Here is a 144,179-nt window from a genome sequence, read left to right as displayed (position 1 = left end):
TGTTAATAACCATTAGTTTTATTCATTTTTCTCACCTTCGAATTTAAGTAGTTAATATCAAATGACAAACAAATTAGCGAGCAATTAATTTTATTTTCTATTCTCTACTTAAATGCTAAATGTGATTTTAGTTTTTAATTGAGACCTTCACGCCTCAATACCCACGTCAACTTTTGGCAATACAATTTATGCTTAGAACTTACGTACATACATACAATATGCATTTGCCTACCTATTTGGCTATCCTACTAGGAAAATTTTAGGTAGTGATGCAAATTTACGGAGCCCTATATTATTTTTCTTGTATACGAGAATATTTTATTTATTAGATTTTTATTTTTATTTTTTCCAAACTAAAGCAGCTCTTTCATCGGAGGCTTTGGGCTGAGTGAAAATACATTTAAAATGATCGAAGCTATTTATATTCGTTTTCCATTAAATATTTTTTTTTATTTTTAATTTTTATTTTTATTTTATTTTTATTTTTGATTAACATCTTTTTTAGTTTCGAAAACTGTTTATTTGAACTTCCATTCTATTATAAGTAAAAATATAAATAAAAATATAATATAAAAAAATAATATAATATAAAAAAATAAATTAAAATATTTGATTAGATTAGATTGATTTGCGGTTTGCTCTTCGACCACATGGCCTTTTGTGCCTTTACTCATCATAGTACATCATCCAGACCCAGTTCGCTTATTAAATTTAAGATAGAGCTGGTTTGATTGAGCGGATGTGCCTTTCTTCTGGCTGCAAATGACCGAGATGTCTCAACCTTTTCCATTGGAGGCTCTTGGTATTGTTCATAGAAACGATAGCGCTTTAACTACATTCTCATAGATATCAGGAAGTGAAGTTCGGTTTATGACTTGGCTTCCGGACCACTGTAGTGTTTTCCAAGCGGAGGTATCCGCAATTAAGGAAGCAGTGGACTGTTTGCTTACCTCGGTAATTAAGGTTAAGGAAGTAAATATTTATTCCGATAGCCAAGCGGCAATTAGGGCCTTGAGCGTTGTTTGTGCGTTCGAGATTGGTCGGGGAATGTCTGGCTTCTCTCTCGATTGCATCCAAATACTTCGACATCAGGTTCATTTGGGTTCCCGGTCACAGCGGCATAGCGTGAAACTGCTGGGCTGATGAGCTGGCTGAAAAGGGAACTTTGGAGACGGTTTCGTCACGAAATGAGAGAATTGGGGTTCCCTTAAGAACCTTTGGTCTGCTCCTGGAAAGATGGGCCTCAAGTCAACTCACTGAGCGCTGGGCTAGTGCGCAAACGTGCAAGGTCGTGAGATCCTTCTGGCGAGGGAACTCCTTAGTCTAAAAAAGCCCCAGCTCTCGAATTTGGTGGATATCCTTACCGGACATTGTCCGTTAGGTGTTCATGCGGTGAGACTTGGGATTGCCTCAAGTCCGTTCTGCAGAAGCTGTCTTGAGGACGAGGTGGAATCATCTCGACACCTTCTTCTCAACTGCCCTGCTCTGACTGGCAAAGACTTAGACATCTGGGCTCTCATTTGGTTTGCTACGCCTACGGATATAGCGGGTCTAAATATCATAAATTTGGTGAAGTTCATCAGTAGCTTGTTGCGGCTAACACCGAAGGCAAATGAGCCACCGACGGCGTCGTCGTAAAATACATGGTCATCATCGTCTCTAATCCCAAGGCTCCTTCTTCCTTCCCTTCTCCTTTCTCCTCTCCCTTGTATGGCATCACAACGCGCGGATTTTCAATATTTGTCCAAGTGTGCCCTAAGCTAGGGCAGCCATTTAACCTAACCATATTCGGTATTTTTCTCTGTTCGTTTTTTCTGATGTTCAGTCAACTGATTTTGAAGCTGCTGGTACACAACCAGGAAGAAACTCTAAGCAGAATATTTTTTGGATATTTTGACATCAAAATCAAGCGTGAATTTATAATAAGGATGCATAAAATTATATTACTTGGAACAAAAGAAGCCATGACGATTGAGTCAAACAATTTTCGAACTTTCTCAACCTTACTTAGTTTTTCTCATCAATTTGAAATAACTGTATTTTGATCTCAGTCATCTTGAGGCGCTTTGTTAGATGACTTGCTCAAATTATATTCCTGTAAAATTATTGCTAAAAAGTGCGTCCACAGCTTTAGTTTCCATTTGTTCTAGGCTATTAAGCGGTTCTTTTTGGAAGTACAAGTTTTCCCTACTGGGTAGTTAATTACGCTTTTTAGTATCTAAATTTGAATGCGACAAACTGATGTGCTAATCCAAATACCAAATTTGATGTTGCTTGCAAAATATATCACTTTAGTGGCAGCAGCGAAAATCATAAAAATGACAAGCGACACTTTAGCCGATATAAATTCACAAGTTTATATAAGTCAAGAAATATTTTATAATTAGTATTGCTGTATTGCACATCTGCGCGTAAAAGCGAAATAAAAAAATAATTAGAACTAAGACCGGTAGAGCGACTACTGAAGCTGAGAGTGCTTGTGTGAAGCCCAACCTTTATTAACCCAAATCAACTTTCGGGTGGCAAAAGACATAAAAATGGAAAATCTATAAAAAAATTATTGTATGAATTACGCAAAGTGGAATTCAGTGGTTATTAAAAGTAAAGCAATGGCACATTAACTTTTGAAAATTCAGAAACCCTTTTTGAAGCCTTAAAACTTTACCAGTAGGTGTCATCATACAAGCTTCTGCCCTTTAATAGATACTCAATATCCAGATAAAACAAATGATGAAATCCGCGTTTTTACATTTTGAATTTTTCGACTAGTTGCCTTAGCCGAATGAGTTGGTGCATGACAACCTTTCGCTAGTGTCTGAATGCAAACTCCAGAGCATGAAACACTAAACAAAAAGAAACCTCCGAGTGTGTGTCTGCCATGAAAGAACTTCACATAAAAAACCATCTGCCGTTTGGGGAAAAGAATTCCATTATTTTCAGGTAGATGGTGGTAGTGATCGATATCTCGTAAAATATCGAAAAAACCATTTAAAGTGTGGGCTCGTTGTAAAGGTGACATTTCACACTAAATAAATTCTTTTGCTGCTTTTTATTTGATCCATTTATGATTTTCAGCAACGGACGTGAATAACAATGGAAGTCAACAAATAGAAAATTCAATACATTTTACTGTTTACAGTTCTTCTTTGATAAAGGCGAAAATGCAAGCCAAACCGCTAAAATTGTGAATGGTGCTTATAGTGCCGATGGTGTAACAGCTAATTACGTGCAATTTTGGTTTCGTCCTTTCCGTTCAGGCATTTTTGATGTTAAGAAAATATCGATAATGCCGATAAAATCGCAGAAATAATCCAAAATGACTGTCATGTTAGTAGTCGTAGCATCGCCCAGAAGCTAAAAATCGATCCTATAACAATTTAAGCTATTTGCACAAATATTTTACGGATTTTGGATTTCTTTTTCCGAAAACAAATATTATTCGACTTGATTTAGTTAAACATCCCATTCTTAAGACGAGTTTAGTTTTAACCATTTTTATACGGAGTCCTGCAGAGAAGTATGGGTTCTTCAGAAAGCGGAGGTGCTTTCTTCGGAACTCAAAGTAATTGCTCAGAAAGTGCTGAAGGTATTTTTTCTCATGTCTTGCCTTTACATCTTCTACAAACGCTCGTTTTGCCGGATTCCGAGCCCGGATAAACGAACAACGAATTCTGACTTAGCCACCTCAAAACCATAAATATCAATTATTTTTAATTTTTTCGGTGAATATTCTAGGTTTTGCCTTAAAAAAAACAATGTTTTTTTTTAGTTAGGTGATGATTTCACCTCTTAAGGGGTGTTGGAAATTTTTGTACATACTTACCATGATTTATTACCGTTGATTAGGTAGGTAGGTGGGTGAAATGGTTGAAGTGCCCGTCTGGCACTCCTCAAGTAGCACTAAAGCGCCCTTTAGATACCGTTGTGAGACCTCCAACAGGCAGATATCTACAGCCAGCCAGAGCTGTTGAAAAAAAAGAGATCTTAATCGTCTAGCTGCCAAACCCGGACATTTACATAGAAATTGCTAGAGAGTCTTCTTCTCTGAAATTATTGAGACTACGTTAAAAAAAGCCGAGTTTGTTTTTCTTTTTAAAAATTTTCTGAATTTTTCATAAAAATACCCCTATTCAAGGGTCAGTTTTGATATACATAATAAATAAATTTACATAATCTCTTTCAAAATCATTTACGGGCATTTGAAAAGACAAATTATTAAAATTGCTCATAAATGGGAACATGCAGCCATATTTGAACAAAATTTGACAAAAAATCTGCATTATGCATTAATTTCATTGAGGGCTGTACAAAGAAAAAGTGATGCAAGTGATACTTGAAGAAACTCCATGACACTTACCAGCTTTGCTGCAATGTCAGTTGCATAGATTTTGGCTTGAAAACATTTTAGTACACAGAAAGACTATAAGATTTCCTTAAGGAGTTACATGGGTTTCGTGGGTTCAGAAAATCAATTTTTTTTGGCTTATTAATTTCTACAACATCTCGAGAATATTATCCAAAATTTTCAAGTCGATCCGAGTAATAATTTCGGAAATACAACCTTTGGAATGTGTGCGCTCCAAGCCACTTTTATTGTTACTCAAAACTTTAAGCGCGTTTTTCTCGGAACCGTGTTTTCAAAGTCTAGCAAATTTGACCGAAAGTTTCATTTTTTTGGAAAAATGTCTGCCAAAATTCCAATTTTTACTTTTTTTCTTTGCTTCATTCAAGCACGAGTTTATGGTCTTAACTGCAACACTTATGTTTGTTTTTTTTTTCATTTTTGATGATCCTGTTAGGAGTTATGCTGACAACGCGGACGTACCTTTTTTTTCGAGGGGTCACCGGAAATGACGTCACCATGAAGGAGTGTTAATTTTTTGTTTTTTTTTCGAAATTTTCAGAAATTATTCTTTAAATATGTATCTATAACACAGAAAAAAGTTTGATTAAATAAATAATTTTTTACATAGAAAAAAATATATTGAAAATAGGCCTTTTTTTACCCGACGAAATCCATGTAACCCCTTAACGAGATTTGCTGGGAGAAGATACTAGATTCTGTTGCAATGTTTATTTTTAACCATTGCGAAGTTTTCCAATTGCGAAGTAATCCAATTCGATCTATTTGGTGAACGGATTTATTCTTTCTGTTAGAGAAGGAACGACGTAGTTGTGGAAAAGTCGATTTCTGTGATCTGATAGTGACAGCAGATTCAGTAAAAGCAGGCCTTATCCGTCATCTGCACTAATTTTCATGTGACTAATTTTATTTAAATTAACATTACTAGTTCTTCCTTATTCCTATTTCATGGTAAATTACATAGCTCTAAAAATCGGCAAAATCTTCTCGAAAAGTAAAACATTTCCCGAGTAAACTCAATGAAAATGCTACACCCTGACCATAAACACTCTTAACTAGTTGTCAAAAAATTCCCACAGCTGAGATCACCTGAAATCCAACGTATAATCTCTCTTGCCAACAAGTGCTACTTTGGACTAAGTAGGCAACTGAGCAGTAAAGTCCTCGCTCGACGAACAAAACTAAAACTTTACAAACTCTCATCATGCCCGTCCTAACGTATGGCGCAGAAGCTTGGACGATGACAACATCCGATGAAGCTACGCTTGGAGTGTTTGAGAGAAAGATTCTGCGTAGGATTTTTGGACCTTTGCACGTTGGCAACGGCGAATATCGGAGGCGATGGAACAGTGAGCTGTATGAGCTTAACGGCGACATAGACATAGCGCAGCGAATAAAGATCCAGCGGCTACGTTGACTGGGTCATGTCGTCCGAATGGATACAAATGCTCCAGCTTTGAAAGTATTCGATGCGGTACCAGCTGGTGGTAGCAGAGGAAGAGGAAGGCCTCCTCTGCGTTGGAAAGATCAGGTGGAGAAGGACTTGGTTTCACTTGGTGTGTCCAATTGGCGCCGGTTAGCACGAGAAAGAAACGACTGGCGCGCTTTGTTAAACTCGGCCAAAATCGCGTAAGCGGTTATCGCGCCAATTAAGAAGAAAAGAAAAGATCAATTGATTTCAAAACTCTCTTTTATCTAACATGGTTGCATAAAAAATTATTAAATTTCATAGAAAATCGTATCAAAAAGTATAAAAAATTACTAAAAAATTCAGATATTTCTCAACAAAAAGCATTATTCTAGCTAAGAAATATATTTAAAATATTTGTTATTGTAAATTTTTTATTTTTTCTAATATTTTTAACGTAACCATAAAAATTCTAATTTGGCATAGCAACCCCGTCAATACGCTCAAGTAAAAGACTAAAAAAGCACTCACCCCATCACACACTTGACTGCCTGTTAAACTCAGCCTTTGGAGTGAGTCTGTCAAAAAATAGGATGAAGAAGAAGATATTTTTGTTCAATGGCCCTGACTGCATGTAACTTAAAATAAATGATGAGTCAAGTCGATCACAATAGCAGAACAGCTCGCTATTTTTCCTGCTTATTAAAACAGTGAAAGAAGAATTCATGTTCTCATCACCAAAGATGCCCATCTACATCCGTGCTTCTTTTTCTTACAAAAAATTATCTCCAAGATATCTCATAAATATATTAGTGGTAGGTATAAAAATCTATCAAAAAACAATAGAATGTGCTGATGACAAAGTTCTTATTTAGCAAAAGCCCATTGCCTTTTAAAGTTTGACAAAAATATTTCCTATTGCATATTTTTCAAAAACAAAAAAAAAAGAAAGGAAAAAAAGCAAAATGTCTCAAAAAATGTATTGCACCACACAAGCTGTTCAATAAAATGTTGGAAGTAATGGACAAAGTGTGAAATATTGCGCTTTAAAACAGCAACAGCAACAGCAAAAACAAAAAGAACCAGCAACATTTGTGGCAGGTCAAATCGCAGCGGGAGCGAATAGTCACGTTTGGCAGTTAGGCTGCCCGGATAAACTGGAACAAAGTAAAGGAAGGAAAAAGTCAATGTATATAAATACGAGTGTATACCTACTTACAATATATGAAGTTAAGGCATTGTAACCCTGCTGGAAGTTGTATTCATTATTTAAGAGTAAAGTTTATTTGTAACAATAATGATATGATTTTTGTATACTTACATATAGACAACCCGGCGGAACTAAAGCTGAGAAATGATGCCTGGTGAATCATTCTCAGATGGAGCTATGTTTAAAGGCTGAAAAAATTTAGTGTCAGAAAACAATGAGTTATTCCCAAGTTTGTGAAACTATGCGACCTACCTAGGCGCACGTTGTAGGCATTCATAAAAAATCCCATGTGGCCAATGTTGTGATACAAATATGAAGCACAACTAGAATCTGAGCTCCAGCTTAAACCTTAACGGCCGAAAGGTCCCGCTACGGGAACATAGTACTTATGCGATAGAAAACGAAAGGCCCCAATACGGGGACATGAAAAGAATTGACTTTTCATTTCATTTGTTTATCATCACTGCAGTTTTCTTTAACAAATATTGCAACTTTGTACATCCCTGGTTTGTTGATCATATAAAATTATAAATCAAGTAAATACAAGGTGGTGCAAAAGTAACCTTGCGATGTTTTTTGGATTTAATTAAAAAAAAATGAAAAACTTTGATTCTTCTTGTGGATTATTTTTATTTGGTCTTTTAATTTTTTTTACATCAAGTCGAGAATATGATGTCATGTAAATGGCCGCCGCCACAGTTGATTGCCATTTGAGCCCTTTTTATGGCATTTTCTATCGCTTTGGCCAAAACTTCCGGTGATAGGTCCTCACATTCTTGACGGATATTGTCTTTAAGAGCTGCAAGAGTCTGGGGCTTGTTGACATAAACCCGCGACTTCAAAAAGCCCCACAAAAAGAAGTCTGGAGCGGTCAAATCAGGCGATCTTGCTGGCCAGTGCAAATCGCCAAAACGGGAGATTAGGCGCTCGGGAAATGCATCCTTCAGCATATCGGTTGTGGCACGAGCAGTGTGTGCCCTTGCACCGTCCTGTTGGAACCATATGTTTTCCAATCCCAATTCATCAAGTTGCGGCAAAAAGAACTCGTTGATCATTGCTCTGTAGCGCTCACCATTCACAGTAACCGTTTGGCCCGCGACGTCTTCAAAGAAAAAAGGTCCGATGACTCCTCCAGCGAAAACAGCACACCATACAGTGACTTTGAGAGGGTGTAATGGCTCTTCGTGGGTTACGCGCGGATTTTCAGTGCCCCAGAAGCATAAATTTTGCTTATTTACGTACCCGCTAAGATGGAAATGGGCCTCATCACTCATGATTATTTTTGATGAAAAATCATCTTCCTCATGGTGGTGATTAAAGCTGGCTTGAGCGTATGTTAGACGCGATTGGCGGTCAGTAGCTAACAGCTGATGCACCGTCTGGACTTTGTACGGAAACATCTTCAAATCTTGTACCAAAATTCGTTGTAAAGACTGTCGACTGATACCCATTTGCATGGCACGTCGTCTGGTCGATGTTGACGGCGCTTCCATGACATCCTCGGCTACAGCAGCAATATTCTCTGCAGAACGGCTACTCCGGGGTCTGCCACGCATGGCAGCATCTCGTGTTGCGCAGTCTCTTCGAGGCGAGCGGCTAAATGTCGCACTGTTTCACCAGTAGGCGTTGGACGGCGAGGAAATCTGCGACGAAATTCACGTCGTGCCAAAGTCACCGACCGATTTTTGGTCAAATAAATAGTCAGCAATATTCCGCGTTCTGGAGCAGTGTAGCGTAACATTGTTTATTAACGTGTATTTACTACACAAATGTCAAAACCGAACTGACATTAGGAGCCAATCGCAAAATGTATAGCATTTTCTGATAGGAGGATTACTTTAGCGCCACCTTATATATTGAATGCATATCTAAATAAATCAATTTAAACATTTAGTTTAAGTTTTCATACTTATGGACGTTTTAGAATTTCACCTAATTTTCCGTCGTCTTATGGGCGAGTATTACAAAAAAACTCTCAGCCGTTAAGGGTTAAATTATGTGCTGGCCCAATGCAGGCTAGCTTTGCTTGTTGTTCTTGGTTTGATTGGTTTCGAAAACTTGTATGGCCAAATGGGCGCGTTGAACGTTGTCATAACAATCAGACGATTCGTAAGAGGGAAAAGGGAATAGAGAAAGTTCCTCAGCGACGAAAGTTGTGGGTGCACGAATTATATTATATTTACAAGTAGATCGACAAAAACATGAACACCTTCAGCTTTGCGCAAGCTGGCAAGAGACGATTCAACAATGCTATATACATCTATGCTTTTCAATGGCATTTATTAAATTTTCTCCAAACATTTTTGAAAAACAAATTTAAATAAAAAATCTCTCTAAACTGCCCAAAACTCACCAATGCAGCCAAACCAAATCAAATTAAATGAAATAGAGGCGGGTGTTCAATTCCTAATGTAAAAAGCGGTTCAAATAAAACATTATGTTAATTAACATTTTGGCGTACTTCAAGCGCTTCAAGCAAAGCTGTCCTTTGATCTCATACATATATTTCAGTATTGTTCTATTCTTTTTGATAGTTGTCGAAGCCAACCAAGCAAAGCCAGCCTGCATTGGGCCTGCACCTTAAGATAAGACTTTTTAAGTCGAATGTTGTCACTTTTTATGCTAAAGTTTTCATCTAAATTCTAATCACATACGCAACAACAATAACAGTTATATATTCTTATAAATCGATTTAAAAAATACAAAAGATGTTATAAAATTCGTCAAAATTTTGAGCTCAGATTTGTTTGTACAATCCAATGCGTGGTGGAACGATTTTTGGAATATCTACTTAATGGACGGTTGAATGCAAGGCGAGCGTAATACATCGTACATATACTTATATATACATATAATATATATAATCAAGTAGGATTTCATTGAAGTCAAGGCCATAAGGAGAGAAGACGAGCGTGCGTGATTTGGTATGCCTTACTTTTATTTAAGTTCTATTGTAAAGATTTCTAACTGTGAAGTTTGTTAGAGCACACGTATATAAATGCGGCATAGTTGTAAGAGTATTGGAAAAGGTGTTGGTTCGTATGAATGAATGAATGAATCATTGTACGAATCGTATTGAATTTTTGTATAAATGGATAAATATACCAAAGTCATATCAAGCCCCACTTTGTGTGCACTTCAACATCTATTCATTGTCATGTAATTGGAGTTGGAGCTCGGTCAAATAACGACCAAATTATATGCGTTCGAATTGTGTATAAATAATTTCAGCATCAAAAGAAAGTATACACCACATATTGACAAGTTTTAACTATTTATTTATTTACCTTTTAATTTCAATTACTTTTATATAATAAAACTATGATTTATTGTAGAAATTCTGCAAATTTGTAGAAATTCGGCAGATTTTCATCAAAATTTCAATCTTTTTAATCAGAATTTCCGAAAAAATTTCGACTATGCAGTTTCGTAGTCCATTGCATTTTATTACAACGAATGCTCGACATTTTTTTTTATATGGAGGAAAACACTCAGCAGCGCCAGCAGGAAAAATTTTCAAAAATCAACGTAATTTTTGACCCTCTTGAAACCTGCACTTTATTATACCAATATTCAATGATTTATAAAACTGCATAACCAAATATTTTCTAAAAATGCTGAGCAAAAAGGTTAAAATTTTCATGATAATTTTTGATTTAGAATTTTGTACAAAGATTGAGTATTTAGGTTATATGGTTTTTGATGTTGTGTAACCCAAGTGTTATAAAAAAAAATTGAAATTAAAAAATTAATAAATATATAGTCAAAACTTGCCAACATGTGGTGTACGCTTTCTTTTGAAGCTGACTATAGGCATATATATACATACATATATACATACTTTAGTAGTAGTATTTATTGCAAATAAAAGTAAAATATAGAAAACTGTTTATTCTTACTTATTCTAGTATTATAAAAAATATATTTAAAATAATTAAACGACAATGGCATGAGCCGTCAGTCGATTTATTTTCCGTGCAAAACAATTAACCGGTTTTCGTTTTTTAAAACCAGTTAAGTAATCTCTGTATCTCGAGGCATATTTAATAAAACGCAAAAGTTTCTCCCAATGCTCATTTTCCCTATTGAGAATCTCAATCAGTTGTGAATCATTTAAGGTAAATTTTCCGAAAAAGACTTTTCTATATTCTCTTAATATTGAGTAGTGCGCCAAGAAATGTGCTATGTTTTCAAGCTCGCCTAAATTACTTTTTGAACGAATTTTATTTTCTGTGTAAAATCTGTTTTTATTTAAAAGTATCCATGTCACCTCTAGCCCTCATTACCCACATGCTTGATTCTAAGTCATATTTTTTAAATAAACCAGACCTTTTGACCAGTCTACTTCCTTATACATATATCCTACTAGTACTTAGGACTTTTTGTATGTACACATTCACGCTTGCTTGGTTGTGGCTTGTTAAAAGCAATTTTGCATCTCCTATCCAGTTATCTGCTTGGATGTTTTATATTCGCCAGATGACATCGTTTTTACTAAATAAGTTCTTTGAATCTCTAATCCAGAAGAGTTCTTTCTTTATAACAATTTTGGACAGATAATGTGACAGCCGATTTTCTGAGTACACAAACATAATTCTATGCATATATTTACTTGAGGAACAGTTCTAATAAATTCTAATTAAATAAACAAGGGGGAAAGCTGGCAACTCCACAACGTTATTTTATTTATTGTATACATGTGCATATGTATATGTGGATATTGCTTGTTGCCACCACTTTTGTAGTACTTTGCCTGGGCTTGGACTTTTACGCGAACGCTAAATAAAAATAAAAAAAAAAACCATAAAATATTTATAAATCGAATTTATTTCTTTCGATCGAAATTCGCTAGTCTTTATTGGTTTTCTTTAATATTATTATTGTTTCGTTTTGTTTTTTTTTACTTCCTTTTGGTTTTTCTTTTGTGAATTGTCTTTCTTTAAGCAACTTTGCTTATTGCTGTGAATTTTAGGAATTCCTGGTATTGAGATTTGTGGCAAAAATATGATGCTGCTGTTGACTGCCACCAGGCAGTGATAAATAATTTTACTTTTGCCATCTCGTTGCCTCGCTGGCGGGCAAGCAAAATTTATGGCAGCTCAAAATTTTTCAGCAAAAAATCGTATGCAAAATAAGTAATTCAATAATTCTCAGTTTTACTTTGTTGAGAAGAGATATGAATGTATGTGGCTCCATCTGGTGGTAAGCTTTGTTGCCGTCGGTGTGGTCTTAAATTGTTGGAATTTAGAGAAGCTGCATGCAGGTATGCGAGAATCCTTTTTTTTCTCTTTTTGCGAATTATTATTAGTGAGTGAATGAGAGGAAAGACCATTGATAATTAAATATATATTTTTTAAATTTTATTACACAGGCAGGCGCTGAAAGTCCTTCGATTTGAAATCGGTAACATTTGCTAAATATTTTTCGTCATGTCAAACAAAAAAACCAAATACTTTATATGAAAATAATAAAATAAGCATCAGCGATTTCAGAAAAGCCGGAGTTATACGAAATTTTAATTTTTTTGTATTACATATTTTCAAAAATATTTTTGAAATTTGCTAGCTACCGCTTGATACGACATTTGTATTAAAATAAAGAAATTAAAATCGTCATAAAACGACAGTTTCCTTTTACTTTTGCGTTCAAAAGCTATATCGAAATGGGCATAAACCTGTAGGTTCCTCTATTTCTGGAAAAATATCAAGACATACATACACCCCGCCAAACACCAAGCAATGGGTATAGCGCCGATTATTATCATATTAAATATGCCAAATTATTTAAGTCTTACAATTCTAAGTAAACAAATGATAGTTTTGCATGCCGGTTTCCATAATATATATACTTATGTATATATATGGATACATTTATATTGAGAAGATTAACCAAGTATTTGACATAATCGCAAAACTCCCATTACTTCTTACCATTACGTGACGCCATTCCCATTGCAAATACTATTACTATAACTACAATCACTACCACTAAGATTAGCAGTAACTCACCATCTACACCACTACATTACTTTTAGTTTAGTTTTTAAGATTACCATTACCATTACTTTTGCCAGTTCGTTAATATTTATCATTACAATTGTCATTGGCAGTACCTAGGGTATTACCCTTTAGATGACTTTTTTGCATTACTTTTTTAGATTACTTTTGTTTACTTTTTCAATACAATTACAATTACAATCATAACCATCGTTTATCATTACCAATAATTTCATTACCTTTATTATCTCCCTCATCACCCTTTAAATTACTTTTTCACAATAATTAATACCATTCTTGTCATTACCAATAAATTCACTATTTCATGACGCCTTACCATTACCATTACTTTTGACATCTTCATTATTATCTTTATAATTCCAACTGATATTGCCATTACGCTTGCCATTATAATTATTACCATCGACGAGTTAATCATTACCATTGCTATTACCAATACAATTAGCATTACCACTCCAATTTCATTACTAAATTTCCGTTACAACTAACCGTTACCCATACAGTTCTTTTTGGTATTCCCAATAACTTCGATATTACGTTAAACCTTCCCAATATCATTGCCATTACTTAATCATTACTTTGGCCGTTATTACTAGTACCTTTATCATTACGACTGCCATTACTTTGTACCATTATAATTACTATCATTAATAAGCTAATCATTACCTTTACTATTCCCATTAAAGTTGCCATTACCACTACAATTACATTACGACACCATTACGATCCCCATTACAATTACAATTAAGATTATGATTGCCATTACATTACCGCTACGGCCTTTACAAATATTTGTAACTATAATGGTAATGCTGCTGTTACTGCTACCATTACATTACTGCATTACTACACAACTAACATCCCCATGACTATTACACTACAACCTTTACATACAATAGCGTTGCCCTTACCATCGCCATTGTTATTGCCATTATCATTATATTTTTTTTATAGTTTGTGTATCTGTATGTGCGCATTGAATTTTTCTCTTTCTTGAGAATATTTGCTTATTTAATTACGTCCATTTTAGGCTTTTATCTATTGAATGCAATAAAATAATTGAGCTTCCCATATTTTCAATTCTTTTTTTATTGTTATTTTTTTTTGTTTGTGGTTTACTATGGTTATCGTCAATTCGCCAGCTTTAATTCAATTTTCGACGCATTTCAAGGTGCGCCCGAGGCTTGCCGAGAGCTCTTCGTTATTTTAAATTTATTATTGTTATTAATTTGTTAAGCTTTTTTTAAATAATTGCCTGTTAATATCAATTGGTGTAACTCGTTTTGTTGTGGCAATGTCCAGGCTTGCCCACAATTTAATTTATTTATACCTACATACATTCATACATATTTGCATTGGTTACCCATTTGCATTGTACATAACTACGAACAGAAAAAATCAGCAACACCAATCAAAAAAGCATAAATAAAATTCACTACATAGCGTAGTTGCAAACATGCATACATATGTATCTTATGTGTATATGTATATGTGGTGTGTGCATGCGCTTAATAGAACCATCACTGCCGTATTGAATTGTATTTTCATTTGATTTCCATTTGCCGCAAATATCAATCGCTAAATGCATGGTGATTTTTCCAGCTCGTTCATAGCAGCTGTGCGAAAACACAGCTGATGACAAGCGCTGATAGACGAGCGGGTAGCAACGTGCCACAAGCATTCGCTTGTATTTGGTAGCTTTACAAGCTTGCTGAACATATTCATACTTGTACTTGCAGCCAGACTCGGTTTTTCGGTTATGGGAAAGAGATTAAATTGTCTGTATGGAGATTCTTATTAGCCTTTGGCCGAGGTTTTTGCCTCATGGCGTAAGGGGGTCCACTGGAATGAGAAAGGTTAAATACGACTATGGCTTACAAGCTTCAATAAATCAGTGGGTCACTTAGAAGTCATTGCAAAATAATTATATTGTATTCGCAATTAAGAAAACAAGTAAAACACACGATTTGCTTTTGTTTATTTTTTACGCGAATAATGGGAGCACAATGGATTCTGAAAAGTATTGAATAGAATCAATTCTTCTTCACTATAAACTCATTTTTTGGCGAATTCATTAAAGACGAATTTCGGGCGAACTGACAACAATGGTAAATTCGGAATAAAGCCAAGTTCATTGGACTGCATATAATTACGTACAAGGTGGCGCAAAATTAATTAACCAATTGCTTTTGAATCAACTTTTTGTTAAAGGAAAATAATAATTTTGAGTGATGGAAGTCCGGTTCAAGTATGGAGCTATTTGCAAAAATTATAAATTTGCGGTGGCTGCCAATATGACACACTTAGATCTGTCGTAGCTCCGTTGTGAAACCGTGATAACACTGGAACTTCTTCTTTAAACTGTTAGATCGCTTTTAAACCATGCTGCGGCATTTGTAAACGAGCTGAACTTTGGGCCTCATCGTCATGAGAGATAAAGGTAGAATCAAGGGAGACAGAAACCGCGACCTTTCAGGCTTCCTCCACCCAATTCTATAACATCTAAAAAAACCAAAAACAAAAAGCTACGAAAAATGGTAGACTGGAAGCTCGTCCTTTTCAGCTCATTCCATCCACATCTATCACAACCGAAAAGAAAGAAAATTCTTCCACAATCGGCATGAGGGACAACGGAAGCTTTAAGAGAAACTAGAAACTAGGCCTTTCCGGCTCCCACTACGAAGAACCCGAGATTGAAAACTCGTCCTTCATGGCTCCCTCCGTTCATTCACTTCCATCACATTCACATCTGATTTAATCATATATGTACATATATACCTATATATCTCATCGAACAAATAATTAGTTTCTTAGCACTGGAAAGGAAACATAATACTCTAGCACATAGGATTTGTTAACTTGTTTTTAATTTCTTATACAAGAGAGATTAAAAAAAATAAAGAAAATTCAGAAAAGCCCTTTTAGCCCCTTTTTTTTAAGATGCCCTTCATTCGCTACATCTGTTAAAATTACACAACCAACCACGTAAAGTCTTCTTCTGGCTAAATCTTCCCACTCACAAAGGAGGTGTCTTATAGTTTCCTCCTCTTCTGTATTTCTAATTCTCGAACTCCCAGCCTTCTGGTGTTGTTACCTATTAGACAATGGCCGGTTAATACACCTATCAAAGTTCTTGTAGCCTCTCTGTTGAGTTTTAGCAGGCATTTGGACGGCCACTAAGAGGAGTTTCGGCCATGTCAATTTGCTTAATTCACTTTTTGTTAGGCTTTGCCATTTTGTATTTACTATTTTAATAGTTTCTCTGTCTATCAGTAATTTACAAGTTGCTATGGGCATGGGTATCAACGCTTTATCCGACTGAATAGTTTGGGTTGTACTTTTTGTAGCAAGTTCATCTGCTATACAGTTTCCTGCTATATTCTATGACCTGGCACCCGAATGAGGTTTATATTGAAATACTGGAATAAGTCGTTTAGGAGTTCATAATATTCCTTGACTATTTTCGACGAGTGCATCTGGACTCAAGCGCTTTTATTGTTGCCGGGCTGTCTGAATAAATGACGAAATTCCTGGTGGATAATACTATTGTACTTATCGCTGCAAGTTCTTCCATAATAGCTGGGGTGATTAGATTTGGGTCACCTTGTATATTCATATAAGTATTTGTATGTGTCTGCTTAAATATGATGCAATAAAGTTTTCAAAGCTCGTCAGCCACATTTTGGTACCACCTATTCCACCTTTCGTTACCAGTAGAAATTGTATTAACATATACTCTTTATGTATGTATGTATAAGTATATGAATTGGAACGCAGGTAGGGGTTTTGGGGGTTCAATTAATTTATATATTTAGAAGCAAAAGTGTATTTTCAATTTGCGTGAATTAAATCGACCAAACTTTTGTCTGGACACTAAAATGTCACCCTTTAAATACGAAACATAAAAGAAATACTATATTTCTGATTTTTTCATAAATAATTACTTGAATTCATTTAAGAAAAATTTTAATTTCAATATTGGCCATACAAAACGCATATTTGGTGGAACTGATTAAAAGGAAAGCAAATGCATTTTTTTAAAACAGCACCATTGGTCATTGAAGTTATCGAAGTTTAGTCGCAAAGACTTTCTATTATTTCGGGCTTCATGTCCACGACGTGCGTTGAACCTAAAATCTAATGAATGGTAATTGCGCACAAAGCTTAGTGGGAATGGATTAGAAAAATGTAAATGTAAAAAAAATAAAATTTTTCTAGCTTCTCTAATGCGTTGCCGCAGCGAAAAGTAAACAGCCCGGCCTGGTGCGGACAGAACAAAGGCATATCCGTTTGGCCCAAATCAGCTTCATCTGTAGGAATTGTCGTGTTGATTAAAGGTCAAACAAGAACTTAGGGCAGACGATGGAACGATGAGCTGTATGAGCTTTACGACGACATAGGCATAGCGCAGCGAATAAAGATCCGGCGGCTTCGTTGGCTGGGTCATGTCGTCCGAATGGATACAAACGCTCCGGCTTTGAAAGTATTCGATGCGGTACCAGCTGGTGGTAGCAGAGGAAGAGGAAGGCCTCCTCTGCGTTGGAAAGATCAGGTGGAGAAGGACTTGGCTTCACTTGGTGTGTCCAATTGGCGCCGGTTAGCACGAGAAAGAAACGACTGGCGCGCTTTGTTAATCTCGGCCAAAATCGCGTAAGCGGTTATCGCGCCAATTAAGAAGAAGAAGAAGAACTTAGGGTCGAAAAGCAAGCCTCCATTTTATAATATTCTATTCTAGTCCCATTCCTCTTAGATGCGCCGTATCAAGTGGTTTTTGTTGCAGGACTCCTTATTGGAACTTTCTTTTCAAATACGGCCATACATTTTCAATAGGGTTGATATCTGGACTTTGGGCGGGAGTACGGGAGTACAAGTCTGCGGCTAACATTCTAAGGCTGTAATGCAGATTTTGGTCGTCGTATTGTTTCACTATTGACCTTTCCATCGTTGGTGTGAGTTTTTTTTGTCTGCCACTGGGCGTTTACTAGGCGATTTATAATATTATACACTACCCTTGCATTAATAGAAAACATTTCAGCCACTTATTTTGCTGACTTACCTTTATGGTAGTCATAATAAACTGATTTCATACTATTTTCTCTTGCACGATAACCCGGCATCATTACAAAAACTTTTTTTTGTTGATTGATGCGATGCAATGACCAATATGAGTCACTTGTAATTACCTGACTCATCAACTCTAAGTACAGCAGCAACCAAAAATGTAAAAACGTATTATGTTATACCGTTAAGTTTCTGGTGTTTGTTTATGTTTCTTCGCCTTGTGAAAACAATTTTGAGAAGACGCAAAATATGACGCATTTTTGTTTTCGTGTTTGTTTTTGCATATTTCGCATTAATAGAAGGCGTTAGCAAAGTGTTCTTCTGGAAAAAATGGGTTCAAAGTAATGTGCCATAATAGAATATATATTCTATTAAGAAGATATTTTTACCATACTAGGTTGTTCAATAAGTTTTGCGGGTTTTAAAAGAAAACTACAATTTTATGGTTGGAAAAACACTTCATTATTCAGTACAGCCTCCCTGAACATCAATACACTTCTCCCAATGAGATTCCAATTAATGAATTCTGTCCCTAAAGTGAGAATCTGGAAGGGCTGCACAATACGCTTCCACACACTGTAATGACTTCTGGAAAGTCGCTGGTGGCTAAATCTGGTGAATGCAGTGGTTGCTCCAACAATTCGAATTTTAATTCATGAATTCCCAAATGTCTTGTTCTTTTCGTCTGTCATCTGTCAACAATATTCAATTCATTGTTTGTTACGTTTCATGTGCTCTTAAAAATGTCGAATTTCGTGCCTTCAAACTACGATTTGCGGACATCGTTGATTTTCTGTTTTTCAATTGAAGAAAAACGCTTCTCAAGCTCATCAAATGCTCATAGAAGCTTATGGTGGGCATGCTCTAAGTAGAGCACAGTGCTTCAGGCGGAGAACGAGGACCGTGGCCGGCCACCGAAAAAGTTTGAGAACGCCGAATTGCAAGTATTATTGGATGAAGATGATGATCAAACGTAAGAAATGATGGCAGAGCAATTAGAAGTGACTCAAAAAACCATTTTCAAACGTTTTAAAGACATGTGCATGATTTTAAAGGTCAGAAAATGGGTGCCGCATGAACTGACAATGTGACAATGCACAGTCACATCGAACAAGAGCGACCCGGGAATTGGTACGATTGGGAACCGCTGGTGCATGCGGCTTACTCGCCAGACTTGGCGCTTTCCGATTATCATTTGTTTGCATCGATGGGCCACGCACTTTCCGAGCAGCGCTTCAATTCTCACGAAGAAGCCTAAAAATGGCTCGATGATTGGTTTTGCGGCCAAAGACGGCCAATTTTTTTGGCGCGGCATCCACAAATTGCCTGAGAGATGGGAAAAATGTGTCGCTACCGATGGCTATTATTTTGAAGATTAAATTTGTAACCATTTTTTGTTAATAAACGTTTGAAATTGAAAAATATATATATATTAAATCGTGAAGAGAATTATGAGACAAACTGTATATTCTGCTCTCGTTCTCTACTTGCAACTAAGCTTTTCTTCCAAACTATTAAACATTCGAAGTGCTGCTTCTAAGTTCTTTCTTCGATACAAATGTATAATTTATATTTATATATATTTTAAATTTTATATTTAGATACTTTAACTCAGCGCTTTGTGGCAGCTAAGATGCAAATGCGAGCTCAAAAGAAAATTAAAAAATTAAATATTATAAAAATAAAAATTGGGTTAAAAATAAAAGTGAACGTAAACAGGAGAGCAAAGTGACTAACCGAAAGCAATGCGTTGACTCGCAGCATAACTACAAAAGAAGTAGAAAAATAATATTCACTCCACTGTCAATTAGTAAAGTCAAAAGCTGGGCGGCATTGGTGTTCTGCCCGCCTCTTCCAACTAAACTAAACTATGGCAAAGTGAACTAAGCTGAACTAAAAAAAACGACAAAGCGCCAAAATCGATCATTTCCAGCAGCGGCACTTAGAAAAATTAACAACTCACAGCAGCAACAATAATCTAATGTACAATAACACTAACAATTGCAATACAATTTCAATTACAATTTGCGAACCATACAACAATAACAACAATAAATGCAAAGGCGCATGGGCACAAACAATAATTGCAAGCGATTGTTTACCTGTTGGCTGTTCGTTGTTCGTTGTGCTGAGAAGGTTTATTTGATTTGTACGAGTACTTTGGCTTGGACTCCGTAGTTGGACGCGAGTGGTGGATGTTTAGAGCAATGCGGTGCCTTGGTAATTGCAGCATGACCAAAGCGGTAATATCGTGCACATGGTCGGCGTGCCTGTGCGCGACACGCGGGAGACCAAAAACAACTGAAACATCGAAAGTTGTGTGAGTAACAAAGTATTCGCGACCCACACAGCCCGCATGTGTGACCCCGACGGGACGGGCGTAAAAGTTCAAAACAAGGCTGTAAGCTCACTGCTGTTAGCAGTGAGGTGTTGTAGGGGAAAGGGGGAGGAATAGTAGAATGTAGGGGTAAATGGTTCGCAGAGCGAGAAGGTTCAACGGCAATTGGCGCGCTATCGAACTCTGGCTGCGGTAGCTCATTGAGCAGCAGCAGCAGCAGCCGCGCAAATTCACAGTGACAAGAAGCGACCGTAGTTAAATTGTTGGCAGCAAGCATTGGCTGGTTGGTTGGTTGCCTACTGTGGCATGCATTTGTTGTTCATGCGCTGCTTTGCCTCGGTTGGAAATTGGCGAGCATGCGGTTGGCTGCTGTGGCTAATTACACGCTTGCTCTTGACGTTCGACTACGTTGTTTGGACATTATTTGACTACTACATTTTTGGCGATTTGCTTGCCTGCTGTTCCTTCCGTTTTTGCATGCAGTCCGTCGTGTGGCTGCGCTGTTTTGTTACTGCAATTCAAGCGTTGCGGTTAATTGGCTGCTTGCATTCTCATTCATTCATTCGTTTACTGATGCAGTAATTGTTTGTTTTTGTCTCCACTCTCCATAAATTTGTTAGGAAAAATGTGGGTGATACCTTTTGTTATTTTAGTTTTCCACTGCCAGGCGTTTGGGTTTAGTTAATGAACTTATTTGCTATTATTGTTATTAGTGGAGGCTCGCTTGTGTGCCAACATATGTTCGATTGACACCTGTTGTTGGTGCAGTATTCGTTCGTGTGCAATCCCATATAAGTACACATACAGATACTTATATTTTTCCATACTTGTGAATGGGTACACTCGGATGTATGTATGTGTGTCGTATTTAGTTGGCAACTGACGGTGGCGATTTAGGATTTTTGGCTTCCATGCAGTTCTGTGCAACATATCCATACAACACTTTTGCGTGTCTGCACCAAATTATTGTACATTTAATTTGAACAACATGCAAATATGGTTTTGGAGATTTATAGGTATAAAATATGTGTGTGTGTATTTGTATGTGTATGTATATGTGTGTGCTGGTCAATCACAGTTGCGTGCTTTTGTGGGAGTTAATGTAGGAACTCGCATGGTTTGAAAATTTTGGAAAAAAGTTGGTGCAAGAGAATTCATAAACTGGGTGTCCCAATCGGTATTCAACTTTTGAGAATGCGTTTTTTTATTTGAAACCGGCTTCAACAGTTTATTCGGCGTACTTTGTAACCTACAAATTTATAAGACTTTTGATTAAATACGAGGGTTGCTATTTATGTTTGCACAACACTCAACTGTTGGGCGCTGTCTGACATATTTTAATCTAAACGCCCTCAGTAAATTTTAATATGTGATCCACATACGTGTTTTTTGCAGTGACTTTAAATATTCATCTCGTCAAAAAAAAGGAATTAAATCATGAAAATTTCGTGCGATTATTTTTCACAATTTTCGACGTGGATTAACAAGACAAGAATGCATCAGTGAACTAAAACCATTGTTCACTCCTCTCGGGAGCATAGGGCCTGACTCAGCCTTGCGTTGGTTTCGTTAATCCGTTCTTGATTTCTGACAGGGTAAGTGCTTAGCCTGCCGCTACCAATCCTAAGTAGTTGGAATGCCCACCTGTCGCTGCTTAGGAACAACGCCTTCTTACTGCTTGGAGAGCCATCTCTGTTTCACCGTTTTCTGTCAAAAGGTTTCTGACAGATGGTTGAGGACTTCGCTAAATTTCGTGTGCCTGCGCTATTACCGCGGTCGCCCGCTTCCTCTTGCTGGCGCCACTACCGCAATGTGTAACTGTGTGTTTTTCTTTGTGTTTTTGCTTGTTTTAATAGCCACAATGCAAATATTGCGCAGACTACTGTGTGGGAGTAAGGATGGGGAGGATAAGTTTTTGGGGTTAAGGAATAGTTGGTTGGTTGGTTAGAGTGGTGATTCATCCAGAACCAAACTAGCGCTTCCGCACCATTTTGTTGTCACATCCTCCTTACCAAATAGCTTAACAGTTATTTACAGCAAGTCTATATTCATTGCTTGCTTATGCAATTACTTAAAGGAAAGTAAATATCTACTCCGGTAGCCAGGCGGCAAGTAAAGCTCTGGGCTCCTTCTAATTTATTCGGATAACACCTGATTTCTTTCTTGACTGCATCCGAATACTTCAATATTAGGCTCATTTGAGTCCCCGGTCACAAAGGGCACAGGAGGAAACTGGGCTAATAAGCTGGCTGAAGAGGGGTCCCTAGACATGACTTTACCGCGAAATGAGAGGATTGGGACTCCATTGAGAGGCTGTGGTCTGCTCCGGGATGAATGGGCCTTGCGTCAACTCAGCGAGCGCAGGGTTAGTGCATTGATGACTGGAATTTTCAGAATTGAATGCACGAATTTGAAGGAACTGTTATCTGACTCATAATGTGAAGTAGGACTGGTTTGATTATTTATCAATTTTACTTACTGAACGACACTGAATGTCGCGCGTCCTTTAATTTTGTCATTGTTTTTGTGCTTATGCAAGAATAATTTAAAGAAATGGATTCATCGAGTGAAAGATATTTTGCACAAACTCTGTATTGAATGTATTTAATGAAGAAAAAGTTTGAAAGCAGCTAATAATTTCACTTCCAACTGATTTCTAAAGGCTTTCAACTAAAATTCAATTTTGTTAGCAATTCGTTTTTTAATCCCAAAAATCAAAGTGAGAAAAAATTTCAGTATTGAAAACATTTATATCTATTTTGCAGCTTAAAATAATTGGTACCCAACTATTATGAAAAGTGGCTCAATAACATCTGCCGTTTCCGCGCGATTAACCGACGGAAATTAGTTCCAACCTGAAATTCTCGCATTGATCAGCTTTATTCTTGGCTCCGGTCAGCCTCCACTCTTCGATGTCTGAACGATTTGGTATGAAAACAGTTTAAAGTAAGTTTTGAAGCATATTGATCACCTTCATTACCTCGGTTCAGCTTTCGGTGTCCACTCTACTAGTGGCCCTGAGGATCGGTGAAACTCTTGACGCAAATTGAAGCCCATCACTGGAGAAGTTCGATGGTCTTACTGTATAGTGACAATGATAATAATTTCATTTGCTCAATAGACATTTATTAATTCTCAACCGGTTTATTGGATAGTGTATTCCACGCCCACGTTACTTACGTCTTATAATCATGCTCCTTGCAGAGCAGCCAACGGCGGCTAAAATAGGTAGTCCTTCCACAAAGAACACTAATCTTCCCATAGAGACTACGAGAGCCAAATTTTCAATTGATTTTACTTAAATGAAAGTAAATACTGACTATATCCTTTATTATTCTTTGTACGACTGGCAATCCACTCGTCCTAAGCTGATCATCGTATCAATTGAAGAACGCGACATAGCCATCATATGCGCCAGCTGAACTTCCAAGTACACCTTTCAATCAAAAGTGAAATAGTTTCGGTTAGGTTGAAGCGGTTGTCTACACACTGATGCTGCGAGGGGAACTTGTCCTTATCTCTCCTGAGACCAGTGTTTACTTTTAAAAAGTTTTAGAAGTACTAAAAATGCTTTACCTAAAATGATAAATCTACAGCTGGCCCTCGAGCTTTGAGCCATCTGTATATAAAGGATGTTTAAATTACAAGGGCCGATGTTGAATGTAAACCACACCTAAACGTCAAGCTTTTTTCTGCATTTCATCTGACGGTTTTCAATCTCAGACCAATTCAATTTGAACTGTTGAAAGATACACAATCAAGCAATGCGTTAAAGTTATTTAGGCTTATTATGAAAACGGGCGGTCAAATCAAAATGCATATCGCGCACTTCGTGATTTTTTCGGTCAATTTAATCGTCCAAATGTGCGTACAATCGTAAAAATTGTGCAAAAGTTTGAGCAAACCGGGTCTGTAGGAGATGTGAAAACACCAGTGCATGCTCGTACAGCTCGTACTGCAGAAAATATTGCTGCTGTTTGCGATAGTGTGGTTGAAGAGTCGTCCACCTCAACTCGTCGTCGTGCCCAACAATTGCACCTCTCACGCTCGTCGTTGATGAACATTATGCATAAAGACTTGCACTACACGCTTACAAGGTGCAATTAACTCAAGAACTAAAGCCTCTTGATCATTTCAAGCGCCGTCAAAGGTCAGAATGGTGGCAGGAAATAGCAACAGTGAATGACCAATTTTCGAAGAAAATAATCTTCAGTGATGAGGCACATTTTCACCTCAGCGGATTCGTCAATAAGCAGAATTGCCGTATTTGGGCGACGAAAATCCAAGAGTGATTGCCGAAAAACCAATGCACCCACAAAGAGTGACTGTTTGGTGCGGATTATGAGCCGGCGGCATCATTGGGCCGTATTTTTTCCGAAATGAGACCGGTCAGCCAGTTACTGTGAATAGTGTTCGCTATCGTGAGATGATAACGAACTTTTTATGGCCCGAATTGGAAGATATGGACATGGACGATATGTGGTTTCAACAGGACGGTGCCACTTGTCACACGGCTAACGAAACAATGGCTCTTTTGCGCGAAAAATTTGATGGCCGAATAATCTCACGTCGCGCCGATGTCAATTGGCCGCCAAGATCATGTGATTTGACACCGTCGGACTTTTTTCTTTGGGGTTATTTGAAAGAAAAGGTGTACGTCGATAAGCCAGCAACAATTCAAGAGCTAAAGGATGAGATAATTCGGCACATTAACGGCATAGAACCTCAATTATGCCTCAACGGCATCGAAAATTTGGACCATCGGATGGAGGTGTGCCGCCGAGGCCGATATTTTGTTCTATACGTAATTCAGCCATACCAATATTATCATAGTAATGAGAAATGACAATAATTTCCTAAAAAAATTTTATTTTATTCAAAATCAACACCGGCCCTTTAAACTTAACCGCCCTTTACATGGATGAACTGGCTCTGTCTTAAATCGTCCTGCTGCCACTCTTCTCTTGAGGATCTTCAACGTTGTAATGGCTATTGTATACGGAAGTGCATAATCCACTGGGAAGCTCCAAAATGCCAGATAGGATTTTACTCTGGCCGTAATCCGTGTTTGATCGCTTATTTAAAGAGTTCACCTTTATTGTCGTACTGCGCGCGATATATTTTGTCTGCATATCTACCGGCTTGAGGTTCAACGTCGCATATAATGCTATCGATGGTATGGTTGACATTGCACCTGTTATGCGAACAGATGCGAGTCCTTCAACCTTGTCATTTTTTTTAATGTTCACACCTCTCCCAAGGGCATTCTACACACTACGATATCATAATAGAGAAATGGCCCATCTACAACTGTGTCGAGCCAATGTATTATTCTAGGTTCCATCACTCATTTTTTCCCAAAGAGCCTTTTGCTGGAGTACAGCGCCATCATAGCTTTTCGTATTCTTTTTGGGACTGTAAGCCCGAAATTTAGCTTCCTATCGAATACAAGGCTCAGATATTTAGCCCTTTCTGTTACTCTAAAGGGATTTTCCCCCTAGCGATATTTGTTTAAGAGGTTAAGCTTTCGGTTTTGTTAAGATGTTTATATCTCCTACTAAACAAATCCGTCTTTTCCGGATTTACTTCTAGTCCTTGACTTTTACACCAAGTGCTAACTCACGCTGCTCTTCGTAGTTAGTCGGTGAATGTAAGACAAAACTGAACAGTGTTGCAAAACACAACAAAGTTTGTCTTATTTGGGAGCCTGAACATTGTGGTAATGGCAAACTCGCTAATGAAGGCTCTGCAAGCAGACGACTGGGCTCTGAATTCTTTTTAGGTGTCAATCCTGTACCGATTCAACTATAAATTGATGACTTCATGAGGTCTACTCACAGAAGACGTTGGTCTTAGTTGGGCTTCTGCAGAGTAGCTAAGTGCTTTCTGAAAGCACCAAACCGGAAACTAGCTACCACTCTTCTAAAACTTAGTAGGAAGAATCTGAGAGTACTGGTGAGCGTAATAACAGGGCACATTACCTGGCTACCTTGACGACCCAATATGCCTATCCTGCCGTGAGAACAAGGACATGGCAGAGCATTTTCTCTGTAGCCGTGCGGCGTTTTCTAGAATCATACTTAGGCTATTGGGTTGCGATGTACTGAGTATGGATAAAGTTCACACTCTTCCTCTTCGGGACCTCCTAAGATTCATCTATCCTTTTTTTTTGTAGAGAAGATTAAAATCGAAAATATCAGAAACATAATCAAAGGTGCCGTCACACCAGTGGTATGTGGGACATGCTCCCATTAACCCTATAACGTTCCTCCCCTCTCAGGTGATTCCACCCTGGGACTGCTAAAAGCAACTTCATCAAGGTGGAGCCGTGCTTTTTAGACACACCAGGTACCTGCATACAGGTTTTTCTCTTAATTGCTTATTGGGGTTATACGCTACGGGTGGAATCATTGATTTGTCACCAATGGAGCATCGGAAAATTGCAATATCGTTACTCGATATCGACTTGTCGTCTGTTTGGGTTCGGCTTGAGGCTTTACGTGCTTGTCGTCTGTTCGTGAATACAGTCATCCCCACAGGAGATCTGTTTCAAAATGAGGGCGATGCATCTAGATATCTCTTGGGTATTCTATATCGGTCGCATTCGCCTTGCGCTCCCATTCTTATTAATATCCCTGCAGAAAACTGTTTTACTGTTTCCCATTTCTCTTTCGAGTTCAGTATTTGCGTTACAAGGTTATCTGGTGGGGGAACGTTGCCGAGGACTTTTGCGAGCTCGAAGCGCTCTTCATAAAAGCTGGCGCAGTAAAAAGTCATGTGTTTTGCTCTCTCTCATCTTCGCCGTGGCACTCTTGGCAGGTCGAATTATCTGCTAGATTAAAACGGTGGAGGTACGCAAGAAAGCCACCATGTCGGCTAAAGATTTGGATTAGATAGTAATCCGTTTCGCCGTGCTAACCTGTCTCTCTATTCCTTCCACTTTAGTCTATCCGGGTGTAGTACAATGGTCTACCTGACTGAATGGTTGTCCAACAACCCCACAAATCTAATTTAATCCAATGTGATAGTCTGTTCAGAGATCTTTGTTGAAGACTACGCAGTGTTGGAAGGTGTTTGACCTATTACAAAATCATCGGTGTATGAAATTATCTTGCCTCCCATTTTCTGAAGAAGATAGTTGACAGCCACGTTCCACAGAAATGGAGAGATTACCCCTCACCACACACTGGGGATGTGCCCCTGACTGAAAATTTCTTAATGGATGTTATGACCAAATCTGCGCTCCTCGTCCGCTTGATTAGCATTCGTTGTATAGACGAGACTGGCCCACTGTTTATTCCCATTTCCGTAAGCGATACTTCAGCTGCAACCGAGCTGTTTCTATGCTGTTTACTATACTTTTTTTCAGCTGTAAGGCTACATACATTCACATGTAAATTTCTTGATTCATTTTCCTACTGCGCATAATTCGTAGTTACTTCACCAACAGATTTCTGCAATACGATACAGACTGTGGCCAAAAAACATATCAAATCACTGGCGGGGTTCCCCAAGGATCTGTCCTTGTCCAATACTTTTGAATGTCATGTACGACGCGGTCCTCAAACTAAAACTATCAGACGGTGCTACTATTGTATTGATATTACGCTTGTAGTTACGGATAGACACATAGACCAGCTGGAAGCAAAAAGCAATGACGCAGCAGCAAGGGTGTGGCTATAGTTGGCAAAATCCGAATTGGTATTGGCAGCTCAAAAAACCGAGGCGGTACTCATCAGTGGGCGGAGAAAAAAGGAGGAAATAAAACTACGTATAGGCACCCATAAAATACTCTCTAAGGAGTCGATTAAGTATCTTGGCGTGATAATAGACAGGCCGCTTATAGTAGCTACAAGCAGCACCTATCTACAGCAAACGCAAAAGCTGTTGCTATCAATGGAGCTCTTACTCGAATGTTGCCTAATATTGGCGCCCGCAAGGCAGCAGAAGACGTGTCTTATCGACGGTTGTAGACTCCGTAGTTTTTTACGCTGCCCCGATATGGACCGGAGCTAAAACGTCCAGCATACAAAACGCAGCACAGGTACTTAGCCGAAGTGCAGTAGGGGTGGCTTGTGGCTACAGAACGGTCTCGAGAGACGCAATAGGCGTTATCGCGGGCAAACTACCAGCTGACACCCAGGCAAAGGAATTAAGCCGTCTCTATGGCAGGCGACGGGCTAAGCCGTCTTTAGAAGAAAAATCTGAAGAGAGACCGCATTCGATAGAAGAATGACAAAGCAGATGGGACTCGTCAACTAACGGACATTGGACTCAAAAGTTTATTTCAAATATTAGCCAATGGGTGACCAGGAAACACGGAGACGTTGACTACTATCTCACTCAAATACTGAGTGGCCACGGTTGTTTCTTGGAGTACCTCCATCGATTTAATCTGGAGGACTCCCCGTTCTGCCCAAACTGCAACAACGCGATAGAAAGTGCGGAACACGTATTCTTCCACTGCGATCGTTTCAGAGAGGAGCGCCTAAAGCTTGAAGCACTTCTGGGTGTGGTCAGCTGTGCCCGAAAAATCTAATCACCAAGATGATCGCATGAAATACTTGCTGGAATGCAGCAACAAATTTTGCAACAATAATAGGGTTATATCTTGAACGCGTAGAGTGGGAACGCAACACGCAGCGAAGAATTCAGCAGTAGCTATTGACTGGAGGTAGACTGCCTACGAACTGAGGACAAATAACAGGCGCCTGAGCTCAGTGCTCAAGACGGTATCAGACTACGACATGTCGGTAATACTTACGACACCTTTTCCGATGTTCCATTTACTGCGGAACCACTTATGAAGTGGAAGCAATGGATGCTATCGATAGCGTATAACCTCCATATGCCCATGTAAGAGGAACCTGGACGCAGGTACCTGTTGTATCAATACACATAAACCTGGCTCCACCTTTACGAAATGTTACCACGGTCCCAGGGTGGAACTCAGCCGATAAGGAGGGTTGTTATAGCGTTAATGGGAGCGTGTCCCACATACGACTGGTGCGACGGCACCTTTGATGATGTTTCTGACATTGTGATTTTAATATCCTTAAAAAAAGAATAAAAAAAAATTCATTTTCCATACCAGCCAGCAAAAGTCGGTGATATTTTTTTAAATAAAATATTTTATTTTTTGTATGTAAATACATATAATTAATTCGTATACATATGTGAATGAATAGCGTGTATACGTATATTTATAACTGTACTTTAGTAGTAAAATTAACATAATATCATTTGTATATAATTTGTATGCGTAATAAATGTACAACGTTTATGTGTGAATGTATAGAACTGTAAATATAATATAATGACTGAATTATTACTACTACTACTGCAAAAGCAACTAGTGCGTAAGTAAGTAGATGAGAACAATAAAGAAATTTATTTATTTCACACTGATTAAAATATGTATACAGTATGGTATTAGGGATGCCCTTATTTTTTTATTTTATTTTTTTTATTTAAAATCATAGAAGGCCAGCCATTCCTCAATCACACTTCAGTGTGGAACATTTTAGTAAATATTTTTTAAACAGTTTTTTCGTAAATATTTTCATTACCTGCGGCTTTAGTTTCTCAATAATTTTAAAGTTATAGCCAGAAATATAAACCTTTATTTAGCCCTAAACCCATGAAAACTCACAAAGAAGTGCGAGTGTGTTTTAGAGGTAGAATTTGTCAAACAGAAATGCGCCCGATGAATGTAACAAATATATTACTTTAAATAATTATGCCGATTATTTATAGTTTTGTGCTTAGCTCAAAGCACCGAGATTCACTTTTGAATTGCTTTATGGATTTGAGTACATTTACATTTGAAGGAATACAAAATAAAAACAACAAAAATTTGCACATTTTCAAAATCACTGGTTAACAATAGTAAGCATATTTATTAATATATTAAATAAGGTTATTATATAACATGGACAATTTTAATAATAATAATAACAAAAAACAGGTATATAAATTCTTCAAAAATGATTAAGCCAGACTTCTTGTCAAAATATTAGTATGAGCCCTCTTAGTTTTCTACGAATGGGAGGCCCTAATGTTGCCTAATGCCATTATTTTGCGAGCGTATTTTCAATCGCTTAAGCGGTTTGGCGCCAAGCAAGAAGAAGAAGAAGAAGAAGAAGTATTTTTCTAATGCAGCAATGCATCCGAGCATTTGCCTTCTCCTGCCGCGTGGCGATTGCTGTTAAGAAAAAAAAAAAACTATTTGATGCTCAATGGCCGCATAGGTGGTCAGCACACTGGGCTATGGTGGCTGCCATAATATTGGATGATATTTATTTCAAACATGCATATTTTAATTTGATTGAAGATTATGCCTGCATAAGTATAAATAGTCTAAAGATATCAAAAATAGATTTAAAATACTACGGTGCGTATTGAGGTGAATTCGAAAGCATGCATATTTTTCTCTTTGCTCCTTTCCAGATAGGTCATGAAGTACTACAACCTAACTCAAGAAAGTATGAAACACGCAGTCGATCATTAACGAGGAGCTTTCAAAATCAATGAGGGCACTTGTGAGGGATTCTTAATGTTTCTGATGGTCTATATCCGGCGAGTTGTCCATGCAGATATCCGGCATAAGTCCTGCATTAAGCGCAGAAGACAGTTAAAGTCAATGCAAACACGAGAGCAGCGAGTTATCTGATCAAAATATCTTCTAAATAAACAAAATTAAACCCCTCGAAAGGCCTGAGAACACCAAACTTATGAACGCCTAACTACACAGACCTTAAACCAGTGCAATTCTAAGTATGGGGCATACTTGAGCGTGAAACTAGTACGCGTTCTTATAATACATTTTCTTCTCTGACCCTTTCATTAATACCGTTATGGTCAATATGAATGAATAGCATTTGATTGGGTCATACAATCGTTTTCAAATCCGGATCGAGCAAGTTTTTGCAGCTAATGGAAATTTTATTGAATAATTTAATAGAATAATTTGGTTGCACTTAAGCTAATATTGTGTAAAGAATTCGTGAAATTTGTTATTCAACTCTCAAATACCGTACGTCTTGGATACGACGTCCTCAAAAACCGCACGCACCCGTATTTCTGACGAATTCGTCTAATTTAGTTTACTAATAATATAATTAACTGTTGAGTTAATGTTAAAACGAATAGTTTTGAGTTTCAAATTGACATTTCATTTTTAATATCAATAAAATTACCAAATAATTTTAATTATAATATATTTGCAAAACTCATTTCTGCTTTGACCTCGTACTTTATTTTATATTTTACTGTATAATTTTAAATTTTAAGCATAACTGTAATATAAAAGTACCTTAAACCGAAAGATAACTATAGAGGACGTAAATAATTCTCATTCCCTTTGATTCGCGCCTGATAGCATTTGCGCTTGAGACAATATATAAACAAGCAATTTGATGGTGTAAATGCACCACAAGACCTGGAATCGTGGTATGCGCTAACTGTCGAACTAGAAACATCATTTCCATGGTGAAAGGAATTCAGAAGGTGTGGCTAAGATCAGGCCGTTAATCGGCTTTCAGCGAAATAGAAAAAATCAGCTGATAGGCTAACGTTACCGGGCTAATCACAGCGTTTTGTTTACGAAAAAAACTGCGATTTTATTAGTGATATACGAAAAAATCAACACTGCATACGCTAATGTTACTTCGTTGCTGTCTGAACAACGGCTGATGGGACGAGTGTGTGAATACCTTCGAAACGAGCGGGCAGAAATCGCCTGTCGAAGAGCCTGTGGCATAGCAACCGAAGTTGCTCGCAAAATTACGTTTTTCACCACAGTAGTAGTCTATATAGCAGACCGTTATTCGCCTTGAGCGAATTAGATGTGAACGGTTGATGGACTGACGTCACTTGGGATATGGTTAACAAAATGTAGCATGTGTTAGTGATATATGAATGTCATAGCATGAACATTGGCTGCGTTGACTTTTTTTGAATATCACTAACACAAGCTAACATATTCCAAGTGACTCGGCAGCCAAAGTTCTCCCTAAACATTTTTTTACCATAGCTATGAAGCAAACCTTGAAATCTATCATCCTTGGGTAAAATAAGCGGTCAGAAATTGCCTACCGCGAGCCCTGTGACGCGACAGCCGAAGTTGCTTGCCTATTTTTGTTTTTCACCATAGCAAATTGGCCTAACCTGATAATCTATCATCCTTGACTGTTTCAATATCTTATATTGAATACCGGAAAAGTTCGAAAACAGTTGGAGTTGCTCGAACGAATTTGATAAAAGGTTCTCACATAAGTGCGCAGCTGTAAAGAAATTTGGCAACGTAAAAAAGTGTGTAGTAAGCCCAGAGATGGAATCAGCTAAGTGTTATGAATGACCTTCTTAAGCCTAACGAAACCTGCACTGTGAATTTCCATCTACAAAGGAAGTGTTTGTGTTGGGCGTGAAATGACAAGGGATGTGGCACAGTATTTTTGCAATATGACAACGCTTAACCACAGAGGTCAAAACTTGCCTCAAAACTTGTCTTGTATGCTTAAAAGACAATTTTTCTTAAGAATTTTTTTTTTGTTTTTGATCATAAGCACTTTCGCCAATCGAGGACTATGCAGGATCGCTGCATAAGCTATAAACTATTTAAGGGAATATAGTTGAATAACTGAGAACTAAGAACTTTAAGGGAACGAAATAGATTTGTAAGAATGAATACGGATTGTAAAATGTATCAATAAAATATATTCGATTACAGAAGTATCTACTACTCGAATCACATGACCAAGTCACCCCTGCTTTAATATTTTAATTAAATAACTCATTGACTTTCATCTACAACAGAGCGCTTACTTCTGCAAGTACCGAACATTTGAGTTCTTTTTAGCAAGAAAAAAATAAATAAATTTTTATCCTGAAGGTGTACAAGAACTAACTGACCTTACAACTCAACAAAATATTAAAAAAATTAAAACAAGTGCTCAATACTTTCCTCTGGCTTTCAACACTCGAAACAATCAACACACACCAGCAGATCTAGTGGCCTACAGATCCAACACAAAAAGTGTAATTACTTTGGAAGTACAGATGACTTTTTTTTACTATTTTTACTAAAATTAAAGTTGCTTTTAATAAATTTTACTTTTTACCTTTCCGACCACAATTCATTAACATTTTCATACTGGCTTCTTGCCACATCGCGTGAATTTATATATATGGTATACCAGCCACATGCACATAGATCTGTCGAAACATCAGTGCCTTGTAAATATTTCTCATTTTCTCAAAACTCATTAATATAAAATTGTTCCCTTTTCAAAATCACATTCTATACTGTGTAAAGGCCATTTGTAGAAGAAATTTCCTAATTTTTACATTCTTATAATTTACATACGTAGATATGTAAATTTTCCACTTTTTTTTTAATTCTTTATAATTATTCATATATGTATATATTCATGTATATTTTGAGTGCGTGCATCTGTAAGTGGAAGTGTTGCGTCGTCATCTTCAATTGAAATGCGTGACAGGGAACTCATTTTTATCCTCTTCGTCACTGACGTACATGCGCGTCAAATCCGAGGCGACCGAAGCGCAGTCGCTGCTGTAATGCAAAAAGAAAACAGAAAAAGTTCAGTTATAATTTCAATAAAATTATTTCTAAGCAAAGTTTTTTTTTATATTAAATAAAAATTTATTTTGTAAATTAATTAAAATGTAATTGAAAATTTAGAACAATTTTTGAAAAATTTGTCGATATACAAACTAAAGGGGCTTTCAAAAGTGATGCCTAGATGTCAGGAGTGAATAATTCCTAGACGGTACCACCAGATGGTATTAAATTCGTAATTTTTTGGTGGCAATAATCGTTCAAATGAGTTGACAAAGGTTCGTGAAACTGGTTTCATGAAACTGGTTCTGTGAAGAATACAAAAAGGACTGGCAGACTGGTTGCTGTAGCGCAAAGAGTACCTAAACGACCTTCAACATCGATATCCGATATCTCGACATACTCAACAATGTTGGTGAATTTTACCTGTAGACGTGCTCACGATGAGCATTTAAATGATGTAATTTTCCCATATAATTCTTAAGAGCCTTATTTTGAATAAAAATAGTGAAAACTGCAAGAATCTATATTTTTACATGTTTTATTTTAAAACAACAACTAGGCGCGTCTTTTGAAAGTCTCTTTATATGTGTAATCTATTTTTTTTGTTTGCTCAAGTATTACGTCTAGTATTGATGGTGGTCCTCAGCCACCGCATTGTTGGATTTTTTTCTAAATTGAATTAAGAAACGAAGCCGGGATATGGCCATGCGCCAGGTCAAAGCAAAATACTTCTCATCATCAAACAAATAGCCAGCATTCTCGCCTCTTTGAACCACTTCACTGTTAAAAGTTAAAATGATGAAGTAGTAGAAAGTAGGGTTCCGCAGAATACGCGATACAAAACAACAAAAATGATAAATTAGAATGAATTGAAAGTCTAAAGAGGGCTGAAGAAAAGTAAATTGGCTATGTATTGCAAGAAACTCAAAACTAGCTAGTCCCTCCTATCGCATTAGCAGTGAGACATAAATCATTTAATCAGAAAGAGGCACTTATAAAATGCTGAAAGGAAATGGTGTTGTCAAAAGATTTTTACAGGTGTGGTGAATATCAGACCGTTAACCGGCTTTTAGCGAATTTGACAAAATCAGATGATGGGCAGACGTAGCAGGGGTAATGAATCGGATTGTTTACGGAAAACCTTAGAATGTGTTATTGATATCAATTACGAAAAAAATTAACCCAATATCACTTCATTGCCGTCTAAATAACAACTGAATGGACGAGCGTGCGAATGCATGTGAAATGATCATGCAGAATTCGGCTGACGAATCACCCCCGTGACTTCGTAGCCGAAGGTTGTCTCACAATTTTGTTTTCACCATAGTTATTGACTTAGTAATCTATCATCCTATCATCTTTATGGCCATTACCTTTTACCAGGGTGAGTTTCCATATAATAGATTTGATTCCAAGCACTCCACGGAGTGAAGAAGGCGGCAAGGTCAAATGATGTTCGGTACACTTTTCTCAAAAACTCTTATCGCTCGTGCTTCAATCGATAATAACTTTAATCAATTATTTAATCAACTATTTAAGTTCTGAGATGTGCACTTAACCACAATTTGTTTTTTAAACAATCAAAATGAAAAAAAAATCACAAGCTGTCTTTGCGATCATTGACTGAAGTCAAATTTAAATAGATCAAAATGGTAGACCTTCCAATTGCGATTGAATCTCATAAACTGAAGATTTTTAAAGTCGCTCAAGCCATTCTATTTAACAGAAAAGGTTGTTGCTTGTGGAATTCTCGAACTATCATTTTCGGCAGGTAATATAGCATCCTGAAAAGCTGATAAAAAATCGCCACAATAGGCGGCTATTTAGAACATAGAGGAAAATGAAATCGCTTAAGAGCTTGCTAAGGAGGGGACTGAATTGGCCTCAGAGACCTCCTACCTGGCCATCGGCATCCCCCTGACTGTTGTTAAAGGGAAATTGCACAAATTATTTCTCAGGAAAGCGCAGAAAAGATGGAGCTCCATTTCTTCGTGTGCTATTTCTAAAACCCTTTCACCCCAGTACAATATACGGAGGACTCAGAAAGTTCTTTAGACTCATAGCTGTGTTTACCAATTACTGGACGATCGGCACACACGCGGAAGCTGTGGAGACCTTTCAGAGAAGGAGACTGTAGAGCACTTTCTCTGTAAATGTCCGGATTTGGCAGCTAGACGATTAAGATAACTGGGTGCTCCTTTCTTTGACAGCCTGGGGCAGTGCGCCAACCTAGATCCTATCAATCTTCTCCATTATATCAACAGCTCTGGCTCGCTGTAGATATCTGTCTGTTGGAGGTCTTATAATAGTATCTAAACGGCGCTTTAGTGTTACCTGAAGCATTTTTTCTAAAATAAGCAAGAGCGTTATAGTCAAGATCGAACATTACTGCGCCATGCTAACTGATTTGTTGCAAGGATGATAGATTACTAGGCTTAGCCATCCGAAGCAAAATTGTGAGAGTAACCTCGAGTGACACGTAACTGTGGACCGCTTACTCATTTCACACCAAATCAGCTGATTCCTTCAAAATCGCAGAGAGCAGATTAACGATCTGATGTTGGCCATACCTCTGTATTCTGTAAATGGGGAAAACTGGTGATCTATCCTCCTTGTGGACTCATGTCTGTATTTTATACAGCGTAGATTTGTTGCTTCTCCCAATTAAAGAGTGTGACATAGATGGCGTTTGATTTGCGCAGTGTCTTCGAAAATCGAATAATCAGCCGAAAAGATAATGTCAATTGGCCGCTTGGAAGCTGCGATTGGACTGTATTAAGCTATTTTTGTGGGACGCTGTTATTGACCTATCGCCAACTATCCAAAGATGATGAAAGAGTTTAACAAGAAATCGAAGTTGCCATTCAGACGCTAGTGAAAATGCACTAAAAAATTGATCTGAATTGTCAGAAAATGAGCTACTGCTAAACCAGTCATGGAAGTTATTTAAATGAAATTGTGTTCCACGCTTAATGGCAACGTCTGCTGTTTTCAATGATAAAAAAAGTTTTCATGCGCCTTTTATTTATAGCCGAATTAAATTCCAAATGCAAGGAAGCCTACCGTGTAGTATTTTTCTGTTCCTAATTGAGTACATTTTGAGACTATAAAATGAAAAAAGTGATTTTTCGTTAGAAGTCCCTTTAAAACCCTGCCTAACTGTCTATCACAATCACTATCCACGCTCTCTGTTTTTCTCTCTACCTTTGCTTAACGCATCTCACTCGTATATTTGCACTTTGCTCAGCTTACAGGAACTTAAACTAGGTTCGAAATTAATTCAGATATAAAACTGCGAATCACTGCTGAAAGGTGTTTTTACTCGTAATCAATAAATTTTCAATCGACTTTAATAATTAAAAATTTCCGATTCCATACATACCGCGCACGCAGTGCTAAGTACAGGCTAATGCATAATAATGCAACCTTCACATGCCGCACAGTCTTGGCGCCATTCGCTCAACCGTGAAAAGAATTTTTATTACATTCGAAAATTCAAATACCAATTCCTGGCGCGGATTCAATACTCGCATAGCCAATCACTTAGAAGTGCAAAAAATATACTTACGTACTTATAAGCACTTAAGTACACAAAAAGAAGTTGTCTTACAAGTAGCTACTAAATGAAAAGCAATCACAAATGCCAGCTTGTCGACAATTAGACGAAAATGGTAATAGGATCGCGAACAAAGCAAACAAAGCTACAGAAAAAAGCTAAGCCGAGAAGTTAATGTAGTGCAGTTAGCCTTTCTACCATTTTTTGTTGCCCCAAGTAATTCAACCCATAAAAAAGGTAAAACAGTTGCACGCGGCAATGCACAAATATGGCTATAAACACACATAAGTGCATGCGTACTTACAGTGGCGGTGAACAAAATAGTAGTGCCTATAACACTGTTCCAGTTTTTGACACGAAATTGTTTATCAAAGCTGACGTAAATTATGTTGGAATTGCTGTGCATTCATTCTTTGATTAGAAGCCATTTAGTTTCGACATATCAGTATTTCCTACAATATAGTACAAGTACAAGTAAAATTAGGTACCGTGCAGTGATTGAATTTTTATTTTTTGAAGGTTTAAAAGGAAAGGAAATTTATGAACAGTATATACGGACTTTTCGCCATCAATTAGTACAGTATAAAAATGGGTTGCTGAATTCAAAAGTGGTCGTACAAGCCTTGGAGACGATCCACGTCAAGGACGTCCAAAAACAGCAACGACACCAGAAGTCGTAGTAAAAATACAGAATATCGAATAGAAAAATCGTCTAGTGACTGAAAGAGATGTAGTAGAAGGCCTAGGCATCTCATTGAGCAGTGTAAGCAATATTTTGATTAAAATATTGGGAAGAAACTGTGTGCATAATGGGTGCCGCACTCGCTAATGAAAAAAAAATTGCGTGTAGCGTAGTACACATAACAGAAGTGAAACTTTCAAGGCAGACAAAGAAAGAGGGAGAGACCCGAGAGAGAATGAGAGAGAGAGAGAGAAAGAATATATATCTAAATAAATTCCCAACATTCGCAGAGAATACAAATAGACAAAATTTACAAATAAATCCACCTTCATCGCTCGAAATATTGACAACTCGTACTTCTACGATAGATAGTTGCATTGTGTGCGGACAAGCCACTGACGAATGTTAAATAAGCCGATATTTAAACAGAGCGTTGTGATTGATGCCCTTAATAAAATAATACAAAATATAAACTGTCAAATATCAGACGGTCAACAGCAAATAATCAACCGAAAATGGTTGCATTTATGATATTAAATTACTATAAAATATACAAGGTATAGCTCTCTCTCTCCTTTTCCTCTACGTTATATCTTTTTTCTCTCCCGCGGAACGAAAATGCTCAAAACGTTGCATGGCCTTGAAATTTTACTCTCCATTCTTGCTCGTCCATCGACGCCTAAGAAGTTTCACTTCAAACACACATTCGAATCCAACTTTCTCAGAAATATTTAGAGCGTTTTCGAGAAGATAAAATGGATTTTATGCATCGATTCATCACTATGAAAACGACTTAGGTCTATCACCATGATCTTAGATCAAAACAGGAGGCTAAAGAGTGGTGGGAACCTGATTCTTCGGCTGCAAAACGAGTTCGTGTCCAGAAATCGGCTAAGAAGGTGGTAGCATCAGTTTTTTGCGATGTAAAAGGGAAAAAAACTCCCGAATATTATTGTAACCTTTTAGACCAGCTGAAGGAAAAAATTCGTGAAAACCCCCAGTTTGAAAAGAAAAAATTCCTGAGAAGCTGGGCTGAGAGTAGGTGACTCGGTATAAGCCCCGCAAAACTGAAATAATTCTCTTTATTAAGGATCATAGGCTTCCTATAATCTCCCCGCTGGTTTTTAAGGTTGTGGAGGTTCCCTTGAGAAAGAATGTCTCATATTAGATAGGAAACTCACGTGGAAATCTAATATTAAAGAAGACTAAAGATGGCCAATGTTGCACTATATACTTGCCAAAAAAGCGGTCTGTATTAAAATGGGGGTTAACACCTGGTGTTACACATTGGCTATATACTTCTGTAGTTAGGCCAATTTTAATACATATATGGAATACTTGGATGGTGGCCACCTGCTCAAAAGGCGAGTTACACTAAAATCATGAGTAAGGCCCAAAGAACAGATTTTTTATGCATCTCTGGTGCTTTAAGGACTACCTCAAACAAAGCGCTGGAAGTGCCAACCAATTTGTCGGCACTAAATATCGTAAGAAAGCTCGAGGTTGCCTCCTCGGAGCTTAGACTTACAAGTATGGCACAATAGAAAGACCAGTGGTTTGGCCACGCTTCTATTTTGTACACTCTGAATAGACACAAACAAGAAATATATATATAAGAAATATTCTATTCCCAGACTCACCTTCGACAGACTCTTCAAGATGTGCATACCGTCAGGAAGAGTGTGGCAGAAACCAAAGCCATGGAGAAGGAGGAAGTTAAATTTGTATACAGACCAACTACCATCGTAACCTAACCTAACTTAAATAGTGAGAAGAAATCACCACGTATCCAATTAAGCTCCCCAGTGTACATCAGCGTGTCATACTATTATTTTATCCACAACTGTACAACTTCTTAATCGATTTGTGTGGAATAAACATTGATGTGCATGTTTGGAATGCATACCTTAATATTTCAACTGATTTTTCTCTGCTTCACTGGGCAAAATGCGAAGCGCCTAAAATACTCGAAACATAAATTTTGCTTCTATTTATGGATTCACATTTAAGGTAAGCTTCTCGTGAAATACACCATCCATTTTAATCGCAATTCGAGCAAAGTGCTTGCGTGCTTGCTTGGATTTGTGTAAATGTGAATAATTTGTGAAATTGTGCGGAATTATGAACGAATTCGTTTTGCTGCATTTTGAGCGCATGCGCAGTCTAAAGAGGCAAACACCAACCAGCATGTAATTAGCAATTGGCACGCATTGCGTTTACTGTTATTGTTGTTGTGCATATGTACATATGTACATATGTAGTTGTTGTTGTAGAATTGAGAAATTGTTTCGGTTTTATTACAACATTTTGATTGACGTTGGCGGCAAATTTAGGCAAAGAACACGAAAATATTTGGAGTATCAAAACTTCTAGTGGTACAAAAAACAAAATACTATTATAAAAATACCAAATAAGCGTATAATTCCATAAATATGTGGAATTCAGAATCACATAGAAAATACTTGCTTTAAAAATAGCAAATAATTTTATTTAGTTAGCCGCATAGTCTTTGAAAGACAAGGAAAGCTCCATTGACAGTTGAAGAGGGGTGTAAAATAGTTTCTCTGGCTATAAAATTAGAGATTCACTTAAGGATTATTGTAAAAGTACGGTCCATACATCCACAAAAGTTACTTAGATCAAAGCTTTTTACTTTAATTTGTGGCGGGTGTCTAGTTTTTGTTCTATAAATGGAGTGGCATACAGTTTTACGGCAGATGGTTTTACGAAAATCTTTTGCAAGGCAGATAATCGTAGATTTGTCTCCGAGGGGCGCAAAGTAGAGTAGGCACACGGATAGATTCTTCAAAAATTGATTATGCATAGATTCATAATATCAGTGTAAATAGAAAAACAGGTGGTCAGATTGGAGGCACTTTTTCCAATAGAGTCATTGGAAGCGAACATTACTAAAGTTATGCACGGAATACCGACCGAAGTACTTCAGCGAGTCATTCAAAATTGGTGTTTACGGATGGCCGAATTGCAGTGGAGTTTCGGCCAACATTTGAAAGGGAAGAAGTACTACACACAAAAATAATAAAAATTGCCCAATCATTTTGAGTTTTCGTAGTCTTATTTCAATTTCAAATCCGATACCTCTAAATTGATCACCCTATATATAACACAAAATTCATTAAAGAAGCACAGCATTTAAGGACAAAAAGTGACACTCACTTGGCAGTTTCATGCTCGTACACTGATGCGACCATAGCGCTATATTCGCTCTCCAAATTGTTGAGCACGCCGCCACCCACAGCAACGCTGGCAGCAGCTAAGACACCACCAGCGCCAACAGCACCGCCACCGCTAAAGCTCGCAAAATTCATGTCGATACTTGGCTGTTCGCTACGTTCGAACGTCTTCATTACGCCCTCAAAGTGTTGTTGTTGTTGTTGTTGCTGTAGCAGCTGTTGTTGATTATATTGATGTTGTGCTTGTAAGTGTTGCTGTTGTTGTTGATGTTGTTTCTGAAGTAGCTGTTGTTGCTGCTTTGGATAGATGAGGAAATGGTCGTTCGCTGCCATAGCAGCATTTGCAACCGCCGCCATTGTTGTTGTTGTCACAGCTGAGGTTGTTCCTGCAGCGGTGACTGCTGTGACTGCTGCGGGTATTCGCATGCCACTTTGTATTGTTGCTACGCTGTTATTTTCATATTTATTGTTGTTGCAAATATTGTTGCCGGTGCTGCTGTTCGTGCCACTATTGACGATTGCATTACTGCTGATGCTACTACTGTCACTGCTGGTGTAGTTGCAAACGCCACCACCACCACCAATACCAACACCACAACTATCACCATTCGTTTTGTTGTTGTCATCGTTGATGCTGCTGTTATTGCTGGTGCTATTCATGTTGCTGCCACTACCGCAACTATTCAAATCGCTGACACCGCTGCTGCTGTTGACATTATTGTTGCTATTGTTTTTGCTGCACTCATTGCTGGCATTCGTGTTATTATTCGACTCCTTATTCAATCCAATTATGTTGTTGATGGTTGGTGGACACTGGTCTGTGGGGATTAGTATTGTTGACGTTGGCTCTGGCGCCTTGGCTGCAACGCTGTTTTGTTGCATTGTTGAAACTGCTGATGTCGATGTTATTGTAGATGTTGCAGAGGCAGTTGTCACCAGCGCTGACAGGGCTGCTGCAGTCGTTATGCTACAACTAGAAAAGCAAGCGAAAAAACACCATGTAAGATTATTACAATAATAATACCAATAACGAAACAATTAAAAGTAGCTCACATTTACATGTATAGCTACATATATACATACATACATACTATGTACATGAAGTAAGTAACTCCATTCACAATTCTACATTCAAGCCATTTGGAATGCATGAAAGTTAATTTTGAATTGCTAATTGAAATGGTTTTGACAACTTACATCACCCACTAGTATGTACATGTGTGCACGTGAAAGGGAAGTTGAAATATTGCGGAAGTGGTAATCTGGCATACATTTGGACAAACGGCTAACCTGGAAATGCCATATTCAAGCAAAAACAACCCAGTTAAAGATAAAAACAAACAAACTTTTCTGGCTACTAGGACCAAAATCAACACTTAATCTAAATAACAAAATATTAATATATAAGGCTATACTAAAGCCAGTATGGACCTACGCAGTACAACTGTGGGGAACTGCTTGCAATTCTAACATAGAAATTCTGCAAAGATATCAGTCAAAAACTTTAAGACTTATCACAAGTGCACCCTGGTTCGTCACAAATAAAGCCATACATACTGATCTAGAAATTCCCTTTATAAAAGATGAAATTAAAAAAAATTACCACAAAATATTTACAGAGATTAAGTTATCACGATAACCCGCTAGCAATTACATTACTTGATGAAACTAATGAAATTAATAGACTTAAAAGACATCATGTATTAGACATTCCATTCAGAACCTAATAGATAAATCTAATATTAAAATGTATTAAAATCTAACACATAAGTCTGAATATAAGTGTGCATTAATCGTAGTATACATATATATTATTATTGACCTCAATGGAGCTCAATAATATAAGTCAAATTGTTAATAGTTAGATAATTTGCTTATTATTTTAAAAATAGATTGCAAATAAACGAAAGTTAAAAAAAAAAAAAAAAAAAAAAAAAAAAAAATTTATTATGCATGTTTACATATTTATGCACATAAGTACGTATAATGATAAATGCAAAAAAACCAGAACTTTAAGTACTCGCAAAACAATAAACTGAGTGAAACGTTAAAATCAAGAACATAACTATTCATTATGCAAAATTTTATAAAGTAGTAAATAACTACTATTTCTTTAAGGGGGGAAACCGGTTTAGATAGATCAAAAAATCGATTTTTTTTTATTGCATAAATCGTTAGTATAACTACTCAAGAATATGTGGTAAAAAATTTAAAGCGAAATTCGCATTATTCCCGATTTTATGAGCACTTAAATGATTGCCCGTCGGTTCCGCACAGTAGCGCGCGTTAGTCAGAACGAAGTTTTTCACGAAACTACGTTTTTTCAACTCGTGGGAATTCTAGCTTAAAAAGTTATCGACCAATCGTTCTAAAATTTTTCGGGATTTTTTCTTTATTCAATTCTAATCTATATGAACCTAATTCTGAGATTATATTATTATTTAAAATATGTTTTTTAAGCAAAATAGATGAAAAAATATGGTATAAAAAAACTACTTTGTGTTCAAGCGCCTCAAAAGCATGCAATTTTCAATATTTTTTTACCACAATTAGGTTCATATTCTTAAGAAATATGTTGTTAATAAAAAACAAATTCCTGTTGATTTCAGAGAAAAATTGCAACTTCAGGAATTCCCGCCAGCAAGACAATCGGATGGCGATCGCCCATGAACAGCACGCTCTAACGCCACTATCTCCCGAGGAAATAGCTTCAAGAAAATTTAAAAGTGTACCTAAAAATATAAATAAAATATCCTCTAAACTTAAACAATTTCTGATTATTCCTTCTTTGTTCAAAAAATTCTCGAAAAACATCAAAATTTTGGCCTCCTAAACCGGTTTATCCCCTTAAGAAATTGCCTTCGGTACAGTTTGTGCTCTCCTATATATTATATGAACATTCTATATTACAGTATTTCCATCAAGTGTTAACTACAGATTACGCTTAACAGAGAGCACCACACTCATAAATGTTAAACTACATTCAGAGCCGTAAGAACACAAACAAAATGTTTGGCGTGAATTATGTTCTATGTGGAAAATTATTCATAAAAAATATTGCGTGTTAAATTAATTTTAAAGCATGGAAAAAATACCATTTGCAGGAAAGCAAACAAAAACAAAAAAAAAAATAAATAAAATCAGATAACTATTCTCTGTACTATACGATATTTGGGTGTACGAATATTATTCAGCTGTTAAAACCACTACTGGCGCTCTCAACCGACGACAACTAAAGCATTTGAAGTGACCTGCTGCTTTACCAATGAAAAACTACTTGGAGTAACGGAACTGAGAACTGCTACAGCATCTGTTATATTCGTGAGTATACCATAATAATTAAACAGGCCTACGAGAGGTAGTTACAAGAACAGGGTTATTTCTTATTTAAACGCAGAGTATGAATTTGGCCTTTCAAATAATACATCACGTACAGATTTGAATATGTAATTACATATATGAAAAATGTGCAAAATATTACAATTCTGTTAATTTTTTTAGAGGGCCCAAATTGTTATTTTTATATATATGGTATCAGTAGTAGTTGTGGAAAAACATTAAGACGCACACCACAAATAGAAGGGGAGCTCGGCCAAACATCCAATAAAGGGTGTAAGCGCTAATTATATATATATTAATATAATATATATGAAGTAGTACATAATTCTAAAAATTATGAATATTTTAATTTATTACCTGTAAACATTTAAATTTAAAATTGATTAATTATTACAAAATTTCCAGCATTTCTTTTCAGAACTAATTTTTGTAGCAGTTTGTACCTTAAAATCACATTAAGAAATTTTGTTTTTTATCAGATAATAAAATGCATGTGGCCCTATGTTGCAGCTCAGAACTCTACGAATTGATGATGAAAATGAACCGCTTTTCCTATCGCTTTCCTTAGTCCCGTTTATTAAGTCAGTCCAGTATGGCGAGTAAGACATTAGTTTTTCTGCAAAAAAAGCTGTCAAGACGGATTTTCGTCACTGGATTTTGTATTCAAAGAAAAACGCAAGAAATTCTGCTGATTGTGTAAAGCCTTTTTATACTTGGGTCACTTTCTGCTCACTCATTTGCTTACGCCCAAACTGAAGACTGGTAAAAAGGGCAAAAATTCTCGTGTCGTCAACATATCGTCTTGTGTGAATGTGTTCGGACGCATAAATTCCAGAGACATCAATGGAATCAAACACTACTACCCGGGCACTGCATACAGCCAGTCGAATTTGTTCAAATTCTTGTTACACGTCATCAACAAACCAACATAGTGGACGCACGTTCAGATATTGTCGACGCCGAACTCTTTGAGCATGGCAACACTACTTATGCGCTTTCATACTTTCATGAAGAAACTTCTATTCAAAACTCCCAAACAGGGTTCACACACCGTAGCCTTTGCCGCCATCGATCCCAAAGTGGAAGATAGCACCTACTTGGACAATGGAGGACTTGGTCAAATGCTTTCAGATGCCAGGAATCCTGTTGCCAGGGCTGTTGAAAATTGAGGATTTCAGTAATGGAAAAATTTAACGAAAGGTGAAGAATAAAAGGAAAGAAAAAAAGGCACTGAATGTAACGTCATGCAAACATATACGCAAGCTTTTTATTCCAATATTTTTAAGCCGTCGAGACAGACTATATTTGTGTTTGCCACATTTTCTGGGAATGCAAGTGAAAATATTAGGATTATTTTCTAGAAAATATGCCAAGTTCAAATTTAAAATTTACGATTTCTGATGATATTGTTGGAGTAGAAATTACAAAAAAAAAAAAAAAACAATTATGTTCCTCTTTAAAAACAATATATAACTGATTTTACTACGCTAACTTCTTACTCTTTTTATTTTAAGAGCAACAACATTCATACTTAACATAAACTATATCCATATACAACTGTGTTAGCAGCAAAAAGAAGCATTCAAGTATAAATTTAACCGTATAGTCACATACCACCCATGCTCCCACTACCAACAACACACACTTCCTTACTAATTCTCTCCTTACCTGCCCTACTTATATATATTCCCAGATCTCTTCTTCACGTTTCTTAACTTACACCCTTACTAACTGATCCTTTATTTAATGAAATAATCTAAACCGATATATTTCTCTTTATCACATAAGAATAACAACAATTTACATTTTGACTCTCACTGTTAGTATTTAAGCTCATATCTGTTAAGTATTCAAGCTCATATCTCTTAGTTGTAAGAATTATGTATCCTTGGAACTCATTAATAAAGCTACATTCGAAAGAACGGTTTTTTATTATATAAATAGTTAAATTGCAACTGTATTTTATGTACATTTGTGCGAATAAGCCTTTTTTATACTAAAGGGTTTTCCAATAACAGGTGAATGGATTGCGCTATCGAGAGATGATTAACGTTTTTTTATGGTCGAAATTGGATGGTGTTGATGTGGACAACGTTATTTTCAACGCATGCAACAAACCATTGATCTTTTATGGGAAAAGTTTCCGGACCCTGTTCTCACTCGAAGAGGTGATCACAATTGGCCACCGAGGTCTTGTGATTTAACACCTTGTGACTTTTTTCTTTGGAGCCACGTGAAAGAGAAGGTCTACGCCAACAGCCCACGGTCGATTCAAGACCTCAAAGTTGGAATTCGTGCGGCTTTCGAGGACATAGGGCAGCCACTTTGCAATTCGGTTATGGAAAATTTCATGAAAAGATTATTGTCCCGTGGTCGTGGTGGTCATTTGCCGGATGTTATTTTCCACTATTAACGGCATACCTTCCTTTTTATAATGAAATAAACATCCGATCATTTATATTAAAAATAGCATTTTTCTTTGAATATCAACATAACATCTCTGTTTGGAAAACCCTTTACTTTCAACTTACGCTGCTCTACTCAATCAGCAGATTCACCTTAAACTTTGCAATTAAGTATTTCGCAAATAACAAAGGTTTCGAAAATCAAAGCTAATACTAGAGAACTAAGGCGAACAAATATTAAATAAATTCAAAGCTATTGCCATTAAAATTTCCACACATCTCAGGCACTAAAAGTGCAATTTTAATGATTTTATTGTTTTCAAAATCGTGATTTTTTTTCCTTTTTTTAAAAACCTCATAACCTGTTGACTGCGAAAAATTGGGTTGGGCGTCATTTTAGCGCTGAATTGGTACTACGAGTAACAATGGTTGTGCGACACACGAGCTGCAGTATTCTCAACTGCCATGCATTCGACAGCGTGCTGGCGATGCTTTGTTGCTGTTATTGCTATTGCTGCAAAAACATCAATCAGTCACATAAATCAATTTAATTATTAAGTAAACAACACTTGGAGTCAAAAAGTTCTCGACGGCGAAGAATTGAGAATAAGGTAAACAAAAAAAAAAAAAGCAAAAAAAGTAGTACACGAAAAAAGGCAGAAATACTTAGTAGCAACAGTGGCAGTGACAATGGCCGCCACATACACACTTGCACTATTATGAATGCGAGTACTTACGTATCCCCACAAGCAGTGGGTTGGCTTGAGCACTTTTAACCCAAAATTATAAAGGGTATGTCTTATACATATAAAAATTTGTTTGTACGTTTACTGCATGTTTGTACCATTTGCAGACGCCCCCTTCAGTCCTACAAATTATTTGTACATTTATGCCTTTTTAATGCACGAAAATTATGTATTTACACCAAAAATACTATGCCAGTAAGTCAATTTGCCATCAGTGGCAAGCAAATGTTAGCGCCTGTTTGTGTGTATATACATACATCTATGTGCATATCTATGTGTGCATGTAAATGGAGGTGTTGGCATTTATTGCTGCCTCAGACCGTTAAGCGGTAGTTGTTACAGTTATTGTTAAAGGTTTCCACTTAACTGCTACGTTCATACATATACGAGTACACAAGCACATATAAATTTACACATACATACACACAGACGTTCCATTGTGCATTCGAGGTGTTGATTACAAGCAATAAAAAAATAGGAAAAAATCAGAAATTGCTCGTATTGTTTCGCTTCGATTTTACTGTTTAACCGTCAATTGGCAATTTTCGAAAGCAATAAATTTGATGAATTGCTCACGCTTCAAGCGGCATACGAGCGGGTATTTACACTTAACTCTTCTTGTTTGCAACTTCACATTTCGAGCATTTGCTTGCAGGCGGGAGTGCATACACATACATATACATATGTATGTATGTGTTTATACTTGTATAAGTTGCAGTCACTTTGAACTTTATTGCACTTTAGGACTGAGCCTCTAAGACTATAATTGGTTAACAAGCCTCGCGAAAGGTGGATCAAAAAGTTGATACACCGTGAAAAAGTGAATTTTATATTTTAATGTAAAGAAGTTTTGTTCTTCACTTTTATGCCATCTGTGGAAAATGAGGCAGGCATACAAATGTTATGTTCTTAGCCAGTTTTATATACATTTTTTACTGCTACATGTGAAGACGAATCCTCTGGACTCCTATCAGTTTAGAGCATTTATATGACCTTGACTAAGCCGATGACATCCCACTCTTATCATGGAATGGGGGGCACATGCAGAGCAAAGTTAATAACCTAAGCTCCCAAGCCAAAAACGATGGACTGCGAATCAATGTGGGAAAACTAAGTCTATGGAAATCAACACCTTGCTAAAAACAAGTTCGCAATTTACCCATAATAATAATGGGCACCTATTGACAAAGTAAATAGCTTCTAGGAAGCCAAATTACCCTGAACGGTGGAGCAAAAGACGATATCGATGCGGGAACCAAAAACGCCGAACCAGCTTTTGCATGCCTCAAGCAGATCTCGTTTTCCAAACGTATATTTAATTCGAATGTTAAATCCGTTGTTGTTGTTATTTTTGTAGAAGGATGAGGAATGTTTATGCATATACGAAGAATGCTGCTGAAGTGACAGTCCTTGGCCGGATATAAATTCGAGTCATTCCGGTTACGTAGATCCGACTGTCGTGGGATCGTTAAATTCGTCCTACTATATAGCTTTAAAATATGGTTGGTGTCTGTATCTGCAACGCGGAAGCTGCAGACATTTGTGAGCCGATGTCTAAGAACAAATCTCCGTATCTGGTGGCCCGAAAATTGGATGTTAAATGAACAACTCCTCAATCGAAGCAGACAAAACCCAAGTGGCATTGAAATACGAGAGCGTAAATAGAACTGGCCATACCTTTCGCAAGACAGCGACTGACATTAGCAGAACGGCCGTGGACTGAAACCCACAAAGATCGCGCCCTAAAGGACCTTGGCGACGTAGCATTAACGAAGAATTTGTAGAATTTGACAAATCTCTCTCATGGATCCAAATTAAGACGAAAGCAAGGAGTAGACAACATTGGAAAGCATTTGCTTCGGCACTATGTGTCCAAAGACGACGAATAGCAACTAATAATAATAATAACATATGCAGACGACACTGTCCTTATGAATCATAGCGTTATGCTAGCAACACAATTTTTACAAGAATATATCCGTAATATGGAGACGTGGCTTAGTAAATGGCAAATGCAGGTAAATCCTACTAAATCTACGCAAGTCCTGTCCAGGAATTTCCACAAGCTGATGCCGTTAAATACCTGGGCCCACATTTAGACAAACATTCCACGTGGCACAACTCGGCTCACTTCCCCATACTGGTTAATAGACCCTAGATCAGTATCGTCGTTGGAAAGCAAGCTCGTACTATGCCCATATGGACTTGTGTCATTGAACTTTGGGGTGCAGCGGCTAAGACGAATACGGACATTATTGGAAGATTTCAATCAAAAACACTGAGAATGATTGCGGAAGTCCAAAGGCGTATGAAAATTGAAGAATACCTCTCAGAATACCTACGGCAAAATATTAAAAAAAAAGATACAGTGAAAAATATGCTAACAGAGTATCAATCCACGTCAGTAATCTTGCCACCGATGTTCTTCAGCACAACACCTCTATACCACGACTCAGCAGAGGTATACCTCTACAAAAAACCTTAAAGTAAGCCACCAAAAAAATATAAAGATACAAACCTAAAACAACAAAAGAAATGCTCACCACACGTCGGCTCATGTGCAGTTGTGTGTCGACTTCAGCTTCTCGAGCTTTTCAAGATCAGTCTCTTTTTCTTAGATTAAGATATTATTGAAATTGCTTGTAAGGAATAATAATTATTGTTACAAAAACTGATTTGAACAATTTTGGAGTAAAAAAGTTTTCACAAAAAAATTTTACTAAAAAAATTTTACACAAAAACTTTTTAAACAGATTTTAATAATTTTGAAGTAAAAAAAGTTTTTACAAAAAAAATTTACTACAAAAATGTTACCAAAAATTTTACAAAAAAAATGTCGATTACATAGGCCGACAAAAATTTTACCAAACTTTACATCATCTTCTCGAGCTTCTCAAAAACCCACCTTGTTTTAGATTTAGATATTATTAAAATTGTTGCTTATTGTTAAAAAAAACAGGTTTTAATAATTCTGGAGTAAAAAAAGTTGTTGCAAAAAAAAAATGTGTTAAAAAAATTGTACAAAATATTTATAAAAAATATTTCACAAAAAATTTTCCAGACAACTTTTCAATTAAGTAGGCCGACAAAATTATTACCAGAAATCGGATAAATACTTTTCCAAAAATGTTAGTCTCAATTGCCCTAGAGCCTCAAGTTTTTGAGATATTTTAACCTAAAAGTGCAAAAAATGCAATTTTTGCTATATTTGAGGTTATGTTCCATCACGATAGCTTTTCTTCTAAGAACAGAAAGAAAAACCATACCCTATATTAGGGGCAGGCTAACCACCTATCCTAACAGAAATCAAAAACAGATTAATGAAACCAACGCAAGGCTGAGACTTGTCGAGGCCCTATGCTCCCGAGAGGAGTGGACAAGAAAAAAACTGCATCCTCTCAATGCACGAGCCTTTTTCTTCCAAATGACGTTGAGTTTGTTTCAATATCTTGTCCTCCACCTTACAACTCCAACCTCCAATTATGTGCGAGCTACCATTTGTGACTTTTTCAAACCACCCGCACATTAGTCACCACCCTGTGCTTGCCAAATGCCAAATATGGTGTGAATAGGTAGTTAATTATATTTCATTCACACTTGGCTTAGAATATTTTAGCAGTTTTTGTTTAAGTCTTTTACACCTAATCGACTTAAAGAATAGAAAAGACTTTTCGCAATGCCGTAAAAAATAATTAAAATAGCACACAAAATGGCAAGGAATAGCAAAAAGAGGGAAAAAATTTACTAAGAAATATAAATAAATATCGCATATACACACATGCATATGTATATATGTGCAAATAATTAAAATGGATTTTTTTTGTTTTCTTTAATTTAAGCTTTATTTTTTGCATCAACCTTTTTATTGTAATTTCTCTCAAATTTATTATATGCCGCTTCAAGCCAAAAGAGGGTCACTTACAAACACACTCCCACGCCAAAACCGGTACGGTTAGTTTTATCATATTGAATTAACATATTTTGCAAATTTTATGCTAATCGCTGCAAAATTTAGAGGTGTGTAAAATATTTTCGACTTCAGACACTTCAAAGTTGTATAACAAAGGTAAACAAGGCTTTATAGGAGATGCACGGATATGCGACTTTTTTGGTTTGTGTTTTATGAATGACTGTATGTATGGATGCCAGCACCTACTTCTTCTAACTATGCGATTACATGGATTCCCAATAGGAAAATGGAACCATTTATCAGTAATTATATTATTATATGTATATTATGAAATTTCCAAACATATCTTGGGGGAGAATTGCCCAGAAGGAAGTTGAAACGTCAGGAAAAACTTGGAACGAAATCAAGTTTCTCTTCAAAAAATAGAAGCAAATGAAGGTGTTCTACTGAGGCCCTATGCTCCAGTGGAAGAAACAGAAACTGATGTTGATGATGATAAAATTTCCTGGCAAGCGTTTACATTACATATATACATATGTATGTATTCTTATTTTCTCGGTAAATAGCTGTAGTGTATAGATCAAAGAATTTAAGATTTGTGCTCGTTGCCAAAGTGACATTCCACACTAAACAAGTTTTTTGCTATTTTTTGTTTAATCCATTCAGTTGTTAGTTCCTGGGTGTTAACGATGGAAGTCAACAAAGAGAAAATTCGGTAAATTTTCCATTTTTTTTCTTTTGATAAAGGCGAAAATGCAAGCCAGGCAAAAATACAAATTTAATAGATTTTTACCCCCCGGAACTATAATACAAATAACTAACGCTTACACCCTTTACTGCGTATTTGGCTCAGCTCTTCCTCCTAGTTGTGGTGGGTGTCTTCATGTTTTCACACAAATGGAAGGGACCCGAAGATGAATTTTTATGCGAAGCTTTTCCATGGCAGAAATACACTCGGAGTTTTGCCATTGCCTATCGTGGGGCAACCGCTACTAGAAAAAATATTGTTCTATCAATTTGCTATTTCATGCACGAATATTCGAACCCGAGCACTACCGAATGGTAGTCACGCACCAATCCATTCGGGAGCTACGGCGGCCGCCTGCTATTTACATTATCCTTCATTAATTTCATATATCAATGGCTCCAACATAGGGAGGAACAAAAATTGCCCTGTATTAACGCGGCCTAATATCAGAAGAGATATTTATTTGGCAGCATTGAATATACCAGTGAGTTACGCCAGTTTTATGAAGGGTTTTCCAATAAGAGGTGTTGTTTTGATATTCAAAGAAAAATGCGATTTTTTAATGTAAATGATCGAATGTTTATTTCATTATAAAGGGGAAGGGATGCCGTTAATAGTGGAAAATAACATCAGGCAAATGACCAGCACGACCACGCCTACAGGACAATATCCTTTTCATGAAATTTTCCATAACCGAATTGCGAAGTGGCTGTCCTATGTCCTCGAAAGCCGCACAAATTCCATCTTTGAGGTCTTGAATCGACACTGGGCTGTTGGCGTAGACCTTCTCTTTCACGTGGCCTCAAAGAAAAAAGTCACAAGGTGTTAAATCACAAGACCTCGGTGGCCAATTGTGATCACCTCTTCGAGTGATAACACGGTCCGGAAACTTTTCCCGTGAAAGATCAATGGTTTCATTGCTTGTTCGGCACGTAGCGTCGTCTTGTTGAAAATAAACGTTGTCCATATCAATACCATCCAATTCCGGCCATAAAAAATCGTTAATCATCTCTCGATAGCGCCTGTTAAGACCTGTTATTGGAAACCCCTTTTATAACCATACACGCTAGCGGTGCACCTCACTCGATAGCTTTGTTGTTGCCTTCACATGAAAATTTTCGTCAAACCTCCTCATAAAAACCAATAAAAGTCGGGAAGCGGAATAAAACTGTATCTCTCTTTCTCTCTCTCTTTCTCTCTCTCTCTTTCTCTCTCTCTTTCTCTCTCTCTTTCTCTCTCTCTCTCTCTCTCTTTCTCTCTCTCTCTCTCTCTCTGTTGGAACAATATATGATATCGATATCTATGGGTTGAGGTCTGAGAATGGCAAACTGTGTTGACAAATCTGTACAGTAAGGTTTAATCGTTTAACACCAGAATCACGCTTCTAAATTGTGGAAAGCTACTTTGAAAAATAATAAATCTGCTCGCGAAATTCACAAGGACAAGTGATGAAGAAGACGCCGAAATGTCGATTCGTTGTTGTGGTGATTGTTGTAACAGCAAAAGTATACAATGTGCGATGAGTTCTGCTGGAGTGGCAGACCTTGGCCGGATATAAGGAGTTTTTCAATAGGTGCGCTTCAACTTTTTTCCGATAGGGAGGGCGAACGACGCAATATTTTTTATTTTTCGCTTGTCATTTGTAAACTTCATTAGTATACATTTCATCATGGAATGCTACACACTTGAGCAACGCTTGCAAATCATTGAATTTTATTATAAAAATGCGTGTTCTGTTAAGAAAGTTTAAAGTCGAAAAATCATCTTCAGTGATGAAGCTCACTTTTGGCTCAATGGCTTTGTCAACAAGCAAAATATGACGTGATTCATGAGGCACCATTGCATCCCGAAAAAATCACTGTTTGGTGCGGTTTACATGCCGGCGGCGTAATTGGCCCATATTTTTTCGTTGACGAGAACGATCGCCACGTTACTGTGAATGGAAATCGATACCGCGACATGATAAACGATTATTTTTGGCCACAATTGAATGGTATGGACTTAGACGACATGTGGTTTCAACAGGACGAGGCCACAAGCCACACAGCACACGCTACAATTGATTTGTTGAAGAGTAAGTTCGATGAACCGGTCCAGAAATGGACCGGTCGAATGGCCGCCGCGCTCGTGTGATTTGACGCCTCTAGACTGTTTTCTTTGGGGTTATGTGAAGTCATTGGTCTACAGTAACAAGCCGGCGACGATTTGTGAGCTCAGAGCCAATATTGAACGCGAAATTGCTGGAATTTCGGCCGATTTATGCAAAAGAGTGGTCGAAAATTGGGTTCAACGATTGGACTTCGTAAAACGTGGACGCGGTGGTCATGCAAAAGAAATCGAATTTCATACTTAAATGTATATGATCAAACTCGATAATAAAAAAAAAATTAGTTAAAAAAGTCAAACCGTTTGTGTTTTATTCAAAAAAAAAACGTTGAAGCGCTCTTACTGAAAAACGCTTTACCTATAGTAAGTCCGGGTCGTTCCACTAACGTAGAACCAACTGTCGAGGGAACGATTTGTAGTCATTCTCAAATTGTCGGACTTTCTCCTTCGTCCACGTGGAAAATTTTATGCAAAGCTCTTGGTTTACGTGCCTCTAAAATAGAGCTCATTCAAGAATTGAAGCCACATGCCCAGCGTTTACTCACTCTTTTGCTGATTGAGCTCATTAAGATATTATTCAGATTTATTGGAAAAAGTAGTCGCGTAGCCGCGGTAGGCATACGCCGGGTTCAGAAAATAAATGCCATTAAAATATCTACCAGATTATAATAAAAAAAATGCATTCCAAAAATATTCCTGTTTTGTATTGTCATTTTCACTTCTCAAGCTCTTAAAAAACACCCTATATGTATCCATGCATATTTGTGTCATTATGAATCTCCACTAAAGGCGATCAACAAACTATGATATTACATAATTAATTGTCAAAATATTCACCGCAAATTTGGCAATTTTGCGCGTTTCTATTTTTCTCATTTATTCCCATACATAAACATTTCTAAATTTATAAATTTGCAAATTAATTACAAACACATACACATTTATGGGTTGGTTATCACATAAGCTGCCACCATTTCTCGCTAATCGCATGCGATTTGTACCCATTTGAGTTCATCAGATAAATTAAATTAATTTGTTTTTTTTTTTGGTTTTTTGCTTTATAAGGCAACAACTACTTCTTATTACTCGTATTGGTCTGCTAATGCGGATACGCAGCGGAGCATTAAATGAACTGATCGACGACACCCTTTTCCCGACACCAATCGCTTGACGATTTACTACATTGCAAATTTGAAAGCATTTTAATTTTTTATATTTTTTTTTGTTTTTCATTTCAATGTGCATAAATATTTTTTGGATATCTCTTTCAGGCCAATCTATGCATGTCCATATGCATGCTCGGGTGAAACTTAATTTATATTCTCATCCATATTGCGGCAATCGCTTCGCATTAATTACGTAATTTCAAATTGCTACTGTAATTTTGAACAATACTCGTAGCCAAATTCACATTCGGAGTTGGTTATGTAGATACATACATATATACATATGCATGTAGGTATGTATGTGTGTTATTAGATTTTTGTAATTAATTAATTTTCGCATTTCGCGTTGTTATCTTTAAACTCGTAAAATTGTTAACGTTTGTTGACTACTGATTGCCAATTGTTGATTGCCGGTTATTGGCCACTTGTGCAGTACCTCTTTCAGCAACACAACTTTTATTGCACATTTTGTGTTTATAATTTTGTTATTTTTGTTTTTTTTTTTGCTCTTCGAATGGTGTGCCATTTGCTTGCAATATTTGTTGTTGTTTATATTGCTTTTCTTTTATGTTAATTAAATGTTGTGTAGCCGCGGCGTTCAATCGGCCATAAAAGGAGCGCTACAATGTGTGTATGCGTGTGTGTGTGTTTGCATGTGAGCATTTGCCTTTGTGTAGTAAAGGCATAAAATCAAAAAATATGTGGGCTAAGAATCGTTTTCCACTCAAGTATTTCTGCAGTGCATTCATATAATTTTATTACTCGTTATTGCATTTCGGATGGCTGCTATTCAATGCTAATATCGCTGAATTGTAGGTGCCTCTTAGTGACTTGCTCATACCCGGCGTACTTTGCAGCCCCACTCAAAGAAAAAGTTGTAATTGTAAAGTTTATTGAAGCGCTTCAGGAAACATAATACCTGAGTTACTGAATATGCAATATTTCTCACTAGAACCACTTTGATTTTGATTCCTATGAGAATCAATTGGTTCGCTGGGTCGAGCAATAAAATATGTGATTTTAGTCAGCGAAACTGGTCCGGACTGCAGCCTCAGTGTTTATACCCGTACTTTATCTGAAAGCATTGCCTTTGTAAGCGTGCGTGACAATGATATGCTTAATTTTGTATTTTTCAAAACTCCAAACACAATTATTTTAGGAATGTTGTTACTCCCACACATTCAATTTATAATAGCGACAGTTTTCGCGATTACCATTTTCACTTCTACGCCGCCTCCAAACGGTGGCTGGTTTTTTATGAGGAGTCTCTTTTCGGCAGAAATGCACTCGAAGGATTGCCATTGTCTGCCGAGGAGCGACCGCAATTAGAAAAAAAACTCTTTCTATCAATTAGGGTTCCGTGCGCACAGAGGGTTTCGGACTTTCCCACTTCCGAATGATTGTCACGCAACAACCCATTCGACTACGGCGGCCGGAATTTTTTAATGTTATTTTATTTTTTTTTTTTAGTGAGTAATTGAGAAAGCAAAATTTGTGTTTGCAAAATGAGTTTCGCGTGTGGAAGACGATTTGAATCGGTGTTCTTATGTACACACCCTAAAGGTGCAAAAATGTCACATGTATCAGCAGGAAAATATTTGAAGAAGTCTAAGACGTTTAGAAATAAGTGGGTGCAACGATACATCGAAGTTAAACGTTGACAAAGACACGATTCGAGTACGTTTACATGCAGGAGATCTCAAATTGCGGAGCACATTAAGAAAAAAAATCGCATGGACTAAGGCAAATTCAAAACTAAATTGGGCAAGCGTAATATTCATGGATGAATCTTCTCTTTCGGCGCATAGAAGCATATGTCGGTCTCGGTGTACTGCTGATAAACGACAAATTCAACGAAGTTTTAAGCATCCAGTTAACACTCATGTCTGGAGCTGCTTCTCCGAAAAAGGATTTGGCCATTTATTTGTGTTTATCGTGAATTTGAATGCAGTTTTGACCAATAAAATCTACATAAACCCTTATCACCTGCAAAGATGTTTAGAAAATCTAGCCAACCTTGAATTTTACAACGGGGCAACTAAAGTCGAAGGTGTTAGACTGGAAACAGCAAAATGGGATAGCAATGACGGATAGGCCTTCACAGTCGAATGATGCCAGCCCTATGGAAATGTTGGGCAATAGTTGAGCAAAAAGTCAAGGGAAAACAAATATGGAGGTCAAATAGTTAGCAAAGCAAAGTCGGCTGATTCGGAGCCAATTCTCTCTACAACTTGCGCAAAAGCTTGTTATGAAGCTTTGAAACAGTAATGGAAATGTAATTACTCCGACCAACTAAATCCATATCAAAATCTATGAGTACAAATACTAGGGTGTTCAATAAGTTTCGCGGCCCGATAAGAGAGGACGTTGCAACTACCCAATTTTTTGTTTTTGTTTTGTTAGGTTGGTATACTCTTCATATGAACGTTTATGAAGTTTAATTTCATTCGATTTATTTATTCAGTGATTAAATTTTTATTTTTGAAAGGTTTAAAAGCAAAGGAAAATAATGGATGAATGTTGAAAGTTTATAAGGACTTTTTGCTATCAATTCGTATAGTAGAAAGTTGGTTGCTGAATCTAAAAGGAATCGTATAAGCCTTGAGGAGGATACCCGTCAAGGACGTCCAGAAAGAGCACCAGAAATAGTAGACAAAATACAGGAAATAGCAGAACCCCTAGGCATCTCATTGAGCAGTGTAAACAATATTTTGACCAAAGTGTTGGGTTTCAGAAAGCTGTGTGTTCAATGGGTGCCGCATTCGCTAACAATGGAACAAAAACACATTCGAATGCGGCTTTCTCAGCAACATTTAGAGCGTTTTCAAAAATATGAAGTGGATTTTGTGCCTCGATTACACTGTGTGACAAAAAAAAAATTAAATATAATTTTATGGAGACCTAGCACAACTTATGGCTATAGAAAAACTAAACAAAATGGTATAGGAGAAATTTCCAATACACTCCCAAAATCTCATTTTACGGCCATAAAACCGTTTTTCAGTAGGTTGATGTGAAGAATCACTCCTAACTTCGCAAATTTCCATCCGATTTCGAATTTGTTCTTTTAGTTCGAAAGAACAAGAACAAGCCTTTTTGACAGTGTGTTGACAATTTTTCTGAAATGACAACCGACAAGACTGTAGACGGAAGTATTTGGAATTTTTTTATGTTTTCTCTATTTTTTCAACTTTGACATAATTTTTACGATATTATCCGATATTGATGATTTTTTTTAGTACACTACTGTTATAGTAAATTTAATTTTGCGTCGAATGAGCTATATTTGACTGTAATTGAATTAAAATTAAAAGAGTTGTGTGAGTTTTAAGATTTTATTTTTTTTTGTACTAATTTGGTATGTTCCGAAAAGTTCGCGAAAAAAAGTTTGCAAAATAAAAACATTCTTTTTCTTCAGGACAGATCACAAGAACAGTTTGACCATGGCTAAAATTCGTGAATTAAAGTTCGAATTGTTGGAGCAACCATTGCATTCACCAGATTTGGCCACCAGCGACTTCCATCTGTTTCCAGACCTAAAAAAACTCATTCGTGGAAAGCGCTCTTAATCAAATGATGATGTCATAACAGCCGAAGAAGCATATTTTCCATGTTCTCTCGCGTTGGAAAAGGGTTATTGATGATCAAGGAGACTATACTGAATAATAAAGTGTATTTCAAACCATAAAATTGTGTTTTTTTATCGAACCGCAAAACTTATTCAACAACCTAGTATATTTAATATATTTTATACTCGCATATAAAAAGTTTGCCTTTTCGCTTATGACCGGTAGACTGAAGAAATAGCCAGAAAATTCAGTTTAAGCTCACAGGATACGTTTGCCTCCAAGCCAGTTAAAGAAAATTGCATAGCTTATCGATAGGTGGCGCCGTGGTCAAGATATTGTATTGTTGGTCCTATTTGACTTGAACTCGAAACACGAAGAGAAATATTTTATCCGAAAAATGACTGAACAAAGGGAAGCGTTTACTAGTATTTTATTAGGGTTTACTAGTATTATAAAATATGTAAATAAATAATAAATAAGCGCAAAATTAGCGATAGAGGGAATGTACGTATGGTATTTCTGCTAACATTGTTGTAGTTATTGTTAGTAGAATTGGAAAGTCACAAACATATGTATATAGTTGAGTATAGGGGTAAAAATTAACTACTTTTTTATTGATTAATAAATTTTCATGCTTACGCCAATGGATAAAACGAAAGTTGATAGCCGGTTAGCCAGGTTTTTTTCGTTTTTGGTTTTTCGGTTTTTGTTTCTGTATTGAATGTTTTTCGTTTCAATTTTGTAATCACACAACTATGTACATAGAACTTAAGTTCACTAACCAAATAAGTTTTCTTCATTTTGCATCATTGTTAACATCTGGGATTAGCTATTGTCAAACGCATTGTAATTGAGGATATCAATAATTTTAAGACTTCTACTCGATTGTATGTATGTACATATATGTAAGTTTACATATCGCTTCCCTTCAATTGCACATATTTTTCCACCCAAATTTTATCATCCTAAAATTGCTGTGTTTTTGTAAGTGCTTGGGCGAAAGCTTTAAATTATGCGTGAATCCTTAAACAAAAAAAGTTATTGCATAAAATTAATAATAAATAAATTATTGCAAGTAATAAATGAATAAAGAAATAAAATTAAAATTGTATTTAGAAAAATTTTCAATGTCAAAAAATTATCAAAAATTAATCGCAAATCACAAATCATCGCGAAATAACCGAATCAGTTAGATTACACGCACAAAAATATTATAATAGAGTGCAGGCAAAAAAAAGCACCAAGGTCATGCATTTACTACGGTTTACAAGATAAATTAAGCCTTAGCATTGAGCTGAACGTGGAGAATCTACGATACTGAACACTCAGTACAAAAGTAAAAAATGATATCACTGAACTCGTGAGAATTGAAAAACATTGATGGCAGACGCGAACGTCACAGTTTGATGACTCGAAATCAGCTGTCACGACGTTAACACTCAAGTTATTAGTAAACAAAATATTGTGATTTGAATCACTCAAGCGGAATTTTATTCAAATTGGTTCATTACTATGGCACTAGATTTCGTTTATCGCTTCTCCGCCAGCAAGTACGAATCCTACGATTTCATATTACGAATTAATTATACAATGAATTTTTAAGAATTTCGAACAGCTTCGAGTTAAAATTCAGTGCTACTAGGTTGTTCAATATGTTTTGCGATTCGATAAGAAAAACACAGTTTTGGTTCCCAACGAGATTTCAATTTATAAACTCCATCCCGGAAGTAAGAATCCGGATGAGCAGCAAAATACGCTGCCTCAGCTGTTATGTCCTCATCATTTGATTAAAAGCGCTTTCTACGCATGCATTTTTGTAGGTCTGGAACAGATAGAAGTCGCTAGGGGCCAAATGTAATGAATACGGTGGAAGCTCCAACAATTCGAACTTTAATTATTGGCTTTTAGCCATTGTAAAACTGCTCTGGTGACTCGGTGCATTTTGCTGATGAAAAGGAGTTTTACTCTTTTTGCAAAAAGGGTATTTTTCAGAATTTTGTTTTCATCAGCTGATCTAAAAGGTTACAATAATATTCAGAATTTATTGTTTTATCAGTTCGCAAGTATTCCACAAACAAAATTCCTTTCACATCCCAAAAAACAGATGCTAAGACCTTCTTGGCTGATTTCTTGACACGAACTCGTTTCGGAGCCGCAAAAACAGGTTCACACCACTCTTTAGGCTCTGGTTTTGATTTAAGATCATGGTGAGAGACCGAAGCCTCATTCATAGTGGTAAAACGATGCACAAAATGATTTTTATCCTTTCAAAATCGCTCTAAATGTTGCTGAGAAAGTCACATTCGAATGTGGTTTTGTTCCATTGTTAGCGAAAGCGGCACCCATTATGCACACGGCTTTCTGAAACGCAATACTTCGGTCAAAATACTGTTTAAACTGCTCAATGAGATACCTAGAGGTTCTACTAACTCTCTTTCAGTCACTCGACGATTTTTCAATACGATACTTAGTATTTTTCTACTATTTCTGGTGTCGTTGCTGTTTTGGAACGTCCTTGTCGTGGATCGTTTTCAAGGCTTATATGACCACTTTTGAATTCAGCAATACATTTTTCTACTGTACCAATTGATGGCGAAAAGTCCTTATAAAGTTTTTACCTTTGGTCAACAACTTCCTTTGCTTTTTAACCTTCCAAAAATAAAAATTCAATCACTGCTCGATCCTTGTATTTTTCCCTTCTATAAACTTCTGTGACACGTCGATATAAAATGGCTTGTAAACAAAGAACGCATTGTCAGTTTGAAATGAAACTCCATATACGTCCATATTAAAAGTGTACCAACATAGCAAAAGAAAATTTGGCTAGTAGCAACGCCTCTCTTATCAAACCGCAAAACTTATTGAACAACCTAGTACCTTTATTCGTAGTTTTCGCAAAAACCGCACAACGATAAATTCAATCAGAGCTTAATACAGAGTGGCCCATAGCATAATTAGGAATTGAAAGCTAAATAAAAAAATAGGTAGGTATTTTCAATAACTATTAAAAAGAATACAAGTGCGGACTTTATTATTATTTTTTAATTATTTCCTCTAAATGTTAACCGCTAATCGGATACACTTTTGGAATTTGGCCATAGTACTCCGTATCACTCGCTGCAAAAATAATGTCGGGATGCCATTAACCTCGAGAACAGTATTTTCTTTAAGTGGTAGGCGTATTCCACAAAGACTATAGCGGTAAGGTTGGGTGACCTGTGTAGTCAACGTATATATGTCAGCGACATGTGTTATCTTTTCTCATTTGATTTTGAAGGTGTGAAGTCTAAAATCCTTCCTCAATATTTCATGTTAAATAGTTTGATGGAAGTCCTAGTACAACCAGAGTAACGTGGATTATCGCGCAAACTTGTAGTGACGAGCTCAATATCCTCATTTGTTCTCGCTGTCCGATTGGTCCCCGGCTGTGGGCTGTTTGCCGCTGAACTTGTTGCCCATAGCCTGCGCACCCATGAGCGAGTGAAATCTTCACTTGCGGCATTACATATGCCTCGAATATTGCAATGTGAACAAAATCCAAACGAATTATTGACCTTGAAATACAAACCTTGCGAATGCACTTTGTTTACCCGTCCACCGCGACGTAGTAAGTAAATAGCCCGCACGAACAACGAAGCTAACTCGGTCGCCTCCAAGCAAATACGCGCAGCAGTTAGGGATAAACTTTAAATTTAAAACAAGTCTGCCACCGGGCACCCTGTATGTCGAAAACAGAATGCAACCCCAAATAAAAAAATGTAAACCTTCAGGTTTTAAATTGAATTAAAATTATTATGGACCTACACACTAACTCCGGTATGCGAATACCGAAATTCCGTTTTTAAGGTTAATGCAGTTAAAGAAAGTTAAATATTGGTTAATTACCTATTTTTTTACAAAATTAGTTGAAAATGCTAGTTGGTCTAATTTGTATTGCCGAAATGGTTGTCACTATGCTTGGTGCTATTTTTTACCCTAACTGAATGTATTTTTTATTTATTTGTTTTTATATATTTTCCGTTTTTTTGTTCTTTTTTTGTTACACTTTTCACATACCTTTCATTTGTAGTTGTTGTTGTAGCTGTGTTGTTCGCATTGAGTGCCGTATCCAGTGCCGCTGTGGCGTTTGTATTCATTTTGCTGCGCATCACCAATTGCAACCAATTTGGCACCGGCGGCAATGGTGCAGGCTCGGGTGTGAATCTAAAAAAGTGGCGGCAAAAGAGATAAACCAGAGAGTTAATGAAAAGCGAGTAATGCGATACCTAAAACTATTCCCTTTTATTCTAATTCATTTTCTTAGTAATAAATCACAAATGGGAGGGAGACATGCAGCTAAGCGCGAAAATCGGCTTTCATCAAGATGAATGATGCTAGCAGATGCTTCGAGTGATGCCAGCATCTCACAGAAAGACAGAATTAAATATCCTGCTAAGCTGGCGTAAACGTGATTTAGAAACCATTATTGGATTATTCATGGCCTTTATCCCGCGCAACTCTGCATTTTTTGGGGATAGAGAGTTCAGTTTATGTGGCATACAACTGGAAGGCGGATTCCGCAACAATGGCAAAACTACATGAATTGAACTTCGAATTGCTGCCACCTCCACTGTATTTGCCAGAGTTGTCTCCCAGCGCTTACTGGCAGTTCGCAGACCTAAAAAAATGCTCGAATGAAGAGGCTATCGCTAAAACTGCGCGACTGTTAGAGCCGCTCTGGAACATTTGTGTTGTTCTTGATGGAAATTACGTTGATGAATAAATTAAAAAAAATGTCTTTTGACCCGGAACTGTTTAACCCATGTGCTATATGAATGTCTACACTTTGATCGTTCGTCAACACAGCGATTATCGTAAAATTTGTTCGCTTTACCAACCCGAATTTCTATTTGGCTGAGCTTCAGAGTCTTCGGGTAATCTAGTAGGTTGGGTATACAACGGGCATTGCAAGAGATAGACCGAGTGGGCGAGTGTTTAAGTGTCTGTGATCGATTTCAAGGCTAATTCCAGTATCCAGGTAATCCAAAATCGTAAATAAAAGACAAGTTATGACCCTAGAACTAGAAAATTTAAGCAAACTTTCTATCGTAATTTCTATTGCAGCATAAAAGAGCACCGAAACTGTGAACTTATAAAAGGCAATGCAAGGCACAACATCTATATTTATTTTAATCAGTATTAACTAGGATTTTAAAAGGAAAGTCCATATTCTAAGATACTTCGAAGGATTCCAGAAATCAAAAGCTGTCAATGGGTATTTCATATGAAAATAGTTCACTGCCTTCTTAAGTTTGAAAGTTTGAAGATCATTTTCTTGGAATGTAGTTGACCCAATATTCAGAATAAATGGCAATTTGTTAAAGATTGCTTATCTAGATATTCTTTTAAAAGGTTATATCCATATATCGATAGAAAATTAAATTTTAGGAAGATACCTCGAACCTCAAGTCTTGAGTTATAATAGAAATATATTAAATGCATGTTCAACGTGGAAAAAGCCAGTCTAGCCAGACCCAGATGCCCAAGGGAGGGTTAACACCATTGAAAATCTGTGGAAGATTAAGTTTGGGCAGAACATTTTTAAAACGCCCATGAACCATGGCAACGAGTACAAGAAGCCTGAAACTGTATTCCTTTGAAGAGGTGCCAAAGGTTAATAAAAAGTTTTCCTCTTGAGTGTGAAGGAATTTTCCAAAATAAAAACAAAAACTTATCAGGTAAGAAATAAATAAACAAATTTAATCAATTTGAAATAACTAATTTCTGTTTTTCTGTTGGTTGGCTCATGTCGACCGAAAGAATATAAACGCTCCGGCTCTGAAAGTATTCGACGCGGTACCAGAGAAAGATCAGCGTGAGAAAAAACTGGCGCTTTTTGTTAAACTCGGCCAAAATCGCATAAGTGGTTATCGAGCAAATCAAGAAGAAGTAGAAATTTTGTTTTTCTGCGCTATTTTAGGTGTCCAGTTCAAATATGATAAATTCCAATTTTACGAATTCGTTATGATTGTAGATATTGAATTGTTATTTATTCAGAGTTTTTTTGATCATACTGAACTAAAATTATAGATTTGTGGAGAAATATTTATTTTTCTAAGTCATCCAGTAAAAATAAACATCTTTGTACGTTAAAGGGAGGCGAACTGCGCATTTCTCTATCCAAAGCTGGACATCAAGATATCCATCCCACCATCCATTCTTAGCTACAAGACCTTAGTAAAGACCATGTAAAGTTTGCTTTTTGAATCGGCTATAAAAAAAAAACATATCAATATTTTTTTTAAACTTTTTTTTATTTTGAAGATTGAACATTGTCATTTATGAATGAAAAATAATATCGTTCAAATGACTGCCACGACTGGCTTTACAGTAGGCCATTCGATCAACCCAATTTTTAAGCACATTTTTGATTGTTTGGGCTCCAATTTCATGAATGGCAACTTCGATTTCGTATTTTAAAGCATCAATCGTCTCTGGGTGGTTCGCATAGCATTTGTCCTTGACGGCTCCCCACAAAAAATAGTCCAACGGGCTTAAATCACAGCTCCGAGGCGGCCAATTTATGTCGGAATTTCGGCTGATTATTCGGTTTTCAAAAACGGTAGCCAAAAGTTCGAGTGTAACTTTGGCAATGTGACAAGTTGCACCGTCCTGTTGAAACCAAATGTCGTCCATGTCATCCTCTTCAATTTTTGGAAACAACTCGTTGAGCATGTCACGGTAACGCTCGCCATTTACTGAAACCGCAGCTCCTCGCTCATTTTCGAAAAAAAATGGCCCGATGATGCCGCCAGACCAAAAACCGCACCAAACAGTGACTCGTTGTGGATGCATTTGCTTCTCTACAGTAACGTGTGGATTTTCTGAGCCCCAAATTCGACAATTTTGCTTATTGACGTAGCCACCGATGTGAAAATGAGCTTCATCAGAAAAGATGATTTTTCGGTAAAAATGCTCATCTGTGGTCAAACGATTTTCTGCCCATTGAGCGAACCGAAAACGCATTGGATGGTCATTAGGCTTCAGTTCTTGCACCATTTGAACTTTGTAAGCCTTCATACCGAGGTCTTTATGCAAAATTCTCCTTAAAGAAGTGCGTGAAATGTTCAATTCTTGAGAACGATGACGAGTTGAGGTTGTTGGATGTTAACGCACATTTTCGGCTACAGCAGCAATGTTGTCGGGTGTACGCACTGTTGAGCACGTTCACGTGTTGTTTTATCCATTAACGATTCACCTTCATGAACACGATTAACAAATTGATCCACAATCTGTCTTGTTGGCAAATCTTTTTTTTTGTAATTTTTTTTTTCAAATTTCTCACAGTTTGAGTAGAAGACTCACCACTTTGGAAATAGGTTTTCAATATTTCCCAATTTTGTTCAAGCTTATAGCGTCCCATTTCGTAAATGTCAAACGTTTAAGTAAATTATGAATACATTTGACATGTCATTTGTGTTACCATTCTCAAAAAAATAGGTGGTTCAAAAAGCAAACGCTATATGGCCCACCCTGCACAACACCTCACCTTAGTAACCCAAGCCAAGTCATAACTCAAAAGCATCGTCAGAATACGAAACTTCGAGAATACCAACTTAAGAGTAAATTGTAGAAAAAACCATTCTTACCTTATGATTGAATTGCATTGTTTCGCTTTCGGTACGGCAAATATATCGTTACTCGCGCTCGCCTTCTCCAATTTGGCATCCACCTCGGGCACTGGCGCCAACATACTGCCGCTTCCACTGCTCGAACGTCCATTTCGGCTTGCCCGACCATTACAATTTCCATTATCCGAGCTACTTCCCAACACTGTGTACTCATCAACGCCACCAATTTCCATTTCCAGGCTGGACATTGAGGAGAGTGAGCCGCGTGCCGCTGTTACGTGATGGCAACGCGGCAACTCTATTGCATTCACATCCTCAAACTGACTCATATCGAACTTGATCAACACTGTGAGATCGAAAGTGCAAGAGAGACAGAACGAGAGAAATACACACAGAGAGTAAAGCGGTAAAAGAGCAATAGAGGAGTATTTGTAATTGTAAGTATTCGGTTGAGAGTGTACAAAATCACAATGAACGACGAACGAGCGGATGCATTAATATTTGCATTTATCGTAAGGAAATTCATTATAAATATATTATTTTCGTTGATGTTATATTGATTTATTTTATATTTTTTTGCTTGTTTGAGTTGGGTCGAGAATTATTTGTTTTTTTTTTTTTTTGTTTTTCGTTTTATTATAAATCCATTAGATATTGTTTTTGTGCATAAATGTTTTAGAATTGATGGTTTATACGTGGTCCAATTGTTTTTTTAAATATTTTGTTTTTTTATATAATTTTTTTTTTGTTTTTGTAAAAAAGAAAGAAACAGAACATAACATTAACCACTAAACATATACCCCACCGTTCAAAATTACTCACACTTGTCCAATGGGCCCAACTTGCGCGCCAAACTGAAGATCATCTCTGCCGTCCAGAAATCGGGAATGCGTGCGAAAATCGAACCGGCATCGGCAGGCAATTGAAATCCTAATTTATGCAGAAGCAACACAAATGGTTGATATAGCATTGTTGTTGCCTGTTCGCTGTTCCATTGCACGACGGGAATTGATTTGTTTTTCACTAAAATTACAGCAAGAAAAGAAATTTAATAAATTATTATTTAGTAATTATTGATTTGCGGATATTATCTTGAGGACTTGGCTCATTTCGATTAGCATCATATGACATATGACAAAATTGCATAGGACACCGCGGTGTTCAAGGAAATGAAATTGCCGATGAATTGGCTAACTGCGGAGCCAATAACCGGAATCAGTTCTTCAGGAATCATGAAGTAGATCAGCGATTATGTATGCAATTTACATAAAGAGCGATGGTCCGGTCTAGAACACTGCAGAATTACAAAGTGTTTTGTTACAAACCCGAATGGGAAACCGTGGAACTTTTTCTAAAACTTGGTAGAAAAGACATTTGGTTGATGGTCAGTATTGTTACAGGACTCGACCCATGGGGCCAACATATGACCCTATTGGAACCATTGAAGACCCGGGTTCCAATGCCATGAGAATGAGCAAATTTGCCAAAGAATTTGGCAAACTCTCACAGGACTATCCATCTCTGTCTCTATTCTACCCTATCTCTTTCTCTCTGTCACTAATTCATTTAGATTATCAACCCTTTTACTTTCCAGAACCTCGAACACAATGGGCTGTTCAGCCTGAGTGTTTTAGGAGTTACCATTCTCTCGTCGCTTCTCGACTCACCGTTTTCAAATTCCTATTTCACAATATGATCCGTCAGCTGAGCTATTCAAAGACGACTAAAAGTAGTTAATGCACCTTTAAATCAAATGAATAAACAAACGAGCCAGTCCTGAAATTATTCAGTTACTCAGGCGCAGGGTAGCTTTGCCTTACTCATTATGGAACAAGTGATTTTTCTGTTCCCTTCTTCGTCTTCGCCTCCACCTAACAATGTCTTGCGTGTTACATATCCCTCTAATCTCAACGTATCGCATAAGATCTCGCGAGTATGTCCTGTGATAGATCGCACTTCTGCCATCTCAACCTTGTTCATTGCTTGGTGTGTCGCGGTTGCATCTGCTCGGGTTTCAACTGAATAGATTAATACTGGTCAAACGCATGTTTTATAAATTCAGACTTTGTCTTTTCAGCTTAAATGATTATTTCGCCCTATTACAACGCGTAAGCTTCCAGAGATTCCCTTCGCTATGCTTGAATTTGTCATCTCTCATTAATCTTTTTCACTTAAGTAACGTCACGATACCTCTGCACGAGGTGAGTTTCATCCATTTGAACCGGTCTTAGGTTGATTTCTTTCTATTTTTTTACTTCAAGTTTCCTCATGTAATCCTACAATTCGTCAATCCATTTTGATCTTCGTCTATCTTTTGTTTTCGTCGTAAATGTTTTAGCGTCTCGTTGAGTTCTCGTTGGGCCTACTCTTGTGGCACGACTTAGCCATCTGTTTCTTTGATGAAGCGCACAGCAATATTTTCTTTTATTAGTTGGTCCAGTTCTTGGATCCTTATTGCTGATCCAAAGATTTTTCTCAAAATTTTTCTTTCAAATATTTGGAATTTGTTTTTGTCCATTTCACTTAATGTCCACGACTCTGATCCGCAGCGCAAAACTGGTTGGACTACAGATTTATGCATTGTAATTTTGCACGGTCTGTTAAGCAACTTTGATTTGAAGAGTTTTGAAAGTGAGTAGTATTTGCTTTACAGGCTGATTGCATTCTTTCGACGACTGTGAGGCCTATTGAGTTGTCATAACTTAGTTTAAATTCCAAATATGAAAAATGGCAAATGGCTGTATTTTCATGTCAGAAATACACTCAGAGGTTTGCCATTGTCTGCCTAGGGTCGCTTACTATTAGAAAAAACGTTGCCTATCAGTTGGTGTTTCATGCACGGATATTCGAACCTGCGCACTTCCTAATGGTAATCACGTACCAACCCATTCGGCTACGATGACCGCCGCCTTGTATTTAGATTAGATTTGTCGGGAAGACCAGAGAGACAAGATAGATATTATAGGATGGTAAGACTGAAAAACAGGTTTGAGGTCACTTTTGTATTCGTTTATGAATCTTAAGAGGCACGGAATAGTATGAACTTTATCCATACTCAGAACATCGCACCCCAATACCCTAAGTCTGATTCTAGAAAACGCCGAACAGCTACAGAGAAAATGCTCTGCAATGTCCTCATTCTCACGACAGAATTGGCATATTCGGTCGGCAATGATTTCCATGGTAACCAGGCATTGTGACCTATGATTACGCCCACCAGTACTCTCAAGTACTTCCTATTAAGTTTTAGGAGAAAAGTCGCTAGTTTCCTGTTTGATTCTTTCACATGGCACTTGGCTAGTCTGCAGGTTCCCAACTCATGGGTAGACCTCATGAAATCGTCAATTCATAGTTGAATGAGTGCAGAACTGACATTTAGAAAGGGTTCAGGGGCTAGTGGTATGCTTGCAGAGCTTTCATTAGCCACCTTTTGTTACTTACCTATATAATGATATGCCACTGGCTCCATAACATACTGCAGATTCTGTCGATCTTCGCGTAGTATACAATTCTTTAGAATCAACTTTATATAACAGCATTCAAGCAAAATCTTCTGTAGCCAAACCAAATGCTTTTCCTTATTCTCTTTCACTATAAGATCGCGTAGAATCTATCGATAATGGATAATAAGAATAATTAGCAAGTGATTTAAAGAAATTATCGAATCATAAAAGTACCTGTATATCATCAGAAGGTTTAGCAGAAGTTGCAGAATTCTTTAGATCAATACCCGATTCGGTAGAAGTCGAAGTTGGTGTGGTGAGTAAAGCGCGTTGGTATTCAGCGTCTTCGAATTTCATCAGATCATCATACTCAACTAAGGTTATGATGTCCTGTGAGGGCGGGGGTGAATTTAGTGTTAGTATTAGCAGAATTTTATTAAATTATGTACTAAAAGTGGAGGTGCATTTACCTGTTGCAGCAATTGTTGTATAATCGAGATACGCGACTTCTGCTTATTCCCGTTATTGCTGAATAATTTCACAATTTTGCCCACAACATCATTGCTCTTCTTGCTTTGCACGTAATACCAATATAAAGTGTCCATTTCCTCCTGAGTCCAAGCACTTAAAGGGTGAAAAAAATTATTATATTTTATATTTTCAATAATTTATGCTTTTTACATACCAGACTGTATTTTCTAAATTGTGTTCCTTGGTTAGTTCTGTCAGTGAAGCCTTTGGCAAGGACAACGAATTTTTTTGCGGTGTATTTATGAATTTATGTATGACGTACTCTATCAAATCGGACCAATCCTGGGAAGAGAATGGTAAAAATTCAAATATGAAATGCTTTTTTGTCCACAATAAATTCGCTCGACTTACATCGCACAGCTCATAATCGGTCTCCCAAATGCGTGAAAATGTTTTCAATATAATCGGTTGGAAGAGCGTGCCGATCTGTCCCAGATCGCCGCCAACATGATGCATCATCGTAAAGATGCAATCATTAACGAATTCACCGTTATTGTTAAAGTCCTCCAAGAGCATGCCATAGTAGTTCATAATTTCGAGCGTAGCGAATCTGAAATGAAGTATAATTTAACATTAATTTCGAGATAGTTTTGTTTTTTTATGTCCATAAATGGGCATTGGTTATTCATTTGACACTCACTGCGCTATATGCTCGGTCATCTTGATACTCGTGTCACCTTCTGTTTGGGTAATAAAGTCCAAAATCAGCAGTAATAAATGATTTGTTACAACCAAGTCCTGCAGGTACTGCTTGGTATGCAAATTTGGATTGAATCGTCGCAAGAGAAGTACGAATAGGCAACGCAAATCCTCAGTGGAACTGATTTGACTTTGTAAGCGTCGCAAATGCAAGCGATCATCCTGCAAAAAAAAGGAATTATATTTAAAGCTTAATAGAACGAAAGTTAAAGGAAAATGAAAACTTAAAAAAGTGAAAGAACTACTTTTGAGAAGCGAGCCCTTAAACTCTTCATAACCTTTTGGACCACCTAGTATCCGTTATGGTTTTCCAAATTATAAAAAGAAAAACTATTGCGTTACAAGTAGGCAATGAAAATGTCTCTTAACTGGCAACACACTTTTCCCCATAACTCAAATAATCTAATACACAGTTTGCCACTTTATTGTTGCTGTAGTAAATAAAACTGACGTTGCTCAATTCCAGCAAAGCCTTCAGAATTAGAAAGGACCTCTCCAAACGAGGTTTCAGACAGAGTGGCTCGCTCTGGTTTGACTTCTTCTACCTGATTCTACAAAAGATCGTGCGAGCCGCAGAACTTAATCGCTCAGCCACAACTTTCTATAAGAGCGCACAATTGTTGGCGTATGCCGGTCAAAAACCGCGCTGTTAGTTCTGCCTTTTCCAAACTAAATAAAGAAGCAAAGCGAATGGGTCTGGTGCTGGTGAACGAGAACAGAACGAAGTACTTCCTGTCATCAAACAAATAGTCGAAGTACTCGCGTATCGGCACCCACATCACTGTTGACAATTATGATTTCGAGGTTGTAAAAGACTTCGTTTAACTGAGAGCCAGCATTAGCACTGTTAAGAATGTCAACCATGAAATCCAACTTAGAATCTCTCTACGTGCTACTTTGGACTAAGTCGGCAATTGATAACTAAAGCTCTCTCTCGACGAATGGAACTAATACTCTACAAGGCTCTCATCATGCCCGTCCTAACGTATCAGTGATCTCCTTTTTCTTTTCTTTGGTGTAGACTAACTAAGATTGCCAGTTGGTTGTCTAGTAGGGAACACGTTTGAGTCCATATGACATCACTATTTAGCTGTCTAATAACAGTCGATAGATGTCCACAGTTTAAACCAATTCTAACTCGTTTTTTGTTTGGTTTTTGACTGAAAAGTGTTGAATGAAACCCTTAGCGCCACCGATCAACCATTGTACGATTCTAATAAAATTCTAAGAATTACTGCAGCCTTTGCTAGTTTTAACAAAAGTACACACAAACGCATACAATATCCGAATTACACGAAAACTCACTTCACTCAAATGCGTCACTTTCTTGTAGGTATCGATTGCCTGCAGAAACTCTCGTATGGCCGTTACGACCAAATGCATGCGCCGCAAATACGGTTTCAAATCACTGCCTTCTTGGCGAGAGTTCAATTCCAGTTGCTCGCAAAGCGTGACGCCTTCATAAGTCAAATAGCTGATGACATCGTAGGTGAGCACTGCGCTGATATGCTCCATATCCAGCTCCAGCTGCGCGGCGAATTTAAGGAAATAGGTGACCAACCAGAAGAAGTGCGACGTATCGATGGGAATTTTCTAAGACAGACAAGTCAATACTTAATTACGCATGCTAAGTTGATTAAAAATGTCAATTCTTACAATATTGGTAAGCAGTTGTGAGTGCAATTCGCCTACAAGACAGCCGTAACCCTTGAGTAGGAAATCGACTGTGAACTCCTTCAACAAATTAGATATGTCTTCATCAGTTGGCGTGTGTTGTACCAGACCCTTCATGTTGATACTGAAATGTTGTAGAACGTATTTATTAACTCTTAATTTAAAATTAGGGAACTCTTTTTCTTTATAGCAAACTTACAGACTGCTCTTGCTACGCTTGACCAGTTTTTTGCGACGTAGCTCTTTCTTGTCTACCATCGCCATCACAATGCGTTGCTTGCTGCGCTGCTTACTGTTGCAGGGTGGCTTTTGATGTTGCGGTTTGCCCTGTGGGCCATCGTCATCGTTGCTCGAGGTGGATATGGACTCTTGGTTCTCCACTTGTGTGCCATAGCCACAATCTGACAACTCCGATTGCGATGAAGGACACTCACGCTTTTGCGGACAACTTTTTCCCTTTCTCAAATTCAGCTGACCCGAATGTGGCACCTTTTGGCAGATTTTGGGCTGTGGATACGCTTGTTTGAATTTTGTAACAACTGCTGGCGCTTTGAATTTAACCGCATCTGCGTCGGTTTGGTTCGACTCGCTGGTAGTGGTTTGATTGGGTTCAACTGGTTGTTGTTGTTGTTGGTTGTCGCTATCTTCACTCATATCACATGGTTGTGCTGAGCCGACTGCGTCGACCGAGCAACTGCCTTCACCGTCGCCATTAGCAACACCATCACCATCAACATCACCACCAACATGAACATCAACATCACCATTACCATCGCAATTATCGTCATCACCTCCCATATCATCCATTGCTTCGATTTTGATGGTACATGGCTGTTCATTGCCGCCCCTATTGTCAACGCTACCCAATTCCACATCGTCAACTTCCTTCTTCACATGCGAATCGCACATCATTGAGTTTTGATATTCGTGTCCTTTGCGGCTAACTTCCTGCAATGTGGCTTCGGTCGCCTCCTCGCGCATGGCTTGTCGACGATCTTCGGCACTCTCGTTCTTGCAACCATTACTACCTGTTGAAACACAAATAGGACTCTTTAGTGCACCTATTCGCGTTCGTAAATCAGCATTTAATCTTGCTGGTGGCATTAGCAATTCGAACTGTTCCGTTACTTTCTCAATCGCAACTGTGTAGTAGGACTTACCATTGTCCGAAGAGTCAGAAGTGGGATCCGATGTAAGCATGGGACTAGAGTCGCCACTACCTTGTTTGGGTGGAGAGGTATTGCTCTCGTTATCCTCCGAACTCTCCGATAGCGAAGCCTCAAACCACATATTTAATAACTTTTGGAGCGTGCTGACGTGTTGATCTTTATACATCAACGCGATCAGCTGCACCATGGTGACACCCCAAAAGGCGCGATGTGGACAAGTCATGAGGTACAGCAACAGTTTATCGATACTTTGTATGAAGAGATTCCAAAGTATTGCATTTTGCATCGACACCGGATGTGACCCACCTGGCTGGGAATGTGCTGAGGGCATTACAAAGTTCACATTTGTCTCTGGGATGTGGAGAACATTGCGGAGCAATAGTAGGCAATTGTTGATTTTATCACATTTCTGAAGTGACAATTTCGGATCGGACTCCAACAAATATTTCATGTATTCGACAACAGATTTCGTGCTCTTCGGATCTGTAAAGGCCTCTTTACTTGTATAGAGCAACTTGTTCAACTCGAAGATGGTATGTCGACCGACTTCGGTGCGATACATGACATCTACCGAGAAGAGGCACTCTACAGGCACAGTCAAATTAACCAGGATGCGTATGACCGAGTCGAGTACAGCATCATCTTTCGTATTCTCCAGCAGCGGTATCAAATCGGAACGCACATTTTGGCCGAAGCCGATGGCGCGACGAAAGGTGCGTAACGTCTGATCTTCATAGGTAAGTTTATAATTTATTTCCTCTAGAATTGCTGCAAGGCGGGCGATGATGATAATGAAAAGAAAGAAGTCAATGGAATATTGCAATGGATATAGTGACAATAAAAATTTGGTGAATGATATTTTAGTGATACTCACATAACGCATCTGGCCCAACAACGTAGGTATCCCCTTCCAGAGAACCCAATGAAGAGAAGGCGCTATGTAACTGTGGTGTTGCCAATAGCCAGTCCATTACAAAATTTGTATTATTTTAATAATGAAATGGGTGTTTAAGTTTGTAGAACAGAGTCGTCCTCTTCGACACTCATTTGGCCGATTTAATAGATGAATTAGGTGGGTTGAAAATGTATGGAAACAATCAACCGGTGGTCTACTAAAGACCCTTTATTTATGAAAAATCTGTAAAGAAATATTTCAAAGTAAGATTTTTAGTTAGTTAAAGGAAAAAGGCAAAACAATATGGAAAATTAATGGAATTGAAATATAAAATATTTGGAGAGAATGAAATGAGTTTATTTTGTAAAGTAGATAAATATGTATACGGCCGTAGCCGAATGGGTTGGTGCGTGACTACCATTCGGAATTCACAGAGAGAACGTTGGTTCGAATCTCGGTGAAACATCAAAATTAAGAAAACATTTTTCTAATAGCGGTCGCCCCTCGGCAGGCAATGGCAAACCTCCGAGTGTATTTCTGCCATGAAAAAGCTCCTCATAAAAAAAATATCTGCCGTTCGAAGTCGGCTTGAAACTGTAGGTCCCTCCATTTATGGAACAACATCAAGACGCACACCAAAAATAGGAGGAGAAGCTCGGCCAAACACCCAAAAAAAAGGTGTACGCGCCAATTATATATGTATAGATAAATATGTATACCAAGGGTTAAGAGCTATTCGAAACACTAAAATTTAATAATTTATAAAATTGCATACCAAAAATATTTCTACAAATTCGAATTAAAAAACCATGGAATTGTAATAAAAAGTTTCATGAATTTAATAATATTTGAAATTTGGATTTATTTCATCGGTCGTCACATCCGGATCAACACAAGGATCAATTTTCATACCGCACTTGTGGAACATTAGTTATGTCGAGGTATTCAATGCAGAAATGCCCGATAGTATCTTTTTAATCGAATACGCAGATGATATCGTATCGGTCATCAGAGCACGAAACTTTGAAAAAGCTTGTAGAAAACTTAACCAAGTTATGATAAGGACACAAACGTGGCTAGATTCGCGTGGACTCAAATTAAGCACGTTAAGCAAATTAAAACGTCTAACCAAGAAGCACATCCCGTTGGAAGTTATCATGCAACCTTGCTCAAATACGCTAGCCACAAAAAAGGTTTTAAAGTACCTACGCATAAGACTAGACTCAAGACTAACCTTCTGGGGCCAAATAAATCACGCAACAGAGAAAGCCGCTAAGATGACATCCCTACTGATGCCAAACATAGGGGGTCCAACCCAGAGGAAACGGAAAATAATGATGGCTACCACGCTCTCCGAAGCTGAACTATGGGCTAATGCGCTCAAGATAAATTACAGATGCAAGCATTTAACATCGTTTCAACTAACGGCAGTCCAGAGAGTTGTGTCCGCCTACCGCACAGTATCAGGGCCAGATGTTCAAATGATAAGCAATTCAATACGGATAAACTTACTAGTCTTTGAGAGGAAAACGTTGTGGGCTTTAGAGATAGAGGGAATTGAAGGAAGAGTTAGCAAACCTGCAGCGCGCGAATAACGAAACACGCGGCAGATGGACGACTAGGCTAATAAAAGACGTCGCCACATGGAGCAGCAGGAACTTCGTTGAAGTCAATTTTTATACAACCCAAATGCTTTCGGTGCACAGGTATTTCCAGAAGTACCTGTTCAAAATAAGGAAAAGCGAACACCCCACATGTATATATGTACGTGGATACCGCCCAAGATGACGCTGAACACACATTCTTCCAATGCACACGTTGGGAGCAAGTACGTCGAACGCTGGAGAATGCAGTCGGTCAAGTAACCACTGAAAATATAATCGACAAGATGCTAAGCAGCTGCGCTGAGAGATCATCAGTGGTTTCACGGAAAACATTCTCCGTATAAAAGGGCGGGACCTGGACGCAGGCACATAGGCATAGAGCTTTGTAATAAGGAAGTTGAAACGCCACTCTGACGTAATGTGAAAGCGGTTGCAGGGTGGGCGAGGGGTGAGTTTTTTACTCTCCGGACATACCATTGCAGCGTCTGCAGCTTTGATGATCCATTAGGCATTTTCAACCCCCCATTCGAAAAAAATAAAAACAAAAAGGCTACACTTTTCTAAAAAAAAACGTAATAAAAAACTAAAAAATTGTGCTCTCATTTGTCATGTGCTGCATCTTAACGAACTTGTTTTCTATGTACTACCAATTTTCGTTAGCAATAATATGTTCATAACGCCAAATCGCTAATGATAAGTACCCCCACCACTTTGCAGTTCACATTACTTCTCTCACGCTACCCATTCGCATGCACAGCACGACTAAGATGTTGTACTAACAGCCAGCGATGAGTAAGGTAGTGCAACGTGCTCCGACATGAACGAACGTGTTGCAATTTGAAGCTACACAAAGTAATAACTGTTGCGCTCGTGGAGTTATTAACAGCCACTTTTGCACTTAAACTAAAGCTCAACCAACGCCACCTCAATGCACGTGTGAGCGCATCGTGCGCTGAGCATAGAAGAAGAGAGAGTGGCACATTTCCACAGCATTCGTGATGCCTGCATTTACTCACCTCAATGGTAGTGTTTGTGTGCATGTGCACATAGATATTGTAAGTGCATGTAGGTATGAAGAAGAAGAAGAGGCATATGAGTGCTTATTTTTAAATTAGAAAGGTAAATTTTCACTTGAATCGGTGCAAGTATTTTTTTTTTTTTTTTTTGTAAACATTTTTATGTAAGATGTATTTGTAAGTACTTACATGAGAAAATTTATATTTATGCATACATACATATGATAATTTCAAACAACATTCTAAAAAACTTTTGTCAATAAAGTGCAAAGTAAAGCCACACGCAATCTGCCTTAATATTATAAATACATAAACTGTAATTGTAAATATTTGCGTGATTTAGAAATGATTGAATGAATTAGATAAGTACTTCAAAACACTTAATAATTTTTGCGTAAGAAGAAAAATATACTGAGAGGGGAGTGTTATACCATATCTACAGGGTCCGACACTCGAAGTCTAATGAAATAAAAAGGCCATAAATTTCGTTTGGAAAAATATCTTTATTCAATTAAAAGTAAGAAATGAAAAAATTAAGCTCGATATGACTACCTTTTGCCTTGATACGGTCCAGAAACGAGTCGCACGCTACCCGAATGTGACTTGCAGATATTTTGGTCCACTCGTGGAAAATGGCTTTTTTCAGCGCCTCCAAAACAGGTGAATCTTTTAGTTCGGACCTTTCTTTCCAAAATGCCCTAAAAAGAATAATCCATTGGATTCGCGTTTGGTCAATTTGAGACCTATTGTGTGGACGTTATGAAGTTCGAAACGTTGTTTTTTAGCCATTCTTGTTTCATTCGAGCTTTGTGAGATGGTGCCGAGTCCTGTTGAAACGTTCATGGTCTGCCAGCGAAATGTTTGTCAGCGCTCGGCTTCAAAGCAACCTCCAGTAACTTTCCCGATAATATTTCGCATTTACCTTGACGCCAGGCTCGATGAAAATGATTGGAGAGGGTCCATTTGCGGTTACAACGGCACACAACATTAACTGTGGCGGGTGCTGTCTCCTGGTGGCCAATCGATGACTCAAATTTTCGTATGAACGGTTGGTCAAATAAATCCTATCGTTTTGGAAGTTTACGAATTGCTCAATTTCAAAAATTTTCTCTTCAGAAAACACAATGTGTGTAAATTGACCGCTTTCAACCAAGCGAAGCAACTCTTGCGCCGTTTGGATCTTGTAAAGTTTGACTTTGAGATCATTTTTCAGTATGCGGCGGATGCTGCGGTCAGATATTTGCACTTTTTCTTCATTTGATTGGCACTTCGTTGGGGATTTCGTTCAAGTCGCTTCCTCACTTCTTGAACCATTTCACGTGACGTTGCAGTCTTTTGGTTACCACCTCCATGACGTTTCCCGATGCTACCAGTATCATTGTAGCGAGTAGTGGTGCGATACGCAAAAACTTTATTTACTTTAAGGTTCTCGAGCTCACGAAGAATCGCTAGTTGCGATTTTTCAGCCAAATACAATGCAATCACACCATTAGGTTTGAAATCCATTACTGATTTTCTTTTTTGCGTTTACTCTCGGCAAATGCTTCCGCTTATAAACAATAGTCTGAACTGTCATTTAGCTATCTAACTGCGCTAGGGGCCTGAAGTTAGTTACACTTCGAGTGCTGGACCCTGTATTTACACTCATATCTACACATTTCTAATTAATTTGTTTGACATGAATACTTTTTCGGGATATTCGATTTTCATCTGAAATTTAAATTTTTAAAAGGAAAATATTTTGTTCTTTCACGCGCCCGATTTTTTCTATTTTTAGTTAAAGGATATATAGGGTGTTTTTTTTAGAGGTTAGGTTTTCAAGTTGGCACTACTTTTTTCGTAGATGGTCTTTTTGATAGCTGTCACTTGATTTATGCTCAGTTTGATTTGCCATTTCATAATGAGTAGACTTACACCTGAACAACGTTTGCAAATCGTGCAAATTTGGGCCCAAAACGAGATGGCCACCGATCCCGATTTTCACAAGAAAATTTTGTTCAGCGATGAAGCTCACTTTTGGTTGAATGGGTATGTCAATAAGCAAAATTGTCGCATTTGGAGTGAACATAATCCACAAGCTATTGCTGAGACGCCGTTACATCCTCAAAAAGTCACTGTTTGGTGTACTCTATGGGCAGAGGGAATCATTGGTCCATATTTCTTTAAAAATGAAGCCGGCCATAATGTTACAGTCAATGGAGAGCGCTATAGAGCCATGATTAATGACTTTTTCGTGCCTGAATTGGACGATGTTGATGTGGACGACCTTTGGTTCCAACAAGACGGCGCCACATGCCATACAGCCAACGCAACAATCGATTTATTGAAGGAAACGTTTGGTGAGCGCATTATCTCGCGCCGTGGACCTGTGGCGTGGCCTCCAAGATCGTGCGATATAACACCGCTGGACTATTTCTTGTGGGGCTATGTGAAGTCGCTTGTCTACGCAGATAAGACCGAGACGATTGACGTCTTGGAAGAGAATATTCGGCGCGTTATTGCTGACATACGGCCCCAATTGCTGCAAAAAGTGGTCGAAAATTGGGCCTCTCGGCTGGAATTTATTCGAGCCAGCCGCGGCGGCCAATTGCGCGAAATCATTTTTAAAACATAATGGCAAACCCTTATCTTTATAATAAAGCTAAATTCTTGGCCATAACATTAAATTATATACGTTTTATTTCATCTTGAAAACCTAACCTCTAAAAAAACACCCTATATTAATTAACAAAAATTAGCAATAAAATTTGAACCATGTTTTCAATTTATGAGTGTTGTTTACTTAAAAGCATTTGAACAGACCTGCGTAGAAATTAATCTGCAAATTATTTTAGAAACTACAGTAGTATGCGACTTTAGCTATGCAAAAAGTTATAATACTCACGTTAAAGAAGTAACCCGTAGGCGAATTGTGGACTCAATTAGTGAAGGATTAAAATTTATAAGAAGCAGAAAATCTAAAAAATCCGTCGATTACTTGCAAACTGGTAAAACAATAAGTTCTGAATATTATTGTAACCTTTTAGACCAGCTAACAAAAAAATTCGTGAAAAAGTCCCAGTTAGCAAAAGAAGAAAACTATTTTTCACCAGGACAAAGCACTTCAACTCGAGAACATTTTGACCGTGGCTAAAATTCATGAAGGTACAAGAAGCGTTACTCTTAGCACTATACTTAACTCACGAACTAATGAATAGAATATCATTAAATTTTAACAGCCGTCTTTTTAAGGTTACCACTAACTGAAAAAGAGGTGAATGCAATAAAACCAGTGCCACCTATGCGTTAGGCCCGTGACTTTTCAGCCTATGTGTTATACCTATATACCTCTAACTACTAGTAAGAACATGGGCGTCTTGGAAAATGGTTACGAAAACAATATGGTTGATGTATATATACATAAGTGCTAATTGAATTTTTAATGACTACGAGTATATTTTCAATACGGTTACATGAAAATACAAATATGTAGACGCAACAAAAATATAAATAACTTACTGCGTTGTGGGAAAGATACGCAATCATTATTTTGGTAGAGGCATCATGCAATCAAACACAAGCATATAATCACTTGAATGAATCTTATGTAAAGATTACGAAGAATAAGTATCTCTCGAGCGAAGCAAATACAAAAGCGCTTGCAGAAAAATTAAATTTATGTAGGTGCACATGATTACAGGGTGCAGGGAAATTCACTAGTAACTAACTGATATGTTTCCAGGTAATTTAGAACCATGACTAGTAACCTCAGCTGCAACTTCTTTTCTATAATTCAAAACTAGCATAATTTATTTATTTATTTATTAAGTAAATCTAAAAATGATTTCTTACAGACTACTAAAAATGGGAAATCTAAGAGTTTTTCATAGCTAATATTTATTTAAATAATTTATTAATAATCAAAGTCGGTTTAGGTGACTCATAACCCTCCCTCCCAAAGACAAACAGAATGCATTCCCACAGACCACTGCAGATTGCGATATTCATTACAGAAAGCAGCGCACATGACTCTCTTGATGACAGGAAGAAACAGTATACTGCATACCGTACTAGTTCCGAAGCACCTACACATTTCACTAGTTCAGATTTCACACTGTACAGATTTCACCTACACAATCAAACGAAAGTATTTGCAAAAACAAATGAAATCTACTCAACCGAAAAATAGCAGAAAGAAAGAAAGCATGTAGTCAAAAAGTAGCGGCTGCAGTAAAACGTGATGAGAGAGTCAAGCCCTCATGTGCATTTTACATACACACATAAGCAGGGGTGTATGTATGTACATACATATACAAAAGCCCAGGCATACTTGCGTGCACATGCACTCACTAGAGTCTTAGATACGGATATGTTTTCGTAAAAAAATATTTATGTTGCTCTGACTTCGACTTTGGCAATTACGCAATCAGCAATATGATTGCAAATGATGACAATATCAGCTAAAAAATAACAGGCACGCCCCTAGAAGTATGTTATGCTGTATGCGTCGAAGTGCCGTTGAAAAAGAGTATAAATACTGTGTAACTAGCGAATGTTAATGTGAATGAATGTAAATGTGAATAAATTCGAATGGGATGTGTGCTGTTTTATATTTTTATGTGGGCTAAACTTACTGTGGTGTCCAATATATCGTCGATATGCTAAAATCCCTTCTAGCAAACCTTTCAAAACTCAATTGTACTAAAAATACTTAGTAGTAACATTTGTGCCTTCTCATTTCTTTAATATTCTCTGGTTAATGCTTGTAATGACAACGGGTGGGGAAGGTTACAGGGTTTATGTCTGCTTATGCACAAATAGAAGTGCATTTACACACACCTGTGTTCAAAATAAAACCAGTCCACCATATGGCAAAGGTTTAACCATTCTTTTTCTTGTTTCTTTGATTTATATTTTTTTTATAAAAATATAAAAATCTGGTTAAACTACAACAAAAACCATATAACTCAAAGTTTTCCATATTATATGAAGAAAACTCAACAAATTTTCATAAAAATTTCATAAAACTTTTAAGAAAATTTCGAGAACGCAGTTTTTAGCTCATTGAGCTTTAGTATAATAAAATATCATTTATAAGTGGCACCAAATTCGCGTTGATTTTGGATATTCTTTTTTTTTTTTTGTAGGCGGTGTCACGCACTTCCTTATATAACGAATACTGCAAGGTACTCTCGTCATATTTAATGATAGGTAATTTCGTGTAAAACAACGAAAATGCATGTTCTTATCTAAAAAATATAGACGTAGGCCCTCCACAGGGACGCATTTTGGGTATTTTGCTATATCCCCGGTATTCCCACGATCTACCACCTGCAAGTCAGGAAGAACTTACACATTTGCGGATGACATTGCCATCCTTGCAGTCGTTAACAGTACCGAAAACGCAACGAATAACCTACAAGAAACTAAGAATATTATATATATAATTGGCGCGTACACCCTTTTTGGGTGTTTGGCCGAGCTTCTCCTCCTATTTGTGGCGTTCGTCTTGATGTTGTTCCACAAATGGAGGGATCTACAGTTTTAAGCCGACTCCGAACGGCAGATATTTTGATGAGGAGTTTTTCATGGCTGAAATAATACACTCGGAGGTTTGCCATTGCCTACCGAGGGGCGACCGCTATTAGAAAAATGTGTTTCTTAATTTTGGTGGTTTCACCGAGATTCGAACCGACGTTCTCTCTGTGAATTCCGAATGGTAGTCACGCATCAACCCATTCGGCTACAGCGGCCGCCAAAAAACTGAGAATATTACTAAATACAAATAGGCTAAGGCATGGAAAATAAATCTAAGCAAAAGGAAGTCAGCACATAACAAACGCTGCTTCCAAGTCAATCTTCATCCATGCGTCGATAATCTCATACGTTAACCAGGCCAAAAATCTGAGCAGAGCACTAAATGCCAAACTGCGCTGGAAAACTCACGTCAAGATAAAACAAGAAGAGCTTGACTTGACTTGCACTTCGAATTGCTACCACATCCACCGTATTCACCATATTTGGCTCCCAGCGACTACTGGCTGCCAAAAAAATGCTCACTGGTAAGAGATTTCGCTGAAGAGGTTATCGCTGAAACTGAGGCCTATTTTGAGACAAAAGATAAATCTTTCTACAAAAGTGGTATTGAAATGTTAGAGCAGTGCTGAAATGATTGCGTTATTCCTGATGGAAATTGCGTTGATGAATAAAGCTAATTTAAAAAAAAAAAACCTATTTTCTTTGTAAGGCCCAGAACTTTGCAGCCCAAGTGCTAGATATGTAAGTAGTCAGCAGTGATAACCAAATCACTTATATTTAATTTCAGCATTATTTTCCAGTTCATATACATACAAACATATAAGCACTTTCATAAAAGAATTGCTCAGAATTCCACATTGTATTTGTATTTTTACAGCTAATTTTCCTCGCCCCCAAAGCATCATGCAACACAATCAGCTCGACCATGAACGACGCGTGTGTCAATCGCATGTGACCATTGCAACGCTGCCACTCAGCTTTGTATCTAATCACTATTGATTGCATAAACACTTATACACGCACACACTTACACGCGCGCAACAAAACAGAAAAGGAACATCAACTTGGACGTGCTTGCTCACATTGGCTTTCACATTCGTAAAAATGTGAAACTTTGCAGGTCACTCGCGCTTAGCATCGTTTTGTACCACCCAAGGCAGCGGATGTGTTGGGGATGGTGTGCAGGTGTGTGTGCTACGCGAGTTATATATTATAAATAACTTTCCCCTTTCGCTCTCGCTCTCTTCATTATCTAACTGTAATAATTAGCTATGTAAGTAATATATTTAATTGTTGTAATTGTTGTAAGAATAAATGGGGAAATCATTCTCTCTTCATTTCAAGTATAAATCTAACTGTTAAAATAAATTGAATAAGTATAGTTTTTAATGTTAAAAGTAGTCTTCAAAGTCACCTTGAAGAGTAAAGAACAAATTATTTTGAAGTGTAATCAAACTTGTTCCATTTTAATAAAAATAAAACTAATAAAAATAAAACTTTAACAAATTTATTTTATTTTCAAAAATAAATTTAACTGGCGACGAGGATGGGATATGTTAGTTAAAACATATCCAGTGATAATCGGCAAAAGAAAAGTTTAAAATTTTCAAGAAACCGATGTGAACCGCAAATAATTCAAGTGGACATTACTAAAGTGAGGCAAAAAGCGAAATTTTTGTAAACTTAAAAACTAAAAACTAAACCAAAAAAAAAAAAAAAAAAAAAAAAAAAAAAAAATATTTCGTGTAATAACTAATCCGAAAGAATAGTTCTAACAAATTTATGATCGTTGAAAATAATTTGAACTTAGCGCAGTTGAGTGCAAAACGGCAAATTTGTGCATAATTTGTGAGCAATTTTACTGCCCAAATTGATATGACTACTGTACATATATATATTTAAAGCGGACAAAATCTTTGACAAACAAGAAAAAAGATTGGCTTCGTAAAAAAACAAAAAAAAAAAAGGAAAAGAAATTACTAGAAGTTAAAAGTTAACGGAAAAAGAGAAGAAAGTGTACGGTGTGCATTCCAGTGCTAACGGCGTGAAAGACGAAAGAGAAAGCAAGCCAGCTATCATTAGAGAAAGAAGCAGAGCAGCGTTTGCTTAGAACAAACAACAACACCCACAATGGCTTTGACGCTAGCTGAGAGCTTGCGTGAAGCGAGGAGCTTGCCTGCATTTAACGGGAGCAGTGAATATACGCTCAGCAACTACCTGAGGGACGTCGCAACTGTGTTGCAGCTAACGCCAGCAGAACATGTACAGACAATAAAAACAGTATTAAGCAACAGACTGCAAGGTAAGGCGTTAAAGGCGGTTGAAACCTTATTTAACCCTACATGGGAGGGTATAATAGTTAAGCTTAAGGAGGAATTTGGAGTAAAAAGAAGTTTTTTTAATTTAAGAAGTGACGCTCTAAACGAAGAAGCTAGAAACATTGAGGAATTACATTATAAATTAAGTAAAATTTTAAGTTTAATGAACACAAAGTATAGCTTAGAACCTGACATTTTGTATACACCTGAAAATAATGAAAAATTAATTTTTGATATTTATGTAAACTACTTACCTATTAGTATTAAATCTCTTTTGCTACAAAATAATATTAGATCTATTAACATAGCTTATACATTTTATTTAGAAAATAATTTATTAAAAGATATAAAACTAGTAAATAATAAACAAGCGAATAGTTTTGCGTATAAAAGTTTTCAAAACAATAATGATTTTCGAAATAACAATACCTTTCCAAATAATAACTTTCAAAATGCAAATAATTCATTAAATAGGAATGGTTTTCAAAGATTTCAAAATTCAAGCAACTTTCCTAATTATAGTAGCCGTAATAACAGAAATAATAGTGGTGGTTTTAATAATTGTAACAGAAATTTCAGAAATTTTCAAACGCAAACTTTTAACACTTTTAACAGAAATAATCAGCAACAACAAACCCAAAATTATGACTTAGAAAATTTTAGTAATTTACGACAAAATCAACAAAATTCATATAATAGACATTTAAGTAATAATGAAGAACCAATGGAAATTGATGCAATTCACGTTACAGAAAATTTTCCTGTGCAGCCTCGAAATTATCATTACCCATAGTAATATTAACTATAAATAATACAAAAACAAGATGCCTAATTGATAGTGGTGCTGCTACTACCCTCGGAGATTATAATTTTTTTTCCAATATAGGAATAAAGAAAAGTTTAATAAAACCAATTTTATTAAATACTCTGGTCGGTAATAATATTATTATAGATGAAGTGATAGTAAATGTGCCGGATGAATTCAAAGAAAAAAATAGCACCATGTCTGTTAAATTAATTAATTTTATTGATAAAAAATTCGATTGCATAATAGGAATAAATATTTTACAGCCCTTTGGAGCTATAATAGATTTTCAAAATAATACTCTTAAAGTAAATAATAATGAAATAAAACTAATTGACTATAAATTTAACATTTCTTATGAGGAAATTAATTATATAGAAAAATTTGAGCTGGATAAATTCAAAGATTTAATGCCTACAAACTTAAATAAGGAAGAAAATAAGTTATTAGAAAATTTTTTACATAAAAATAAAAAGACGTTTTATATTAAAAACCAAAATTTAACTACAACTACCTGTGTAAAACATAAAATAATAACTACTTCTAATAAAATAGTATACTGCAAGAATTATAGGCATCCACAGATTTTAGAAAATGAAATAGAAAAGCAAATAAATGAAATGTTAAAAGAAAATATAATACGCCCCAGCAAATCGCCTTATAATTCCCCTTTGTGGATTGTTAAAAAGAAGTCCGATAATTCGAACCAGCAGAAATGGCGATTAGTTATAGACTTTAGGAAGCTAAATGAAATAACTGTGGATGACAAATTTCCTCTGCCAAATATAGAGTCATTATTTGACAAGTTAGGTAAGGCGCAATATTTCTCGTCCTTGGACCTTGCGAAAGGCTTTCATCAGGTTTTGATGGAGGAAAGCGACATTGAGAAAACGGCTTTTTCAACGCCCCGTGGTCACTTCGAGTTCATTCGAATGCCCTTCGGTCTCAAAAACGCGCCCGCTACATTTCAGCGAATGCTAAACTACATTTTGGCTGATTATATAAATAAAATTTGTATAATTTATATGGATGATATACTAGTCTTTTCAACCTCGCTAACCGAACACTTAGAAAGCTTGCAAAAGGTATTTAATAAACTGAATGACTACAATTTAAAGGTTCAAATAGATAAGTGTAGATTCTTATCGAAAGAAACAAACTTTCTTGGTCATATCATAACAAATAATGGGATAAAGCCCAACCCCGAGAAAATTAATATAATACAAAACTTGGAGCTACCAAAGTCAGTAAAAGAAATTAAATCGTTTTTAGGTTTAACCGGATATTACCGGAAATTCATTAGAAACTATTCCTTTGTTGCTAGCCCTATAATAAAATATTTAAAAAAAAATAGTAAAATTGATATTAATGACAAATCTTATATTGACGCTTTCGAAAAATTGAAGAAAATTTTAACAAATCCACCAATATTATGCTATCCAGACTTTAATAAAAAATTTGTATTGACCACGGATGCAAGCAATGCTGCTATTGGCGCGGTGTTGAGCCAGGATGGCAAACCAGTAAGTTACGCCAGTAGGACTTTAAATGGACATGAAAAAAACTACTCAACTCTGGAAAAAGAATTATTAGCCATTGTATGGTCAGTGAAATATTACCGTCCATACCTTTTTGGTCGAAAGTTTCTAGTTCAAACTGATCATCAGCCTTTGAAATGGCTTTATTCACTTAAAGAGCCCAATTCTAGAATCATCCGATGGAAAATATTATTAGATGAATTTGATCTCGATATTGAATATATTAAGGGAAAGGAGAATAAGGTAGCTGATTTTTTGAGCAGAGTTGAAGTAAATCATAGTACGGAAGAAAATGTAAATATTAATTTCTTTAGAATAAATAAAATTGTTAATAAATATAGGACGCAAATAAGAATAGTTAAAAATAAAAATAAAGAAACCGAAATACTTTTTAAAAAATATAAAATAATATATGTGTCTGAGAATGACTTAAATAATACTCATTATTTGAATGATTTATTTAGACGTGAAATAAAAAGAGGAAAAATTGGGGTATACTCGGAGCTTGACAATAATAAATATAATATAATACAGAACAAATTAATTGAATTATTTTCTAGTAACAATAAAATAAATTTCATAAATTGTACAAAAGTTGCTAGTGATATTGAATCCGAGGAATCTTTATTGAATATCATTGATGATATTCATATTAAAGGTAACCATAGAGGAATCCAGGAGAATTTCGAAGAATTAAAAGATAATTATTATAATCCTAAATTATTAAAATTTATAAATAGATATTGTAATAACTGCAGAATATGTAATGAAAACAAATATGACAGAAAACCAATAAATAAAATATTTCAACATACTCCAACACCAGAAAAACCAAATGAAATAGTACATATAGATATTTTTCAGATACAAAAGACTAGTTTTTTGACAACAATAGACAAATTTACGAAATTAGGAACGGCACATAAACTAAATGACAAAAATATGGTAACAATTAAAACTAAAATCGAAGAGCGAATCGCATTTTTAGGAAAACCTGATAAAATTATTATGGATAATGAATTTAATAATGCACTTATAAAGCTGTTCTGTCAAGAAAATAATATAGAAACTCATTTTACAACACCGAATTCGCACACAGGAAATTCAGATGTAGAAAGAATGCATTCGACTCTCTTAGAGCATATAAGAATATTAAAAAACGCTGAAAATATTAATGACTCTGAAGAATTAGTACTAAAAGCAATTAATTACTATAATAATACAATTCACAGCACGACTAAATTAAAACCAATTGATTTTATAAATAAGTTACACATAAATTTAAAAGAGGTTAAGGTAAGATCTGAAGCAATTAAAAAGAAAACCATTGATAGAGAAAATATTAAAAGAGAAAATATTACACTTAATTTACAAAAATCTAATTTATATATTAAAAATCCTACTGCAATTAGACAAAAAACTGCTAAAAGATTTAACAGATACCACCACAGCAACCCTAATAAAGTAGACACTGCACAATTTAGACGCCCATTAAAGTCTATAAAATAAAATAAAAATAAATAAAAAAAATAATAATAATAAAAAAAATGAAATGGATTTGTAGAGCAAAACATGGAAAACTATTCGTTAATATTTTTTTTATATTAAATCACACTATATTTATTTTTTTTAAAATGTAAACTATAGAATAAGAAATGAATATTTATGGCTAATATAGTTTAATATTTATCTTGGAAAAAAACCCCTAAACAACTTAAATATATTTCATGTTTTATGTTAAGTTGTGATTTAAATCTGTATCACTATAAGAAAATATTAAACTTTCGTATTGTATATTTGTAAAAGATTCGACGAGACTCGAATTCTTTAAGGAGAGGCGAGTTATATATTATAAATAACTTTCCCCTTTCGCTCTCGCTCTCTTCATTATCTAACTGTAATAATTAGCTATGTAAGTAATATATTTAATTGTTGTAATTGTTGTAAGAATAAATGGGGAAATCATTCTCTCTTCATTTCAAGTATAAATCTAACTGTTAAAATAAATTGAATAAGTATAGTTTTTAATGTTAAAAGTAGTCTTCAAAGTCACCTTGAAGAGTAAAGAACAAATTATTTTGAAGTGTAATCAAACTTGTTCCATTTTAATAAAAATAAAACTAATAAAAATAAAACTTTAACAAATTTATTTTATTTTCAAAAATAAATTTAACTCGCGTGTACGTTTGTGTGAGTGGAGAGTTGGGTTAGCTGGGCATTGGCCGCCGATGAACCAAGCGTTGATATTTTTAGATTTTGTGCGAATAAGCAACAATGAAAAGAAGAAGTGCAAGAAGACTTACTAAGTGCATATGCATGTATGTGTGTGTAAAATAGACTGTTTCTATTATTGCGCACAGCAACTGTATACAAAAAAGACGGTAATATATTCTGATGGAAATTTTTCAAAATGTAATGCAGGCTACACGAATATAACAGTCACTTAGACATATGTATGAGTGTGTATGTGTTTGCGTTATACATACTATTTTCAAAATCGATTCAAAGAGAAAGATGATGGAAAAGTGCGAGGAATTGTAACGAAAAAATGGCTACTAGAAGTAGCGATGAGTGAAAGGAGCATTTCTGTAACTTGGATTTTGAATGTCCCAAAATTATGTACGAAATAAATTTCAATTTTTAATTTTTTTTTTTTAAATCTTTATTTTTAAAATATCTAACAAACCAGCAAAAAAAAGAAGATGAAACTTAGAAGTGTCAATGTTAAAGGTTACTCTCGATGAATTTCTCTTAGTCCCTTATTTAAATGAGAACTCTAAGCACGTTTTGATAAAGTTGTTGTTTATATTTTAATAGTACTGTTACTGTTATGAAAACCAAATTTTTCTCAGACAACAACATTCTAGCTCATTTCGTACTTGCATATCCTCAGTATGACACATAAGTCTCGTCTCAACAGTATTGAGTGTTGTCGCTCAGCGACTCAATGGGGAGAGTGTTGCTATTAGATCAAATAAGCATGTCGTGTAAATAACGCAAAATGTTGAGAATTGCATGCTTATAGGCGAGGCATACACATAATGGTTCGAATAATTATAAAAGCAAGCAAGAGGAGAGCCAAGTACTCCCCCATGGTAAACCAATTTTTAGAGGTGTGCTATTTAGCATATCGTCATTCGGCTCTCAGTATTTAAAAAAAACCACTGAGACTGTTAATGATATACGAAAAAAATCAACCAATAGCATTCCGTTGCCGTCTGAACAACGACTGATGGGACGAGTGTGTGAATGCATGTGAAATGATCGTGCAGAACTCGGCTGCCAAATTCGTGACGTGGCAGTTAAAGTTCCCCTCACAATTTTCTTTTTTACCCATAGTTAAAGAGCAAACCTGGTAAATCTATCATCCTTGGTATTCTCCAGCTTATTTCGAGCGCACTAAGCATAACGAATAAATATTTTTCTTCTTAAACGGTATTAGACTACTGAATAATCCATCGACTGCCCTCAACTTTTGCCTGTGTTAGGTTGAGGGAGAGTTAGTGGCAAAATACACCTCCTACATACAGCCTTCCTATATAACTTTGTATCACTAAGGAATAAAAATGAATGAAGAATGAATAAAATAAAGATTGATCGTAGGAAATTGCCTCAAAAATTCGATGACTTTTGATGAAAACTTTTTTTTTCATAAAAATTGATAAAGCGAAATTGCTCGATAATAGCGTTTTTATGGTAACAATTTTGTGGAAATTGACAGTAGCATGGAAAATAATCTATCAACAATTCATTACAAAAGAGGTCATCTATTGTCCGTCCAATATGTATCTGTATGTGCTTTGGACAGTTAAAAGGGACTTATCACACGAATATTTCACATTTTTAGCAATTCTTATACAAAATGAGCCATTTGCAATTGATTTTTAACAGCATAATCTTTTTTCTTGCTTCACTTCACTCCTCAAAGTTAGGCCAAATTAGATTGGCAAAAGGTAAATAAACTCAGTACAAAAGAGAAGTATAAAAATGTATGAAAATCTTATGGAACTGGCCACTCGAGGGTTTTCGGAGTTTCTTACGGTCTTAAATATAAATATAAAAAAAAAATTAAAAAGGAAATTTCCGGAAAAGGTTAATTGTTTGTTAACCAGTTTAAATAATTTATAAATATTCATACATGTAAATAAAAGTGAGTGAATTTACTTATCTTGTTATTTAGTCGAAAGTATTTGGGTTCATTAAATGATAACGAACTGCACGAATTTTGTTTGCTCATAAATAGAAATATAGAATATGGAATAGAAAAAAATATGTACAGTTAAGCACGCAATATAGTTACGTGTGTATGAGTGATGCGCTGTAATAACTTTCATGATGGCGGATATTGCTTTGGTAGCAGTTTTTTGTTTAAGAAGATATATCCGGTTTCAGTGGTATTTATATTACTTGAAACAATGTTGACGAAAATGATGATGCAAATATTCGTCTACACAAAATTGGTGAAGAAAAAATTTAATTAGAATAGGAATATATGACGAAAGAGGATTCCTTATGGGAAAATAATTTTCGCAGCGCAATAAGATAATAAGAATGAAATTTAAAATTCAAAGAAAATTAATTTTAAAGATTTTTAGGGATTTAGGTGTCGCTTGGTTTTAGCACTGAAGTTTATTAGAATTCGCAGAAAAAAAAAAACATTGTACAATGCTTAAATAAAAAAATACAATAAATAAATATTGAAATCTCTGTAATCCCTAAAGTCCCCTGTATAAGCATATATAAAATGTGGCGCAGAATTATTCATCCCATTTTCTTTTTAAATAACTTTTCTATTATATAAAAAAACAAATGGTTTTGAAATCTTTATTTTGACCTTCACCCGCCCCATTCACTGTCTGTTTTCATGCGCAGCAGTACGATTCACAAGCATCAAATATGAATGACGTACGATGCCCCTTGACAAAATTATAAATCTTCCGATAAGGTTCTTAATTTTGCACCACCTTGTATGAATGTATATTTTTACATATATTACTAGCTTTTATCTTATAAATATGTGCATACTTAGGCACCAGGTGTTATAAAATAAATGCAGTATATTCCCCGCTGTAAAGCTTTTATGACAAAACTTACATATGCACAAGCATACTGCATGCATGCGCATACCTACTACTAGTACATGTATATAAAATTTTTTTTATGTTTATATTTTTTTTTTTTAATTATATTTTCCATATTTGTACTTAGGGAGCGTGTCATTATCCTGTTTTACAAAATTCTGGATGACAAAATTCTGTAAATTGCAAAAAAATTCTGCTTTTTAAAATTCTGCTTTTTTAAAATTCTGCTTTTTAAAATTCTGCTTTCTAAAATTCTGCTTTTTCAAAATTCTGCATGTTTAATGCGAAAAATTCTGCTTTATTCAAGTTTTGTGATTTTCGTCATACAAGAAGTAACAAAATAAACATTTAATTCATAAATATACATATGTATATGTTTAAGCGATAACAATATTTTAGTTTAGCCAATTACAATATTTTTTGCAATTCTTTTTAAATATGTAGTGTGACTTAATTCATTTCGTTTTTTAATAATTCTTCGCAGCTGTTCGTTTTTTTTTAGAAGAGTTCTACGCAAAAATACTGTGGATTGCGTAGCCGGAGTTGGACTGATGAGGGTTATTTCTTTGAAGCGCGGCCGAAGGCCGCCCACGCGAAAAGGAGTTCTACGCAAAAATACGGTGGATTGCGTAGCCGGAGGCGGACTGATGAGGGTTATTTTTTTGAAGTGCGGCCGAAGGCCGCCCACGCGAAAAGGAGTTCTACGCAAAAATACGGTGGATTGCGTAGCCGGAGTTGGACTGATGAGGGTTATTTCTTTGAAGCGCGGCCGAAGGCCGCCCACGCGAAAAGGAGTTCTACGCAAAAATACGGTGGATTGCGTAGCCGGAGGCGGACTGATGAGGGTTATTTTTTTGAAGTGCGGCCGAAGGCCGCCCACGCGAAAAGAAATTCTACGCAAAAATACCGTGGATTCTATCGAAACTGAAGAAAAAATTATTATTATTATTTTTTATTTAATATCTCGAATAATAATAAATAATGAGACAAATGTTCCAAGTTTTCATTTGTATACACTGCAGCTTCACTTAAAATATATATTCAAAACGTTATTTGAATATGATGATAATAGATTGCCTCATATACTATCAAAAAAGATTTTAGAAAAACAGATATTTTGGGTTGAAGAAATTAGTAATCTAGCACAAAAGTTAAATATAACATGTAACTGGGGCACTTCAAATAAAAGAGAGTGGAATAGAAATATAATTTCAATAATAGAAAATCGTCATGATTCGAATATTCGAACTTTATGGGAAAGGGCACACCAAAGCACCCGATTATATAAGGAATTAGACCATAACAACGCCAGAAGCTATTTAAACGATAATACTGGAATCTATAAAATTATGTGGATTATGAAAGCCAGATGTGATTTAATATACTTGGGAAGCCAAAGGGATTTAAATTGCACTTTATGTAACTTAAATGAATTAGAAGACATCACACATTTCTTAGGAAAATGCCCGATACTTAAAAGAATTCGTCAAAGATTTTTTGGAAAATATAGTTTAAGCCGAGATGAAATCATAGATATTTTAAATGGTGTTGGCCCTTCTGGATATAATAACTTATTTAAGTTCATCACTGGTGCTATAGAATATAGGAAATTAATTTTAAGCGAATTCAATACATAGTACCATAGTAACATATGTAAAATGTAAGATTTTGTTTTTTCTTTTTTCTTCCGACAAACGAGCTAGTGTCACTGTCGTACGTTCTAATGTTAATGATTAAAAATGAAATGTAATGTTTATTTTAAGAAAGTGGAACAATAAATAATAATAAATAATAATAATAATAATAATAAATTAAATAATTACATTACCTCTTTAACATTGTTAACATTGTATTTTAACCACAGTTATCCAGTGGTTGGAGTTGATCGGTAAGGAGACAAGAGAACTTGATGAGCTCCACACTGTTCAATATTGCTTGTTCAATGATTCGAATACTCATGTGGCTCGCATGTCCGTCAAGAAATGCTCTGAAGCAAATGTTCATAATTACCCCAAAACAAGAAAAATATGGGGTGAATATGAACACCCTTCTGTGTATGTGAGAGTGAGATCTGTATAAGTTCAACGAAATCCTGCTGGGGCATTAATAACTGCATGTGAGTGTAGTTGAGAATGTAGACAGAGAGGGAGAGAGAGAGAGAGAGAGAGAATAGTGACATTTTATTTGGATTTCTTGCGATGGGGCAGTCACAAAATTGAGCACATAACAAAATGATTTTTACTTTCCGAAGATATGAACTTTGATAATAATTGCGATGTTTTTAAACTGGCGGAAAATAACTGTTAGTTTTCATTCAATTGATGAACCATCACATTTTAATACTTTTTGGTTCTTCTACACAGCCCATAGGAGCTTATTATTTATAATAAATTTTTTTACTTAATTGATACTGGTAAGTACTTGGAAACGTAAAACTTCATTTTTCAAAAAAAATGTCACAGTGTATTTATACAAATATTTACATATGTATATCGTATGTGCCTTGTACAGATAAGAGCGACCTAATGTCCGAAGGCAAGTTAACTAAATAGTTGGCACCGAAGTTTTTGCGCATTGGCGATGCTTGATTTTCGGTTATCGGCGATGTTTGGAGGCGTTCATTTTTTTTTATAATTTTTTTTTATAGTTTTTCAAAACACAAAATAGCTGCCTAATATTGAGAAAAAATTTATCGGATTTGCTGCCAACTCGGTGCTCTGGGGTTTTTGAAGACCAGATTACGATATGTGACATCACCTTCTTAAAATTGAAAATAGTGAATCTAATATAGCCGACAAACTTCAAAAAAAAAAAAAAAAATAGTGCAAAATAGTATTAATATTTAATTTTTTAAATGTTAAATCTACTTTTATATTTTATTTGTCTTATTATTTTGTTTGTTGGGAAATTTGATGCCAGATCCCTAATTAGCAACCCCCTCTAGTGACCAGTTCCATGAAAATCTGATACATTTTTATACTTTTCTTTTGCACTGATTTTATTTACTTTTTTCAGGCCAATGTGGCCCAACTTTGAAGTAATAAAATGAAGTAAAAAATTATGAAAAATGAATTATGAAAAATTAGGAAATTATCAGTTTGTCTCATTGCAAAGCTCGCGTCATTTTCTATATATAAGAACTGCTAAAAATGTGAAATATTCGTGTGATAAGTCCGTTTTAACTGTCCAAACATATACAGATATAGATTGAACCTCTTTTGTAATGAGCTGATCAAAGCTTATTTTCAATTCAACTGCCTACTTTCCAGAAGCACAAAAACGGTAGAGGAATTTCATTTTATAATTTTTTATGAAAAAAAAGTTTTACAAACTGCTATCAAATTTTTTTGGAAGTCTCAGACGAGCATTCTTTATTTTATGCATTATTGACACAAAGTTAAAAAAAAGGCTGGAGCTGTATTTTGCCGCCAACATTCCCATCACCTAACACAGGCCGCAGTTAATTGGTTATAGACTTTGAGGAGATAAATATTTTTTCTTCATGTTACTATTAACGAGAAAATACAAAGCGCTAGTCGAAGACACATACATATGTACGTAGACTATTGATGCACACAAATCTTATGATGAGAAGATAAAGAAAGAAGTAAAGATAAATCTACCCAAAGTCGGCTTAACCGTCAATCACCAGCAGATATTGAAAAATCTATATAGTTAATTATCAACTAATTATATTTCTCTTGAAAGGGGTGTATTTATGTAAAAAAAAAAATAAAAATAAAGTATATAAAAAAAAAAATAATCAAACAATATAAAATAAAAAATAAATTATAATAATACTAATGTTTAGTGCTCTCGAAATAAGTTGGGGAATGCTTGACTTTCCTCTTGGTTGGCGTTTGAAATCATTCGATGTGTTTTGTGCATGCCTCGCCTATAAGTATGCAATTCTCAACATGTTGCGCTATTTCACGTCATCTGAGTATATAAGAAAAGCTAGTATTTAGCTCTTTACTGCTTGCATTAATAATGCGTTAAAAAATTTTTTTCACGGTGTAAATAGCTTCATTTAATTATCAATAAATGAAAAAGTTTTGTTTTTACGGAACTGTTTATAAAAACTAGTTGCAAAGCATAGAAAACAGTCGAAGAGCGGAAAAATTACGATATTATGCGACGAGAAAGTTGAGTATATCGACTACATGAAAATATTTTTGTTTTGTTTTTTGACAAAAACTTTCTTTCAGTTATCGTTTTTTGAAAATGAATCACTCGCACTTCAATTCTGCTTTTTCACCCACTTGCACAAAAGTGAGGTTATTTCGAAAAGTCATCAAATCATAGAAAAATTGTTTGCGTTTTATTATTACTACAAAAAACTATACTTGATAGAATAAAATAGTTTGAATTATTTTATAATACGTAAATTGGAAATAAAATTCAAACACAACTGCAATATCATGACCCATATGTCAATACCATGGGCCCATATGCGGTAAAGGGTTAAAAGGAAAAGTTTTATCTTCATAAATATCGATTGTGGCCGGAAAAGGTTAATGTAAATGTAAAAGCACAAAAAATCCGGAAATTTTGTGTTCCTGTCAAAATATCCACCTGCTTTCGATTGCGCCTACATAGGCATAACTTCCGCTGATGATAAACAAAACACGCCCCCTTTTCACGGATCAGCAAACGTATTTTACATCTGTTTTTGATATACTCTCGTAAGTAGTAACACAAATCCTGAGCACGTGCCTCGTATTTTACTCGCTTTAAATGCAGCCGCTACTACACATGCATGTCCTAGACGACTTATACAATACCAGAAAATCGGCATATTTCTACCTGTCAATCACAGTTTGGTTGTATGCCTGCGCTGACTGCGAAATCCATACTCCCATCAATCAATGTCAGAGAAATGCACGCCAATGCAATGTGAGTGGGTGTCTGCAGTAGTCAGAAAAGTTACGCAAAATAACAGACAATCCAATTGCCATATGGCCGTAATATATGTTAGACATATGTGAAATTAGGACAATTTAATAAAATCGATTGGCATCTATTAAATTTTTAGTAGTCTTCTTAGCCTTTTTATTCAGTAATTTATGTCACTCCTTTTTAGGGGAAATTTGTTTAGGCGGCTATAATTTCGTTCTAAGACACGACAGCATGTGAACAGTCGTATGTCATTCTGAAATATGGTAAGTGTAGCGTTGCTATATAGAAATATATGTATGTGTATATGTGCAGGCGAGTATAGGCACAAATATAAAACCACCGATAGAGCGACTCAAATTTCAATTAACCGTTACTATGTATTCTCATATTCTGATCTATTGAAAAGCTTCGCTCTGCTGGTATTCGTATAACTGTGCCGCCATCTCTCATATGCTTGTGCGTATATGTATGTATGCCTGTATTTGAATACCAAATTTTCTACCGCGCCAGCTCAAATGTAAGCAACAAAGTAACACCTTGAATATAGCAAAGCAAGTCATTTACTCGTACAAATCAAAGCGTTTTCTGCCACACGTTGGACTAAGGATGTTTGTAGAATATCTAGGTGAGTTACTACTACAAATACATATGTATATATTTTTCATTCATTCATTTTCTGGCATATTACATATACATATATGCGTGCACCCATGCACACATACGTGCACATATATCCATTTTTTCCAATGGCTTTCAATTCAATAAATACGCTTGCTTGCACATTTATGTCGAACTAAAAGTTTCTAATCGCTTTAGATAAGTTTGGAATAATTTGAAATTCTGATCATTTTACATTGGTGAGAGAGATAGATTTGGGCCATACGAGTGCATCAGTATAAGTAAATTTAAAATCTATATACATATATATGTACACGCTTATCTTTACGTAAGATTTCTGCTAGAAACCATTTAAAGCTTTAGCGCAATATTTTTTGGGAAAATGTGCGATCCCGTTACCAATCGCGACCCTGATCCCGATTTCGATTTCAGTACAAGTATTTTAGCACACGCTTAACTGTACAAATAATTATTTAATAAAAAAAATTGTATCTCGTTCGTACACACGTACATTATACAATATACGTTTTCTGCTAGAAACCATTTAAAGTTTTAGCGCAATATTTTTTGGGAAAATGTGCGATTCCGTTACCAATCCCCTATCCCGATCCTTATTTTGTTACCAGCCTTTCAGGAAACGCCTAACTATTAAAACCTTCTCATGTAATTATTTGATAAAAAAAATATTCGATTCCGTTATTAATCCCAGTCCCGACAGCGGCCCATTTTCACTTCGCGACCGTGGTAATGGTTGTACGGGTCAGCCTAAGGCCTTTATGCACTGCGACCAGATTGATCTATTGGTCGCCCCCTTAGGAGGGAGCATTTGTAAATCTTCATCTTCTACAGGGTGCGCCATCTTTTATATCGGTATGAAAACATTGAATAACTTTGAAAAAAAACAAAATACCAGTCTAACGTTTAGACGCGATAGAAGTGAAACCTTCCGTAAAACAAACTGAGAGAGAATAAGACGAAAGCAGCATTAGGAGCAAGATAATTACAGGTTCATTATAATATTGCTATAAAGTTCATATTTTATTTTCTTCATTTTATTATTATTCATCCTCAATGTTTTCAATTTCAACAAATGATACGAGTGGCTTATGATAGATAAAATATGATACAAATGCTTTGGTTTCGATGTTGTCAACATATCTTTGAAATACCGCGTCAATTGTTGTTTTTGATCGTGTTGTCGATTCAGTGCGATTGTTACACATTTTTAAATTGAATGTTGTATTGAGAACGTCAATTAAAGGAACCGCTGTGTCCAATGCAAAATATACGTTAAAATCGCCATTAAAATCATTGGAACTTTATTGTAATCTTTTCTAAGTATCCGCGATACTTCTGGTGTATACTTTATTAAATTTTCGTGAATGAATTCCGTGATGCTATTTATTGATTTTTTTTTCTGTCGATACTCACGACACTTTTCTGTATTATTTTTCGGCATAATTGCGGTAAATATTTAAAAATGAAAATATTTACGAATATAAAAATACACACGCGGTTGCTATTATGAGCGTCCCCAGCAAAACCTGCGTGACCGAAACTCTAACACAATTACATTTTTTTGAATGTTACAAACACATATGCACGCAGGTTTTGCTGGGGCGTGACCGAAACTCTAGCACAATTACACATATGCACTCGTATTTGTTTGAAAATCGACTTTTTTTTTGGTTCTCCGTCACCTTTGGAAAATGTGTATACAGTAAGCAAACTTTATTCATATATTTTTCCTCATTTTTGCATCACTAAAATTAAACAAACGCCGTAGCCGAATGGGTTGGTGCGTGACTACTATTCAGAATTCACAGAGAGAACGTCAGTTCGAATCTCGGTGAAAACACCAAAATTAAGGAAAACTATTCTTCTAATAGCGCTCACCCCTCAGCAGGCAATGGCAAAACACCGAGTGTATTTCAGCCATGAAAAAAAGCTCCTCATAAACATATCATAATATAAAATAAAATAACTGTATAAAAAATTTTTTTTCTTGTGATGCGAACCAAGAATTTTGGATCGGAAGCTCACATTGCTAGCCGCTCGGCTATCGCGCCATGCTGTCGGCGCTGGCCTAAAAGTTATTTAGTTCGTCGCTACGTTTATATGTAATATTCGTAGCCCAGAGTGTCGCTTTTTTCGTTTCACTTTTTCTCAAATCACTCCCAACGATTCTAAAGAAGTTTTCACTTCAAAAAACTGATTTGTATAAGTGAAGTATTTTTATTTGGTTTTTTGTTATTTACAATTTATTAAAACTATTTTTTGAATGCAATATCAATTAAATGGCCACCTTGTTTAGCAATCACAAACTGCGATCTTTTTTCTGCGTTTGTCATCACCTGGCGCACCGTCTTGTTGAAACCTGTAACCGTCTAAACCTTTCTAAACATCCATCGATATCGGTTTCCATCGATCGTTTCGTTTTCTCGCTAAAAATTTGGTCCAATTATGGTTTTGGCGCAAATGCCAGCCCAATCAATTACTTTCCGGTCATGCAACGGCGTCTCATGGATCTCGTGTAGGTTCTCAGTTCCCCAAATGTGGCAATTTTCTTTATTCACGCTGCCAGAGAGGTTAAAATTTGCCTCGTCAGTCATTAAAATTTGCTTCCAAAAATTGGGTTCAGTGTCAGCCATTCGAGCGACTGAATGGTCTGTCGGCAATATTCTTTGTGTCACTTTATACGGAAACAAATTTAAATCATCCTTTAAAGTGCCGGTTTGCCGCGAAACTTTTTGCGATATGCGCGTTGAGTTAAAACAATACGACTATTTTCGATGTACAGCGTCACTATTTCAGCGCTTTATTTCGGTGTAAAGCGATCCATGGTTGAAATTGTACTGAATTGACCTATCGAAAACATATATGTTGAAGTCGATCGGTTGCTGAATGACAAAGTTATTCAGAGTTCACAGACCTAAAACATAAAAGATGGCGCACCCTGTAGTAGGTACGAACCATGGATTCTGTGTCTTCTGTGAACAGAACCTACATAAACTAGTGCTCGATAGTTCTATGTTATTGAAATGTTTTTGTTTAGGGTTGAAGCAGATTTTGCTCTGTTGGTATTAAAGTTCAGGAACTTTTTGGAGTGTTTAAGGCCGTTTGTGCCATTCCAGTATTCTTTGGTTTTATTTAGGTCCATTCATTTTTTTCGTTTCCAGCGTTAAAGTCGTTTTTTTAAGTCGGAAGCTATTTAAAGCTATTTGAAGACTGATTGACTGGCCGAAAGTATTTTATTTTTTACTTTTTTCGAACCCTCTTTTGGATACGATTTGCACTGTTTCCATTATGGCGAAAAGCTACGCATGGAAAATTGTGGTATCTGTTAAATATCTGTGTGCTCTAGGCCCCACTATTCCTGCTCCTACCCCCTGGAGCGTTTTGGATCCATATGTATAGTATGTATACCATTTGACGAGTTATCATGTAGCCATGTTGAGCTAATGTTCCACTCTTCCCTAGACGGAAAAATAACCTTGTATCTCTTAGTCCCGTCCATAATGAAATAGGCATCGCAGCTTTCTTATCGAAAATTCATACCTATATTCATTAGCTAAACAGCTCAACTACAAATACGCTTACGTAAACTATAGAATAGATCATTAACAGTCACGTGGACATGTGGATAGCTTCACAATTACATACATGCAAATGAATAAATGCAATTTGTTCGTGGAAATTTACGTTATTTCGACTTACGTGCGGCTAATACATTTATTACGACGGAATATTATGATAGCCAGTTACATTGAAATGTATATTTTCTTTAGAGGTTCGAGTACACTTTTTGTAAAAACAAGTAAGAGTTTATTGATGAATTACATAAAATACTGTGAGATCGCACATCCAGAAGTGAAGATAAGAACATTTCAGGAGCTATCACACATACATAGATAGGAATTGTAAGTGGAATGCCAGCGTGCAAAGCGAAATTCAGGGAATTCGAATAGATAAAATAAATTTGGAACCAAAATAATGTACATCCGAATATTGCCGATAATACTGAAAATCTAAGTGATAACTTTTGGTAACATAACAATTTAAAAGAAAAATTTTGTTATCTTAAAATGTTCACTCTACCGCTGATGTTAATTGAATCTGAATCAAGAATCAGGTGGCAGTGGTCGAATGGTCAGCATGAATCACAAAATGTAGTATTCAGTTTCTATTACCATAACGGCCTCCGTCGTCTTATTCCTCCACCTCTTTCTCACGCCGAACTTCATTCTGACGTTTCTTCTGTGTCCAGCAATCATATCTTGGGTAATGGAAAAAATGTTCATATTGATAACACCGGCTTTTCTTGGTTACATTCATTACTAATAGAGTTTTGAGTGCTTTGCATTTATACTTTTTGAGCTTTACTAAAATTGCGAAGCTTTTGAATCATGTTTCTTTAACTGTGTTAACATTTCTATACAGTACGATTTGGCAAATCATCATGAAACGTTTCTGGCATTAAGAAAAACGCTTCCGAATTGTCAAAAATTTACTGTGAAGAAAAAAAATAAATCTGGTCTCGACGTTCATAGAGCACTGGTGGCTTTGTCTGTCCTTGTTTCCTTTGAAATGAGGAAGGGGCTGCCGTTATGGTAAATGGCGAGCGCTATCGAGCCAAGCTGATTGAGTTTTTGTTTCCAAATATATGCCGAATATCATATTAAAAAAATAAATGCCATGAAATTATCTACCAGCTTATAGAAGTCTGGGGAAAAAGAAATTCCTTATTTTTACGATAGATAGTCGATAGTGATATGATCTTGTAAAGTATCGATCAAATAATTTAAAGTTTATATCGATGTCAAGGTGACATTTCACATTAAAAAAAAATTCTTTGTTATTTTTAATTTTTTCATTCAGTGGTGAGTTACAGGGTGTTAGCAATGGAAACTGCAACAAAGAGAAAATTCAGTACATTTTACTGTTTACAATTTTTCTTTGATAAAGGCGAAAATGCAAGCCAAACCGCTGAAATTGTGAATGGTGCCGCTGCTGTAACGGCTAATTACGTGTAATTTTGGTTTCGTGGATTCCGTTCGGGCATTTTTGATGTTGCAGAAAATATCGATAAAATCATAGAAATAATCGAAGTTTACCAGAATGTTAGTAGTCGTAGCATCGCCCAGGAGCTATAAAACAGATGTAAATTTTTCTCAAAAATTTTACGCGAAAATAATGGATTTCTTTTTCCTCAACCTAATAATAAACAAAAATTGATACCAACAATATTTTTGTTTCGTATTATCAGTTTAAGTTCTAAGGCTCTTGAAAAAACACCTGATACAATGTGGTGCAAAATTAATTATCCTATTTTGATTTTGAATTAATTGTCTACTAAGTAAAAAAGCAATATTTTAAGTGATGGAAAGTTCTCATGCTCTAAAAAAAACACCCCATACAAGGTGGCGCAAAATTAATCATCCGGTTTTTTTTTTTTTAATTCAAAATAATTGTTTAAGCAGTACCCTATTTTTATGTTCACGGCTATATATATGACAGGTATGCATGAATTTTATATAATTTAAAGCAGAAATATGGTACCATCAAAAACTGCATTACAAATACTGTACAACTTACCTTTTATGTAAATATGTATAAGCTCTCAAATTAGTCTTATTTTCCTCTTCTCGTTACTTGTTGATTTGGTTATCCAAAGGTTATTTTTTGTCTACAATCAATGTCTATTGTTTTTTAATTTCTATTTGATTTTTTTTTTTTTATTAAGTGCTTCTTTTCACGCGTAAACGTGAAGTCAAACGTTCATTCAGTCAAAAACTTCTATTCAGAAATATGTAAATGTAAATTATGATTAGCATACTCGGACTTATTTATGTGCATATGTTTGATATTATTTCCGAAATGGATCGATTCAGAAACTGCAACCAAACTGCTTTGATTTGTGTTCGTGGTGTTGAGGTGGCGAGGGTAAAAAGCTCTGTGGCACTCAGAGAAGCACAGAGTGTGTAAGTGTTCGGCAACTGGTTGGAACATTTTTTTTTGTATTTTTGCTCAATACGATTTGCGTTTTTAAGTTAGTCTGCTTTCTTATAAATAAATTAGTCTGCTGTAAGCAATCGTATTAAATAAATATCTTTAATAGTGTCAAAGTGGTAGCAAAAGTTTTCATAACTGCTATTATTACTATTTTCTTTCGTTTCTGGATAAGTTAATTTTTTTATTTATTTTTTTCTTTTGTAACTGTTTAAATTTCTTCGTATTTTCCATTTGAACGCTCGTTTGTGAAACATTCAACTGAGTAAATTTTTAACTGCATAAGTCTATGGCAGTTTTCTTTCATGAATTTATATATAGTCACATATCCATGCTCCCACTACCAACAACACACTTTTCCTTACTTATTCTTTCCTTACCTCTCCTATTTATATTCCTATTCTTAATTTACTCCTTTACTAACTGAACCGATATATTTCTTTCTTTCTTAACAATAACAACAATTTACATTTTGACTCTCACTGTTAGTTTTTACGTTCATACAATATTTGTTAACTTAATTGTAAGAATTATGTAACCTTGGAATCAATAATAAAGCTACCTTCGAAAAGGACCGATAATTATTATATATTTTTCTTAGCAAATATGAAATATTTCAGGAATTTCAGGGAATTCGCGATGTTTGGTACTAACTATTGCTCACAGAGCGCGTTTTTTCAACACGACGCAGCGACCTACTTATGCAAACCGATCATAAAATTTTGCTTTCCGACCCCGCAAAACGCCGCCGAAAAGACCGATTATCGGAGTTGAAAAACGAAGGAGAGAAGCTTTTCCAACAAAGTAGAGAATGGGCGAATCTCATGAATCGTCAGCATTCAACTAGCTAATAAAAAAAGCTCAAAAAAGTTCCACCAGAAAGTTTAGTATCGAACTGGAAGTTTCAAAACTAGGGATCACAATTCATACAACCTATGGCAGAGTGTGGAAGTGAATTTCGCAAATAGTGATAATAGCAAAATTCACAGTGATGTAGCCAAAACACACAAGGTGTCGATCGAGTTTATCTTATATGACGCAAAATTAATCATCCATTTTTTTAATAACTTTTTACTAAATGAAAAAAAAAAAAATGATTTTGAGTAATGGAAATCATTATTTAATTGCTTATCTGTTCGTATATTGCAGATATATATTGTCTAGTTAACAAGTTTCAAATTTGATTCACATACGACGCCATTTGGAAAAATTATAGATCTTCCGATAGGATGATAAATTTTGCGCCATCTTCTATTAAAAATAAAAAATAAATAATTGGCGCGTATGCTTCTGTTAGGTTTTTGACCGAGCTTCTCCTTCTATTTATGGTGTGCGTCTTGATGTTGTTCCACAAAATGGGAAGCCATCTTGCATTAAATGACTAAAATAAAGTAAATATGGTAGAGAAATTAGCTTGCCATTAGGAAAGATTTCCGACGGTTTATTACGTTTTGTGCAATTTACTACTTTATTTTGACATTAGAAACGAGAATGCGAGCTGCTGAATAGAATTGAATTGTGTTCAATTGTATATTTATTGAATGCAGATGCTCCTTCAACTTTGATGAACCATTTTCCAAGCATCTATGAGTCAAGTTTTTCAATTCTGAAATTGAACCAATTGCAGCGTTGCTCTATCGGCAAACTCGATTGATTGAATCTCAAATGTGTCGCTTTCAAATGAGAGGAATTTAGTTATCTTAAAATGTTCACTCTACTGCTAAAGACAGGTTAATTGAAACTGAATTAAGCATAAGGAGGTAGTGGTCGAATGGTCAGTATAAATTACAAAATGTTGTATTCAGTTCCTATTACCATAACGGTCTCCGTCGTATTATTCCTACACCTCTTTCTGACGCTGAACTTCATTCTGACGTTTCATCTGTTTTCAGCAATGATATCTTGGGTAATGGAAAATATAATACCGGTCTTTCTTGGTTACGTTACCAATAAAGGGAAAACTATTTTGTTTAGTCAAAGGTTGATTTTGTCGAAGCCAGAACAATTTTTAAGAAAATTTACTTATTATATCACAATTGCATTTTAAAATACAATCAGACATGGAAGTCCTTTTATTTCAGAAACAATAATTTATAAAACAAGGCGGCGCAAAATTAATCACCCTATCGAAAGTCTTATAACTTTTGCAAATGGCGTCGAACGTAAATCATATAAGCATATGGCCCTTGTGAAGTAGACAGCTGCAGTACACAAACAGACAAGCAATCGAGCGCGTAAAGGTCAAAATAGATATTTATATCACTCAAAATTATGTTTTCTTTTTTAGTATAAAGTTATTTAAAATATATGTATATATAATTGGCGCGTACACCCTTTCTGGGTGTTTGGCCGAGCTCCTCCTCCTATTTGTCGTATGCGCCTTGATGTTGTTCCACAAATGGGGGACCTACAGTTTCAAGCCTACTCCGAACGGCAGATATTTTTATGAGGAGCTTTTTCATGGCAGAAACACACTCGGAGGTTTGCCATTGCCTGCCGAGGGGCGACCGCTATTAGAAAAATGTTTTTTTTTTTTGAATGGTAATCACGCACCAACCCATTCGGCTACGGCGGCCGCCTAAGTTATTTAAAAACAAACCTAAATATACAATATAATAAATTAGTGATTTTCTTTTATTTGTATGGACTTTCTCGTATTAAAGCATCAAAAGTTAAGAATGAATAATTTGTTGCTTTTCGATGCGTAGCTTAGAACAACAAACCAGTAAAAAGTATTTTTGTAGACCTATGTAGCTTAACTGATTTAAGTGTGACTGGGAACAGAACCACTAAATTAGTTGTGATTCGTGAACTACAGAGTGGTTTAACTTAACCAAGAAACATCATTCAGCCAAATTGACGAGGAACTTTAAACTCGATATATATAAATGTGCGTATGTACTGGCATATTCCATTCCACATTCTTATATGTTGCAAGTTCTCAAATCCGATTATGATCGAAAATATTAAAGTATGTTCCTTTAAAAGCAAAAATCCGTTTCGGTCAGATGCTAATGCATATTTATTTATATAACTGTTCTTGGAACACTTAATTATTTTGCATTTGCTGTCGTCTTTTTTATGCATTTATTCTTAAGCTTTAAGTTGTAGTTCCAGTTCCTTACCGAATTGTTTTTATTTTTATTTTTCTTACTAAGTCGACTGCTATAATTGGCTTAAAGCGAGCTTTGCATTTTCCAAAGCTATTTCTAACGTTTGTTGTTTTTAGTTGCACATTTTTTTTAATATCTGGAATGTTTATTTTTCTATTTGTTGTTAATTCTGGTTTATTTATTGTTTCTACGACGTCAGTCACATATAAACAATTCTACAATGCATACATATGTACAATATATGTATGTGAGTAAGTGTGTATATGTATGTGAATACCCAGAATATACTTTTCCACTTCATAACATCGGTCACATTGCCGTATAGTCTCTCTACACACTCTCTTCCTCTACCTCTGCCACCGTCTTCACCTCCGCCACCTTCTCTCAGCACTTACACAACAATTTACGAGCTAACGATCCTATTATGAATTCACTGTCGCACACGAAGTCGTGAAATGTTCTCACTCGTTACACGCAATCAAATAGAACGTTAAATCCGAAGTGTATTTGTAATGTTTTCGAATGTCCATGTAATTTCAAAATTAATCAAACTTCTTTTTTTATCTTAAGAAACTGGAGTATTAATTTCACTTCCGATTCAAGCTTAGTAAGGTCGCAGTTAAAATACACCGCTCTCTTCAATTGAATCTGTTTTTCTCTTGTTTTTTTTTTTTCAATATTTGATAAATTTATATTTAATATTTTCAACTTTTGTACGCGCACGTACTTCCGTCCACGGCGATAGTTCGCGTAGTAGTGAATTAACGTCGCAGCGTTCAGAGCTATTACGGCGCTACAAATTTGCATTATCTCTCGAGCTCACATGCAATTACATGAGCCAGTACCATTGTAGACTCAACGTTCTTCGTTGTGCATTGCAAAGCTTTTACTTTTGCAAGTAGAATTGTTTCCTACCCAACACACTCATACACACACACACCCTAATGCACAAGAGCTACGCAAAAATTGTCATAACAATGAGTATGGCAAAGCTTTTTGCGGTCCGCACAATCAATCGTAGCGAGTGCTGAGTGTGTTGATTTTCTATCCCACTTCGACTTGCGGCACGTTATGGAAAACGTTCTGTGATGCTGGCGTTGCGCCTGCTCGGCTCACGTGTACTGAACACGTGCGCACGTTTGGGTAGCTAAGTGAACTGGCTACAGCGGCAGCAGCTAAACATATACATACTCGTACTAACAAAGCTGACTATTACTTTGTTGCTTTATGTGTTGTTGTAATGTGGTAATTTTTTGTTTGTTTTCAATTGCTGGTGGAGCTCGGCTGCTTGGCGGACGGCAGACGAAATTGACATTGATTGCTAGCACAGTGCGCTTAACAAAAGGTGTTTATTCAATACACAATATCAATAGGAGTTCGTCGTTGTGCCGTTAACGATGCGATGCGATAGCCGAAGTTGTAATGGCTTCGTCAATGGGTGAGGGTGGTCAGTTAGAGGTTGGCACACAAGCGCTCTTGCTACATACATACGTATGTTTGTGTGAATGAGAATGTTGTAGGGTGCTCTCAGACAGCACTTTCTAAATAAATGCATAGCATCGCATGGCAGTGAGCTACAATAGTCGATTGATTCAAGTAAATAAGTGTTATATTTTGACTTATTTAGAATCATCGTCATCATCAACTCTATCACTGAGTCCATTATAGGTTCGATTTTCGTAAATTAAACAAAAGTGGTATCACTAAACTTACATGCAGGCCCTTTTGAGTGGGACTTTATCCACTATACTATGGAATCTCGTGCTGAACCAATTCTTGTTTCACACAATGCCGAAGTGGTTGCGTATGCAGGTGATGTAACAAGAACTGATCGTAAAAAAATTCTTATCGATTCTCAGTGATTTTCTTGGACACTCTATCCATTTATAGCACAGGTATTTGAGTTATTTCTCTGTCAAGAGTAACCTAAGCCTTAGGGCGTGTAACTGTTTACATTTGGCGAACAGAGATCTTGCCTCTATCTTAAGCAGGGTAAGGGAGGAGCATCTCTAGAAGAATTAGATCTCAAATCACGCTGATTCACTTTCACTTCTATGTTGCCTTCCATGACAGCAGCAAGTGAGGAGTTGACATCGTTTTAGGGGATGAGGAAATTCCACAGAAGCGTTCAAAAATGAACAATGGGATAGCATATGGTGCATTCTCCAAGCAACTATTTTTGAGAAACACGCTTTCAACCTACTAAGCCATTTTTGAAAACGACAATTAGTCTGACAACCAAGCTGGTAAGCATGATGAACCTCGCTCCTTCAAAACTCACCTTTTTTCGGCAGTCAGGCCACGATCAAAGGCGTTCAATTGGTAACGACCAACACGAAATGTGTTCAAGAGTGTCTAAGTTCCATAAAATATCTTCGACAGCATAATATCAATATTTACTGCATCCTAGGACATATTGGTGTTTCGGGAAGTGATAAATCAGACGAGATCGCTAGGAAAAAGTCTGAGATAGTACTTAAATAATAAAAGGCTGGCTCAGTTTCTAGTTTTTAAAAGTTGTGTAAAAGCCAGGGCTGCTGCTAACAGCAGGAGCTGAACTAATCTGAATACCTCTAGAGTATTGTGTTTTTCTACCTCAAAGAACATAAAGATCACTGAGGCTCTCAACAATTAATGTACGACTTGCCCCGCTAACACGAACTGACCACTGGACTATTGGCGACATTGTCACCCTCGATTCGATAGAAGTTGTAGATGTGAGAAGAAATTAAAAGCTGTTCAAAACTTTCTATGGGAAAGATTTTTAATTGCCGTTCCCATTTTAATTTATTGCAGCTTTTAGGAAATTCTATAATTGACTATTGACTATGGGGTAACACCAGTCTAGGTTAAGTAAGGTAGTGGTGGCTGATCTGTAAAAAGGTCTCACTCAGACCTCTAGGGTCCATTGCGTTACCAGAGCTATGCGTTTGGAGTCGAATTATTACTTTATGTAATTCTTCATGAACCTCTTCGGGAGTCACATTTGTTGAGTCCCTGCCACTGAGTCAAAGAGTTACACGCATCGCTCTGGACTAATCCCATTTTGGCTGCGTGATATGGGGTGAGACAGTGTCCCGTCAGTACTTCAACCAATATTTTGCAGTCCTTTGTAGAGAATGATAAAAAAATTTGTAGTTTTCGCATTCCAAGCTCTTAGCATAATTTTTCGCAAGTTTTGTACGAGGTTGAGTTTTCCATATCGACTGCGTTTCCAAGACGATTTCCTCATTTATTTATAGTTCCGATTTCAGAAAGGCGAGTAATGGGTACATGTCTGACCTGCTCAACCTCGGCAAGCAAATAACTGCCTTAGCAAACGCAACGGCTCTCTTATTTCCTTCCATAACTTTGTGCTCTGGTATACAGTAAATAGTGACCTGCCCATTTCCACAGATTCATCCATTTTACATCTAATAGCCCCTTGGCTAGCAATGAAAATGTTTGTCCGTGTATTAAAAGGGGTTAATTCCAGAGCTAATAAAGCTGCTTTTGTTGCGGCATAGATCTGTGCTTGAAATATACAACAGTAATTAGGGAGCTTGAAAGACTTTTACAGACCAAATTGCGGAGAGTCCAGAACGAGAAAAAACGATTTGAAGTTCTTAATACATAATTAAAAACATCAAAGGGTCGAATGGAAATTTGGATTTATCATATAAAAAATAGGCGTGGTTTTTATCCTATATCAATAATAAGTATGTCGGTTATAGAATCAATCGTCAAATTCGTCTTTAAATAAAATTTTTAATCACTTTTAAACTTTCACAGCAAACGAGCAAGGTTAGGTTAGGTTTGGCAGCCGCATCGCACATAGAGACTGCGGTACCACTTAAACCACGAAATGCGTCCGTTGTGAACCAGGTTTTGGCAATGCGTAGAAGGTTGTTGATACCTAAAATGTATAGATTATCTACATTCATTAAGAATTAGGATCTTAAATATCAGTTCCTGCTTCTGGCTAGAGCCGGGCATGTGAAAAAAAGGTTTTGGATTGTTGCAGCTACGACAGAAATCATGCATGTAAACGCCTAGTCTCCTTGCATTATTTCCTATGAGATGATGTCGTGTGAGGTCCCCTACTAAGGTCCTAATTTGAAGTCTACTCAATTTTATAATATTCTTGGACAGACGTATATTTTGCCTTAGCCATGTTTGCCTAGCAATTTTACAGCTTTTGGCACTAATCCATCTTTGATTTACAGAACTGATTAGTGCGTCCATAACAAGAAGCTTACAAGTTGCTAGAGGTACCCCGATAAAATTACTTATGTTTGGCATACAGGTACCTTCTCTTGCAAGGTAGTTAGCCCTATAGTTCCCTGGCATCTCTCTGTAGCCTGAAACCCAGCATACGAAAATATGATATTGTTTGGCCATCTCAATAAGAGATTGGCGAGAATGTAAGACACTCCTTGATGGGCCCGTAGTGCAGCTTGGCTGTCTGATAGAATGCAGATACCTGTTGATGATATTTTGTGTATCTCTAACCATTTTAAGGCTTCATGAATAGCGTTTATTTCCGCTTGAAAAACACTACAGTGATCCAGTAGTTTAAAGGATTCAGTGATAGGAAGTTCTTCGCAATATAACCCTGATCCTACACTGGTGTTAGATCCGTCCGTGTAGATCTTAACGAGTGTGTTTCGTGATGGATCGTCTTCAAGTCATTCCAATCTAGAAGGGATTTTCATTGAGAAATTCCTTTCGAAGCAGAGAATGGGAGGGTGATAATCACAATGAATGACCATGTGTGATACTCTTCCATTGTGAGCTCGCTCTGAGCCTTAAGGCGGAACAGGCCGCTGAGTATTTGCAGAAGAGATCTAAGGGTGGCAAATGTAATATGATACCCACGCCACATATTGCTAATTCCGCTGATCTATGCACCTTATTCAATAAAATTAGAACAGGCTTTTTTCTGCATAGCACACCACCAGACATCATTTCCATATAATATAGAAGAATGGGTCTGACGATAGCAGTATAAAGCCAATGAGCAACCTTAGATTTAATTCCCCAGATCTTACCTAAAGCTCTCTTACAGGCATAAAAAGCTAGGTTCGCTTTCCTAACTCTTTCTAAGATGTTTGACTTCCAAGTCAATTTCCCATCTATGTTTAGTCCCAAGTACTTGGTTTCTTTCGAAATCACAAGAGCTTCCCCCTTGAGCATAATTGGACTTAGCTGAAGGATTCTGTGTTTCCTAGTGAACATATGAGTTGTTTTTTGCCTGGGTTGACTGCTAGACCACACTTTTCTGCCCACCCGGAAAGTATATATAGATCGTTTTGTATTAGGTCTCTTAATGTAGATACAAATTTACCAGAGACAGCAATAACAACATCATCGTAAGCGTAGGCTATCACCTTACAACCCACCGATTCCAGTATTAACAGAAGTTTACTTACAACTGTGTTCCATAAAAACGTTGAGAGAACTCCACCTTGCGGTGTGCCTCTACTCACTAATCTCCTGAGTATCGATTCTCCTAGATTCGCTTCAATGATTTTGCTATTTAGTATTTTGTCAATGAAGCCTACCAAGCCCGGTTCTACCCCAAGACCAGTGAGTGCTGCAGTGATTGCCTCCCCTTCCACATTGTTAAGGCTCCTTCAATATCAAGAAAAACAGCTAAAGTAAATTCCTGTTTGTCCAATGAACTCTCCGGCGTGTAAATAATGTTATGTAGAGCTATCTCTACCTATTTCCCTTTAGTATAGGCATGTTAGCAAACGAGCAAAATTGGTATATTGCCGAGAAGATAAAAAACTTTTGTCTACTCGTATCTGTTCATATATTTAAATGTATAAAAATATACTGTATAATATGTATTTCGTAGGCCGATTGTCTTAGCTGCTAGCAGCGCCTTTCATAATTTAATGTAATTATTCATACTTATATTTCTAATAAATAAATAAATAAAAAATAAGTAAATAAAAATTACATGAACTTTTCTTCATAAATAATGAATTGGCATTATTCCTTAGTGAATATTAGTCATAGATGAGATAGCACAATCGCTATTTTCAACAAATCTGAAAAAAAAGTATAGCCCCAGCGCAGTTTGACTGACTGTTTAACCGTCTAATGAATTGCATTTATGAATATTTCCACTAATAAAAGATTTAAGTAAAATGTAAATTTAAAAGCTCATTACCTGCTTAGTTACCAGTTTTTGATATGCTTTAAACTTTAAAACTTTCCACAGATTCGCACACATAATTTACAATAGATGGAACTTATTCCCATACGTAAGTTCGCCTTTTTATTCCACATCTATTTATAGCATACAGCCCTGCTGCAGGATAGCTGCTACTGCAAGCCAAATGCAACTACCTTCGAAAACAAAAGTCAAGTGGGAACTCTTGTGGCTCTAAGCCTAACGATATCTGTCTTGGCAGGAGGTGCCTGTGATATTTTTGAGGTTGCTGAACATTGAGTCTGTAAAATGTGATCAAATTTCGCCGTATTTTGTTGCTTAACGTAGAGCTCTCACTGCCTGTATAGGGCCTTTCTCAGACCTATCCTCATTTTCGGAATTAAAGTCTGGTGGACGCCTCTCGACCAGACTACCATTAGAAACAGGCTTCAGAAAGTTCAACTTATGGTGCTTATATGTATCAGTAGCCGTCTCAGAACCACACTTTTTGGTGCTCTGAATATTCTTTTCTTCTTATCTCCCCTAGACTGATCTAGACTTGACCTGCCGCAACTAATCAATGACGCGATTCAGATGTTGGATATTCGGTAATATCACTCGGTCTGGGTCCAACATATCTTGATGACTATTGTTCTGATGAACCATATTTTAATAAGTTATTTACAGGGTCACTCGAAGTGTAACCAATTACAAAGGCCATAAATTTAGTTTGGAAAATTACTTTTATTCAATTCAAAGTAAAAAAGGGGGAAAATAATACAAAATTAAGAATCAATTTACTTTTGCTCGATATGACCTCCTTTTACCTTGACTCTGACCTTGAGACGATCCAGAAATTAATCGCAAGCTGCCCGAATGTGACTTGCATGTATTTTGGTCCACTCGCGGAGAATTGCTTTTTTCTCCGCCTTGAGACTAGATACTCTCCAAAATGGCCCAAAGAGAATAATCCGTCGGATTCGCGTCTTGTGATTTTAGAGCCATTGTGAAATAAAGTTCGGAACGTTGTTTCTTAGCCATTCTTGGTTCACTCGAGCTATGTGAGACGGTGCCGAGTCCTGTTAAAACGTCTATGATCTGCCACCGAAATGTATGTCTGCCCACGGCTTCAAAGCAACCTCCAGAATACTTTCCTCAATGAAAACGATTAGAGAGCTCGCATTTGCGGTTACAGCGACCCAAACCATTACCTGTGGCGGGTGCTGCCTCTTGGTGGCCAATCGATGACTCAAATTCTCTTATGAACGATCGCTCGTTTTCAGCCGTTTTCAGCGGCGATTAAATCTGCATAACTGCTCACAAATGCCGAGCACCATTTAACTAGACGGCGAAATATTTCCGCATCCATTTGATATAAATGCCAGGGCTTAGTGACATACTATGTATATAAGGGAATTATAAGGCAGGCGAATTAGAGAGAGAGGGCACTACCACTCGCCTCCCTCTTGATATGGAGATTGCAGGTCTACCGTTCTCAACCTACAAACGGCGTGGTACAAGTTGCATTGTCACTTCAGCCAACACGAGATGGGTTGGCAGTCTGACATGTAGCGCTACGAAAAGAATTTGTCCAGAATGAGACGTCAGGCGCTCAAAGAGACTAATCAATCGGTCAAGGCAAAACGTCTCTATGTTATTTTATTTGATGGCAGACCACCGTCTCCCAGGTCTACATACTCAAAGATTGAATGTACCTCATTTCGACTATCAGAAGCTGCAAGAATGAGGAGGAGGAAGAGCCTGTCAGACATATTCTTTGTCACTAACACGAGTGACATGTCAATAAGTTTAGTCACTTTGGCTCATCGATCCTGAATGATACTGATGGCCTTAGGCCACGGCCAGATCAGTGTGTTTGCTCTTAAAACGAAATGGTTTAATGACGAATAGCTACTACTATGGTACCGCAATGGATGGGCAGCGGTCTAAGTGAGTTGGTTTAAAGACCGACCGCCACTTCCATCTGCCTACCAACCTGCCTTATTGCTTATTGTATATTTCATTGCTCACTGCGCTCGTAAAATAACGAAATCAACAGTCGTAATCACCTTGACTAAGTAGTAAACAAAAATGGCAATTAAAAATGTATATCTAAGAGGAATGTAGTGTTGTATTCCACTAACATTATATGTATGTATGTATGCGCATTATAATGACACAACTCTTTGTCCAACCACACAAAGTACAGCTGGCTTGCAAAGTGTTGGCAGCTCCTGAGACAATCGTAATTGAGAAAGTAGCTTCAATGCCAATGTCAAAGGTTGAGTAGGTATTAGGTAAATTTCCCGAATGTATAAGTATATACCACTTAGAATTATCTCCCTAGGGCACTTGAACCAATTTCCGGACTACACTTTTTTGTGAACAGTGCAGATGGGATAATTTTAAAAAGATTTGAGTTGGTGACACATTGTGATGCCCAACAAAGACTTTCCCAGTACAATTCCTTTAAGAGCTTAAGCCGGCTCCAATTATCCAGAACCTCAAAGAAGTGATGTCCCAGAAATCTGAAGCTCATTATTCAAAGTGCTAGGCATTCTGCATTTGGACTAAGTAGCCAACTGAGCAGTAAAGTCCTCTCTTGACGAACAAAACTAACACTCTACAGGACTCTCATCATGCCCGTCCTAACGTATGGCGCAGAAGCTTGGACGATGACAACATCCGATGAAGCGACGCTTGGAGTGTTCGAGAGAAAGATTATGCGCACGATTTTTGGACCTTTGCACGTTGGCAACGGCGAATATCGCAGACGATGGAACGATGAGCTGTATGAGCTTTACGACGACTAGACATAGTGCAGCGAATAAAGATCCAGAGGCTACGTTGGCTGGGTCATGTCGTCCGAATGGATACAAACGCTCCGGCTTTGAAAGTATTCGATGCGGTACCAGCTGGTGGTAGCAGAGGAAGAGGAAGGCCTCCTCTGCGTTGGAAAGTTCAGGTGGAGAAGGACTTGGCTTCACTTGGTGTATCCAGTTGGCGCCGGTTAGCACAAGAAAGAAACGACTGGCGCGCTTTGTTAAATTCGGCCAAAATCGCGTAAGCGGTTATCGCGCCAATTAAGAAGAAGAAGAGGCATTCTGCACAGGAAGTGTTGAACAGACTTTAACTTTTCATCGCTCTGGTGGCCAAATCACCAATAGTCCTGTAAGGCATTAGTATTCTCATGGAAAGCCGGAGAGCGGCTCTAGCCTTCTTCTACTTCTGCTACTGAAAAAATTCAGCGGAGCTTGTAAGCATTGGCTCGGGCCTTTAAGTCGGGTCTCTGTAGTGCATTTCTGCCATTAAAAAGCCGCTCATAAAAACGATCTGCTGTTCAGAGTATGGATAATCTATAGATGCTACCATTTTTATCACAATGCCACAAATTAAAGAAGAAGATTGACCAAACATCTATTCAATTAATGATTTCTCTTCAAGTAAAATTATAGAAATTTTTATTTTGAGCAAATTAATCATAACAATTAAACTAAATCTTCTCTTTGAAATGATTTAGAATGCCTTTGTCCTTGCCATAAGCAAGCTACGCTCCACTATGTTGTCGTACCCACTCGCGCGCGTATTGCACACGAGAATACACACCAGGATAATCGGGTTTGGCGCAGCCATAACCCCATGACACCACACCCACCAGCACACCATCTTTGCTAATTAGCGGACCACCTGAATCACCCTGGCAGGCATCTTTACCACCTTCCAGATAACCGGCGCAAATCATACGCTCAGTAACGCCGCCGAATTTTTTGTACTTCTCCGAGCAGAGATCTTGATTGAAAAGTGGCACCTCGGCTTGACGCAACCACTGACGAGATTCGCTCGCATTTTGCGTATTACCCCAACCGGTCACATAACAAATATCGCCATCCATGAATTCGTTACTCTCTTCAGGTAACTTAACCGATTTTTTATTCTCCGAAAATTGAATTTCTTTTTCAAGACGCAGCAACGAAAAATCATAGTCCACATTGGAGAAATTGAACTTTTCATGTTGTACAATATCTTTGACGCGTAGCAATTGCCCACCATTGGAGGCTTCCGAGGAGCCAATGCGCACCTTTAGTTGTTGGGCATTTTTCCCGCTGAAAAGATGAAGCGGAATAAGAATTGGGTTTTAAAATTTGAAATAATGGAAAGTTGGTGGCAACTTACTCAGTGCAATGAGCGGCTGTGAGCACCCAGCGGGGCTAAGAAGAAAAGAAAAGTTGAGTTTCATTAAAGTAAGCTAAGTAGTTGTAATGAAATTAATTTAGATTAGACAAGTTGCTCTATAAAGATGGCTCTCGAATATTACCCCACACATTTCTCAAGCATCGCTTTGTTTTAGTAATTATCATACGCCAACTTCTTTGGCCCAGAGCTCGTTCTGCCACTCCCTTCTGCAGCCAACAAAGCCACGGTTAGCAAACGAGTTACTTCAATCCACAAGCGAGCTTGGCAGGCTGAGAGGCTGCAGACGGGCAAAACTGATGTGACCTGTTATGTCCGACCGACTGTCGCAGATCCTCCTATCATTAAGCAGAAGGGACTGTAGGCAGCTGATTGGACTGATGACGGGCCACTTTCTATAGGCGAAGCACATGGAAAAGGTAGGAATCTCAGACAGTTCACTCTGCCCAGCATGTGGAAAGGAGGATGAGAAGGCGGATCACACAGTACGTCTACCCCGCGCTCGCTCGAATCAGGCTGAGGTCTTTGACACTGATATGTTAAGAAGCGACCACCTTGGCTCCTTGGTATCACAAGATCTACTCAGATTTCTTCGGGGGTCGGCTAGATTTAAAGAAAATTAGAAAGAGAACCCGAGTCCAGTACAATGGACTTAATGTTGTCTGGGTGCTGTACTTGCTAGTTGTCCGAACAAAAAAAGAAAATTACCGCAAGCTCTTCAAGAGAGACGTTCCTCGGAGAGAGAAGAGATACTGTCTTAGTGCATTTCAAGAAGTAGCTGCTTATAAGTCTGAAGAGAGGTTTTAAGGAAGCTGGTTATTCGCAAACAAATGTGATCCTGCTAGAATCATTGCCATAGTCAAGTTTCCTTTGAGTTTTCTCGTGAGAAGTGAATACTCGATTTTGTTAATCTTCTACTCTTTCATTGAAAATTCCGGCCAAAGTGAGCTCGATACTCTGCTCTTGCAAAGGTTGTTCCATTAGCGGGTGGGAGCTCTTTGAGTATTCTTCGTCAAAGGAAAACTAAACTATTATTTATTTGAATTCTTTCTATTGAGTTCGCTCACAGTCACTTTCCTACGTTAGTTTGAATCTTCGTTTCCGGAAACGTGTCTATGATCAGCTGGAGTTAAGCAGCCCTGGATATGAATATGGATATTGACCTGTAAAGTTCTACGATAGTCTGGAAGCATGCCCACAGAGCAGCAGTTGCTGTGAGAAACGTCAGATGATGTGGTAATATCAATTTTTGATCATTTTTCCACTAACACGCCTTTGAAAATGTATCATTCCTAGCCATTAGCATCTCAATTATATCGAATAATAAAACGTGCAAAAACAAAAAATTCTTACAGATATGATGACTTACCGCTATAATAGAACCTCCACATATATGCCCACCACTTGTCTGCAGAGAAATCTGATGTGGCGCATCTGTAATGTTCACTTCATAACCGCCAACAATACGTCCGTCAAGGCGTGGCCGGGGTAAGACTACATCGGAGGGTAAAGCGTCATTATCCACACGCACCATATTGACTGTTTGTCCCCTCAATGGTTGTGGAATAATGCAGGCTAGGAGATATAGATACAAAAAAAAAAGATTGGTGGTTAGTTGATTCTGTATTAATACGGAATACTGGAGTACCAAAAATGTATCCTAAACTGCCTGATTACTACTATTTATCAACATTACACCTTATGAGTTCGCCACATCATAGACTGACAAATGATTTAATGGCATATTTTTAATTGGGTAGATAAATTCCAGACCTTCCCGTATTCCGCAAACCAAGCATCTTTGTATCCAAAGCCAGAACTGCAACAGTTAGAAGGTGGGGTTGTAGTTTTCCAGTTCATAGTTTATGGTCGTGCCTCATATGGAAAGATACAGATATTTACTAGAGGAATTGATTATGATTTCACTTTTCTATGCGTACTTCTTTAACCGAATCGAAAATAAACAGTTGACTGCTGTCCACAGCTACAACCGCTGTGTTTTTGTCAGAAACATTGCTCGCTGTCTTTGATGAGGGTCGTACGGTTCATCCATGATTTAATAATTAATAATTGAATCATGCGGTTCATCATGCCATTTAGTAGATCAAATGTCAAAAGTTCTGGCGGTATTTGCGGTGAGCTGTAGTTTTTTGAAGTGTTTCCCTATTCGAGTTTCAATAACATCATTCAAATTTAATTTTAGGTTATCCAACACCTCTTGTAATTCGCCTACAATAAAGTCGTATATTTTTTCTGTGAGTCGAAAAGGCTTTATGGCGTATTTTAGCCGTAAAGTTTCTTTGGTTAAAAAGCCTTCAAAATAATAATCAATATGCATGCATTTCCACAGATTCCTTTGCAATTATCAGCTGACTTCAGCATAAAGTCTACAATATTTTCTCCTTTTAAGATTTTAACGGTTTCGGGATCATAGCATGGGAATTGGAACTAGACGTGATCAACATCTTCTTTCTTCTCAATGCAGATTGAACAGTTTTGAGAACTGTCGCTACCAAATCTAAGGAGGTATTTTCTAAATAGGGAAGGAATTGAGTTAGGTAGTATTTTGTTTCCGCATGGTTACTTTCTAACCACGCCGTAAGGGTGGGTATTAACTCATGTGTCCATCTACCCTTAAGTGATCTGTTTAACCGGTCTTGCCAGTGGGCAATAGAACGACGCCTTTCTTCTGCTGCAATCCCTACTGTCTTCATTTCTTTTGCCAAAATGTCAACCGGAATTAGTCTTGCAATGACGAAGAAAGGGTTATCAGAAATTATATGGAAGCCGCTAATAGTCCGCGAGCCGATAGATGGATATTCGTTTTCTTGAATAGCTGTTTATGTTCAATGCATCTGCCCCGATCGGTGCCGCGTATAAAAGGACCGAACTGACGACCCTACTATATATGTATATAAGTATAGTGATCTTTTGCTACGGATAAGAAAATTTTAATACAGAAATACTATAGTCCTAATTATTGTTGCCATATAATTTTTTTTGGAAAAACTTTTTTAATTCAAAATTTTAAGTTTAAAAACGATATCATTTAATTGGTATATATCGTCCCCTTAGTATAACAATAGCCTATGTGCTCATAGGCTATTATTTTTTTATTGAACTTTTGGATGCTCCATCGTCGATTTTATATGTGGTAAAAATTTTGTCAAATTCTAGTTCCACAAAGTGGGTCAAAACGTCAGTCAAAAAATAATAAATATTTACAGACATAACGAGATTTGAGTGAGAGCTACTTTCGACAAAAAGTTTGAAATTCATTTTCTCAAAACATCAAAAAATGTATAGGCTATTTTAATACTAAGGGGACGATATAAAAAAGTATTTAACCTGCAAGTAGATTAGGCAACATTCAACAAACTAAAGCTAACTAAAAACGCAAAAAATAACTTAAAAAAGTTAAAAAATAATATTTAATTATGGTTGGCCAATGTAGAGTATTCCAAAAACAAATTTAATTGAGGTACAATTTTGAGCAGCGGTAACAACTTTTGTTGATAACAAACACTTTTAAAATATAAAAAAAGACTTCTAAGTGACCCTTGCTTCAAAAGGATTTCCAATTTTTGTCAATACCAAAAATTAAAATTGACTTAACATCTAAAAAATTGTTTTTAAACTTATTTTTTTACTATGTGGATTAGAAGATAGTTAGAAACGCTTTAATTGTAGTGAAAAAAATTGAACAGGGCTGCCAACATTTTTTAACACTAATTAATTGAAAAAAAATTGCTATGTTGATAGAAATTTGCCATTGAAAAATAGCTCAAAAACTTTTATTCGGAGTATGATTTTGAATAGGGTTGCCAACATTTTTTCATAAAAAACTTTTAATTAAGTAACAATTCAAGAAAATTATAAAATCATAACTTTATGGGGAACAAACGAAAAAGTTTTAAATGAGTCTAATTTCGAGGAAGGTTGCCACCCTATGTTAATAAGAAAATTTTAATTTGCATGCAACTTACAATAATTTCATCCACCGGTGGTGCTTCAAAAATCTGTAATTTAACTGTGATTTTGAACAGAGCTAGGAACTTTTGTGGATAAAAAACAATTTTAAAATATGAAACAAATTTTTTTCAAGTGACCTTTGTCCCGCAGGATTGCTTATTTTTGTTAATACCAAAAATTAAAATTAACTTAATATCCAAAAATTATTTTTGAACATATTTTTTTACTATATGCATTGATTAAAACACCTTAACTGTAGTAAAATTTTTAACAGGGTTGCCAACTTGCTTACTAACAACAACAAAATTAATTCAAAAACAATTTTAACATGTATATATCTATTGAAAAATGCTCAAAGCAAAAAACTAGAATCGGAGTAAAATTTTTAATACTACATTTTTTTTAATTTTTACAAATAATTAAAAAATTGTTTAGTAATGCAAAAATTTTAATTAAGTAACAATTCAAAAAAATGACAAAATCGTAACTTTATGGGGAACAAACGAAAAAGTTTTAATTGGGTCTAATTTCGAGAACGGTTTAAACCTTCATTTGTGGAACAACACCAAGACGCACACCACAAATAGGAGGAGGAGCTCGGCCAAACACCTAACAGAAGTGTACGCGCCAATTATTTATTTTTTTTTTTTTTAAGCACATAATTTAAATTTGCATGCAACTAACAATAATTTTATCAACCAGTGGTTCTTAAAAACTCTTTAATTTAACTAAGATTTTAAACAGAGCCAACAACTTGTTTGTTGATAAAAAATAATTTTAAAATATGAAAAAAATTATTTAAAGTGCCCTTTGTTTTAAGAGGATTGCCAAGTTTTATTAGTACCAAAAATTAAAATTTACTTAAAATATAAAAAAATCGTTTTTGAACTTAATTTTTCTGTATCCACTGAAAGATAATTAAAAAAACTGTAATTTAAGTATAATTTTTTACAGGGTTGCTAACATTTTTAATACTAAAAATACTAACGGGCTGACAACTACTTGATTAATTAAAAAACAATTTTGCTATATAGATATTCATTGAAAATAGTTCAATAGGCTTTAATCGGAGTATAATTTTTAATAGGGTTGCCAACATTTTTTAATACAAAAATTTTAGTTAAATATGACTTTATAATTATTAATAAAATGTTTGGTATTAAAATTTAAAAAAAGTTTGTTTTTAAGTTTAAAAGTAATTAAACATTTTTTTAGTTATTTTAAAATTCAATTATAATATTTTTAAATAAATTTTTAGTCATACAAAAATTTTAATTAACAATTTAAGAAATTTATAAAATCATGACTTTATGGAAAACAACGGAAAATGTTTTAATTGAGTGTAATTTTGAGCAAGGTTGCCACCTTTCTTCATAGGAAAATTTAAGTTTACATATGTACATATAACTTAGAATAATTTTATCAACCAGTGGTGCTTAAAAATTGTTTAATTTTACACTGTAATGTAACCGTGATTTTGAACAGTGTTGCCACCTATTGGCTCAATTCTTGTGAAAACACGTTTATTTAGCAAAGTTCCATATTAATTTTGGAACACCGCAGAAAGAGAGGCTTACTAAAACCACTCCTTCGCACTTTTAATTTCTCCGTTAACAAAAACAATACTGTTGGACTAATTTCAGTACGGCAATAGAAAAAAGATGTAACACTGTATTTAAAAAAACGGCTCACAATCTCCCCAAAACCTTTTCATGCGTAAATTTAATGTCACTTAACAAAGGAAAATAGATGTCCAACACACCTCCAGCTCGCACTTCCTGTGTTAATCCACATACAACAAAAGCCGTGACAGCTAATAAATATGACGTAGTTCTGCTCATCATGTTTTCCTTTATATAAAAACGAAATCGAAAATTCACTCCACACACGCCAATATTTCTGCACGGATATCGAAGAAAAACTGGGCATTATGCTGAAAAGCCTTACCGCTTTTATAGCGCATAAGCGCCAACAACCACCCAACAAATCTAGATCGCATTTATGTCAAACCGTATTTGTTTTCTTTTTTTTCTTGCTATTGTTGGACGCAACAATCTTGACCGCCCACGGTTTTATAGCCTTATGCATTAGTGAGTTATCTAAACACATACACACACACACACACATTATAGAATAATTTCAACAAGCAGTACTTGACTCGAATTGCATTGTTAAACCATTTTGTTGGTTCTGCAAATTGAAATTAGGCCAACAAGACAGAAGCGCAGACATAATGCCGAGGGGTTACTCTGTGCGCGATCGTACGGTGTTGACAAAGCTTTAAAGGAGCTGATATGGCTCAGATAAACTAACTAGTTTTTACAAGTGAAAATTAAAGCACTTAACAATAAGCGTTGCGTCAATAGATCCACAATAGTTATAAATTAAGTAAATAGTAAATAGATTTGTATGGCAAAAATATGTGTATTTATATATTACACATGAAATCTATATAATAGAAAGGCAGTTGTATCAAGGCGCCTAGCGGTGGGCACAGCTATTAAAAAGCATATTTTTTTTTACATTTTTCTACATAAAAAAATGTTATTTTTGATACCGCAATTCATTTATTTTTTATTGTTTTTTTTTTTTTAATTCAAAAGCACAATTTTCCCATTTCTGAACCGCAAAAATCAAATCCTTTGAACAACCATAAATTATGCAAACTAAAGTACATGAAATAAATTAATGTTTCTTCCTTGTTTCTTTGTGTTGCAATGAGCCAAACTAATTGACCACATAAATAAAATGGCGTCCAACTTCGACAACTTTATCTTCGACTTTCATGGAAACTGTTTTCTTTTCTACATCCAACGTAAATACGCCTTCGGTGAGAAGAGATTTGCCTGATTTATAGTCCTGGAATTTTGGCATTTGGCGTGGTCCAAGCAAAGGATCATCGTAGCGCCAAATTTGGAGCGTGGACAAGTCAGCTGTAATGCAAAAAAAAAAACATATTATTAAACAAAATTTTAGACTTTTTAAATTAAAAATGAAGCTCGAAAGTTCTGCAACTCAATCACACCAAAAAGTTTCGGTTTTGTTGGGTTTGTAGCAGATTACTAAACCCTGTCAGTGCAATGTAGCTGCCAGTCGTCTTCGTCTAGCTCAACTAACGGTAGCCCCAGAAAGCGTGCTGTTTCGACAGGTTGGGTACAGAGGGGGAAAAAAGTGTCAGATGAGTAGATTTTGAGGCGCATGTGAAAAGGTGCTTAGTATCGTTTCGGGATAGGTAAGAGTTTAGCCTGCTACAATATCCAAGGTTATGTGGGTCTCTCGGGGTAGCTGGAGCTCTTCATCTGCTGCGGGTAATGGTTGGACTTCTATTACGGTCGATTAATGTCGTTGATTGTCTGTCTAAACACAGTCCGGTCCAGTAGTTAGTCGGTTAGTTTTTTCTTGGATTTCGTCGGAGTAGTCGAAGAGATGCCTGCTGCTGTGCCTGGCTAAGCACCTCAGCTAAAACAGGAATCTACATTGGTAAAGCCTACAATAGCACCCGAGTGGAAGCCGTTTACTGAGTAGTTTGTTATACTCCTTCACAGAGAGCATCTGTGCCTCATTATGTAGTTGTTGTAGGCGGGACATCAGGAGGTATCCCGTAGCTGTCCCAATAGCAGTATATTGGCATGGCCGGAGCTTTGTTCGCAGCGTACCACTCGTTTCAGGCAACCAGACGGGCGTCGATTGCTTTTAATGTCACCAGCAACATTTCTTTGTCTTTGCCCCAAGTACTGCCCGCTAGCTATTTGAGGACCTCGTTATGGTTTTGGACTTAAGTGACCATCGCGGTTGTGTGCGCAGAGAAAGAGCAAACTATCAAAGGTAACTCCAAAAATGCTGAGTGGCTGTTTCTCCCGATTACTTTCCCACCCTAACGAGCATTGACAGCACTTGTAACTTTACCTTTAAAGCTTATCAGCTTGGCAAGCTTTTCAGTTAACTGCTTCACCGTATCGCCCTCGCAAATAACGCCAGTCACTTGAAACAGCCCCGAACGCTCCACAGGATTCGTCAATTCGACGGTGATATTAGGCGTAACCGAAAACACTATGAAGGGTGAGCCAGGACGCACTTCTTCGCGCGCCTTTTCAGGCGCGCTCGGATCATCGGTGTATTTTATTTCTATGGTATTCACCTAAACAATAGAGCGAAGAAAATAAAGTTAGGTTATGTTTTACAAATAATTTAATATTTCGAATCTACATACATTCAGCGTGTTCTTGAGATAGTCCAGATTGTCAAGCAGCACCTGTCGTTCATCGAACTCTAAATTGATAGCCAGCGCCTCTACACCCTTACCGCTCTCTACTTTCTCGCGTATCATTTGCGCGAATGGCATCACCCGCTTCATGAATTTCTTGAGCTCCTCCTTCTGCTGCAGCGTTGCCGCAATAATTTTGTTTTCCGGCAGCTTTCCATGTTTGTTGTACAATGTACGCAGCGTGTCGAGCACACAACATTGCCATGGCGGGTAAGTTTTGGCCACCCACACCAAAGCGCCGTACGGCTTCACGCTGGTCGGATCCACTGCTTTTTCCTTGCCACCCTTGCCCTTCACTTGCAGCAAGTTCTTCAAGTTAAGGCGGAAGGCGTGTGCTGACTCCATGAGATACTCGGAACATTTAATATCAATCTCATTGATTTCACCCACTTTCGGCCAGCGCGCATGCATTATGGATTCCTTATTGCCCAACAGACCCCAGACATAGTCGGCGACATGCGGACAAATGGGCGCCATTAGCAATGCTTGACGCCGTATGAACTCAAGCACCAACTCCTCGTGCATGTCTTGAGCGCCGCAAAGTTCACGATATTTGTCACGCGCCAGCTGTAACTCATAGAACCCAGTACGCAAGGCTTCTTTGAACAACATTTTGCGGTAATTCTCATCCGTTTCACGCGTTTTCAGATTCATTTCACTGATGAACACCTTGTCGTTGAACGTGTCAGGTGCGCCCTTGCGGAGCAGTGTACGTGAGGCCAACATCTCTTTCACCCACTCTATAAAAGTGTAGAGTCGTAGAATGCCTGCATCTGCGGTGCTTTCAACAAAGTTTGCATCGTCCACACTATCGCCAGCATCGGCCAGACAAAGTCGCGTGCCATCCGCAGAGAATTTCTCAACAGCTTCGTAGAGTGTAAGGAAATTGCCACTTGATTTCGACATTTTTGCGGAATTGAGTTGCAGCAGGCCGTTAACACGTGTACCCAACGGCCACTTGCTCTCGTCCTTATCCCAAATGGCAGTGTGGTTGTACAGCATGAAGGTTAGATGATTATTGATTAGATCTTTGCCACTGATACGTAAATCTAATGGGTACCAGTACTCGAACTCACGACGCAGAATGTCGAGTGACTCCTTCTTTACTGGCAGCTTGTCGGAATAGGGTGTTTCTTTGAAGAAAATATAGTCCCACACCTCGGGTGTCATATCCTTTGCAGTGATGCCTAAACTTAAAAGTTATTTAATAGGTTGTCACATGAAAAACTCCGCTTTTAAGAAATCCAATGATTTCTTCTTACCCAATGGACTCGGTTTTTCGCCTCTAAATGAACCGTCTTGCAGCAGATGCACAACTGTATAAAAAGCCATGTAAATGGTCGAATCCGAGAGCGATTCAATGAGCCATTGGTCGTCCCATGGCAGCCTGGTGCCCAGCCCATATGTACGTGAGCAGGCGTATTCGTGCAACCAATTCAGACACGCCTCGAAATTATTGCGTGCCTCTTCGTGGTATAATTCCATGCTGTCCAACCACTTTTTGGTTTTCGCCTGCCACTCAGGTTCGCCGTAGTTCAAATACCACTGATTACAAAGTGCTACTACACACTGATCGCCGGAACGCGATATGATCATCTGCTCTGGTTCATAGTAGACCTCCGCTTCATTTGCAGCCACAAGCTTTTTCTGCAAGTCTTTCTTAATGTCTTGCACTTTGCGCCCAGCGAACTCGCCAACCAAAAGTACACCATCATAAAAACCTTTAGGATATTAAAATTGCACATGATCATCAATGACAATCAATAAATATTTATAATGGGGTACCTTTTAAGTAACAAAGCTCCTTCGCCTCAGCTAATTTATCTTTGTCATTTTGTGATTGTATTTTGAATTTGTCATAGGCATACACAGCGCAGGTCTTGCCCAATGTGGGTACTTCTATGATAGGTACTGGCGCAAAAGGAAGCACCATCTCATCCTTGATGCCATACTTTTGGCGGAAAGCGTCTTTTTTCTGCAAATCCACTAAAGCCGCATAATCGTCAGGCGAATCAGACGGCACAGACGTTACAACGCCTGTACCCTTGTCTTCCTTAATCGATAGCATTGGCAGTGTATAGATGACTTTGTGTGATGTCATTGGCGCAGCTAAAGGTATGCCCAACAATTCCTGTCCGGTTAACTCGGCAATCTCTACCACTTTACCTTCCTCAGCAGTAAATCCCTGGTATGACATATTGCGCGCTGCGCGGCGTGTACTAATCCAAACCTCATTCGAATGCGTCGTTACCCAAGCAATGTATTTAATGTCAGGATGCAACCAGCAGTTAGTTTGGCCGTACATAGTCTCTGGACGAAGCGTAGCAGCCACCATAAATATAGGATCAGTAACAGCACTAAAATTTTGGAACTTTTTTACTTAAATCTGTAAAAAAAATATGTTTACTAAATATTAAACTTACCTCAACTTCGCTGGTTTCTCAAGCACCTTCATTTTGATTAAAGTGTACTCTTGCGGGCCTACACCTTCGCCGGACGCGCGATCGTGATCCATGCATGGTTGCCCATCCTTAGGCGAGTAAATAGTGTAGCGCTTTCCATACATCACTTTGCCGCTTTTTTTCAAGTGCAGAAATTGCCAACATACAAAGGAGTCAAAGAATGGATTGGCATCAGTTGTGATGAAAGTGCGTCTAAAGTCCACCTAGAATGGAAGTATGTTAGACTATCTGGTAGCAAGAGTACAGTTTCATCATTTACATGTAATCCTATTTTCTTGAGATCTTTGATGGCTAACGGCGGGAAATACTCCAACCAATACTCCGCCTCTGCGAAATTCTTAATCTCTTCATCGTTCAAACCGAGACTTTGCATAATCTGCCACTGATATTTAGCCGATGCTGTTTTCGCTACAGCTTTGCTCTTCTTGCCCTTCGACTTATCTTTGGGTACATCGCCTTGTTGCTGTTCTTGCACAACTGCTGATGCATCATCGGCTGGAAACTTCGGAGGATAACCATAATCTTGCAACTCACGCTTCAATTTGTCGGCGCACGCTTTGATAGGCATGCCAGTGCAATGAAAACCAAATGGCCATAACACGCGCCGTCCCTTTAGCCGCTGGTAACGCACTGCGAATTCCGCTTTGGAAAGCGAGAAAGTATGACCCAAATGGAGACGGCCATTCATGTAGGGAAATGGAAAGGTGACATAGAACTTTTCATCCAAACGTTGTCGTGGTTCAAGTGGCGCATCCGCTTCATGTATATGTTCCTCTTCCCATCGCTTTCGCATATCATTCTCGATTTGTTGTAGATATTCCACCTTGAAGGTGCCCTTTCGCTCCACATTTGCCTGTGATTTAATACATAAATTAATAAATTGAATAAACCGTGAATCATTGTGTAGAGCTGCCCATATTGCGTCAGATTTCATGTGGCTCAGAAGCGGCATGACATGCGTCGAAGACACTTTATTTGCATATTCGACGAACAAGTTTTTGTACTTGGAATTACGCGGCTTACCATTTTGTTTGATTTGCAACGTCTTCTTTTTGGAATTTGATATATTTACTCCAACCACCGAAGAAAATGCACAACGTTGATGAAAACTGCAACGTGTTCCCGACAGCAACAAATAAAAAGAAACAATTTGACAGCTTTAATTCGTGTGTAAAATGTAGCTGGCATCGCGGTGCCAGAGGCGTAGTCAGTACAAAAACTGTTTGATAATTTCATAGAGTTTGGGGGTAATATTTAGTATAATGCAACACGCTTGGAAAAAAGGATACAAAGGGAGGTTAGAGGTGTGTATCGCCATCTTAAAACTTAAAACCCCACCCTCCGGAGGCTTATAGTTTTTAAGTAATTTATTGTTAAAGTTATATAATTTAGCAAAAAGTTGGTATTGCCATACACCCAAAATAAGCGAAGTACGCATGCATGGACGTTCAACGGAAAGTGTTTGTGAATATACAGTATTTTTTGTTTAAGTTTAGAATTGAGAAACATTTTTGAAAATATAAGCAGCAGGAAATTGGCAAAATAAAAACCACGCAATTATCTGGATTACGTTATATACGTGTATAACTCACCGAAACTTGAAGAGAATGATAAAAGTTAACACAAAAAATAGTGATGTAATTGAAAACCAAAAGGCACTGTTTACCATATAAATGTATTGTATTGCTTCGATAAGCTTTACAAAAGGGTATTTGCAATTTTTTCGTATAGAACTCTTTTTCGCATGGGCAGCCTATGGCCGCGCTAAAAAAAATGACTCTCATCAGTCCAACACCGGCTACGTCATCCACAGTATTTTTCTATGGAACTCCTCTCCACCTTAAAACCATTAAGCCGAAAATTAAAACGTCATATGCGTGTGTGTAGTATCATCAACACCGAATTGTAATTCTTCATTTTTGTTCATATTTTTATTTTCAATTGCAAACATCCGATAATCCGGCTGTTGTCAATTCAAATGAACTATTATTCTCGTTTAAAATTTGAAAGTAATGATATTGACAAATGCATTTGCATTTGATTTTGATGCAAATATTTCGAGTTCTAGTATAAAAATTACTAAAAACACGCGTGTGACGAAGTTTAGAAAAAAAAATTATAAATGTGCCAAACTATAGTGAAGCTCCCGAAGGCCCTTTGAAAGCAAATAATTGCAAATTTCCGGAATTTTGTGAGTTATAATGGTTGTTCCTAAACCACTCCCTAGATTCTCCACCAAGTTTCATTAAATAAGTCAATATACTTTGCTTACAATTATATTAAACCCTACCCGGCAACTTTTTTAAAAACTGGATTCAGTTAAACCAAACTTTGTATTAAGAGTTCTCATAGCTTTCCTAACTACGATTAATACTTTCACACGACTATTTTGACTAACTTGTAAGCAGATAAATTAAAACCAGCTAGGAAACGCTCCTCATTATGTTTTGTAGAGGGTAGAAAACAATGCAATTTTTGCTGGTCGAGTGCAGCATTTTGAAGAAGTGCATGCGACTATAGGTGTGCTGGGTAGAATAAATGCAACATTATTACGAGAAATAATAACGTTATAATATTGAAGTTGTGAAATTATTACAAAGGACCTAAAGAGATGTTTTCGAAAAAGTGCCGCTTTTCAATTTCTAATAAGCTCTGATAATACACGTTCAGTGAAAAGCGGAACAGTCTCGTACAGGATGTTTTTGTGAATTATTTCCTAAGCTATTCACAATAATCAGATTATCCCGACGTCAACTAACTAGACCTTAGTAGAAATTAAATTGCTATTTCAGTCCATTAAAATTACGTTACCGAGGTTAGAGGGAATATAAATCAGAGGTGAAAAAATGGTTTTATTATATATATCATATTCGAAAATAAATAAATTTGGCTTTCTGTGTTTTTGCCAGATGTGGCATCATCGTCGAATTTAGAATATTCGAATTTCGAGTATACCTACATGAGCGAACAGCTGTGAACCTGTCAGTCATATGTTTGTAAATGTTTATTAAATTGACAAGTATTTACGTGCGCTAAGTTCCTCGTCTTGGTTTTGTGGTATCTAAGAGAGAAAATTACTTTGAATTTAATAAAATAATAATTTTCGCAGTTCCTCTATAAAAAAGCTATCAAAATGTCGTATATGTTACCGCATTTACACAATGGCTGGCAAGTGGACCAGGCTATACTATCAGAGGAAGATCGTGTTGTTGTGAGTTGACTAGACAATTTTCTGGAAACTCAAATGCAATATTATTTATTTCATTTATATTGCGATTTTTTTATTACAGGTCATACGTTTTGGCCACGATTGGGATCCTGCTTGCATGAAAATGGACGAAGTCATGTACAGCATTGCGGAAAAAGTGAAAAATTTCGCGGTAATTTATTTGGTGGACATCACTGAGGTGCCCGATTTCAATAAGATGTATGAATTATACGATCCCTGCACAGTAATGTTTTTCTTCCGCAATAAACATATTATGATTGATTTGGGTACCGGCAATAACAATAAAATTAATTGGCCACTCGAGGATAAGCAAGAAATGATCGATATAGTTGAAACAGTGTATAGAGGAGCACGCAAAGGACGTGGTCTGGTCGTGTCACCAAAGGATTATTCCACTAAATACAGATATTAAATAATCGCCAGTTTAGTATTAATGATTTATATGTAAAATTTATACATAAAATATATACAAGCAATGCTCTATGTAACTTTAATCTCATCTATGAACTAAGAAGTTTTATTTACATCACACGTAAATGAACATGAATTTAAAAATAACATTGACATGCTCTTATTAATAATAATGTGTAGGTGCAATTTCGTATTTCAATGAAGTGCTTGTAAACTTCTTTCAATAAAAAATATTAGAAATCAACGCCGCCATATTAGTTGTATGTCTGTGATTGCTGCTAGACATCTTCCAGCTTTTTGAAAATTGGTAGTTAGTGAGGAGACATATTCTAATATATATAAGTCTTGTTCGTTCTGGTAACTAGGACTGGCTGTCGTGGGAACGTTTTTCATCTTTTCATCGGTGGATTTGGACTTGTTGAATGCCAACTTGAAAGCGCATGCAAATACTGACTTTTTAATAGCATTGGCTGTTAGAACGCCATTGTCTTTCACGACAGTCATATCATTGTTGATCGGCGGCGCGCGGAATTTTCAATGCTTCGGCTGACGGTCTTCCCACCGCTATAAAAGCAGCTGACCATCATTATTATATTTTCATGTGTCCAAAATTATGTAAAAAAATTTCATTCGGCATAAAGTAGTTTTACTTTTTAATTTATTTTACAAGTTCGCCTGTTCATGACGTATTTTCCCCCCTCTACGGCGCAGCTGACTATTTTTTTTATTCTATTAAATGTCAACAATACACAAAAAAAATTTCAGCCGGTATTAAATGAGTTGTTAAAATTTTTTTTCGACACGTTTCGCAGCATCCCACGCACGTACCCACCGCTACTGGACCAGCTGACGGTTGGTTTCGTTATCCATTGGATGGCGACTGCCTTCAGTATTAAAATCAGTCGGCATGAAATGATGAGGTCAAAATGACCCCTGGCTCCCGGACTATAAAAGCATATTTTCGATTCATTTTGTGTGATTTTAGCTGTCTTTGCGTGTAGAAAAATCCGTGTCGCACGGCCACATGGACTCACTCAGTTGCCCCATTTTGCTTCTATCACCCCACGCAAACGAATGAAGACACATTTCTACAATGTACGTATGTATGTAATAGTTGTTTATTCTGTCACAATTTAATTTGATTTATTAATTTACCCTTTTTTTCTTAAATCTACAACGCTAACATTCACATAAACTCGCTTTTGTTTTTTTATTTTCTTTGTTTAGTTTTTCCTTTAGTTAATTATTGTTACATTTATTACTTTTTTTTATAACACTTAACTAAGATTAATAATAATTTTTTTACTAATAACATTTTTATTTTATTAGGATTTCGTTTCTTAAACAAATTTTACGATTCATTGTATTGCATTTCTATGATTTTTTCTTTGTTTATCAAAAGTCGTTCTAAATTTAAACTTGCAAACTTTTCTCGCATTCAAATAATTTCCAAAACTTAATCATCATTTTTAAATGTAAACATATTTGTTGAAACTTTTAAAAAATAAATTCTCTATAGTGGAATTGCAGCTGCTGCGTAAGCCCGAAATAATTTCATGCAGATTAGTTTTCAATAACTATCGTGTAAAAAGGCTCTTCAATTTAAATGAGGAAAGTAGTTTTTATAAAATTTATAAAGTTTAGCAAAGTTTTATAAAATTTAATTTTATTGAAGAATTAAATTAAATGGAAATTAATTTGAAAGAAAGATGGTTAAGTAAGGTAAAATAATGAGCTCTAGGCCAACACAAAGGACCCAACTTGCGGTCTATGTGGCACTCCGATGCGGGGTCACCCTTAAACCAACCAACCAACCAACCAAGGTAAAATAAAATAAAATAAAATAAAATAAAATGAAATAAAATAAAATAAAATAAAATAAAATAAAATAAAATAAAATAAAATAAAATAAAATAAAATAAAATAAAATAAAATAAAATAAAATAAAATAAAATAAAATAAAATAAAATAAAATGAAGTGAAATAAAATGAAGTAAAATAAAATAAATTAAAATAAAATGAAACAAAATAAAATAAAAAAAATAAAATAAAATAAAACAAAATTAAATAAAATAAAATAAAAAGGAAAATGAAGTAAAATAAAATAATTAAGTAAAATGAAGTTAAATTAAATCAAATAAAGAAATTAATTTGAAATTTAAAATTACAAAAAAAAAATGAAATAAAGTAAAATAAAAAAATGAAGTAAAATAAAATAATAAAGTAAACAATAAAATAAAGTAAAATAAAATAGAATAAAATAAAACACAAAATGAAATAAAATAATATAATAAAGTGAAATGAAGTTAAATTAATCCAAATGAAGAAATAAATCAAAATTAACTTTTAACCCTTTGGTTGGGCACCTATTGCGGCGCGTCCCAGGTGGTGGATAGGGTACGCCACAGTTATCTTCTGTGGTTAAGTAGGTCATAGCCTTGGTAAAAGCCTACTCGCGAACCAGCCTAGTTCTCGTCAACCAACAACTATGGTAGGGGGAACAACATGTAGTGCAGTGTTACTGCACGCGTGCCGTAACTGCCATAATTGCTGGCAGTGACCCATATCCACTTCGGTGGAAGGCGAGAAGCCACTCGTATTAGTAGGTCATGTCTCTGCTAATACGAATGGAGTAAACATGGACTCACGGGGAGAAGGCCACTTCCTTATATCAAAGGCTACCAATCCAAGGTGGAACAGCATACGCCGAGGGATGCATGGCTTAGGGTGAGCTAAGTCGCTAGTATGCGGACTCTGGGGCACCTGTCGCACCCCAGTTTAAATCCGACTTACCACGGCATAGGGCTCTGGCGTGGCGAACCCCATTATTTCCCTACGAATATCTCTGGTTACGACTGCTGACTCGTCAGCTGAGTGACCGCCCCGCAAAAAAGAATGAACAAAACTAACACAAAACAAACAACACAACAAAAAATTCCTTCCCGACGCGGAAGACCCGTTGGCTCCACCAAACTTATGGCGGGGTCAAAAACCACCCCTTCGGTGACTAAAGTGCTCACTAAGAGCAAGACCGTCAAGGAGACACCACCGCACTCCCAGGTGGCTTCTACTTCCTCCAAAACCGATTCGGCTGCGGAGAAACAATCAATAACCAAAACTGTTTTGCCAGAAACTGGGAAAACTAATCGGACAGAAGTCTCCAAAAAACCTGTCCCTCCTCATCTCCGTCGATATAGAGACAAAAGACGCGCCACTTTCCTTATGGAAAAGCTCGGCAAAACCCCTGAGGAGGAGCTGTCCGACCAACAAAAGGCAACTCTCGATTGGGCCCGGGAATTCCTTCGGAAGTATGAGGCGTCCAAAGAAAAACCGAGTGCAGCTAAGCGGCAGCGGTCTTCAGAGGATCCTCATAGCTCCAACGACCCCAAGAAGCACAAAGCTTCCTCTGAGGTCAAAATACGCAAGTTCTGCGAAGTTGCCAGAAATAGTCTGGTCATGGCGGTGGTGGATAAGAGCCACCCTGACGGTTTCATCTCTCCATCAAACTGGAAGATTGTGGAGAGAAAACTTCAGTTGGGATACCTGGACGTTCTGAAACAGAACCCAGGGCCTCCTCCTTTCTGCTCTGACGCGGGATGGTTCCAGGCAAGGGTCAAGTTGATCGCGTGCTCGGATCAACGTTCTGTCAGCCTGTACGGCATGGCCCTCGACCGACTCGGCGAGGTATGGCCCGGGGCGAATCTTAAGCTCGTCAATAAGAGCGAAATTCCAAACCAACCACGCGGCAGAGCAAGAATACCTCTAGAGCCATCCGATCCGGAAACTATTCTGGAGCTACTGAAGATCGGAAACCCGAACCTACCCACCGAAAACTGGAGGGTAGTTAAGGTGGAAGAGCCTTCAGGAAACTCCAGACATATCACGCTGCTCCTGGACCAGGAAAGCGTTAAAGCACTGGACGACCGCAAGGGGATTGTGGCGTTCGGGTTCATCATCACTACCATTTGGACCTATCAGCCGAAAAATCTCCTCGCACCCAGCGAAGAGAGTACGGCGGCCCCCAAGATGGATGTCGATAAGCCTCTCTCACAAGCTTCGACGATTGAGTCCGACTCGGAATCGAACAGCGAACTTGTGGGACACTTATTTAACATTCAACTCGGGGACGAGGATAGACTTCTAGATAGCAGTGATGACGCGAACGACACAGTCATTGAATGTGCGTCTAAAAGTGCTGCAGATTAATCTGCACCACTCTAAGGCTGCCTCGGCAGCCCTCATTCTTCGTCTCTCTGACCTCAGAGAGGACATCATTCTCATCCAAGAACCTTGGATATCAAACAACAAGATATGCGGCCTGAAAGATAGGCACTACACCTTGTTTCAAGGTGAGGCTAACGTTAGATCGCGCTCTTGTATTCTCATTCGAAAACATATTAATGCTTTTCTTCTTCCCTTTAGCAACGCTGACACCACTGCCATAGAGGTTGAAGCTGTCCACGGCCCGATTTGGATTGTGTCGGCTTACATGCCTTACGACGCAGCGGAGGCGCCTCCTCCTGAAGCAGTCAATACGGCGCATCTGAAGCAGAAACGCATCATCATTGGAGCAGACGCTAATGCCCATCATATTGTTTGGGGTAGTACAAACAACAACACACGAGGTGAGCAACTCTTTGACTACATTCTAGCGAATAAGCTTGATATATGTAATAGAGGTGATGTCCCTACGTTTCTTAACTCGTCTAGAAGAGAGGTACTCGATATTACTCTTGCTAGCGAATCATGTACACAACTGGTGCAGGACTGGAGTGTTGATAAACAGCACTCTTTTTCCGACCACCAATATATAACATTCACTCTAAAAGCCGAAACGGCAAAACCCATGAAGTACCTTAACAAAAAACGTATGAATTGGATCAAATATCAAGAACATCTTGCCAATGGACTTCCTGATATCAGGCAGTTTGAAATGGCAAATAAAAACGATATCGAAAACGCTGTTAACATGATAACGAAGACGTGTCAAAGCGCAGCACGACAATCTTGCCCCCTGACGAAAACAGGAGGTAAGCATAAACCTTTTTGGTGGACTCCAGAAATCTCAGAACTTCGCAATCGAACTCGGAAACTCTTTAACCAATCTAAAATAACAGACGAATGGGAAGAATATCGACAATGTCTCAAAGACTTTAAGAAAGCTGTCAGAAGTGCAAAACGCACATCCTGGCGATCATACACTCAAGAATTAGAGAACACTTCAGAAGTAAGCAGGCTACGCAAGATTCTTGCATCAAACCCAGTCTCTCCCAGTTTTATCATGACTCAAGATGGAACTTGGACTACTTCAACTGACCACACTCTTAGAATACTTCTAGAATCTCACTTTCCAGGCTGTGTTGCCAACTTACCTGCACTTCCCAGTACTCTTCAGAGTAATTATGGGAATAGATCAGATCTAATCAGCTCTAATAGCATCTCTACAGCAATACTAAGCTTTAAAAAATTTAAATCACCAGGTCCTGACAACATCATTCCAGCAGAACTTCAAGAAGGACTGGAAATTCTACTGCCTTGGTTAACAAGGATCTTTAACAAGTGTTTAAATCTCTCTTACCTTCCGACAATTTGGAAGAAATCGAAGGTAGTATTCATTCCGAAAACGGGGAAGCCTTCACACTGCAAACCAAATGACTTCAGGCCCATTAGCCTAACCTCTTTTTGCTTAAAGGCTTTTGAAAAAGTCTTAGATGAGCAAATCAAAACCCAACTTGATACTAAGTTGATCTCTGAGGCGCAACATGCCTACACTAAAGGGAAATCGACTGAAACGGCACTTCATTCACTGGTGCAAACAGTGGAAACTTCCCTTCACAATAAGGAGTACTCTCTTGTCGCATTTATGGACATAGAAGGTGCTTTTAATAATATTGAACCCAACGCTATTTTGTCGGAAATTGCCAAATTGGGTATTAATTACTCCATCCGAAAGATGATCGAACAAATGCTCCAAAATAGAATAATCACTTCAGAGCTTGGGTTAAGCCGCATGAGAATGTACGCCGTCAAAGGCATTCCTCAAGGCGGAGTACTTTCACCTGGAATCTCGCTGTAAACAGTTTGCTTCGAAATCTCGAAAAAGCAGGCTGCAAGGTTGTAGCCTATGCAGATGATATTGCACTCTGCGTGTCAGGCAAACACCTGAATACCCTCACTGAGCTCATGCAACGCTCAATCAACATTCTGTCAAAATGGTGCACCGAATGCGGACTAAATGCGAATCCAGCAAAGACAGATCTTGTTCTCTTCAATAGGAAACAACAATCTCCTCCACTGCAAACAATAACTTTAAAAGGGGAATCATTACTCCTATCTGATTCAGCTAAATATCTAGGAGTTATTCTAGATAGGAAGTTGAGTTGGAAATTGAACATCGAAAACAGATGTAAAAAAGCTTTCATAGCTCTCTATACTTGTAAGAAAGCTATAGGCAAAACCTGGGGGTTTTCACCTCGGATCATTTATTGGATATATACCTCGATCATCAAACCGATACTCTTCTACGGTGTGGTTGTATGGTGGACAGCACTCGAAAAACGGTGTAGAGTAGCCACAATTGATCGAGTTCAAAGAACAGCCTGCCTCCTGATAACAGGATGCTTAAGTACAACACCTACTAAGGCTCTAAATACGTTGCTCCACTTGTTCCGTATCGATCTGGCTGGCAAAGCGATTGCAGCGAAAGCAGCGACACGCATGAATGCTATATCGAAATGGAATAAGTATCTTGGCCATTCGGCCATACTGAACAGGAACACTGTTATCTCTTCCGACATAGACTATCATGTAAGTCTTCCATCACCACCCTTGCTATTCTCCTGTTCACTCCCAACTAGGGAAGAATGGAAGACAAATCTAACCGAAATCGATGGCCCACTGATTATATATACAGATGGTTCAAAACAAGACGGTAAAGTGGGATTTGGAATCTTTTCCAAATCCCCTCACATCAATCTATCATTTAGATTACCCGACTACTGTAGCGTATTCCAAGCGGAAGTATGCGCTATCTGGTATGCTGCGAAAACTCTCTTAGAAAATAGAATATCACTAGAGGATATCCGCTTTTTCACCGACAGTCAAGCGGCCGTTCGAGCACTCAGCTCCTCTTATACCCACTCAGATGTGGTTCGATCCTGTCTCTTATCTCTTAACGAGATAAGTGTTCAGAATTCTGTCCAAGTTATCTGGATACCGGGTCACAGTGGATTCGAAGGCAACTGCAAAGCTGATGAGCTCGCAAGAGCTGGAGCTGCGCAATCAAATGTTAGTGACCTACCCACAATCCACATTCCGCTCTCAACATGTAAAATGCTCATCGATCGAGAATTTCACAGCATTGCTGATCGGAGGTGGCGAGTGGAAACTACTTGCGTTACGACCAGACAAATCTGGCCATCCTACAATCTGAAACAGACAAAAACCCTTATAAGTCTTTCGAAACACGAACTAAGGCATATAACATCTCTTATCACCGGCCACTGCCTTTTGGGCACTCACGCACGTCGGCTCGGGGTTCCTCAGAACGACCTGTGCAGATACTGCGAGGACGAAGATGAGGAAGTATCGAGCAGACATTTGCTGTGCAGTTGTCCGGGTCTAGCCAGAAGTCGACTCGCTCTTCTAGGCTCTCCAACAATTGACAATCTTTCAGTACTCTCGGACCTGAAAATCGAATCTCTCATCAAATTTTCGAAACGAATTAATATCTTTGATCAAAATCTACAATAAAAAATCTCGGTTAGGTGGGGAAATCATTTAAAATAATGAGCTCTAGGGCAACACAACGGACCCAACTTGCGGTCTACGTGGTACTCCGATGCGGGGTCACCCTTAAACCAACCAACCAACTTGAAAGAAAGCGGGAAATTAAAATAAAATAAAATAAAATAAAATAAAAAATAAAATGTAATAAAATAAAATAATAAAGTGAAATTAAGTTAAATTAAACCAAATGAAGAAATAAATGAAAATTAATTTGAAAGAAAGGGGGAAATTAAAATAAAATAAAATAAAGAACAAAATGAAGTAAAATAAAAATATATAAAAAAATAAACTAAGGTAAAATAAAATAAAATGACATAAAATTAAATGTACCAAAATAAATAATAAATAAATAATAATAATAAACAATAAATAATTAAATGTTTCAAAATTCTATTGCAAATGGTTTTCGGAAGGGAGTCGCAACTGTTTTTGTTGTAAAGTCTGATGTTTCAATTATATAATGAAGTAAAATTAAATGTAATAAAAAAAATTTAAATGACGAAAAATTAAATTTAATAAAATAAAAAATAAAATAAAGTTTTATTTTCTGCGCGCACGGCGCTTTTTCACTTTTCGAAATTCTGTAGCAAATGGCTTTTGGCAGAGTTTCGCAACAATTGATGTTGTAAAGACTGATGTGAAGTAAACATAAACTTCATAAAATAACATTAAGAAATCTTAATTTTCTGAGGGAATCGCGACTATTGTTGTTGGTAAGATTGATGTTTCAATCAAATAAGTATGAAATTGCAATTTATAATATTCGAGTTTTCCAATAACGGGTGTTATCTATCGCTATCGAGAGATGATTAACGATTTTTTATGGCCGGAATTGGATGGTATTGATCTGAACAACGTTATTTTCAACAAGACGGCGCTACGTGCCACACAAGCAACGAAACCATTGATCTTTTACGGGAAAAGTTTCCGGACCCTGTTATCTCTCGAAGAGGTGGTCACAATTGGCCACCGAGGTCTTGTGATTTAACACCTTGTGACTTTTTTCTTTGGTGCCACGTGAAAGAGAAGGTCTACGCCAACAGCCCAGGGTCGATTCAAGACCTCAAAGATGGAATTCGTGAGGCTATCGAGGACATAGGGCAGCCACTTTGCAATTCGGTTATGGAAAATTTCATGCAAAGGATTTTGTCCTGTAGGCGTGGTCGTGCTGGTCATTTGCTTGATGTTATTTTCCACTATTAATGGCATACCTTGCCCTTTATAATGAAATAAACATCCGATCATTTATATTAAAAAATAGCATTTTTCTTTGAATATCAAAATAACACTTCTTATTGGAAGACCCTTTACATTTGTTCAAGCATTTTAAAATGATCGAAATGAGTCGTGGAAAGTCAAACTAAACATTGAACTCAAATTTCACTTTAAAAACATGGCTTTTTACTAAGCCAAAATATTTTTGTTAAATATTTTTGAGTATAGCCGATAGCCCTAGTAGCTAGTGCTGTAAGTTATTGATTTATAATTTGAATTATAATTTAATAAATAAATAGTAATAATAATAATAGCAACAAAAAAAAATCTCTTACATCTCTAACGAAATATAGGTATATAATAAAAAAAATAGAATGAGTAATAATTAAAAAGAGAAGTGAGATATTCTCGGTACAATAGTAATATTTTATAATTCTATATGAAATAACAAAATAAAAAAAAAAACACTAAACACAAAAGTGCCAATACGCCTTGCAGTTCAAAGCTGCCGTCGTGCTTGATGAAAATGGAGGGGGAGAGTGGCATGGGAATAATAATAATAATTTTTTGAGTAACCCATTTCTCACAATTCTCTTCGTCGCTTCTTTAAATGTGCTAATATTCGTTGGTAACCTAAATTTTGCTGCCAAAATTTGTCTGTCTGTATGTGTTATGTTAGCAACTGTTATTTAAACTGTTGTTATTTTCTTGTTGTTATTCAACATCATGTTTTTAATGCTTTGTCTTTCTTATTATATTATTTATGATTCTTATTTATGTTTAGTCGATTTTCTTCGTTTCAATTTTTCTTTATTTTTCAATTATTTTTTACTATTTTAATTTATTTCATTTCGATTGAATTTAGTGTTTTCTGTTAACTCAATATCCGTATATAATTAACTGGCTTATTTTATTTTTTTTGTTTTTTTTTTTTTGTTGTTTGTTTTGAGTTTTAAGATCTTCAACATGTGTATTCTTACTACGAATAGTTCAGCTAAGTTTTCATAACTATATTTGTATTTTTTAATTGAATGTTGTTTCAATTTTTCAATTTGCTTAATATTATTTTAAATTAATTATTTTTTGTTTTATTTATTATTTGTTTTTCATTTTATGATTCTTAGTTAACATGCTAGTAATGATCTTCAGCAATTTTTAAATTACGATTTATTGCAATTGCAACTTTGTTCTTTTTTCTTTGTCTATTACCCACATACATACATATGTATGTATGTACAGGTATGTACATTAGTTTTGATTTCTTTATTGTTTTCATTTGAAATATTTTATGAATTTCTGTACAAGTTGTAAAAATGTGGCGTGCGTTTTATACGATCCGCACAATGAGTGTCTGTGTGTATACGTGCCTTTATGGAAGGTCGCAGAGACCTGTCGGATACAATAAGAATAAACCAATATAAAAAGAAGTAAAACCAATATATGTGAAGAAAGTGAAATGAGTTAAAAAAATAATTCGCCAATATAAGAAAAGTTTCCAAGTCAAATCTATAAGATAAAATTATACGAAAAATCAAAAAAAAATTTCATTTATAAGATAAAATTATACGAAAAATCAAAAAAATTACATTTAATAAAAAAAAAAAAAAATGAAATGCACTAAAAGGAATATCAAACCATTGATTTAAAACTAAAACAATTTAACTCAATCCAAAAAATTACACTATGAAGATGACTGAGGGGCTGCCGTAGTAGCACTATAGACGAGTACAGTTTCGGTCTCACGACAGTCGGCTAAGGACTGTGACTTCAGCAGCATTCCCCATGTTTATGCTGCTACAATAACAATAAGTACAGTTTTACGTCAATATACAGTTTGATCTCACATACAGTGGAATACCCTGGCGTTTTGTGGATTTTCATCCAATCATTTTAATTAAATAAAAAAAAAAATATACATATCCATCACGTTTATCCAATGAAGTAACTTAGGAAATGTATATACAGGTTATGGGGGCTTGTCCGATTGAAGGCTATTGCTTGAGTGAACCAACCCTGTCCATATCGCTGCAAACTGTCACAGCAATTATGATTTATATGTATATACATGTTTTCCTTTAGCTCCTAGTGGAGCATAAGGCATCAAACAAGAATTATTATGGCCTACTTAAATTACGGGAATCTGTAGTAGTGCTCCAGACATCAATCACACTAACATTATTTGATAATTAGCCACAGACTAACGCCCGATTTAGAACACCTACATAAAATGATTGCTATTGAGAAACCAACCCACTTTGTTTATGAACTCAAAAACTGCTGGCTGCCAGTTGCACATACATATCACCAAAATAAGCCTACATTTCTCAGCTGCTGCAGCTGTTGTTGTGAATCAAGAGAATCCATATAGCCTGATGGCTCTGTTGTACACAGTTCTGAAGCTCATGAAACGTTGTTATTTCAGTTTGAATAGTGAGTAAATATCTGAAGATCAACATTCGCTCATTTACTTCAATAGTGAAAAAAGAAAAAAATTGCTAAGTATGTAGAAATTACCAAAAAAGATCTTTACGTTGTGCAGAAAATGCATGGCGATAGGTCTACT

General features: G+C 36.7%; 4 protein-coding genes across 5 annotated transcripts; 1 reads left to right on the top strand and 3 right to left on the bottom strand.

The window, feature by feature from the left end:
- Nucleotides 1-30,276: 30,276 nt before the first annotated feature.
- On the bottom strand, nt 30,277-108,685 carry LOC129248550 (protein timeless). 2 transcript variants are annotated; one of them, XM_054888138.1, is made up of 18 exons: nt 108,338-108,685; nt 104,416-104,616; nt 75,404-75,667; nt 74,521-75,297; nt 73,560-74,388; nt 73,343-73,484; nt 72,992-73,279; nt 71,628-71,848; nt 71,339-71,537; nt 71,142-71,269; nt 70,927-71,080; nt 70,691-70,846; nt 70,455-70,623; nt 67,836-68,036; nt 67,032-67,359; nt 63,460-63,606; nt 41,398-42,387; nt 30,277-33,973 (listed from the first exon to the last, which is right to left on the bottom strand). In XM_054888138.1, exons 3-18 carry the CDS (start codon nt 75,498-75,500, stop codon nt 33,880-33,882), a joined length of 4,920 nt encoding a protein of 1,639 aa, XP_054744113.1. In that variant the 5' UTR covers nt 75,501-75,667; nt 104,416-104,616; nt 108,338-108,685; the 3' UTR covers nt 30,277-33,879. The 2 variants fall into 2 exon arrangements, with proteins under 2 accessions (XP_054744113.1, XP_054744114.1); XM_054888139.1 differs by having other exon boundaries at nt 104,416-104,613.
- An 8,937-nt stretch (nt 108,686-117,622) lies between these two features.
- Nucleotides 117,623-124,694, bottom strand: LOC129247041 (trypsin-1). The gene is made up of 4 exons (XM_054885908.1): nt 124,010-124,694; nt 119,645-119,850; nt 118,258-118,292; nt 117,623-118,187 (listed from the first exon to the last, which is right to left on the bottom strand). The coding sequence occupies exons 1-4, from the start codon at nt 124,089-124,091 to the stop codon at nt 117,632-117,634; spliced, it is 879 nt and encodes a 292-aa protein (XP_054741883.1). The 5' UTR covers nt 124,092-124,694; the 3' UTR covers nt 117,623-117,631.
- A 97-nt stretch (nt 124,695-124,791) lies between these two features.
- On the bottom strand, nt 124,792-130,119 carry LOC129247040 (leucine--tRNA ligase, cytoplasmic). Its single transcript, XM_054885907.1, has 8 exons — nt 129,997-130,119; nt 129,233-129,826; nt 128,935-129,176; nt 128,297-128,868; nt 127,774-128,232; nt 126,458-127,698; nt 126,154-126,385; nt 124,792-125,180 (listed from the first exon to the last, which is right to left on the bottom strand). Exons 1-8 carry the CDS (start codon nt 129,997-129,999, stop codon nt 124,975-124,977), a joined length of 3,549 nt encoding a protein of 1,182 aa, XP_054741882.1. The 5' UTR covers nt 130,000-130,119; the 3' UTR covers nt 124,792-124,974.
- A 1,858-nt stretch (nt 130,120-131,977) lies between these two features.
- Nucleotides 131,978-132,696, top strand: LOC129247778 (thioredoxin-like protein 4A). The gene is made up of 2 exons (XM_054887078.1): nt 131,978-132,184; nt 132,264-132,696. Exons 1-2 carry the CDS (start codon nt 132,107-132,109, stop codon nt 132,612-132,614), a joined length of 429 nt encoding a protein of 142 aa, XP_054743053.1. The 5' UTR covers nt 131,978-132,106; the 3' UTR covers nt 132,615-132,696.
- The last annotated feature ends 11,483 nt before the right edge of the window (nt 132,697-144,179 follow it).

The sequence above is a fragment of the Anastrepha obliqua genome, chromosome 5 (assembly GCF_027943255.1).
Source record: "Anastrepha obliqua isolate idAnaObli1 chromosome 5, idAnaObli1_1.0, whole genome shotgun sequence".
NCBI classification, from domain to species: domain Eukaryota; kingdom Metazoa; phylum Arthropoda; class Insecta; order Diptera; family Tephritidae; genus Anastrepha; species Anastrepha obliqua.
This window is presented reverse-complemented; position numbering and strand designations above follow the sequence as displayed.

Bases quoted from the DNA above. Each gene is read 5' to 3' on its own strand.
- LOC129248550 (XM_054888138.1), bottom strand. From the start codon at position 75,500: ATGGACTGGCTATTGGCAACACCACAGTTACATAGCGCCTTCTCTTCA. The intron at 71,270-71,338 runs GTAAGTCGAGCG...TTCTCTTCCCAG, and splicing joins CCGATTATGAGCTGTGCGAT to GATTGGTCCGATTTGATAGA. The intron at 67,360-67,835 runs GTGAGTAATTTT...TCGATCTCACAG, and splicing joins GTTGGGCCCATTGGACAAGT to TGTTGATCAAGTTCGATATG.
- LOC129247041 (XM_054885908.1), bottom strand. From the start codon at position 124,091: ATGATGAGCAGAACTACGTCATATTTATTAGCTGTCACGGCTTTTGTT. The intron at 119,851-124,009 runs GTGTGTTGGACA...TATATCTCCTAG, and splicing joins ACAGGAAGTGCGAGCTGGAG to CCTGCATTATTCCACAACCA. The intron at 118,293-119,644 runs GTAAGTCATCAT...TTTTCTTCTTAG, and splicing joins GTGGAGGTTCTATTATAGCG to CCCCGCTGGGTGCTCACAGC.
- LOC129247778 (XM_054887078.1), top strand. From the start codon at position 132,107: ATGTCGTATATGTTACCGCATTTACACAATGGCTGGCAAGTGGACCAG. The intron at 132,185-132,263 runs GTGAGTTGACTA...TTTTTATTACAG, and splicing joins CAGAGGAAGATCGTGTTGTT to GTCATACGTTTTGGCCACGA.
- LOC129247040 (XM_054885907.1), bottom strand. The intron at 129,177-129,232 runs GTAAATGATGAA...CTTCCATTCTAG, and splicing joins TCAAGAAAATAGGATTACAT to GTGGACTTTAGACGCACTTT. The intron at 128,233-128,296 runs GTACCCCATTAT...AATATCCTAAAG, and splicing joins GGAGCTTTGTTACTTAAAAG to GTTTTTATGATGGTGTACTT.